Genomic DNA, 144,179 nt, shown 5'->3' with positions numbered 1-144,179 from the left:
GAAATCTCTTACCTGTCCTTAGAATTGGAAAGTCATCATCTCCCCTACTAAAAACAGCTTAAGATAACAAAGATTTTGGGTGGCACTGCACACCCCAAAAAAAACCAGCTGAAGGCCGTATGCTGCTGGGTAACAATAAGTAACACAGATTTGTGGATCCTATCCAGAGGGGTTAGAAAGAAGTCACAGGCTTCATGGGTTTTCCTTTTCCTGCTCCTGCTCTCGTAAAACAGTTACCAGGGAATTTCTTCAGGCAGCCCAAGGATGAGAAAATCCTCCTTTGACCAGTGCTTTGAGATACCTTGATGTAAATTGAAGGGGGACAGGGAGGAATACTTTTTCTTGGCAATTCTTAACAATAATGTGTTTTTTCATGCTGAAGGAAAACCATATAATTTCTCTCAGCAGAAAACCAAAATGTTTCTGATAATCTGTATGGTGAAAAATACTTATTAACATGCAGAAATTACAATGTACAAAATTACAGTTTTTAATTGAAAACTGGCATTGTTGCAAGTATATTGCTGGAGAGGGAAATATGGTTTGTGATACTAGCAGTGTTGAACCCTATAGTGGGCTGTTATTTACTAATGTTTTTATACATCCAAAGCATACACCCATTAGCAAGCCACTTCAGTAAATAAGTAGGGTACAACTGTAGTTAATAATTATTGCAACTGAACCTGTACTAAACACAAACTCTTCTCATCTGCACTCAGACATACAGACTTTCGCCTTTAAGCTCGTTGCTTATGCTTACATGTGAAAAAATAAGCTCTCTGCTTTTATATGATTTGCCTTTCTATGTTGTCTGCAGAATACAAGAATAGCAGCAGGGCTGAAACCCTCAAGCATGACTCAGAAAGCTAAGAAGAACCACCAGCCACCCTGCTAATACAATGAGAACTCATACGCAGAGCTGCTAACTGCTTCTCTGCAAAAAGCCTCCCCCATGTAATACATCTCTACTCACTCTCTTTATATCACTGCTTTCATACGTGTATATCTACACATACTGGGGATGAGCATGGCACAAAAATAGTGGCCTCAGTGAAGTCAATCATAATATTCCTAGTGAGTTAAACAGGGACAAGGGTTTGCCTCAGATATTGAAGTCAATGTTGCTGTGTAAAATCACATCTAAACTGCAGGCCTGAGCGTAGTGTGGGGTGTTTGCATTTGGTTTACCTGGAGAGAACTGAGGGAAAGTCAGTGTGTCAAAAGTTTGACATAGTTTCCATATATCACCAGCCCCCGAGCTGAGGCATGAAGAGCGTGCACCCACCATGCTGTTGCAATCCATGGCCAGCACACATTCCCTGAGTACTGCAGCCCAGCCTTTAACCGGATTTGCTGTTTCGGTAGGCACAGGATCTCCCACAGTCAGCTCACCTTGTAATCCTGTTTACTGCTTGACCCATCTTAAGGTAAAAGCAAAATCATATTTATTGTCACAGAAGACAGGGGCAATGTATTGGGAACGAAGTTATAAAAATTAGAAAAAGAAAAAAATTCTACGTATTTATCATAGAATCATAGAATGGCTTGGGTTAGAAGTTACCTCAAACATCATCTAGTTCCAACCCCCCTACCCTGGGCAGAAACACCTTTCACTAGACCATGTTGCTCAAAGCCCCATACAACCTGGAATTAAACACTGCCAGGGATAGAGCATCCAGAGCTTCTTTGAATCAAAACAATTAGTTCCATCTCTCCAGTATTCCACTTTTCAGCTATTAACATCAGGGTTTGCACTGTATTTCAGCTTCATTTCTTTTTTAACGTCATGCCAGTCAGTGTAGACAGGTCCCTTGAGGCCAGTTTGGCATGTCATCAGTGCTGTGCCTGCTGCATTTCCACTACACGTTTCCACCACTGGTTCAGCAGTCCCATGGTTTATCACAAAACTTCAAGCATTATATTTTTACTGTTCCTTAAGATATAGTAGCACTTCACTAACATGCATTTCAGCAGGTTTTTCCCCACCCCAGATAATGATGCCTGAGACACACTCTGTAAGAGGGGCGGAAAGCAGAGTGGAGGCAAGAGCTACAAGCCTGTCATGTCTACTCAGTGTGAGGCTGAAGAAGCTCAGAGCAGTGGAAACAAGCTCTGAAAACTGGCTTACACTCAGCTGTGTGCATTCATTTTCACTGCCAGGGACCCCTGTACCTCACAGACCCCCACATGCCCCTTTCAAATCCAGCCCTGCAAATGGGGATGTTTAGCACAGAAAGGCTTAATCCCCACTTCCCAGTGTCCTGGGAGAGATCTTGGCCTTGAGCACCCAGTGGGACTGTGGGAGGTCGCATTTCCCCTCCATACCCAAGGATACAACACTGTCATTCTGACTCAGCAACCCTTCAGAGACGCTCATGCAACCCAGCCATGTGCCAGTGCCCAATCCCCTCTCCTCTGCACCGGTTTTCTGCTCAGTGGGAAAACAAAAACCAGCAAAATCAAAATCCAACACTTACTTCAGGGAGTATGTGTTTCTCTAAATAGGGCACCTTCCCAATATCTCTGGTTTTAAGTGCTATGGTGAAACAAAGGGGGCCATAAAATCATAAAATAGAATATATAAACTTCTAGAATTAGTTTTAAGTAATGCTAAGTGTAATGGCTTTGTAACAGTAGCAGTGGAAAATTACTGAGGGACATGATATGTAGAGGGAAAAATAGAGTACAGCTAGAGAAAACACTGAGAATTCTTGTGCAAGATAAGTTGTTATAGTTGACATAGTTTTAAGAAAAATAGTCTAGAATAACGAGACATAGGGATAAGGAGTATCCGGGAATGGCAGGTGTCCAGGATGGGCTACAGTTAAACTAACTGATAAGTAGGAAGCTAGAAGGATTATTATGTCTTTGGTGTTAACAATCCAATTAAGCTGGTATGAGCATTTACTGCGCATGCATCAAAGGCAGCCAGAAGTGATGAAGATTGCTGGAAGAAGTAAACGACCCTCACAGACCCCTACCACAATTTTGTACGCATGCGGGGAACTCTCTGGAAAATTATGTAATCCATACGTAACCTCATGAATATGTATGTATGCCCAACATCTATATAAGGCAGTGTATGGAGCAATAGGGAGAGACACACGTTAGGAGGAGCTATCCCCCGTGTCTCCCGGCGCCGCAATAAAGAATACCTGCTTGTCAGCTTGAAAACTTTGTTGGCAAGTTTGTTCCTGGAGTTTCCTCCGAATCAATTTGGCGACCCAGATGGGACCCTCTCTGCTCGGCTGCAGGACCCGCTGAGGACAGGGCTCCCTAGGGCGCCCTTGGGAATTTTTCCCACAGGGGACCCCTCGACTCATTCGGATCGCTGCGGGAGCAGACAAGGACCATCTCTTCGAAAAAGGTATTCTTTAAAGAATAAATTGGTAATTGGGTTGGTTTGGTAAGCGTACGTAAGGTTTGGAAGCCTTCCGTAAATCGAGATAGGAAATCTCATAGGTAAAGGTGTATACCCGGCTGCTAGCGTCCGTTCGGTATACACCCACAAGAAGCAGGGGGCGTCTTGTGGTTTGGGTCCTACAAGACGCAGGGGGTGTCTTGTGGAAATGGTCATCAACAGCACATAAGGGATTTAATTCAGTGATGCTGTCAGCGTGGGTCCCTGTACAGGTTAGTCGAATCACCCTCCGATACAGTGGGCTGTCCAGTACGGTTCCCACAGTGGGACACTGACAGGCTGGTCGGACACAAGGGTCTCGTCCTTCTTGGGACACTGACAGGCTGGTCAAATATAAAGTGTTCAAGGAAACCTCCCTTATAATGTTACAGTATGGTCTGAGCCATAGGGGTTAGGAAGTATTGCTTTTGATTCTGTTGGTATTCGACTTATTGTGTGGCTTGTTACAGTAATGATTTTGGTCTCGTGATTTTGGTATTGGTGACAGGATGTTATAACTGTGTTATTAATTGTTGTTTGTGTTTGATTGAATTTTAGTTTCTGTCTCTGTCTCAAGTGGTGTTAACTGTGTGGAGTGAGTCTGTGGGATCCCGTGTGTGTGTGTGTGAATGTGAGGTTGATAATGGAAAATCAGCAGAGTGGAGTGATCTTGAAATCACTCTTGAAATGTCCTTTAGGGTGCATTTTGGCACATTGGAAATAACTGGGAGGGTCTCCTGGGGGCTCGGTAGTAAAATATTGTAACCAATGGTGGCCTTTGTATACTTTGGAAGATCAGGAAAAATGGCCTAAAATTGGAACTCTGAACTATGGTATGTTGTTACAATTGATGTTGTTTTGAGGCGGCAAGGAAAATGGCATGAAGTAATGTATGCAGATATGTTTTTCACTTTAAGAAACCATCCGGAGTGACAGACTGAATGCAAAATTAATATAGCTCTGCCAGACCCCTTACTTTTGTCTTTGGAAAAGGACAGGGAAAAACTGAAAGTTAAGATGGAGAGATGTTGTTCAGCTTGTGATATTGGGGAAAGATGGTTAAAGTTAAACAACTGTAATTAGGAAGATAGGTTGGAAAATTCTGTATCACAAGTACCTCCGAGAGGAGCACCCTCTGCATCTGTCCTATCTGATATTGATAAGGAGGAAGAGATTGCTGTCACTGGCAACAAGCAGCAGATTCACATTCAGAGTTAAGAAGGGGTTAAACCAGAAGTGCTGTTGCAGAGGCAGGCATCTGGAGCCCCTGCAGAGCAGGGTGTGAGGAAAAAAAAAAAAAAAAAAAAAAAAAGAAACAAAAAAAACCAAGGGGGAAAGGAGCGGCGCGGCTCCTGCGTTTGAGCGTGGGATAAGGGATGTCGGACAGAGGTGGGGGAGTGGGCTCCTCTTCTGTGGAACCGGATTGGTGTGCGTGCTATGGGGAGTTTGCATGTTGAAAGTGAGACTGCCGTGGTGGGGGGAGCGCCATGGGGTGGCTCCGGTGACTGAATTGGAACTAGACTGACAGGGACCTGGGGAATCTCTTCTAGCAGATCCACTGGTTAAATTAAAACTAGGGACTAGAGGAAACAAAGTGGAATTTTAGTGGATACAGAAGCAACATATTCAGTGTTAAACCAGAGAGAAAAGAATTTTTTACAGATGTGGGAGCTACTGGCCACCAAAAAAAAAAAAAAAAAGGAAAAAGATTAGAAAAGAGAAGAAAGAAAAAAAAAAAAAAAAAAAAAAGAGGCATTCTTTCTGAAACCCTTAAAGTACAAACTGGGAAAACAAATAGGAATGCATAAATTTTTATGCATGCCAAATTCTCTAAAAGCTTTATTAGGGTGAGAAGCAACATTTAAAGAAGGCAAAATGGAATTAAGAGTTAAAAACGATCAATTAATTGCAGTTTTGAGTTTACCGTTAATTCAACAGAAAAGCAAACAGGAGAACCTCCCTGAAATAGAAGAAAACCTTAATCAGGTATATCTGGGAGTATGGGCATCTGAAGTTTCAGGTAAGGTGAAAAATGCTTTGCCTGTTACAGTGGAAATAAAAAGGTGGGAGGGCCTGCCCAATTAGAATAAAACAAAATTGAAAGATCAAAGGGAATCAAAAAATCATTGATAAATTTTAAAATATAGATTATTAATTGAATGTGAGTTGGAATATAATACTCCTATCTGGACAGTAAAGAAATACAGTGGGAGAAGTTGCAGATCGGTTCAAGATCTCAGAGCAATCAACAAAATTGTAGAGGATATTCGTTCAGTAGTAGCTAATTCATATGACTTATTGACTAAATTGAATAATAATCAGAAATGGTTTGCCATCCTGGATTTAAAGGACACTTTCTTTTGCTTACCATTAGCCAAAGAAAGCCAAAATTTATTTGCTTTCGAATGGGAAAATCCTTACACAGGAAGAAAAACTCAGTTAACTTGGACGGTATTACCTAAAGAGTTTGAAAACAGTCCAACAATTTTTGGAAACCAGTTAGCACGAGAACTAGAATTGTGGAAACCACCTACTAAGACGGGGACTCTGTTACAATATGTGGATGACCTATTAATTGCCACAGAAACAAAGGAAGAATGTATCCAGTGGACAGTGGAATTATTAAATTTTCTGGGACTGAGTGGTTATCGGGCCCAACTAATCCAAACTCAAGTTTCCTACCTAGGATATGAAATAACAGGAGGACAGAGGGAGCTTGGAACTGCCAGAAAAGAAGCCATTTGCCAGACTCCACGACCATCGACTGTCAAGGAGCTCCGGACATTCCTGGGAATGACTGGATGGTGCAGACTATGGATCCATAACTATGGTGTTCTGGTAAGACCACTATATGAACTGTTGAAGGGAAACCCTCTCTGCTTGGATTGGACTGATTCAGCAGAGGAAGCTTTTAGGAACCTAAAGAGAGAACTAATGAGAGCTCCAGCTCTAGGACTGCCGGATGTGACTAAACCCTTTTGGCTATATTCCCATGAAAAACAAGGAATAGCTTTGGGGGTCCTTGCTCAGAAACTGGGACCCTACAGAAGGGCAGTGGCATATTTTTCAAAACAGCTAGATGAGGCGAGCAGAGGATGGCCCGGATGCCTGAGGGCTGTGGCAGCAGTTGTTATGAATATCGAAGAGGCTCGCAAATTCACCCTGGGACAAAGGATCACTGTACTGGTGTCCCATGTTGTATCAGCAGTTCTGGAGCAGAAAGGAGCCCACTGGTTATCTCCTTCACGCTTTTTGAAATACCAGGCCACCCTTGTGGAACAGGATGATATAGACATTGTGGTCACTAATGTTGTGAATCCAGCATCGTTTTTGCAGGAACAATCAACAGAACCACTACTGCCTGGCCACCACAGAGACTGTATATTCAAGCCGACCAGACTTGAAAGAAAAACCTCTGGAAGATGCTGATTCCTGGTTTACTGACGGTAGCAGCTTCGTGAAAAATGGTGAACGTAAGTCAGGATATGCCATTACCACCACCTCACAGGTAATACAAGCACAGCCCCTACCTGCAAACACCTCCGCTCAGAAGGCAGAAATAAGAGCGTTAACAAGGGCCTTGGAATTGGCTAAAGACAAAAGGATAAATATCTGGACTGATTCTAAATACGCATTTGGTGTGGTACACGCACATGGTGCTATCTGGAAAGAGTGAGGGCTTTTGAACACACAGGGGAAACAGATTAAACATGCTACAGAAATTCTACAACTACTAGAAGCTGTTCAGCTACCTAAAGAAGTGGCTATTATGTATTGCAAGGGACATCAGCAAGGCAATTCTGATCAGGAAATTGGAAATAATTTGGCCAATTTTGAAGCCAAACGAGCAGCTGAGCAATCTCAAATCATGTCCTTAATCCCTGATGGCAAACTAGTAATTGAAGAAGCTAAACCTAGGTATTCAAAGGAGGATAGAAAATTGATTGAAGATCTAAAAGGACAGGAAAATAAAGAGGGTTGGGTTTGGATACCTGACGGGTGAATTGTAATCCCTTACAACCAGCTCTGGAAGTTAGTTCAGGAAAAGCATAACAAAACTCATTGGGGTAGCAACTCTCTGTATAAATATTTAGACAGGCGAATTGTAGGAAGGAATCTGTACACTATAGTTCAATTAATAACAAAACAATGTCAGCTATGTCTTAAGAATAATCCTAAAACTGAAAATAGAAATCAAATTGGGATAATTGGGAGAGGAAATTATCCGCGACAACAGTGGCAAATAGATTTTTCTGAGTTACCAAGGAAAGGTGGTTACCGATATTTGTTGGTGTTAACAGATACTTTTTCAGGCTGGCCAGAAGCATTCCCTTGTAGGATAAACAATGCAAGACAAGTGATCAAAATACTATTAAATGAGATAATACCTCATTTTGGAGTACCAGCGGCAATCTCTTCCGACCAAGGTTCACACTTCAGTGCGAAATTACTGCAAGAAACTAGAAATTGATTGGCAACTACATGTTCCATACAGGCCTCAGGCCAGTGGGCAAGTAGAAAAGATGAATCATCTGATCAAACAGCAGCTTAGTAAAACATGTCAAGAAACAAATTTATATTGGTATCAAGCCTTACCACTGGCTCTATTGAGAATTCGAACTAAACCTCGGTCGAAAGGGGAGGTTAGCCCATTTGATATTCTGTATGGGAGGCCATATCAGTCCCAGTTTAAAGGGGAAAGTCTTCAGGAAGTGGGGGAAGGCTATCTCCGACAGTTTCTGATCAATCTAGGAAAACAATTGGAGGAGATAAATAAGAGAATAATAGGGACAAGAGCTAGAGGTTTGGATTATCTGATTCATCCTTTCAGACCTGGAGACTGGGTTTATGTTAAGAATTTTTCAGGAGATCCTCTGCAGGAGAAGTGGAGTGGACCGTACCAGATATTATTGACCACCTTTACGGCAGTGAAGATAAAGGAACAACCTGCTTGGATACATTATTCCAGAATAAAGAAAGCATCAGAGCCAGAGAAAGCATGGCAGATCGAATCTTCAGGACCCTTACATATGAAATTGCGTCGGTCATAATTTGGACTTATATGGTAACTGACACACAAGCTTGGGACCAGAACTTATATCTGAAATTAGTGCAGAATGTTACTAATGTTCTTAATCGTAATGACCATTGGATATGTGCACAGTTGCCTAAATCAGGAGAAAGTTTAAATCTTCCATTAATTGGGGTTCCAATTCCTAATGCTGTTTCATGGACAAATTTGTGGGTGAACACTAGCAATCTATATCCGAGGGAAAAATTAAAATTTGAAATAGTTAATCCTAATCTAGGTGGCAGAATTGAAACAGATCTGGAGGAAATTTGGAAACAAACTAAGATACTTCATGAAATGGCCAAGGATGATACCTCCTGGGATTTTGAAGAAATATGGGGAAAATTTATTTCATGGTTACCTAATCTCTCCTGGTTGAGGCAACTGGTTGCAGGAATATTGATATTAATTGTTTTAATATTGACTACTTGTGGTATGATACAATGTTCTTTCTGGTGTTGTAAGCAATCTATGATAAATTATGAAGATTGGAAAAGGAATGAAATTAAGCACCAAGTAGAAATGGGAAGTTACTTTAAAAGAACTTTTGATGATAATAATAATTTGTAAAGTGTTGCAAAAGAATTTGCAAGAGGTTAGAAAAAGGGGGGATTGAAACAAAGGGGGCCATAAAATCATAAAATAGAATATATAAACTTTTAGAATTAGTTTTAAGTAATGCTAAGTGTAATGGCTTTGTAACAGTAGCAGTGGAAAATTACTGAGGGACATGATATGTAGAGGGAAAAATAGAGTACAGCTAGAGAAAACACTGAGAATTCTTGTGCAAGATAAGTTGTTATAGTTGACATAGTTTTAAGAAAAATAGTCTAGAATAACGAGACATAGGGATAAGGAGTATCCGGGAATGGCAGGTGTCCAGGATGGGCTACAGTTAAACTAACTGATAAGTAGGAAGCTAGAAGGATTATTATGTCTTTGGTGTTAACAATCCAATTAAGCTGGTATGAGCATTTACCGCGCATGCATCAAAGGCAGCCAGAAGTGATGAAGATTGCTGGAAGAAGTAAACGACCCTCACAGACCCCTACCACAATTTTGTACGCATGCGGGGAACTCTCTGGAAAATTATGTAATCCATACGTAACCTCATGAATATGTATGTATGCCCAACATCTATATAAGGCAGTGTATGGAGCAATAGGGAGAGACACACGTTAGGAGGAGCTATCCCCCGTGTCTCCCGGCGCCGCAATAAAGAATACCTGCTTGTCAGCTTGAAAACTTTGTTGGCAAGTTTGTTCCTGGAGTTTCCTCCGAATCAATTTGGCAACAGGCTGTATGAACATTAATAAATCAAATGGAATGGGAGGAGAGGCTCTGAAACAAAGAGAAAGACCACACTGCACAAGTGGACTGTGCAAAATGATGCAAAAGCCAACACATCTAGAATTGATTTAATAAGTGATATGCAAAAGGTACAAATTTCTTGGGCCTAGTAAATAGGGTAAGAGATATAAAGATTTAACAGCTGAACCCTGGTAAGTTGTATCCCATGTAATTATCTCAACATCTTGAAGTGCAGATGTGTTGGCTGAAGCAACCAGCACTTGTTGCCTACAACAGACCCAAGCAATTACTTTTCAGTGTAAAAATGCCTTTAAAGCAAACTCAGGGCAGGGCAGCAGTGCTGAAGTGGCTCCTGCTTCTCATGGCTGCAGTGCTTTCCTGAAGGAGCTGTAATGTCTGCATGCACTCATCTGCTAGGTCTAACACCAGAAAGACCAGAAGGCAAATGTTGCTGCTATTGAAACCCTTCCAAAGCAGGACTGGCAAACAGGATTAAAATAAATACATCCCTTAATCTGCACTTACAGACAAATGTAGATGCAAAAATAGAAATAATGTAAGGCAAGTCTATTTCAAGAGAATGGGACTGTAATATGAAATAATATACCGGAACAATATACTTAAGGCTTGACATGTGATTCCTATTCTCGTTACTTCTTTCCATTTCTAGATAGGGATCTAGTTCATTTTGATCCTTCTTTACAGGCAAGTCCCACTGTGTTGGCACTACCACAAAATACATGGAAATAAGAGTTTGTGAGGGGACAAACCCAGTCATTTCTTACCTCACCCCAACTGACTGCAGAGCCATTTTTCCTACTTTCTCAAGTTCTTTTTAACATATACGTACATTAAATTCCTATACATGCAGAACATGATGCAACCAAATCAAGATAAGGTAAGGTTGCTTTCTTCTAGAAAATCACCTAGAAAATAAACACAGAGTGATTACTACTGAGGATTCTTCAATGCTGGAGCGTTGCTCACTCACTACTGTTATTAGTTATGTAGCTATTTATAGTTGTATAAATATAGCTAACTAGTTGCACTAGTTACTAGGAGCCACAAAAACAGTAATCATGTGAACTGATATCAAACCCCACCAGACTGTCCATCCAGCAGGAAAACCTCTGGGGGTCAAACCACACTTACTCCACAATAGGTGATTCTTCTCGTTCTAAGCTCAGACAGAAAATACAGACTAGCAAGGTCTCTGACACAGGTCTGTGTACTCTTGGAGGTGAACAGCACCCAGCACAGCTGAGCTCAGTCCCAATGGAGTTTGCAGACATCACTAATTGGTCAGTTAAAAGCTACTGTACTGAAGGAACGCACACTAATTTAAGAAATTCCAGGATGAAAAGAAAACGAACCATGTTAGCTTTGAAGCTGAACTAGGCCTGCGCATGCACCCAAAGGTCAGAGGCTGTCAGGAGCACCCAGGCATTCCCCTTCCTCTGGGGTGCACAGGACCACAGTTAAAACAAGCTGTTGTCCTCCACAGCGGCACTGCCATCTCTGCTTGCTGCTTCGTGAGCCCCGTGAACTCCTTGTGAGCCACCAAAGCAGAACCTTAAATTCAGGAAATTAGTTTGCTCTTCGAACAACTTGTCATAACTTCATCTTGATTTGAAAATAAGGAGCGAGCAGTGTTTTTGCTGGAAATGTTCTCTGAGCTATACAGCAACATAGGAACAGTGCAAACATTCACAACAAGGTGAAGATGTATACGATCTACCTTATTGGTTTCGGCACTGAAATATTGTCTCATCCAGCGACACACTAGGTCTTCACAGCACTGAATAGGTGAATATTTAGTGTACAGTTCAGAAAAGGAGAAGTTTTGCTGTTCAGAGGTTTAAATTGATACAGCGTAAAAGAACAGTCTTGAACAGCTATGGCTTCTAATACGTTCAGTTTTCTTTTCCAAGTATATGAATCCTATGCTCAAGCAGCTCACTATGCACACAGTTTTCTGAATTGCTTTTGATAGACATAAACAACCTCATTTTTAGTTCACAGTGTTCCAAGTTTTATCAGCAGAATACTGGGTCTCATATACACTTCCAAAGTCCAAACACAAATACATGCTGAAAATAAACTGCTTACTGTGCTAGCTCTACTTATTGGGACATTTTTGATTACTTTTATAACTCTAAGCACTGCTTGGCATTTATGGATTTGAATACATGGAGTATGTATGGGTTTTCTAAATGCCTTCTGTAAAGACTGCTCCCAGACAAAACTCAGGAACAGGCTGACCTTGCCACAGGTTTGCCTTTTCATCTGCAGTAGCTGCACAGTGGAACCATTTTTAAATGTCGGAAAGAGATGCTTTCTCTTTCTTTATCGATGTTTATCAGGTTTCCTTTCTTTATCGATGAAGTTAACCAAGTGCTCCATTAGTTTTCATCTAACTTCTTCCAGAAATCTCAGGACTTCTAGAGCAGCTGCTGTGAGAAGTGCTGAAGCAAAACAATCAGAATATGCTAAGCAGGACTGCAAACATGAGTAATCCCAAGGAGGGCTGCTTTGGACACCCAAGCATTTGAGCAGAACTGCTGTGAAATCGGACCAGCCTCTGAGACAAAAGACGTGCTGGGTGGTGAAATTACTAGCATAGATAATCTCTGCACCAGCACTGGCTGTCCCAGTGCAATTTCCTCGCTGAACCCAGTTAGCAACATTAGCTACCTGGACCACAGGCACAGTACATGCTGTGCTCTGCTTCCCTGATGAGACTTCCCTGCAGTGAAATAGGGCATTTTCCCAATGAGTTCAGTGATCAGAATTGACAGTGCCTGGCCCAAGTATTTACATGCAACACTTAATGAGTAATTTAATCTCTGTCTAGAAAAGCATTGCCCAAAATGATCTTTTGAATCAGGAAAGAAAAGGGAGCTGCCTCTTTGCCAGGCCACTGCTGCCAGGACATCAGGTGGAGAGAAGAACCTCCCATGTTTTGCAAAGTGGAGCAGAGTGGACGAAATGCTTGAAGACAAAAAAAGCTTGGAATTACAGCAAATTACAGCCCTCTGGAGATCATGAACTTCAAGTATCCGGAGCTGAGAGGTGACTGGAAAGCTGCCATAGGAAACCCAGGCATCCGCAGATGATCACTGAAACATCCTTTTGTCAAGCAAGTTATGCATATAGGTTACCCATTCTCACTTTCAGATGCAAAAATGTCTACTCCCCAGACATGAGCACCTTTCAGGTCTGTACAGATCTAGGAGGAAACCTTGATATAGATGAAGAAGCTAGATCTGTAGGAAGAGGGAACAAGGCACAGGAGAAGAAAAAGGTCAGAATAACAACATGGGCTTTCCAAATTGTACCTGTGCTTAATTGTACCAGGCTTTGCAATACTACAGGAGGGGAAAAGGAGCAGGTTCCTTTTCCTTCGGGTTTGCACTGCAAGCTTGTTCTCACATGAGGTCCACAGGGTTCTGGCAATCATTGCAGTCTGCTGGCTGCTTACAGACAGGTAACTGTTCACATGGCAGTGCCTCCTCTTTCCTGTTTTCAAATTGCTTGAAGACATATCAAGGTAAAAACAGGTATCCAAAACTGAATGCTACTTGAGAAGTAGAGCAGAGATCTTGGGATGGAGTTGCAGCTGCTGAGCTGTCAATGTGGGGGGAGATTGGCTCAGGGCAGATGTGCTGAAACACAACGCTGTGGCAGCAAGAGTGACCAGGAATCACGGCTTGAGGAGTCCGCATCAGAAAAACCATATGACTGTTTTACAGAGACTTGATCCCAGGAAAGGGAGTATTTCTCTAAACATGCCAAACCTGTGGGGAGAAACAGTACCATAATGTGGGAAAGAGATGCCCACAGGTGTGTGGTGAGGAGGGAGCACTAGCATAGTTCTGTTCCCCAGTCGAGGGGAGCAGGGCAGGGACAAGAGCATGTGAGGCCAATGGGTTTGCTAACCTATCTTGCAGCTATGAAAAATCAGAATTGTGGCAGGTATCATCTTCACGAAATAGCTATCTGCTGGAAAAGTCTGAAGGCCTGTCACTGGCTTGAAGCTAAAAGGGACCTACAGAAGATTTTTTACATTCTCTTGAATTCTGCGTGCGTTTTGGTAGTTTCTGTTGAATTGTGTTTTCCCTGTAAATTTAAAACTTATCCCCCAGAATTCTATAGTTACAGTTTGTCTTTCTTTTAAAGAGATAAACTGTCTTTTTTTTCCCTCTCTTTTAAAGACATAAATTGGTTCTAAAATCCTTTTCAAATACTATAATTTTCTAGGATTATCTAGGGACCACCCAGAAAATCCATATGGACAGAAACTTCAATTACATAAACCACAGATATGGATATTTTACATGTGCATTTCCAGATGTAATAACTCCATATTAAGCAGGTTTGCCGAATCAAATGATCCATGGAAGGGAATGAAGAAGTCATTTTCTCTACCAAATGCTTTTTTATTTATTTATTTATTTTATTTTGGCAAATAGAAAGTAAACATCTTAATACACATGATCTGTTCTAAATAAATACAGAAACTGACTTCTATATATCTTCTATAGATATATCTTCTATATCTTCAAAATACCATTCATTATCATCAGATCCTGCCACCTTATACCAATTAATCCATCAATTTATAAGCAGCCAAAGGGGACAGATTTCGATAATACCTTGATATATAATTGATGAGCTCAGTGTTGCAGATGCCTATGAGCCAAATAGCTGGACCAAGCTACTCCAGCCTGACTGAAGAGGTTTTTAGTGAAATGTCACAAAAGCATGTGATGAGTTATTGCCCGTCAACACTATATATTGGTTGGTCCACTAACTGGACAAAGATGCATTGCCTGCATCTGCTGCAAGTCCTCTGTACTTCCAACTTTTCACATGATGAAGTTTCTGCAGGCATTGATTCTCAATAGCTTGCAGTGAATTACATTATCCCAGCTGTGAAGTTTAGAAAATCACAGAAAATAATCTCTGTTTTCCATTATTAAGAAAGAGGCTGGGCTTTGTTCCATTCATTGAATTCATTGCCCAGCCTCATTCCTGAATTTTTTTCCAAACTTTCTGTTCAAAAAATCCTAAAAGCTCTGACGTATTCTTGTGCTCTTAAAAGATACGAAGGTTTCTATTCGTAAAAGAAACCAGGGAAAAGAAAGAGTGAAGGGAAAGAACAGAGAAAGGAAATCTTATCATCCTATCCTTTCCATCCTCCAAGCTCTCCCCACCTCCCCTGAAGTGTGAAAACTTAGCTGCTGTGCTGGTGGAAGTGGGTAGGGGCAGAGATAATGTATGAGGAGGCTTTGAGGCTTTGATGTCTCCTGACTCTTTATTCCACCTACACCCTTTAACACACAGCAGAAGTGGGTGTGCATCCTCTGACCTCTCCAATGCAGGCAAGGAATGGCCAAGAATTCGCAGGTCCAGCTCATGGATACTGCTCCCTGTGGAGCTGGTCCTGAGGCAGCAGGACAGGGATGCAGGGATGCTCAGAGTTGTTGGGCTTCACGTGGGCAGGATTTCAGGGGTTTGCCTAGTGGAGGTGGGCCTCACAATCAGTTAAAATTACTGCCCATTTATGGGAACAGGAAGAGAGAAGTAACCTGCCTGAGATTTTTCCAGCATCAGTGGCCAAGACTGTAAAGGGAAGTATTTTTCCACTGGCAAATCCTGAGTTATTCTGTAGTATAGCACAGAGTAAAAGGTGCACTCCCGGATGGCCTAGATGGGAAAATAAGGTGCAATTTCTCCATGTACTGCAAGATATCTCTTGTGGAAATCATGGCTAGGACTGGATTCAAGTTGCACTGAGAAAACCTTTAGCTACTACATCAGAAACATTTTCCTCACATCAGCAACCCCCTTTTCAATTCCTCGGCCAGTTTCTTTCCTACGGAGCCTGAAATTTAGCTGCTACAGAGCAACACAGAGACTCTCCCTCAGATGCAAAATGTTTTTTCTTATCATTTTATACTTAGGCTCTATTGTCCGTAGTCATAATGAGAAAAAGGCATATTTTGTTTTTCCAGGCCCAGGGCACTCTGTTGGGTGTGACACTTGCGAGGTGCAGTCCTTTCAAAGAGAAACATATTCAAATTCAATCAAAATGGCTGAGGGAAAAACACATAAGACACTCCACGCCACTTAAGAGTTGGTCACTTTTCTTGGGTAGAGCAAAATGGACACCAAGGGAAAGAGAAAGCTCTACCTTACCCCTGCCCAGGGAAAGTCCATTAGGGTCACTGGGAACTGGTGATTTCATGCTCAGATCCACATTCTTTGACCAGTGGTCTCCCCTTACTCTGTCCTTTCAAGCAGTGTTTGCTCTCAGCCTGCCCTGACCCCTAACAGACAAAAGTCAGGAGAAAGCTTCCTGTGTTACCCATCTTCAAGATGATGTTACATTTCTTTCACTTCCGCTGGCAGAATAAAACATTTAGGAGGGTTTTTTTTCACCAATATCAGAGTGGAAAATGTGAATATATTTTGTCAGCAGGATAGGAACAAACTCTGACAATGACTTGGCTTTGATTTTGGGGGGTGATGATTGTATCGGTGGAGGAAGTAGATGTTTTAATTTTCATCTATAGCAAGATTTATTCTGAAGAGTTAGAATACATTCTGGCATGCACACACATACAGATGCACACACACTGCTGACCACAAAATTTGGTCTGCCTTATTCAGAGCATATTAGAACATTTTGCCCTTGAGTCTGCAAACAGTTCACCCCTGAAGGTATCAATATGCAGTTATGTGGTATAGAGAACTACTGCAAAAATACCTGTACTGGCATTACACAAAACCAGGCACTGATACTGTAAACAGCTGAGCAAGAAATTAACTCCCTCGGTAGGAGCAGACAGGGAGGTGAATTTTCTTTCTGTGTGATACCTGCCTCTTTTTAGGATCCTATACATTCAATTTACTTGGAGCACTTTCATTCCAGCAGCGGGTGTCACACAACTTGCCACACAGCTGTTGTCAATTAATAACAATGGAGTGTTATAATAAAACAAATAGCCTATTAGATCATATCCTGTTTTATTTTCATGCCTCGCTCTTGAGAAAACCAGCAGGCAGCTGCTCTGTGACTTTAAACTGGTCCATATTCATTCCCTTATGGGTTGCGCCTGCACACCAAAATGTATTATGCATGCACACCAGCACAAAAGAGCCTCGTTCTTGCTTCGAGCATGCGAAGATAATACATTGGATGTGATGGTTATATAAATAGTAGTAATTATGCAGAAAACAGCCCATGTTCCCTTGGTAATGGAACCTCATTAATATCGCTGAAACCTCCCTAAATTATAGCAATGAATTCTGCTGTCTGGTTTTGGTTTGGGGTTTTTTATTTGTTTGTTTTTTTCCTTTCATGACCAAATTGTGCCATAGAAGAGTAATATTGGAAATGTTTGCCGTGGACAAATTGCCCATCAGATGAAACAGCAGTGGGAGAGAAGAGCTATGATGCATAGTGTACACTGAAATTGTGCTTGCTAACAGCTGTAGAGAAAGTAGCACTGACAAAAAAATTCAAGAAGTAATTCCAGAAGTGGGGAGCCCAGTTTCCAATGGATTGTGTCTTGTGAGTAGCGGAATTGCATTAAGGCTACATCAGGAACTCATCATGTCAGTAGATATCGGAGACCCCTCAGAGGAGAAAGAAGTAACATGAATTTTGAGGAAAACTGCAAGGTTTCGGTTTTTATTAGTCATAAATGCCAGATAATCTGCTTAGGACCCGACCACTGACAGAGGACAGGACTCTTCACCTATTACCAACCCTGTGCATTGTGCAGCTGAAAGTCAGCCATGAAACACAACTCACTGAAGGCCTTGAAGACAACCACAGCATCCCTTCAGTCACCATATAGATCCTCTGGCTACTAGTACGATTGAGCTGAGGCTGAAATATCTTTCCCTCAGTAAGGAAATGAGTTGAAATGAGGGTCTTTGAGGCCTTCAGAAGCCCTTTAAATCTGGTCAAAACTGAACCATAAGTTTGACAGTTATTAAGAAGGGAGATAATGGTGGACGTTTATGTGCAGTAATGGAGAATGAGCTTAATTTCTTCAGAAAACAGGCGAATAGAGACAGTCTTTCATTATTGTCACCTTTCTGGTTCCCAGGGCTAGCCAACAATAGTGTCACCAAGCTGATGGCCTCTGCATAAAAGACTGCATGTATTCCTCTCAACACTTCTGTCTTTGGAGGTCCAGACCTTTAATACATGTATTTCTTTTCAATGGACAAACACCAGAGAGAAGTAGCCTTCTACTCTCTAAAATTAAGTATCACATAACTTTTCATATGGAAAACTGCTCCAGCTCAATGGGTAAAAGGAGTGCCCAACGTCAGGAGAAGACAGCATTGGAAGTTACATTGTTGGATCTCAATTTGCTTGTGTACTGAAATAGACAATGAAAAACTGTCCTGGGTTCAGCAGCAGCAGTCATTTTTCCTCCTTCTTAGTAGCTGTTGCAGCACTGTGTTTTTGACTTTCAGCCTGGGAACAGAGCTGATAACACCGATGTTTAGACTGACCAAGGACTTTGTGAGTCTCATGCTCTGCCAGGGAGGAGGAGGGGCCGAGAGGAAGCAGGGATAGGACACCTGACCCAGACTAGCCAAAGAGGTATTCCATACCACAGCACGTCATGCCCGGGGATGTAGAACTGAGAGTTCCCGGAAGGGCTGGATCATGGCAGGGTGGGGGTGAGGTACCGGTTGGTGAGCAGTTGTATTCTCTTCCTTGTTATTTCCTTTATCATTATTACTATTAGTGGTAGCAGTAGTGATTTGTGTTATACCTTAGTTATTAAACTGTTCTTATCTCAACCCGTGGGAGTTGCATTCTTTTGATTCTCCTCCCCGTCCCTCCAGGAGCGGGGGGAAGAAAGGGGGGGGGGAAGTGGACTTCGTGGTTCTGATTTACGGCCTGGGCTTAAGCCACGACAGCTCTTTTTGGCGCCCAACGTGGGGCTCGAAGGGTTGAGATAACAACAGATCTGACCAAGGCACAATGCTGATTTATGGGCTCTCAAAGTTGTTTCTCTTGATGTCACAGTTTCAGTATGCTGTAGCTTACTTAGAGCCGGTATTTGCTGTGTTAGTGTTTATCAAGTGTGGGCCTTGGGCTAAGGTTCTTGTTTCATTGTACTTTATGGTAATGGCTTGCGATACGGGCGGGCTCCGGCAGCAGGGCGGGATGGACGTGGCCGTGGACTTGTACCTGGCCGTCCCGCTGCTCTTCACTGTCCTGGCCCTCGTCCTCGCGTCCGTCTGTGTGAGGCTGCGGGGAGCTGAGGGGGAGCGGCCCCGGGAGCCGGCGGCGGCCGAAGCGGCCCGGGAGAGCGGCCCCGGGGACCAAGCGGCGGCGGGAGCGGGGCCGGAGGCCGGGAAGGAGGCGGCTGCCGAGCAGCGGGAGGAGGCGGCGGAGGAGCCGAGCCCCACGGCCGAGCCCAGCCCCGCGGCGGCCGAGAGCATCCCCCAGCAGCAGCCTGCCGAGCCCGGCGAGCCTGAGCCCCAGGAGGATGCAGGAGACCCCGCAGCATTTCCCAGCAAGGCAGAGGAGGAAGATCTGGACTCAGAAAAAGAGAAGCTGGTGGTGAGAGAGCCAGCAAGTACAGCAGCATCATTTGAGAGTTCCGAAGGGTTTGAATGGCCTCTGGGTACCCTTGGAACCTGCCTGCTGATTGTGATGGGGATCACCATGTTGGCACACACACAGAGTGTGTTCTACCCATGACCATTTTGTCTGATCCCGAGAGTTAAGCAGAGTCAGGTTTGGGTCGTCTGGGTTTAGACAATACAGGGGGACCGAGAGGTTTTCCCCAAGGCTGGACAGTCGTGAGTGTCACGGTGTGTGGGACAGTATGGGCGAGTATCTAATCCACTGGGCCCCTCCAGTGCTTTGGAAGCGTCGGAGATGGAAGGCAGCTCTGTGGAGTCCCCGATGACAAGTTGCAGAGACTGCTGCAGGGGAGGGTGAATTATTTTGAGCCTGATGGGCCCATGACACTTCAGGCCATCAGGGCAGAGATGCAACACAGAGATGGACTCATGATCGAGGGGTGGACTTTGCAATGGGCCTCTCCTGCTCTGAAAGACTGTTACAAGAGATGGAGCCCACCATCATGGACCCAATGAACTCAGCAGCTTTATAGGAATTGGTCCGTGCACTAAGATAACAGTGCACTGAGATGAGAGTGAGGGTATATTGAAAATGTGGGATCAGAGCATGATGTGAATGGTATGGAATAAGGGGTGGATACTGTCCTGGGTTCAGCAGCAGCAGTAATTTTTTCTTCTTCTTAGTAGCTGCTGCAGCACTGTGTTTTTGACTTTCAGCCTGGGAACGGAGCTGATAACACAGATCAAGGACTTTGTGAGTCTCATGCTCTGCCAGGGAGGAGGAGAAGCCGGGAGGAAGCAGGGACAGGACACCTGACCCAAACTAGCCAAAGAGGTATTCCATACCACAGCACGTCATGCCCAGGAGGTAGAATTGAGAGTTCCCGGAAGGGGGAGGATGCTGCGGGGTGGGGGCAAGGTACCAGTTGGTGAGCGGTTGTATTCTCTTCCTTGTTATTTCCTTTATCATTATTCCTATTAGTGGTAGCAGTAGTGATTTGTGTTATACCTTAGTTATTAAACTGTTCTTATCTCAACCTGTGGGAGCTGCATTCTTTTGATTCTCCTCCCCGTCCCTCCAGGAGCGGGGGGAAGAAAGGGGGGGGGGAAGTGGACTTCGTGCTTCTGATTTACGGCCTGGGCTTAAACCATGACAAAAACGTAGCTCCACATATGTGGCCAGTGTTCATAGTGCAGCATGGGAGCAGGATGTCACAGAGATTCCTTTCTCCCCACGCGTGGAATCAGAGCAAGCAGCTAATGCTCCAGTGATGTTGAACTCAAACAGTGTCAGGACTTATCAAAACATAAGTTTTTCAAAACATGATTATTTCAAACTTTATTCCCACTTTCAAAAGACCGTAAAGAGTCTTCTTCAAAGACTAAGACACTCAGAGCTATTTTGATTTCATTTACAAAATATTTGATAGATAACTAACTGCTAATAAATACTCCACAAATCCAGGGATGTGTGAAATTTTGTCCATTCTTGCTCTTTGTGAAGTCCTAAAAAGGGTTTCCTTTGGTTTGCATTTGGAAGGAGGGGTATTGTTATTGTACAGCCTGCCCTATACAGACTACCATTTATTGTTAAGTAAAGTGTTTCTAATGCATTTCATTACATCTTCTGTACTATTGGATGGAGTAATTGTAAGGATAATTCATGGCTATTGCTCTCCTGCACATGCAGAAGCATTCAGATTCAACTGCCATTTCCTGAAGTTTCAAGTTCAGTTATCAGTCTGTTTCTGACTTATTTTTTTTTCCCAACCCTTTGTTAATTTTACCTCACCTAGCTTAGTAACTCCTGGTGAAGGAAGTTCCCAAAGAATCCCAAGAACCAGTTATTTCAGGAGTTTTCCACATTCCCAGCTATGTCCTAGCTAAGGACCTGACTGGTTCTCGTAACTGAAAGTGTGGATGACTGCTTTAGTATCTGTGTGTGCCATGCTTTACCATCTCTTCTGCAAGATGCAGCTATAGAATGTCACTGTTTTACTTCATTCTGGCTTATTCACTCCTTTCACAAATTGCATGGCTGTGATATGTTTTATCAAAGACTTCTCCACAAATATGACTGTGCTAAAGAATCTTGATACAGCAAATAGTTAATGGAAGTGTAAAAGCAAGTATTAAAATATAATTTGAAAAAATGAGAACAAAATATGCATGAGTATGTGGTATGTCTAAAAATGTCAGTGAGAAGGTTGGAGAACACTAGGGAAACCTCCACGGCAGTTCCTCTTGGTTCCAACACACCTGTACAGCCAGGTCATCATTTTCAAACTCAGTTAATGTGACATTAAGAAATACCAAAGTATATACAGACTGTCGACTAGAGGTAGGAGTGGCTGTAAAAAGCAGTGTTTTCTAAATTAAATCCCCAGGCAGGAAAAGTATCAGTCAATGCCTTTCTTACTAGCTGTTTCAAATTATTCTCTTATTTCCTTTTATTGGGTTTATACAGCAAAGTTTTGGTAGCAGGTGCACTGCAGGGGTGGCTTCTGTGAGAAGACACAAGAAGCTGCCTCCGTGTTGGATAGAGCCATTTCCAGTTGTCTCCAGGATGGACCCACCAAAAGCTGAGCCCATCAGCAGTATATATATGAAGGGATAAAAAATGCTGCACAGCAGGTGGGAGGGAGGAGTGGGAATATGTGAGAGAAACATCTCTGCAGACACCAAGGTCAGTGCAGGAGGGGAGGAGGTGCTCCAGATACTGGAGCAGGTTCTCCTGCAGCCTGTGGTGCTGACCATGCTGAGGCAGGCTGGCCCCCTGCAGCCTACAGGACGTCCACAGTGGAGCATATATCCATCTGCGGCCCATAGAGGACCCCATGCTGGAGCAGGGGTATGTGTCCTAAGGAAAGTTGCAGCCTGCGGAGAGCTCCTGGCAGGAGCTCCAGGAGCCCATGCTGGAGCAGGTTTTCTAACAGGACCTGGGAGATTGTGGTGCCCTTACATGGCTGATGCTGGAGCAGTCTGTTCCTGGAGGACTGTACCCCAGGGAAAGGACTCATGCCAGAGAAGCTTGTGAAAGCCTGTATCGCATGGGAGAGACCCCACAGTGGAGCCAGGGAAGAGCATCAGCTCATCACACATCTCTGCCGCAGACCCCTTGTCCAGTACCCCTGCGCCACTCAGGAGGCAGAAGAGGGAGAAACGAAGTTGAGCCTTGGAAGAAAGTGATGGGAGGAGAAGGTGCTTTTAATTTTGCTTTATTTCTCACTATGCCAGACTGTTACAATTAGTTGGCAACAAATTTAATTAATTTCCCCAAGTAGAGTCTGTTCTGCCCATGACGTCAATAGACAAGCGATCTCCCTGTCTTTGTCTTGACCCGTGAGTTTTCATCGTATTTTCTCTCCCCTGTCCTGAAGGGGATTGGTGGACACCTGGCAGCCAGCCAAGGTAAACCCACCACATTCATTTATGTAATGTTTTCTCCTTGTCAGAAGTCCTTCTGTGTCTATTTACTCTGTTAGTCTCCCTGTTATACCTTATTTTCTCTCTCTTCTGTTGTGGTGTTTCTTAAGTAAATACACAATCACCCATGTTTTAACTAAGATTTAGTTACTAAAACTGATTCATTTTTATTCGCCAGTTGTGCTACTTCATAATTTTACTTCATTTTGCTTGGACTTTTAAGTCCATATTCAGTCTTCACTACTGCAACACATTATTCATTCAATTTTTGAGGTAAGCATAGTACTTCTGACAAATGCAATGATAGTCTCTCCTCTAACAAGCTTAGAGCTGAAATAATAGATGGCAGAAGAATCCTGAGCTAGGGGCAATCAGGGAATGATCAGATTTGCACAGTATACACTTGGGAATGAATTGACCACAGGATATATATAGATCATCACTTCCTTGATGACATGTAACCACATAATCAGGATCTGATAAAGGCTTCACGACATCAAAGTAATGAGGTTTTAGAAAAACCTTCTTGTTAGAATTGCGGGGACAAAAAAAATGTGTAAACCTTAAGCTGGAGCCTGGTGTGTTTCTGAAAAGGACTGTGTGATGCTGTTGTCTGCAGCAGTGGGAGAGTGGATTTTCTTCTTTCTTGGTTTTAAGTGGGTTTTTTTTTACTTTTTCTTTTTTTTTTCCTTTCCACTGTATTTTTGCATTTGCTTGCTGTGAACAGGGAGGGAAAGGGGCTTGTTAGAGTGCAGGTTTGAAGAAGGTGAATGCCAAAGCTGCACTCATGAGGGACAGCAGTCAGGGAACAGCACCTTGTGAATGGAGGAAGAAGTGCTACGTAAGATCTAGCAAGAAATCAGGCTCATTAAATGGCTTTTCCAGTGGTTTCCCATCTGCTCCTGTGATACCTCGTTTCCATGCTCAGGAGGTGAAATTTTTTTCTTACAGAAAAGACAGATATTGTGCATTTGGCAGAGTATTGCTGTGGACCAGCTGACCATGGTGTAACCCAACGATGGCTGTCAACGTGCCATACAGCGTTGCTGGCACGTGACACCAATCCCGCTAACTTGCCAAACCTCATTAAAACAAACCGTAAACTACTTTCGAAATAAGCAGTTCCTCTGTCTTTTAGAGAGCTAATAAAAGCAGGGAGGAGAAGGAAGCTGGTCTGCTGGGTGAGGAAGAGAAGGGAGACATGGCCAGAAAACAGTCTTGCAATTGACTGTGATCTGTTTTTCAAAAATAGTTTCTACTCCATCTGCAAAGAGTATATTTCATAATAAATGGCAGTGCTGGCAGAGTGGCTAGATGTTCTAAGAAAAAATTAAGTGGTTTATTTGATTATATGGGGATAAAACATTTGCACAGGCGAAGCATAATTAAATACCAAGTTCTCTACAACCCTCAGAACACTGCTGCAAGGTTAAGATTAAGATACTGCCTTTTTCCCTTGTGCATTGATTTCTTTTTTTGCCCACGCACACTCACATCCTAGATCTACTGGCTTGCTGGATTTGCCCTTTTTTCCTGATTTGAAATAGCCTTCTCTTACTGGAGAAAATACTTTTATATGACCATGGTAGCTTCCCAAATACTGGTAGCATTCAGGAAGCACTGGCAGGGAAGGGCTTATTCAGCCCATCTCTTTCTGTCACCGATCATGCCTAGATTCTGAATAGTGTTTAAAATACAGCTTTGTTTCCTAACTGACTGCTTGCCTAGGAATGCAGATATCTGAACGCAAAAGGCCAATTTAGGGGCCAGGTGAAGTGTGATTACAAACTTTATTTTTTTGATTGGATTTCAAGTACGAAGAACTTTTCTACGGTGCTACCTGACAGAGAAATGCAGGAGTTTCTACACAGCAACTGCTTGGCGGCTTCCAAGCCCCAGGTGCCACCCTAGCATACAGTCAGACTGCTTTCTCCCTGGCTTCTGCTGTGCCTGAGGTATCTCCACTGAATGTTTCATTTTCTGTCACTCTGCAGAAGCCAGGCAACGCTGTTTCCTTGGATTTTTTCAACACCTCTAGGCACATAATTATTTCTACATAAACCTTCTTCAGCTCCTTATCCTCTACCTACTTCACTCTCTGCTGCAAGTCCCCTTTTGCTCTGAAACCTTGACACAGCAAATGCAGCTGCTGTTTCTGAAATTGCTGTCTACCGCCCTGCCTGTCCATGTCTACCCATGGAAACTTGTCACCTAATTATATTGTCCAGTGGGAGGCAAGGATGGTCTTTGGCCAGCGCCCGGCATGTAGGGATCCCACTCTGTGCAAGCACTGCTGAGCTGAACACAAACATATCAACAAAATAGCACTTGAAATAGAAGGACTCTGCCACAAACACTCTCAAGAACCCCTTTTCCCTCTCTGTTGTTGTGAGAATAGGAGTTTGATCTCCCTTCATGCACCCCCTTCACCAAATGTCTTTTGCAGCACACACAGAGGGTTGGTGAGCAGGGCAAATTTCAAACCGAAGGAGCTGCCTTTAAGAGCATTGTGTTCTGACCACGTACCTTGAATGCAGACACCAAAGTAACATCTCCCCCTTGATTTTCTTTAAAAGGTTTGTTATTGCGTTTCATACTGGTTTGACTTGCTTTCTGATATTTATTCTTAGATGTCTTTCTGGCAATAAAGATGTATTTTCCTCCATGAGAAAGTGGAGAGTGTTTATTCCTCAGCTCTGTAAATCTGCTTTCGCTTTATCTCTCTCAGGACAAGCCATTGCTGCCAGAGCTGGATAAACACAGTACATTGGACTTTCTGAAGTGAGACAAGAGCAAAAAACTCTTGAGTGTGATGGATCAAGCACAGGGTGTCACAACACTTCTGCCATGGTCTTGGTGAGGGAAAGTAGAATTCAGCTGCTGAGGCCCTTAGGGACACTTCTCGCTCAAATCCAGGGGTAGCATCCACAGCCTGTTCTCCATAAGTCCACTGATGGCAAGAGGCATGGGAAACCATGGAATACACCTCTTAATTCTTGAGGAAAAGCACCCAAAAGCTCTTGCATAGTCATAACTCTCCAAATTCCTGAAGGGAAGAAGAAATGGGGTAAAATGAAGATGGGAGAGAATGTGAGAGGACTAGATGGGACAGCCATCCTGCCAGCAAGACAGTGAAAGGCTCTTCAGAAAGTGGGGCTATACCACTGCCCTGGGCATCAAACGTCACCTTGCTGTTGACCAGTTTTTTTGGTAGTCAGTTCTGTGGGGAAGTTCTCTCCTGGAAACTGTTTACTCATTGCCCCATGTCTGGAATAAAAGCTGAGAGTCTGAGAGAAGTTTCAAGTTATAACTTGGTATCTTCAAAGCTTCCCAAAAAACACGACTGTAGGTGCCATCAAATAAAGTTTTTCTTGTTCTGTCTTTGTCTGGAGATCCAGCTTCTCTCTTGAACTTGTCAAGCCATTCAACTTCATTTCAGTCACTTAAAATAGGTAATGCATTATTCCTTCATGTTTATATACAGGTAATGGCCCAAAAGGTGGAGGCACTGTAACAGTTTAGATTTTTTCCAGCTTAGTTTTGTTTCAAAAATAATTTCAGTTTCAGAAATTAAAAAGAGCCAAAAAAAAAAGGCAAGCTTTGCGTTTTGTCCTGAGTATGGACTTCAGACCAACCAAAGTTACAGGTAAGTTATTTGTAGGGTTGGTTTTGAACTTTCCTACAAGAAAAAGGCCTGTTTAGATACAGATCTGCATCACTCTACCTACCTTGATATGAACTGAAATTGTCATTATCTAAAATATGTTTTATGTTTCTTGAATTTAAAAACAGTGGAACAAACACAGGGTTTGTTGATAGCTGCTGTTAGGCAAGAAGAGACCAAAACACATGCTAAAACTGAGTTTCTTTAGGACTGTCACAAATCTCTTTTCACTTAGTAAAAATTCGGGATATTGGCAAAAAAGGATACGCACTGTTACTGTAGGCAATTAAAGAAGTATTATCATGTTTTGACACTTTTAAATTCCTGACTTTCAGTTATTGAAGCACCTTAAACCTCATGTAATTCACTGTAGTTCTAACAACATTTGTAGTTTCCTTGGGAATACTTCACTTGTCAGAAATTAAAATTCATTATCACTAATGAGATATTCTGATTTCAGATTGTCATTTCCGATTCTAAATATAAAAGTAATTACCAGCACGTATGACCCCCCCAATGGAACAATTTTATCATAATTCCCGGAAGTAACATCAATACTTTTGCTGTTTCTTGTAAATGAAAAGCCTTTACTATAACGACCCCCTGAGAGTCAAGCAGAAGATATTACATAGATACAAAGGAATGAAATAATTGCATCAGAGGTTTAGCAATATTTTCTACTTATAAGAGCAAGGAATAGATAAAAAAGAGTAGTTATTTAAGTTATTATGTACAGTAATATAATAAAGGTTTTGGTTTTGTTTCCAAACTCATGAAAAAATTACCCAAATAAAGCAGTCGAGTCTCTGAAAACTGCAGCAACAGCAGGCAGCAAAGAGAATCATAGAATCACAAAATCATAGAATCATAGAATGTTTTGTGTTGGAAGGGACCCTAAAGATCATCTAGTTCATACTACTTGTAAATCTCAATAAATAAAACGTCCTTTCATTTCATCTTACCAGTATCTCATTTTGCAAACTATACAGCTATTCACAAGAAGCCTCAGCTATTCACAAGAAGCCTTCTAAAATATAAGTAGCAGATTCATAAAAACACTGGATATTAGGAACAATTTTGTCAAGCGCAAACCTGATATGTGTCCTGCAGCACCTCTCCTTTTTCCGCACACCATTCACAATCAGCAAATATTTCTATTAGCATCACCATCTGTTAGCATCATCCATGTTACAATTTGGCCCTATCAGCCCGGTATGCTCTATATCAGATTGCCTGTGATCGGTACAGAATATCACAAGGTGTCTAAGAAGGGAGTCACACAAGTAAAGAGATATTTACAGACTTCCTTCACCTAGCAGTCATAGTTAAGATTACCTAAATAACTGCTGCATTCTTATACTACCTATTCCTACTCTATAATTGCATTGAATATCCCTGCACGTGTCTATACATTATAACATACCTCTGTATAGCGCCATCCATGTTTTACAAATTAGATTTTTAGATGAGTAATACTGAGTATATTAAGAATGGTGGTAGATTACATAAATTTATCAAGAACATTTCTTTATTACTTACTGCTTGTTACTGAGAAACTGTATTTTGTACAAACTGTTCTGGTTTATTCTAATCAAAAAGTTTTTCAGAACAAAGCACCACATCAGATATCGCAGGGCAACTAAGATGATTCAGGGAGTGAAGCATCTCCCTTATGAGGAAAGGCTGAGGGAGCTGGGTCTCTATACTTTGGAGAAGAGGAGACTGAGGGGTGACCTTATTAGTGTATATAAATATATAAAGGGTGAGTGTCACGAGGATGGAGCCAGGCTCTTCTCAGTGGCAAACAATGATAGGACAAGGGGTAATGGGTACAAACTGGAACACAAGAGGTTCCACTTAAACTTGAGAAGAAACTTCTTCTCAGTGAGGGTGACAGAACACTGGAACAGGCTGCCCAGGGAGGTTGTGGAGTCTCCTTCTCTGGAGACATTCAAAACCCGCCTGGACACATTCCTGTGTAACCTTATCTAGGTGTTCCTGCTCCGGCAGGGGGATTGGACTAGATGATCTTTTGAGGTCCCTTCCAATCTCTAACATACTGTGATACTGTGATACTGTGATATCTGATCAGCTCAATACTTAGACAGATATTAACTATGTCCCCTTTTCCCACTCCCATTTCACACCCATTTGAAAGACATGAGAACTTGGTGAATTCCTACTGAATTCTTTTTCTAGTTAAAGACCATGGGAGGAGATTGATTAAGAAGAGAGAAAGGATCTTGAATCATCAGGCCTAGTCTTTCGTCATCTTGGTTGGCCATGTCACACACATTTTTTCATAAAGAGACAAGTACGTAACATTATTATTATTGTTGTTCCTATCAGAAATCAACTGCCTGTTAGGAACATTGTGTTCATTTCCACTTCAAAATTATTCGTGTCCATGTTTATTTCCAGTTATTCTTGTATTAGCATTTAGGTTAGATAAATGCAGCAAGGTCCTTCAGTTAACTGCCAGGAAAGGGGTTTTCCTTTCTTCTGATCCTCTTCTTCCTTTTGTCCCCGTTCTTATGACTTCAGAAAGGACAGATCAGCACAGATGTGTGCAGTGCTTTGGGTTGGAACTTACCAGTGGTTCACATGAGGTAAAAGAGACTTATCCGATCTCTGTAGGTGATACTCTGATCCAGCCATAGGCCCCTTGTTGGCATTCCTGCAGTTGAATCTCAACCTGTTTACCCTGCAGCTGTTTAGTATAAGAAGGTCTTGTTCCTTCCTCCTTTGTTTCCAGTTGATGAATTCCAGCTTACAGGAGGAATTTTTGATGCTTAGCAGCCTTGTAATTTTGACTTTAACAATTTCATTATTTCTTTATTACATCAAGATTTAAGGTCATTCTGATATTCCTTTACTATTCCTACCTCCCAGCTGTTACCATCAGGAGTTCATTAAGGATGTTCCTATTTTTTCTACTAATCTCTAAGACATTTCTGAATCCCACATCCAGTCCCTGAGGAATTCAAGTCTTCTCTTTCTTCCTATTGATTAGTTCCCCTACACTGTAAGCCTCTTGCCATCTGCTTATTGTCCATTTCCTTAGTTATTATATTCTAACTAACACACAAACCTCCAGATTGATTAATCATTTCCGGTGAGGAAATGTTTTACTGAAGTCCAGACAGATTGGAGCTATTTCACTTCCCTTGTATCAAAACTTAATTGACTCATGAGATGTAAGTATTAGGTTAGGCTGGCACAATCTACTGTCAGGAGACTGTAAATCTATTCTCCATGTAGCTCCTTGCCTTTAATTATCCTTTCAGACTCCTGGGATGTATATTGCCAAAGTTTCTAGTTTGACTGCGTTCAGCATTTTGAATTCAAACTTAGTTATGGGACTCAGCATATTTTATCATCAAGTTCAGTATTACTGGGTTCAGTTGAAAATATGATAACATTTAATTATTGCCAAAGCTATCTTTCAATTATGTAATATGTCTATTTGGGCATCTATACTGCTGAAGAAGCTCTTATTTGCTTTCAAGTACATTAAGAAGTCTAAATGAGTGCCATTTTTCTGCGGTTCTGACTTCAGTCGTAATCTTCTTGATTTCAAGATTGCCTTTTTGTTGTTGGTTTACCCTTTCTGTTTTTGCTGATCAGTCTGACAGGCACCTGCCTCTCTCCACAGGTTTTAAAGACACTCTCAGTGGCTCAATGTGGCAAGTCTTTATCAGTGCTGCAGATGCCTGAAGCCAGGAGAAATGAAAACCAGGCTGTGAGTCTTTCAAAATACACTGTATCTTATTCGGATGTTATGGACTTGACTCATAATACAAGGCTCTGAGGCAAAAATCACATATATGATGCTAATGGTCCTGTTGGATTTTTTTGTAAGTAATTAACAAGGAAGCTTGTCACTAACCACATCCATGAAAATTGTACTCTACTTTCATTACTATTGTTCTTCAATACTTAGAGAAGTATTCAAACATTAATATACTCAAATGCATTCACACAAGCAAGCACAGAGAAGAATGCCAGGAGAAAAGAAGCCAAAGATGTGTGTGAAATAGTTCTGCAGTACATAGTACAGCAGTACATTTGCTTTAGTAAAACTAGTAGAAAAAGCCCTTCTCATTGCCATTTTTACTAACATCTCTATAATCACCTGAAGCATTCAGCTTTGCATGTATTTCTGGTGTGGCTAAAGAAGTAGATGATTTGACCTAATTGTTAGATTTAAGAGAAAAAAGACAAGATAAAGCTGGAGGTCTGCAAGGCAGGATGTTGCCAGGGTTACTGGAGTTTGCTCATGAAATGCTCTCCATCACACTTGAACTATACTAGAGCTGTTTCCTGGCACACACTGAAATAAGTGCATATGCACAGGTCTTGAGAATGTCATTTACAGATTATGGGAAACACAAGATGCTGTGTTCAACATTGCTGAGCTCATTTTGTTCCTCATTCCTTATCAAGCCAAGTATTCTATGTAAAAAAACAAAATAAATATGAGGTAAGCTTGCCTTAAGGAAGTTAAATGGACTGTCGAGATTTTTCAGTACTAGTCCCAGAATGGCTTCACTTGAATAGACTCTAAATATCTCATAATGGACTTCATAGTAGCACTGAGGAGTTTCAGAAACCAAAGCTACTTTTTGTGTCTGTATTAATGCATATTTCACCTTATCAACATGTGACCAAAACATTGTTGCAAAACAGTACACTGTAAAAACCCCTCAGAAAAAGCAAGTATTAAAATCTGAAACGTGTAACTCAGGAGTTTCTCTGTCCTGCCTGGGTGTCCTGGTTTCAGCTGTGCATCACATGTGTTTCCTGAATTTCATTTCTCCTTTTTTTGTTGTTCCCTATTATTATTACCAATATTGTTATTATTTCTAGTATTATTATATTTTACTTAATTTCAGCCATTAAACTGTTCTTATCTCAACCTGCAGGCTTTACCTTTTTCCAATTCTCCTCTCCATCCCTCCCAACAGAAGTGGAGGGAGTAGGTGAGCAGCTGCCTGGTACTTAGTTGCCAACTGGGCTTAAACCATATCACTGGGCTACACTGCAGGTCCCTGTCCCCTCTGGCATCCCTTCCAACTGGGCATCTTGGTCATCATTGTTTCCTGGTTCTGCCTGGCCCTGCCTCTTTCATAAACCTTAAACCCACATCACAGCTGTGTCTCTGCTGCTGCCAGAGGGACTCTCAAGCTGACTCACTACCTTGCTTCATCTGGGACTGTCAGTGGCTGCTGGGACTGCCAGTGGATACTGCCAGTGCCACGAACCCTCCCTTGCTCAGACCCTAAGGGACAGCGCTTCATTGGAACAGGCGAGGTAAACCTGAGCCCCAAAGGCAGCCAGGCTGTCACCTCAGTGCAAAGAAAACACAAGCCCTACGGTAGCTGTAATGAGAACGAGCCTTCCCTGCCCTTTGGTTCTTCTAGGTTGCTCTGAATTTCCAGGCTGAGGATCTGTCCAACAGGGCACAGCCTGGTTGAAGTCTGTCTACGCTTCTGCTACAGCTCTTCTTTCGGACTATCCTCTGGGCAAGAAAGATTATGGTAGCATGTGCAGTAGTTAGCTTTGCATAGCTGTGGCGAGTTTTGTTCTGCCTGGGAAGGTCCTTCTCTGGCTGGATCACACTCACTGTAGCAGCTACCTACCGCACTCTCCAAGGTCCCCTGGGGATCCCAGGGCCCAGGAGAACCCAGCAGTACGTGAAGCTGGATTTCATCTCAGAAGTACCCAGATAGCTCTCTGAATGCTGATTGCTTTGGATGTTTACCACACCACAGGGTGTTGGGAGCAAATAGGTTTCTATGAGGGCCCTGTAAAGGATTCCTTTCCTTCTCAGATAGTGCTGCTTGTTTTGATCCTTGCTTTCGTTTTCATGCCTGATCACCAATTATCCTGTTGATTGATGCAGACTGTGAGGACAGCTTGCTTTTGAAAATAAATCTTTGTTAAGGAAAGCTGGGGATCTGGTTTGTCTGAGGCCCGTATGGATAGACCCAAAAGACCTGATAGATCCATCAGTAAAGTTGAGACCAAAATGATCTCATGGGCTGTATTTTCATTAACATAATGCGCCCCAGCGAAGGGTTAATATTACTTGAGAATGCCTTAGCTGGTTTTCTTTGTCAGAACACTTAGTGCAATTCCCAACATGTCTGAGACTTTGAAATACAGAATGGGGCAGGAACCAGGAACGTGTTCAGCCTGTTAGTGGGCAGTCTGCCATTGTGAGGGTATTACATTTGTGTGACACCATAATACCAACAGTCCTAAAGCTGTTCGGGCACGTATGCATAAATGAAATGCAGAGCCTTTAGAACAGAGGCTTTACGCCCTGCCTTGCATCACAGCCACAGCCCAGCCCAGCTGCCTTTTGCGCAACTCAGCCCCAGAACCTCCTAATTCCTGACTCCACAAGCAACTCCAAGCACTCAGCAGCAGAGCAGGACAGGAGAGCTGTGCTTTTTCCTCACCCACCCCTAAAGGCTGCTCTCCAGGCAAAGTGTTCCAGTGAGGCTTGGAGGACAGACTCTGAATCCCTGTGGAGGTGATTAGGGAAAAGATTACGGTGAAGAGCTGGGGCAGGAGAAGAGAACTCATTGCATGACCTGGAGTAGCAATGTTCACTGTGGAGACATATCCCAGGCTCCTCACCTCTCCTTTGTTCCTGTTCCAGCTGAGCACTCAATGTACCAATTCTCTCCTAATCAGCATCACCCTTTGTGAGCAACACAGGAAGCATCCCATTTTCTAGATACAGGAAAATAATGCTGTGATTGAATTTCCTCCCTGGAGAGAGGCAGGAGAAAGCCCTTCTTCCATCTCTACCTTTTCACTAAGAGCCCCTTAGAGCAGCATTATTTACAATGTTCAGAAAAAAACCTAGCTTGTGACCAGAACTAAGAAACAGGGCAATCAAGTATAGCATAAAATCTGTGCTGTTGCTTCCTTAAAATGCCCTTTAACTGGCAGCTCTTAAACCCAGCATCAGAACAGAGGCATGTCCACGAAGTGAATGGCTTACAGTGCACTGTGACAAGGTCTCAAAACCTAGACTCATCCATCTCATTTGTTTGCAAGACCATCTCCATAGCTTTTGACTTACTAAGTAACTGTAAACGGCCCACTGCAGCTAGCTTGTTTTCTTAAAGAGAGGGCCTACTACTGTGTGACCCTCAGCCCTAGCAGCACCATGGCTAAAATACCCTAGTTGGATAGGGGTAGTATATTCCTGCAAGACAATAAATATATTTTTGCAAGCAGTTCCCATTGGGAGTCTTGGAAATCATGCAACATGGCTACTTAAACATTTGGCTTAGCTACCACAGAGAGATAACATTCAGATATAAAAAGACATTATCAGTTTGTGGGAACTCTATTTCATGGTTTAATGGTCCTTAGGGCAGCATAAGAGAAGCTGTGCATAAAACAAGAAAACAGGCAAGCAGGCAGTGGTCCTGGCAAATGGCATGGTCATTTATTCTAATTAACTGAATTAAATTACAGGAGTCAGACAAACCATCTTTCTACAACCAGCCAGAAAATCAATACTGAGGATTAGTCATAGCAAATTTAGTGGTGTTGGCTGTTACGAAGGTGGCTAGATATTTCCTATTAGAAGACCTGCTTTTGAGCTAATTATTCCCCACAAAACTTCATCTGTCTGAACTGAAATTTTCCATATGCGATATCTAATTTGACTAATTCTTCTAGAAAATCTTAGTAAGAAGATTTCCAAGAATTAAAATAGTGAAGAGGATACTGCTTGGCCCTGTTACTCTCTGGGACCTTTATTTCTACCTTCTTAACTTTTGTGTTGGAGGAGGGGTTTGAAATGTAGTAGAAAGTGGAAGCGAAGGCATCAGTAACTGCAGTTGTGCCTCCCCATGGGGCCTAGACCTCATAGGGTCTAGCCAAACTCAGCTAAGCTTCACAGTCCTCAGACACTCCACAGATGCTCTGAAGAGTTTGCTAGCCATGGTGCCCAGAGGCCCAGCCCTCCTTGAGGGCACTGTGCCCAGTGCCCTCACTGGGACACAACCCAGAGGACCACTTGACATGCAGAAGGAGTAGGAAACTCCCTTGAGCAGCATTGCTTAGCCATTCTGGACCCACATGAGATGATCATAGAATTTGTACCTAATTGTATCTTTGGTGGCACTCAAGCAACCCATGGGAGGGACCAGCCCCACTTTGAATAAGGAAGTGATACAAATCAAAGGAAATGTGGAGAGCAGGTCAAGGGAGGTGATTCTCTCCCTCTACTCTGCTCTTGTGAGACCCCACCTGGAGTACTGTGTTCAGCTCTGGGGCCCCCAAAACAATAAGGACCTGTTGGAGTGAGTCCAGAGAAGGCCACAAAAATCATTAGAGGGCTGGAGCACCTCTCCTACAGAGACAGGCTGAGAGAGCTGGGCTTGTTCAGACTGAAGAAGAGAAGGTTTTGGGGAAACCTTATTGCAGCCTTTTAGTGTTTAATATAAGAAAGATGAGGTCAGACTTTTTAGCAGGGCCTGTTGTGACAGGACAAAGGGTAATGGTTTTAAACGAAAAGAGGGAGATTTAGACTAGGTATTAGGAAGAAATTTTTTAGAATAAGGGTGGTGAAACACTGGAACAAATTGCCCAGATAGGTGGTGGATGCCTCATCCCTGGAAACATACAAGGGCAGGTTGGATGGGGCTCTGAACATCCTGGTCTAGTGGAAGGTCTTCCTGCTCATTGCATGGAGGCTGGACTAGATGACCTTTAAAGGTCCCTTCCAACTCAAACTATTCTATGATTATACATTTAGACAAGCACCCAGGCAGTGGCCCAAATGCCTCCACACTGGAGGCCCTCACACATATCGTGTCCTCTCCAAGGTAGTTTTCATGGGAAGTAAGCTCTCTGCGTGCAGATAGAAACTTCACTACAGTCCAAGAGGTGTCAACTCAGTGTGATGAGGAAAGCCAGGATGAGGGGAGGGAGAAATGGAAGGAAGTAGAGGGTATGGCTCATCACCAGGCAAGAGAGAATACTACCCTGATAGAAAACAGAAAAATATTTCTCATAAAAGCAAAGTTTATTGATTATTTATTGATGATTCTAATCAATAAATATTAAAAAGACAGTAAGGCAAAATTAACACATTCACTGTTATTAATCCTCTTGCTCTTCTTGCAGGTGTGCTGACTATTTCTGGCCCACCACACAGGAGGTAACTAAGCGTTATCCAATCACTCAACAGAGCCATCAGTAACTCTGTCACCAGGATGCCTAAGGGAATTCTCTCCTAACCTGTTCGAGTCCCAGTGCGCTTGGGGGTAGCTGTCAAAGCAAACTCTGATATTCTGTTCTAATCACCTTTCCAGGCCACCATGGAAGAAATTAAACGGTATATTTTATTATCTGATTTTCTGTGGGTTTGGGATTAGGTCTTTTCATTTCTTATCTGAGAAATTCAATCTTCCAACGACTGCCTCCAAAAACTTTCTACTCACTTCCTTAGGTTTGGGCTTCTGAGGCTAATCTAACCACTGTCAGATGTGCACTGCAGAAATGACTGTCAATCCGTATGTTATCACTTCCCTGATGGAGATGAACACTTCTCCATGCAAAGCAGGAGAACAGATTGTTGGAGCTCTTAATCAGTCCTGTGTCAGCTGCTAGATTCCCTAGAAGGCAGTTTAACCTACCTTGCCTTGCTTTGCCCTGAGGCAAAGAGACCTCACATTTCCTCCACCTGAGGGAGCAATCATGTCTGAAATCATCACAGATCTTCCAGCAGGAATGGTGTCTCCAACGTAAATTCATGCTGTGCAAATGCTCAGCACAAAGTTTATGTTCCAGAGCACCTGTTTGCTGCCAGAATTTAGCCCACATAATGCTGAAAAAAAAGAGAAAAGTGAGGACAACCCAGATGCTGCAGTTGACAAACATTTGGATTGGAGATGTTGGCAGGGTGGTATACCTACAGATGAGCAAAGTAATTTCTACTCTTTAATCATATGAGGGTTTCCTACAGTGTTTATCTGTCATGGGAGAAGGCTGGTCTATTCCTTGTATCTCCTCTCCTGTGAATTCTGAGAAGGCATTAAGAAAAACAGAGGCAATTCAAACATGTATTACGCTACGCTTTGTAAAAAAAATTACATCAATTTTCATGGCTTTGACAAAAAAGGCCAGATACAAGTAAAGCATTTTAATCTGGCATGCGGATGGGCAAATCTCTCTCTGACTTTCATCTCAAAATAACTTGGCTTCAGTATTCTTAAAAAGCATATGTCATTGTACAGTACTGAATCAGACCTGTAGAGCTGTGACTGATGAAATCACCCAGCAGCCCAACCTGACATTTCTGCTATTTTGCTTCATCAGACAGAGTCACCGATACGACTGCTACTTGTCTATAGCAGTCATGGAGACATGCAGGGTGGCCTTGTAAGTATTAAGTCATCTTTCTTCAGCTTCTCCATCCACTCTAGTGGGAAAGGAGCTATAAGACAACTGGAAACACTCTTAATCCCTAGGATTCCAATTCTTTCTTCACAAAATAGATTGAAAACCTGAAATCTTATTTCAATCTATGCTAGCTATCAGACATCCTGATTTTTTAAGGACAACTTTTGAACTGACTCATGTTTTGTGAGAAAACAATGGCGCAAGGACCATTCCCCAGCTACTTTTAGAAAGCCGTCACTGTGGTTCCAGCCATAGCAAAAGACTAATCCCATTTCAGACAAGTATAAGGAGAAGGAGAGAAGGACAGAAACTCACTTTCCTCTCTTAATCTCAAGTCGCAGTATTTCATATTGCCAGTAGTGCAGTGGTCAATTCTGCCCTGGAACCCCACACATAAGTTTTTCCAAGGAGAAGAAGGAAACTTGGGAGGTAAAAGCCCAGGTAGGCATCTCACCTGTGATCCTCTTCTGTTGGCAGGCACATCTGGCTTTAGAGACTGCATGTGCCTCCCTTAAGGACACTGCAGCAAGAAGTTTTAAGTATTAATAACCTTTTTTCTACTGCATTAATTTATTAGAGAGTTGCTGCCAATTTTTTATTTGGGACATTTTTATAAACTGTGATACAAGAAAATAATCACTGATAAGAGCTGGCAATTATCTATTGCAGACATGACGAGAAGAAAGAAATGCTGGAACTCTGGCTATAGCACAGCCTTCATCTCTTTTTTAATTTAGTTGCTGCAACTTATCTCTTTGTGGCCTTCTCTGGCTTCTGCTCCCTTGCATCCAAAAGGCGCATACTAAACCTCAGAACTGTGTTAGGTTTTCTCCCCATGAACAATTGTCAAAAAAAAAAAATATCTCTTATTCATGTAAGGATCAAAGAGATGACATTCATGTTTTCATACGATGTATCTTCCTGGTCTTATTCCAACATGCATCATTTGTAGTCATCCTTGCAGGGATAAAATGTGCAGCTGTTCGTAACAGGAACAGAATGTTTTAACAGAAAAATACCTCATGGGGCTCATATATCTCAGTTCCCTCCAGTCCTTACAGCCTTTTCATTTTGTGCCCCAGGTTGCTAAATTGCTTCCCAGTTGACACCTTAAAAAGTCTTTCCTTGCAGCTGTCTTGAAGCTGACTCTCTCCATAAGACTGGTTTGCTGGTGACAAGATGGCCCTGTGATCTTAACCACCCCCTGGGAGGCAGCAAATGAAACTAGTATGAGTATTTGGATATTTAAGCAGCACACATTCTCTAATCCTGAACTCTGTGAATAATGAGAAAGTTTAAATGTCAAAGCTGTCACAGCCTCATACCTACAAGCACCATGATCTATTTCACTTTGATAAGCTGCATTAGTGCTTCTGTGTCTCTCACGGCCAAAACTAGCCTTGATCTAAAGACCCAGGAACTGTTTTGATAACATCCCTGCCCAGATTTTCACAGTGTGCTAAACTCCGAAATGTCTGGTTCCATTTACATCAAAGAGGAGATCTGGCCTCTTAATGGGTGTATCATAGCGCGACTAGAGAAAGTCTAATGAAATCCATGCTGGGATGTTTCATTATCTTGTAGGCAATAAAGCCATCAAAACAAAGCCATTAATTATCTTTCCTTCTAGGGAAGAAAACAAGTGGTCTATATAATTTAGATTATCTCATTGTCCTTCCTGGTCAAAAATGATTGTAGCATAAAGAACACTAAAGAAAGTAATGTATATTACTCACTTGTTTGTTTCCACAGTAAGGAAGCAGTGTCTTAGAAGTAAGAATAAGCTTGAGGGCTCAGCTGCATAAAAATTATCCATTTTACAGCTCATTGCATTGTTAAGTAACATTACATGGTAATTTAGGCTTTGGGATATAGTTTTACATAGGGTAGACTAGCACTTGCAGATATATTTTTAATGTCCTATTCCCCCAAATATGTTGTACATAACCAAATTCAATATTTGGATTTTTAAATCTGCACTAAATGGAAATGACTATGAACATACTTGACAGCAGGCAGCTTCTGGACTCCAATCCTGAAAACATAATTGTTTGTAAAGTGATTTATTAAACACTTCAGAATTGCTTGTCTCTGTTGTCTATCTTGTTAAAACAGATTATAAGGTCTTTATGGTAAGACCTTTGTCATATCAACATGTCATAAGGCTGTGATCATAATAACGGATTTGGGATGTTAAAAAAAATAGAGTAATAAGAATAATTTCTGTCCTGTTTCATAAGAAAAAGAGACTTCTGCGACTGCACATTTTTTTCCCAGCTCTCTTCCCTAGTCTGACAGTGAACTTCTCATGATTCTTGGGAAACTGTCAATCAAGTGCAAGAAAGAAACAAGGGTGTCAGAAATGTTCCTCCAAACTTTGTGGAAACAGGCTAGAAATAACTAGGTAAAAAGCAGTTATCACTGACAAAAAAGCACCATGGAGCCAAGCAAGTGCATCAGCTCGGTGCAGGCTGGGCTGACCTGCAGTGCTACCAGGGCAGGCCTCAGCAGGAGCTCTTCCGGCCTGTAGTTACAGGCAACCGTGATAGGGCTTACCCCCTCATCTCTGATGGCAGCAAGGACGCTCAAACAGGCACAACATGCCCAAAATACATATCTCTCCATGGCTGTTGAGAACTCTTGGGACAAGTAAAAATAACACCTCAGCTGTTGCAATATTTATTAGACCCATTCTTCTTAAGCAGCAGAAGAAAATATACTAGTGAGGTATTCTCCCAGGTTATACCTTTCTATTCCTTCTTTGCTTTCCCTGTCACTTACTGCAAGACAGAATACATACATGCAACTTTCATTCTTGCTTCATTCTTGCATATAAATATCTGATTAGATAACACTGTGTTGTACTAATAAGTCATTCTATCTTTTAAAGGCTTGGTTTTCAGGTCAACCTCTAAAAATGCCTAGCTATGGCCAAAGGAGTACTGTAGTCAGCCATCAGATCCTAACATGTGAAATGTATCTGGTCTGAGATGGCTAGCTCTCAGCTTTCTAAGTTTAAAACAGATAGAATGGGGGATCTTTATGATCTTTATGGGGTAGAATCCCCACGGGTTCCATGTGGAAGACACTGTACTTAATGATGATTACATCAGAAGTAGATCAAGGGAACTGTGGAGCAGGTTTATCCAGTACCTGGATTCAACAAGGTTAGGATTTTGTATATAGGAAATGCCTTTTCACAGTTTCTATGGCACTTTTATTTCAATTAAGCAAGAATGAGATTCTAGTCTCCTTGGCTGTGGGAAGTAATCTGATGCCAAAATATGGCTTAGAGGCAGCAACTGACATTACAGGGAAATTCAGAACAATGTGTCATTATGATATTGCCCATCTCTAGATAACTAAAGAAAACAGCATCTAAAAGAGCAGCAGAATAAATTTTACTTTCAGACTGAAGTCTCCTAAAATAAACGGCAAAAAAAAACCCAAACCTGTTGGTAGTAAAGACAATCAGACTGTGTGAAAGCAATAATGTTCCAGGTTACTCCTAGTAAGAAATTCCCCTACAAAGAATATGACTAGCACACATAAGTTTTTAAAAGCTCACTTGCAATAAGATTTTTTTTATTTAGCAGAAGAAATTAAAACTAGAAAGAAAATAGTGATATTTCATTTCATAAGGGGAGGGGAAATTCTGGATCATGTTCTGGTGTTGGATTCTTAATAAACAAACTCATTATTAAATATGTGTTCAGGCAACTGAAATGGTTATTCTGTGGTAGCTCCTCAGTTCTGCATTACTAAATAGATAGAATAAATAGATAGAATATCATTCTCCAAAGCTGGACTTTCATTTCCGGATTCACCATAATGCACCAATGTTTAATTGTAGGTAGGCAGTAGAAGATCCTTTACAGTAATTTAGCTTCAAAGCCATTAAGTTATTAATGCCACTCTAACATAAACTTTCTCTACCATTTTCAGCTTAGCTGAAAGGAGAGGGTCAAATGTTGTCTTTGGGCACATTAATGTAAGTTACATGGACAGATGAATGAACTTCATTTGTTATTTGAAGTTACAAATTCTAATTCAAATCCAGAAGAGCTATATGTGACTCCGAAGCTGTTACCTAAAATGTATCTCAGCTGAGGTCATAATGTATGGAACTATAATCCTCCTTAATTTTTCACCTCACCAAATACTTACATAATATTTTTCATCCACAATGCTTCCCAAAGGACATCCATCTGGGTAGCTGTTAGATCTATTCCTGAGTTTTATCCTTAAGCATCTAAAAACCTTTAAAAATCTAATAAGTTCTTTAAAGGATAAAAAACAGGTAACAGAGCATCACAGACCACCCTGGAGAGAGAAATACAGCAGAAAAATACTGCTAAATTGTTACAGGATTGTTGCCACAGCAACGATAGACCACAGACCAAGGGTAAAGTGACACATGATTTGTGGGGAGAAGCAGTATTTTTACTAGGTAAGTTATATCACTGGGAAAAACTAACTAAATTGCAGGTACACAAGCTCTCCTTCAGACAACCCAAAAGCTTGTCAAAATTCTTCTAGATAACTCTTTTCATGCCATGAAAACTATTACATTTGCCTTCAAATTTGCTTTTCATCTAATTCACAAAGTGTTAACCAATCTGTCAAAGAGTCAGCAAAGCACAGGGTATTAGTTCAGACAGAAGCAGACGCCTGTTCTTTCCATGAGGTTCGTGCTGTTGTACACTGCAGTAAATATTACCGGGATTTTTATAAGTCTGGACGGTAGAAACAAAAATGACATAAATTAGCACTCATGTAAATTAAGGCCCCTTACTGTTAAAGAGCAAAGCAAGCAGACTGGGTAACAGTCTTTTACCCTTTCACACGAGATGACCAACAGGTGTTGAAGGTTTACCTTAGAAAAAGCAGTTTCAGAGAACTGACAGTGACATGTTTGCTTTTGTATCTAGATGTTTTACTTTATACAGTCATATTTTAAGCTACGGATAGGCTCTTGGTTGAATTTACCTCACTGCAACACTAAATATAAAAGCACATCAATTCTGTGTTGATTACTCTAACCTGCCCTAGTAAACCCTCTGTCAAAAGTCTCAACTAAAACAATCCCAGGACTACTTCTACACACTTCTCAATTTAACATGCAATCATGTCTTTGTTCCCCAGTGAACACAGAGCTGCATTACCCTGAGTAAAAAGCAGATCATTGCATATATAATCTCATCCTTAACTCACTTAGTTATGCAAAGAGCAAATCTCCTAAATCATGCCCCTCAGGAGGTCTGGCTCTCTCCTGCTCGCAATAATGTGCTACCTAGCTTCACGTAGCCAGGAGAGATTTGTATCTTCAATTAGTTGGAGAGAAATGTTTGTTGGTCCAAAATCTCCTTCCTTAAAGCTTCTGTAAAACTGAAAGATGCTCCCAAGAGTCATACCCTTGTAAGTCTGTGTACATGAGTCTGGTAATAATAATGATGTTATCAGTAAGACAGTGCACACAAAAATAACTCTAAATTGGGAACCTGCTTTATACTCAACTATAAACTAGCACTGACCAAACTTATGCTCCCAAGATTAAACACAGGGAAAGTACATTAAACAGCCACAAGCCTTAGAAGTTGATGTTTTGACTGTTCAAAATTTTGGATGCCTATTCAATTTCTCAAACCTTGAGACTCAACCAAGGCATATTATTTGGCACATATGTCAACAGGAGTTCAAGCTCTTCCAGGCTGTGCTTGCACTGGAACTGTGCTGAGAACAGTTTTCTTTCATGTTTACAAGCTTCCTTCTATCCCTTTTGGAATAAACTCAATTAAAATCCTGAGTAGGACAGATGAATGAGTAGCACATCCAGCAGAAGAAAAGAAAATAGGCATTCCCCAGCCTGAGGCTGGCACTAGCAGAAGCAGAATCTGGCACAGGCTGTTACGAACCAACAGGGATAATAACTGGATGGACAAAGCAGTGATGCAGCAAGTTCCAGCCTTTAGAGAAAAACAAGAGGTGCTGTCACTTCTTCCTGCCAAATCTGTGCCACCACAGAAATGGGGGTTGAGGCTTACTTGGCCAAAAAGGGAAAGCAGGAGGAGTTCTTTAACCTGTTCATTATGCCCCTGGTTTAGCAAATAGGAATCCTGTGATCTATCTCCTTTGCCAGTGACTGTTTCTCTCTTTGGCTCTATAACTACTTAAAATACAAACACAGTCTAAAGACTTGGGCTCAGGTGCTGTCCTTGTCTCCTTCCTTTCCCAAGCAACCTCCTGTTGCCTCAACTACAGAATCATACAGTTCTGGTTTTAAAGTGCAGGACCGGTGATTTTTTTTTTTACAGATTGCCACAAGTTGCGACAGCAATGAGCATCAGCACCAAGAAATGATACTAACTTTATTGAGTGGGCAGCCCCCAAAACGAGAGGGTGCCTGGCTGCCTCTGAAACTCAGAAGGAAACTGGCCATCTCTTACACCCCAGGGAAGTGCTCTCGGGAATGGATTATTGTTCAGCAAGGGAGGGAGGCACACTACATGGTAACACGTAACAGCAGATTCTGCTGATGCATCTTGAGTGGAAATGAACACAGTGAGGACATTCTGAGAGCGCTTACCTGAGCACCCACACTGGGGAGACACTGGTACAGGGTTCTGGCTGGACTTAGGCAAGGAAGAGTTGCTAAATTTGAGGCCTTAACTAACATGGAGGTAGTTTGAGGCCCACTGGAACATTGTACCCTGGGGAAGCTTAGGCTGACCAGGAGTGAGTCTGCTTATTTGAGCCCTCAAAAACAAAGGAGCCAGTTAAATATAGTTGATTAGAAACAATGAGGTGATGGTAATGAATAATTCCCCCTTCAGCACCTACACATCAGGAATGTATATCTCAGCCATTTGAGCCAGGCTCTTCTTTAAGGTTCATGACAAGAAAGAAGCAATAGCCATGAGCGATTCATCTGATCTGCTAAGGATGACTGAAAAGCACCTGTTTTTTTTCTGCTGATTATAAAAGGAGCCTGTGGTGAGTTGCTCACATACAGGCATTGACATTTTGCTAAATTAACACTAAATTAACACAAATTAAGATACTTACCAAGCCCATAGAGGACCCAGATCAGGCCATGCAGGGTGACTCAAGAACTGTGCTGCCTGCCTCATGTGGGAACACAGACCCAGAAACTAAGAGCAGGGTGGCTGAGTGGAAGTTTGAGGAAGCTTTCAGAGAAAAAAAAAGGTAGATAGGAAGGGGAACACCACACCGATATAGGATATAAAACATTTTTGGATGTCATGGGAACACTTGATGGTTTGAGAGCCTTCTGTGGGTACACGCTCATTAGATGAACACTGCAGGAAACCAAGGCAGCATGTTTCCCCAGTGGGCTCAGAACCGAATCACACCAGCATTTGGAATGGACCTTCAGTTTTATTTCGTCCAAAAGGAACTGAAGTCTCAAGCACAACAACTGCAGTGGGAAGCAATCACAGGCAGTAAATGGAAAGTGTTTGCTTCAAAACTGCACTTTTTCTCCAAATGGCTGATTTAGACTTAGACAATGAGTAGTACGTTCCATAAAAGTGATATTCAAACTAAAAGACACCTGAAGTATTTTAGTTTGTTATTTCTCAAACTGACCCTGTGAAATCATGAGTTTATTGAAGCTGCTATCAGGTGAGGTTATGTTGTGCAGAAACTCAGAGCAGACTATCTTAACCATATACATATAGTTCCGTATTTTGCTTTAATCCAAGACTTGAGTCAGTTCTTAGGTTATCCAAACTGCTACTGTTACTTCACAAGCAACTTCCAACTGTTAAATTATTATTTCTTAAATTATTAACAGAGAGCCCATAGAGGTGGAAAAGATAGACTTACCTTTACAGGAGCACTCCTAAAGCATAGAACATTATCTACACTTCAGGCAAAAGCTGGTTTTCTAGGCTCTGACCCAAATCTGTGCAAGTATGTTGCCAGGAGTCCTATAAGGCAACCAATTTCCTCAACCTAACTAAGATGTTACAAGCAGAGAAAGTATTCCATATACAAACAAACCATCAAAGTGTAAAGATTAAAGTACACGGTTTTTACAAGATGAAAGGCAGTTTAACAGACATTATTCTAGCAGGAGGTCAGCTGGGTCAGACAAGGATGTTAGATCCTGCAATCCATGAGGAATTTTAAGGAGCAAGGAACCAGACAGTACTGAAGATTCCTCACTTGCATACGAATAAAGAACAACACAACTGGTTTACTTCTGTGCTCCATGAAAAGTTAATTCACATTAGAATACATATATTGTTTGGTTTGGGTTTTTTGTTTGGTTGGCTTGTTTCACGTTTGGTGGTGGTGGTGGGTTTTTTAGAGCAGCTTACAGATAAAAGCAAGAGAATAAACTAGAGACTAGAAAATCAACATTTCTGGAATTGCTACTCTGAATGAACTTCCAGATGAGGCAACATAGACAATTTCTTTAGATATCTAATAGATGCTTATGTAAATACTCTGGATCATTTTAGGGGAATTACACAAATATGAACATCCTAAATAGCAGAAAATGCGTAGATGCCTTTCGTATCCTTATTTGGGATGAGTCCTTAATTCATTTCCTGTCAGCACATGGTAGTTAACAGTTGAGATACAGCTGAACACCTGAAAAATCTAGACAGAGCTGAGAACCTGATACAGGGAGAAATATCTAAAACACTAAGTTCATTGACATCAAAAATATAAAGGATGCTAATTGGGAAAATGAGTGAAATTCTGGAACTAAGCACTGACTATGCCAAGAGTGGGGATGGGGTGCACTTGGAAGAGGAAGAATTTGTCTGGAAGTTACCACAGGGATAACAGCTACCAATTCACGATGCCAGCAGGGAAAAACTGAGCAGTATGTGGGATGGAATGCTGAGGCACAGAAATATATCACAACTCTCATGCAGATGCTCAAGATACCCTCCTCCAGCCTGCGTGCAAGGATAAGGTGTTACTCTTCAAGGCCAGGTTGGATGAGTCCTTGGGTGGCATGGTTTAGTGTGGGGTGTCCCTGCCCATGGCAGGGGAGCTGGAACTAGATGATCTTAAGGTCCTCTCCAACCCTAACTATTCTATGATTCTATGATTCAGTCCTAGGTACAGAAAAGATTATATTGTTTCCATCCCTGTCATGTTGCAGTGAGTTTTCCCAGGATGCTGCAGGAGGCCACGTGCTCTCCCAAGAGCAATGTTATTCTGATCCCCTCCTTGATCCACCTTACTCCCTTTCTCAGCAAATTTTAGTCACCTCACATATGCACACAGTGCAGCTGGGGGAAATGAGCTTCAGCCGGTCCCACATAGGTTTCCACAGCTCCTGTTCACTTCCATGCTGATCTGGCCTGTCAGCTGCAGCCAAGCTGACTCAGAAGTCCTGTATGCTGTAATTACACTCCCTACCGTCATCATGACACACACCCTGAGTTTGGGGAGAACCTTTCATTTGCATTGCTATAGTAACTGCAACATAGCTCCCACGAGGAGGTCAGCTCAGGTTGGCAAGTCACTTGTTGCTCTTACACTTGCTCTTTCCTTAACCTCCTCCACACCCTTTTGAGCAGCAAGCCCCTTGCCGTCACTGTCTATCTGCTTTTTCTTTCCTGAAAACTTCCTTTGGCTTGCTGCTGTACTTCCTGCTCACACATTCTTGCTGAGAAGTCAGCCTTACTTCCAACCTGCTGCTCAAAACCTTCAGTGTATTCCTGGCAAGCAAGGGCCTAGACACCTGCAGAGGAATTTAGAACCATGCTTGATCCCATGAATCCCAGGTGATAGTAAGCCTTCTTCAGTATCACCCTGTAATCAATAAAGTCACACTTTGTGTGATATGAATTGGCATCACTTCAGTGGCTTCAGAAAAACAGGAAGCTACTGCAGGATCTGGCCCACCTTTCCACAAGTATTCCCTGATGAGGAATAGTCTGGGTGGCCAGGCAAATCCTCCTTAGTTTCTCAGGAAAACTTAGATATAAACCTCTCTATTAGATTTAACCTCTGCAGGCATTACATTAGCACATGAAGGTTATCTCTCAAGCTGCTAAATAAACAAGGAAAGAAACCTCAGCTTCAAGGTAGGATATGTTACATATGCTGAGCAGATGCTAAAAGACTTTACCTGTAAATCTTACAGTGAAACAGAAGCTTGTGCTGATGAGATGCATCACTTGACTAGAGATACTCAGTAAGATACAGCTCTGTCCACAGTATCAGCTAAGTGCAATATCTACCCCACAGTCACATCCAAGCTTGGATGCTGCTCCCCTTGTTCACAAACAAGTGCAGACTCTGGTCCAACTCAACCAAACTACCTGTGAGGGAAAACCTGAACAAAGCTGGCATCAGCACAGGACCAGTTTCTGGACAAGGTAGGCATAGATTTTAAATGTCATTCTCCAACACACCCAACAGATCCTCCCAACACCCAACAGAACTTCAGTTCCTAATACCCACACCCAACATTTCTTCAGTCAGGTTTTCCCAGACAGAGTGGTTCAGCTATGCCCAGACTAGTTAACTGTACAGGCTTACAGAACATACCCAAGAACAGGTAGATACATGATTATCCACTCTGGCATAGGATCACCTCCCCAGATCTGCTGGCAACACTCCTAATGCAGCCCAAGATTTGGCTGGAAAAAGCTCATTTGCCTTTTTCCATTTTGGAAATGGCATGCTGCTGCTTCTGTCAGCTCAAAGAGGAGATGGATCCCTTGTGACAGTAATGGGTTTGTCTCCAAGGATACTCCTTTATGCAGCACAGTTAGCAAGAGGATTGGTAAGGGCACTGGGAGATGAGAAGATGAAGGTGCTGTTTCCAGCTTCACTTGACTAAATGAAAAATTCCCTCCTTGACACCACAGTTCACAGTGGGCACCATGATTCTTTAACATAGTATCTAAACAGTTCTAAATAACACAATTTAATATATTTGAAAATACATTTGCACATTTCAGACAATCTTAGGAAATGCTTCATCTTTCACAAAACAGTGTCTCTCATTGGGGAAAACATACAATGACACCAATTCTGGCAATACCTGCTATTTCTAAGGCATGCATTTGCAAGCCACTTTAGAAAAACCCTTCCATAGGAATACATTTTATATTTTATTACCATTGAAGATTCTTCTAGTGAAGAGATAAACTGTGTAACCTGAGATTTTCTAAAGCAATGCAAAGCTTTTAAACTTACTGTTTTACAAAGCTGTAATAACAGCTTTTTTATTTTTGTACAGATATTTACCTTTTGGTGAAGTAAAAATCATTTTGCCCAAAACCAATGAAACACAAAGCTCAAAATTCCAAAATTTTCTTTGTAGGAAAAGCTGGCCCAGGTATTTGGACCCCGTCAATTACATAGCTTGGGTCCAGCTTCTTGACAAGTCTGATGATGCTACAGGGCTAATAGGATTCAGCCTTAAACATGGTACAGCAACCTCTCGCATTCCCTTTCTGTGTCAGTGATTCAGGCCGCAGTTCTGGTATTGCAAGGCTGCCTGTAATTGTCATACAGTGGAATAACTTGTGATTTCTAAACTAAAATAATTGGTTTATTCTACTGGGGAAAGACTGCCATGACCATGGAGTGGTCACTGGATGAGAGAAAAAAAGAGTGAACCTTAATTCACCTTCGTACTCAGTTATTGAAATTAACTGAGTGTTACATAGCTGGAGTCCAAATAATGCTCCAGGTTTATGACTGGTTCTTCTACAATTTCCACACAAGTGTTCAAATTACATTTTAACATATAAGTGTATTTAATTTCTCTCTTACAAAAGACAAATGCAAAAACGCGTTCTACTTCTGTAATTTTGTAGATCACAATTACATTCAGTATTGTCAGACTTCCAGGAGAAACAGCAAATAAACTTGAACTTTTCAAAAGTGAAATCACTTATAAAAGCAAAGTGAAAAGAGGTGTAACCAACATCAATTTTTATAATCACAAAGAGCTGAAATACAGCAACAATTTTTTATTTGTACATACTGAAGAGCAAAAAAGTAAAAAAATATATATACAACAAGCTAGCAAAACAAACTCAAAACGGTTCTCTACTGCTCATGGATAAAACAACTTTTCCTTAAACTTTTTTAGTGCGTTCCCTCTCCTTCACAAGAAACAACGCATCTTCCTGTTCTAAGGTGAATTGAAAACAATCAAATCTTCCTTCAAATCAGGAACAGTTGTGAACTAGTGAATTAATACATATTTACCTGAGACCACTCTGAAACAAAGGACATTATCAGTAATTATTAACAGCTAAGGTGCACAACCATTTTGTCATTTTTAAAGAGAAAGAGGATTTATACAGAACAGTTTTTGCTACAAGAGAGTGAAACTGTCATCAGTAAAGCGACATGATAGGTGGAGACACTATGAGGATCAGAAGCAGCTTAATCTTCTACTTTCTTCTCTTCAGAATTGAACTGTTCCCAACTTTCTGTAACATAAAAGAGGGAGGGGAAGGAAGAATAAATGGAAAAAATAATGATTTAAAATATTTCTTCTAACAGCCTATTTCATGCCAGTTTCTCTCAAATCTGTTGACTTACTTTGAAGTAGTCCTATGGTAAAATACTGCAGGTGGATGCATTTCATCCAGGTCAAACAGCTTAAGCAAAACCACAAAGGTAAATATAGACCATGTGTGCATCCAGTTCTGATTAACCCTGAGATAAAAATAAATGAGCCAATGCTTGTATCCTTCTTTTATATTTGAATTAGTTATTTAATCCTTTCTAGAGTAATTCTGTTGAATTCAATTGGTATCCACTAGCGACATGTTCAAACAAAATCTGCTTAACTACTGATACCTACTTGAAAGCATCATGAAAGTACATTCATCCAAGCACTGAAAAAGTCACATCTGCAATGGTAAACAGAATTACCATTCAAAAATTCCATGGTGGAAAGCAAGGTCAAAGCTAAAGGGGCTGTCCTTTACTATGTGCTGGCCTCAAGAAACAGAGCCATAGTGATGTCTTGGAGGCGGGAAGAATCTGGGCAAGAGCAAATAGGAACATTGTGACTACTTATTTTTTGGCCACCCTGTGACATGCATCATTACTGTATCTGCATGCACTAGGTCATGAAATCATGTAACAGCCTGTTCTCCACCCTTCTGATTTCGAGATGTGTTATTATCTTTAATGTGGTACATGAGAGGGAGAAAGAAATAAATTAAAAATACAGAAGAAATCCATACTGCAGCTAAAGACTGAACTCCAATTTCTCACATCTCATGCCAGTATTTTAATCAGGAGACCATCAGGCAGAAATGCATCATTCATATGCAGACTTAATCATCTGTTTAGCACAGCTGCTTAGCGACTACACCATGTGAGAGGAATGAAATCAAAGGGAAAAGTTGTGTCCTGCTTACAGAAGTGCTCAGAAATACAGAAAAGCATGAATACACACATGTAACAGAGTATCACACCAGGTACAACTCTGATGAACCTGTGTAGGGAAAATAAAGACTAAGATCTGAAAGGTAATATATAGTCACCATGTTTACAGGTGACAAAAAACAACCAATCCAATAATGCTTTAGCAAAGCCTACGGCAAACAAAGCTATGATTTGATAAAACTGGTTTGTATCTCTGTCACTCTGCAGATTAAGTATTAACCTTGGATGTCTTCAATGTATCAATGCATCAGATGAAATTACAGGCAAATATTAATGCTGAAAGTCATGCCAACAGAGTGTACTAAAAGTGATTCAAACTTGAAAACTGAAATAACAAAAAAAAACAACCCTCACATCATTTTAAAGTGTATTTTCATTGCATCATCAAACACTAACACAACTTAATTTTGTACAGCATCCTACATACAAGCTGTACCCAAAACACTTCGCAGACTTTAATACCACAATTGCAGAGTTAAGCAGCAGCACAAGAAAAAAAATAAGTGCTGCAGGCAAGGAAGAAAACATAAGCTTGGGGATGAGATAAGATGGGACTTGAAACAAAAGGGAGAATCAAGATAACTGTGTCTCACGTTTTAAGTCTAGAAGAAATGAATGTCACAAAGCAATATCACAATGATTCAGCTTACCTCAACAGCATCATCCATTTCTGTGCTGTCATACAATCATTTCAGCTTTTTCTGAATTAGGAAACTCTTTTTCTAGAGAGCTGTCATCACTGAGGTCACTGTAGCTGTCACTGTTAAAAGCAATACACAGGTCAGAAGGATCTAAACCAAGTATTTTATTTCAAACCCTCCAACCCAAATGATGCATATAACCAACAATTTCCTCAAATGCAGCCCATTTCCAGAAACCTACTTTAAGCTCATGCTCAATTTTGGTATTTAGAAGGCCTTCTTCCACAGGAATGGGCTTAGTTTGGAGTCTAAGACATGACGAGAAAAAGTATTATACCTGAGAAACAGTATGTGCAATTTCTTTTTGCTTGGCTCCTGTGCATTCATTCTACAGTTTGCTGGTGCTTTGTGCCTATGACCATGATTAACAACATGGAGAACAGCAAGTATTCAGAGCAAGACTAAAAGGAATTTCTCCTTTGTGATAAAGAAAATTATTGTTTGACCAAAGAAAAAGTTAAGACAACTTTACTTATTCAGAATGCTTTCATTTATACTTAAATCACAATTCTTGCTCTTCCAATCAGAATATAAATAATTTTTATTGCTCCAAGCAATGCCCTGACAGCTTTTTTCCCCGAGGTTTTATTCCCTTCTGCTGTTTCATGAGAGAAACAGACTGGTTTTCACAGGACAAACTGCCATGCAAGTAATTGCTTTGTAAATGGCCAAAACAAGGAAACAGTGAAGAACAGGAATCACAGCAGTGACTGAAAGAAAGAAGTGCCAACAATCCACAGTCAGCTGTGATGTCTACTGGGTCTCCAGGTTTATCTTAACTCTAAGTGCACCTCTTCAGAAGAGACTTGAGCCTCAGCCTCTCCCTACTACACTTTCCTTCTACAATCTTTTTTCCAGATACTTGAATTTCCAAAGATCAGAAGCCAGCAAAGGGAGCCTGGGGAACTGAGAAGTACCTTTGAGCAGCAGTAATTCTGGCCAGTATTGCAGTACTGCAGAGCACAGGCTACGGTTAAAACAGTACAGGTGGGGATCTCAGACCTCATTTGTGTGGGTATACCCATTTCAGCCTCAGTACCAACTCTACTCCAGCCATTGCACAAACACCTTCACTCTTCAGCTAACAGGGTCACAGTCATGTCACTTTCCCCACCTCTGGGAATGATCTCCTTCTGAGACATCAAGCACATAATCAGCCCATGACTCACCTCAACACAGCATCATCAGTTGATCTACAGTGACTGCCTGCTGTGTAATGTTTCAAGGGGAACTATGTAACCCCACAGCTGGAAATCTTTGATCTAAACAGCAAAGTGGAACAGTGAACATACTGCACTTAGCTATACTAATGCTTGTTACTGGGCATTGATGAAGCCTGAATTGTGTAGCCTGAATTTCATGCTCTCTTCTTAAAAAAAAAAAAAAAAAAAAAAAAAAGAAAAATCAAAGATTAGGTAAAACCTAAAAGCCATTTTAATAGAGTGGGACAGCAGATATGGCACCAACAGTCATCTCATTTAATTTCTACCTCTGACTGTTAGGGAAGCTTCCCACAGTTACATCACATCACTGTACCATATTCTGTACAAGACAACATAGAAATTCCAACTGTTCTAACATTAAGACTTTTCCTGCAGCACTCTGCCCTTTCTTCACATGGCACACATGTTGTTGATGCAGTTCTTACAAAGAGTGTGTTTTATCAGGCTAGAGAGAAATGCTCAACCTCATCATTTCACCAGCAGGCAGGCAATTACACAGTTCAAGTGAGGAAAGTGTTAACAGCACGATCAAGCATGCCAGATGCGCACAGACAAACACAACATCACTGACAATGTACTTACTTCTTTCTGAAAGTACCCACGGAAACATGGAATAAAAATTCATTATTATTAAAACAGTTTTGCATTTTCACATCATAGCAAAAGAGAAAAAAATGTCCACAGAACAGAGGGTAGAATAGTGACTGCAGAGAGCTGCATAATCTTATTATACCTCTGGTTTAACCCAAAGTCTTCACACAATTTGGGGTTTTTTTAATTGGTTTTGCTGTCCAGTGGCAGTCACAGCCTAAAAACGTATGCCAAACCTCTGTACAGAACACAGTATGAGAGGCAGATGCTTAAAGAAAATTGCTCAAGGACCAATGAGGTGACAGGAGAACTTCCCACTTTCGTTTTCTCCTAAAGACAGGCGCTGACCCACACCCAGCACTCTCATCACAGGTCCTCCCCCACCAAATGCCATAGGTTTTAGAGGCATATGCAAATAGAAGCAGTCACACAATGCTGGATGCTTCCATCATTTCACTGTCTTAACCACCCCAACTTCTCAGGCCTGTTTCCAGTTTGCCAAAGCTGAGGGTCACTTGGGTAGCCACTAGTACAGAGGCTAAAACATTTACTCGGCCAAGGACAATTTTGTTACTGCTACCACACTCCCCAATTCAGTACAAGATTTGACTCCACATCACAGAGAAAGGATCCTGTTATCATGCTTTTGACTTTTGCAGTAGCACCTCGCGGTCTCCCCTACTTTACAGCTGTCCTGTTGGGTGTAAGCCAGTTTTCTCTCTAACAGGTAGGCCACAGTGGCAAGAAAGGTAGGGGAAATACCCAGGTAAGGATCAGCTCTTGAGCTTCAGACTCAGGTAACTGTCAGTCTCACAGTTTCAGCTGCTTGAATAGTATCTCTAAGCATCCCCAGAAGCTGTGGTTATCATATTAAGAACAATTTTGGCTCTGAGACAACCTGAGCTTCTTCAAAAATTATGCTGCCAGTGGACTTCAAAGCAAACAAGAACTCATAAATCTTGGCATATCTGCACTTGCATGTTACAGCTGCAAACCAGTGCTGATGTCCAGTTCATAAGATTTACTGTATGAACTGTGTTCAGCTGATGAGTCATCTGAAAACAAACTCCGGGTGGTACTAACCACAAATTAGTCATCATCTCTCTTTGGAATAAATATAAAGTGAATAAAAAGTACCTCCTTCCAAATTACAGAGTTGCTACACGGATATTAAACTCAAAAACTAAATGGATATTTTGTGCTTACAGGTGGTATTATGTAACCTTACTTAACTGGCCATGAAAGTGGTGGTGGTGGGAAAACAAATAAGCCCAGCTTTTCCTTTATGACAGTCTTTTCCCCATGGAGCCCTGAACTGACAAAAAATAATACTAATAAAAATAAAAAGGCTTACATTTCCTTCAGCAAGGTTTTACTCACTTTGTGTACAAATTATCTAGTCATTATCTTGGGCAGGAAGCTGACATCCACTTCTTGTTTGTAACAATTCTTGTAACACTGGACTCCCAACAAAAAGGAGCTAGTGAGCAGATCTAAGGTGTCCACAGCAGTTTGATTTTTGTTTTTTTTTTTTTAATGGGCTCTGGAGTATAAAGATGTGGCCAAGAGAAAACCAAAGCAAAACTCAGAGCATGCAGCGTCACTGCATCTAGTCAGTCACTTCAGTCTTCAAGATGAAGAATTCTGGTCACTTTGATCCTTACACCTAATCTACCTGTAGTTAATGGAAATACATCCACTGCAAGGTGAAACATCACCAGAACCTATATGGCATTTCACTTTGCAGTTAACTACAACATGAAATATATACCAGTACTTAGCTGGCATTTCACTTTGCAGTGAACTGCAACATCCTCTGTTCAGAAATTACATTATGGGGTTTTGTTTTGTTTTGAAGTTCACTCATCCTCAGATCCCTGTCTTCTCAACATGTAAGCAATAAAAAGAGCTTCTGCCTGCATAGGCTCCATTATTACCAAATTTATGCTCATTTCAGATCTTTCTGTTCTACTGACAGTATCATTACACATCTGCTATGCATCAGTTCAAACCATGGAAGGAGGCAAGGTATTTCCACATGGTATGGCAATATGGTATTTCCATACCATCCTATTGGTATGGTATGAAAAGCAGCCGATAGCTGGAGCTACATGGAATGAAGCTGGAATGCATCACGGCAGCAACTAATCTCAGCTGCAGAATCATGAGAATTAAGTCTCAAGATCAATTTTAAATCTATGTTTCTCAAACGGCTGCTCGAAAGTCCCTGCTTTTGATGTCTTTATTAAGGAACAGGCAACTGTAAAATGGGTACTCCTTGAACATTTCGTTTGTTTTATCTGGAAATCCAGATCAATGTCCTTTAGAAATGAAGTATTTGACACAGTTTCAGAGGGGCTATTTTCATTCTTTTTCGACATATAATTGACAAAAAAGTCCTTTTCTAGAAATGTAGTAAGCAATTTAAACAATTGTTATAGTAATACTATTCTGTGCAAAGGCAAGAGCCAAGCTAAGTGCATTTCTTCATCAATGCAAATTAAAGATAAACATAATTACATTTAGTACAGGCTGTGGCTGTTTAAAATAAATGCTGCACTAACGTAACTAGACCTGGGATAATGGTTTTATTAGGACCCAGCATTACAAAAACCACAACCAAGATGCCAGAATGGATCTGGGTTTTATAAAAACCCTCAGCTGAATCTTGTGCATGGGGTTCAATTCATTCACCTTTAGACATCTTCATCTTCAGCTGCTTACGATCAATAGAGAGAAACAGGCTCTTGTATGGTAGGTATAATGTTTCTGACCCATTTAAGCGTTATCTTGAGCTATCTGACTCCTTTAAAGTGCATATTCACTTAGCAAGTACAGAAAAAGACTTGGGGTGACTAGCTCAGAAGTGTCTTCACTGTAAACACCTAACATTAAAATGACAAAGTAACTGCCATAACTAAGTTCATCTCTAAGTACTGCTGTTGTTGAAAGGATTTCCTGTAAATCTTTTTCTGTAGTTTTCTGCAAGAGCATTGAGAGTCCCAGCAGGTCTTAGCTGCCTTGGCCATCCTCGCTTAGGCCTTCACTGATGGGCCCAGGAGCCTTGGCTCCTAACCCTTGCCTGAGCTATGTTGCAGGCATGCCTGTACCCAACTCTGTAGTTCTGTATTCACTTGTTGACTGGACTTCCTGGATTGACCTCAGACCTCTCTCATCACTTTGCACTTCTGCACTGGACTGTCTGTAGGATATGGTGACTGACACTGTTGCCAGTTCACCTGCCTTCTTTGGTGACTGTGGTTCTGAGTCCTGATGGTGAGGCCACTACTCCTGCCAGCACACCCTCCACCCTGGTTCCTGGTTTGCCTTGTCTTGTAGAGCAGCCCCTCTCTTGCTGCTCTCTTAACAGTCTTCAAATCACAAGATATCCTTCACTTCCTCTGAAATGTCTGGATTTGGACAATGGTAGAAATATGATATTGTGCCAGATGTGTTCTTGGCTGGGGACAATGTACAGGTGACATAAGAGATAGCCCTGCCCATACCTTCTTTGTCCCTCATACACCAGAGAACATGTCTCACAGGCTGCTTCCTTTTCTGTTTATAGGTGCTTGCCCAAACCTCTCTACAGAGCTGATTTAGGAGGCACTTGGACCATTTTAGTGCAGGAAGTACCATATGGGCAAATCTTCCCAAGTGCCTTTATGCACCACACCTCTGGACACTTTTGTTCCTTGCCTCTGAATGCAACCAAAAATCTTTTATTAGTCTTTTATTTAATTTAATCTTTCATTAATAACTTTCCCAGAACTTAACAGACTATTCTGTGATTAGATGGCATTGGATTGGTGCCTATTGGCACATTAGCATATTCGCTAATGACATGCAAAAATTTCTTCTGGCAGTAGTCAGTTGCCCACACTTTCTCACCTAGAAACATCTCACACTTCCTGCATTTCCTCCCATCTACTGGACATTTGTGTTTCAATTAATTATCTTTAGTTTGTTATCCTCTTTCTCCAAATAAACATCTGATTTCATTATTTTCAGCACAGATGTCTGAATTCCCTATATATTTTTATGTTATTTCTTTGTTCTGAATAGTGCTTTCAGCTCTTATTTAAATGACATTTGCAAATATCATTAATGCACTGTGGCCTACTCTTGCAGGCCATTAATAAAGACATGTTAAGGTGAGAGAAGAAATAAAGCCTGCTGATGCTTAACTTGGGGGGGGGGGGGAGAACAGCAATATGGTTTTATTGTACAACAGAGGTTTTGCAATCCATATGACATTGTTCCCAAAGATAAGCCAGTTTTTATTTTTTAAAATCAAACTGTAAGACTCAGTACAAGCCAACATTACGTGTAGAGTTCCCCTCTTCGTTCACTACTTTTCTATTAAAACCTTTTGCCTTCTCTTAAAAAGCAGTGCATTTCTGAGTACTGTACATTTTCTGAGAGTCTCCTGTGGTTCTCCTCTGTTCTTTAAAATGAAATATGTAAACTGGCAGCCTCTCATCCTCCTCAGCTCCATATTAAATGGTGATTTCAGTATTTCCATGGAAATATTTGGAAAGGTCATGATTTAAAACCATTCACAAGGAAATGAAGTGCATGGCTTTGTCTGATGGTTAGACACTCATGCCAGAAAGCACGAGAAGCTGAAACCACAAAGGCAACTCAGATGCCTAACTACCAATTCAGGTAACTAAGTAGTAACTCATCACTGAGTTACTCTGACCCTTTGCTCAGCTCTTGACTGTCTCTGTATACACCAAAGCTTCTGGGAACTAAGTTTAACTGAGAGGATGCATTCCAATCTCAAAGTAGGTATGCTTGTTCCTATGTGTAAGCATTGTCTCCTTAGACTGTATACCAGACTAAGCCTCACAATTATTCATTTATTATTGTTCACTTTTATTTATTTAGGGTGTTCTCCTGGGAAATGTGATGCATCTTTAAATTTACAGTTTACTTCGCTTAGAAGCTAGGGCTTCTGTCCAGGTGTCAGATGTTCTAAAATTGCATTCTAATTATGGGGCTGTTAAATGTTCTGGGCTAATGCTTTCCTGTTAAGGACCTCATGCTAAAATATGTATTTCCTTTTGTCTCAGAACTCCATCATTAACTCTCTTTTTAGTATTTTTAACAGCTTAGTTTATGTAATCTGCTCAACTTGCTGGTCTCCACAAATTCTCTTTCAGGTAACATCTTGGCTCTAGTCAACAGCATGACTACAATTGATGTAGACAGTGTTGGATGAGGTGTGCAGAAAATCCCCTCTTCGGGTTTGTTTCAGTCTTGCTATGACATGCCTTAGCTTTACTGCTCAATGAAATCACTAGCATTCTGGGATTTAAAGGTTTAAATTGGAAATTCTTTCCACTCAGCAGGTGGATATGTTAATACGAGTGGATGTGCTGTAATTACCACTGAGATTCCCTCCTGAACGTTCCTCCCTGCAAAATACTCCTCTGTTACTCTCAAAATATTTTTCTATTCCAATGCTCTTTCTCAAGACAGAGTGGTTTGCTTGGTTGCTGTGTAACTAGGTAAATGGCAAAATCTGCATTTTATATATCTAAAGTTTGGGAGTACTAATTTTATCTCTCCTAAATGTTTACGTACTAGTTGGAGTTTATTGTACGAATGTGAAGAAAAAGATTGGTATATACTTTTTACTGATTAATTCAAATAAGCCTAACTGCAGCACAGTGAGTAAGCGCTGAAACTTAAAGTCAGGGTTAGAAAATATATTTGTTATAATGCTAAGGGATTTAAATTAGGACACATGCAGATCAAACATTTTAAAAAAGTAATTTTTCTTTATATCAGAGAGATTAATAGGTATTACTTATGGGAGGAAGCAATAAGAGGAAGAATATTGGGATCTGGGAAACAAGATGAACTGTGAGGCAGAGAGTGCTCACATCAGGAAAAGACTGAAAATCATTGAGCTTGAAGACTCCCTCATGCCAAGCACTACAAAAATTTGAACTGTGTAATGCACTGGCACAACTTTTAAAAAGCAGACAATGACCACTAATACCAATGACAGGATATGGCAATAGGAGTATCAATCAAGCTGTAGTTTCCAGATCGTTAAGAAATTCTGTATGTATGTACACCACTGCACAACTGGGTATGGTGAGCAAAGTGCATTTATGAAAGGCAACTGACAGCCATAAGGAGCAGAGTACCAAAATAGACTGATCTGGTCTGGCTTGGCCAGAACAAAATTTCTATTTTTCACTTAAGAAAAGGACCTAATTTTAATAGAAAGGAAGTTCAAAAACCCCCAAAAATAAAAAAACAACAAAAAGACACCCCCACAAAACTAGTAAGTTTGGTGCCTTGTGTGGAGGAAAAGGCAGTAAGTCAGCATTGGATCTGTTCTGTCTTATTAAGTCCTTGTGATTTTTAACTTTTGTTTTTCTTTTTTGTAATTGTGCCCTAGACTTCCCTCTGACCTCTTTATTATTCTTGTTGTAATGAAATTATACCTGTTATAGATATCACTGAAATAAACAAGAATGAGTTAACACCGGATAAAAGCTATTGCTACATTCAATAAACCAAAAACTCTGTGTCCAAGGGAACTGGGACAAATAATTTTAGTTTGGCTGAAAACCATTCAGTTTTGATCTAGATCCAAACCCTTCTATAAGTCTAACAGTATTCCAACCACTTTGTTTCAGGCCTGTCTCTGCTAGATAGTATTAATTCATTAGCTACTGCAAAATAAAATCAGTGTTTTCTTTTTCTGGTACTATCACCATTCAAATACAACTAGATAAGAATTTCATTTCATTACTTGATCTTCTGACAAATACCTTTCCCTGTGAAACTACTGTTACTGAAAGTTAACACAGGAGGCAACTAATTTCACATGAATTTCTTAAAGGTTTTTTTGCTTCTTTCTGGTTATAATGTATGGATCCATCTTTAGCCCTAATAGCCTCTGGAAACGAGGAAGTCAGGAACTGTGCTTACTGCTTACAGACACTTTTTTACCAGGGTTTATGTCAGGCATGCACAGGAACAAGTAAATCAACACATTTAGAACTCCTTTTCCTTTCACGGACTCCTGAATTGAAGGACAGGGTAGTCCCCCCAAAAAACATGACTTCAAACCTCAGGCAAGTAAGAAAGAAAGATTACCTTGGAGACAATTTACATCCACGTTGCAGGTATGCACTGAGTGTCCCAGTTGCTGCTAGCAACAGTCCAAGGTATGGAGGTGAAGGTTTCATAGGTCTTGAGGAAAACTCTGGGTGGAACTGAACTCCTACAAAATATGGGTGATCTACAAGACAGATGTCAAAAAAATTCTAAGATGTAGGAAGAAGATAGTAAAACAACTGCTATTGAAGATTTCACAGAATTCAAGAAGCCAGATCAGCATGTGTGAATTTAAGGGTGAGGCAGCAGGATACCTTTACTTTTTCCACAAAAAGCAACTGACAACAGAGGCAGAAGATCAGTAAGACAAATTAAGGAAAAACCATGCTGCGATTCAACCCTAACATGCACAATGATGTAATTAAAAGTTGTACTGACATGGGGGGGGGGGGGATGGAGGGAGAAGCAACCACAAAGTCTCCATTTATCATGTTATTTTCATAGTAGTTTGGTTTCCAATATATATTTATGCATGTATATTCAAAACATGCATCCATACATATCTGAGGGAAAAAAGTAAAACAGTTCCTAAAGGACCAATCATTCTCCCCATATAGCCACAATTTACACACTAAGAAATGGATATGAAAGCAACATACAGAGAAAACTGTGGGAAACAAGCTTCAAATAATTAGGCCTGGAATCCATCTCCTGGGACATTAAGTCCAGTCTCTTGTAATTGAATGCAGTTACATCATGTAGTCTCAAGCACACAGGGTCAAGGTTCTGCCATAACACCCCCTAGGTTTTTTTGCTCCTACTAGAAAACTCTTATAATACTCTTTCCTTTTGCTTTGAAACCTTTTCCTAATTCACAGGGCATCTTTGTTACTGCCAATTTAAATATACTGCCATTAATTCTTATGGCACTGCTCTTTCCTGCTGCTTGGCCTGTGTGATTAAGGATGACTATCACTATCATTCAACTCTGTCTGCTAAGATAAACAAGCCATGCTGCTTCATCTCTCTTAAACCTTCAGCACTCTGTTTCCCAATCAAATCAATTCTTTTAACTACTGCTTCTGCTTTCCTTTTGTCTTCTTCGAAAGGGAAGGAAGGAAAAACGTTTTTGCTGTCTTCCATGATGTGCACCTGCTCCTTCTCTGAATCTTGTTTTAAAGGAAATAACTTCTAGTGCCAGGACACCGAATGAAATCAACCACAGATCTCTTCTGGTTCAACAATTTCCAAAATAATCCTATTCAATGAATTTCTGTGCAGCACATAATAAGTGATAAGAAAAAAGCTTTGTTTTTCTTCTATGAAGATAATATGATCTAGTATACTGATCTTCTCTCTGCTGCTATGCCTTACAGAGAACCTGGATCCTAAATTTATCTCATAACTTCTTTATATCTACCATGCAATTTAGCTCTTTAAAGGTGTAAACCAAGACAATGACAAAGCGTCAAGTATTTCCTGAGGGAATATTTTGCTTAAAAGCTTTGCCTGAGCTATCTGGTGTACTGTTATTTCTGTGTTTCTGCTCCAACCCACCCTCCTCCACACGATCATTGGGGTTTTTTTAATAATCAGAGTCTCCTTGCAGCCCTTTGTGAAATAATTCCAGGTTTTACTGCTGCTTTTATTCTTTTCACAGTAACATGCAATTTAAAAATTCCGCCTGATTTATTTCACTATGCTTTCTATGGAAATTCTTTCAGACACAGCAGGCAAAATAGCTCCCCAACACCAGCATGCATAACAAAGGTAATATATCAGGAACATAGTAAGCAAAACCCACCATGACAATTAGTATTTTATGAAATCGCATGTATCCTTTGCTCTCAGATTACTCTCTGTGGGGCAGGTGTTTGACATTATTTGTAGGTGTCTGTATTCAAACCCTGGTTCAAAATTATAGCGCTATTCTTCAACATACCATGGAGTACATAAAATGAATCTTCAGGAGCACCATGTCACAAATAGCACTCCATGGGATGATAATGTATTCTTATGATAAATTCATGCTTCCATGCATGGAGTTTATCTTAACCAACGGCAATTAGAGGACATGTAAGAAACCAAAAAAAACTTGTACCTTCATCTTCTGGTGGCTGATAGTCATTTAGCCAACAGTGACTTAAAAGCAAGGAGCTGACCAAAGAATCAAGCAAAATTAAAGGGATTGTTTCTAAGAGCTACCCTGTGCTGCATACACCAAACATACGCAGTGTAGTTCCTTTTTATTTCAGAACTTTTTAGAAAAAGCATCAGCTCTTCCTTTGTAAAGCAGCCCAAATCTATGAGATTTCCACAGTATCAAACCCTCATCTGAATCACTTCAGTGAAAGAAAGGAACCTGCTTTTTATTTGATTTTCATATATTTTTTCTATAATTCTAAACAGAGGGAGAATTCTAATTCTAATAATAGAAAATAAATTTTCTAGAATTCTAAACAGAGAGAGACACAAATTAATTGGAAGGCATCTTGACAAAGCAGGTTCAAGTTCAAAGTCGAATCAGGTTGCTGATGGCTTTTTCTAGTAAATTTTGAAGGTTACTACCACCAAGGATGGAGATTTCACATCCTCTCTAAGTAATTTATTCCAGCAATGGTTTATACTTCGGCTGTACTGCATGTATGCATATTTCATGTACTGAAGTAAACTGAACATATATTAGTTATTGGGACTAAGAAAGAATATTAGAGGGTGTTTAGGGAGCAGGCCAATGTCATTGTGAAGATGTTTTTTATCTTTGAAATGCCAAGGTGATCATGAAAGGTCTCTGATGACTGGAAAAAGGCAGTCACCATGCTCTTCTTCAAGACAAAAAGAAAGATGGAAGAAACTACAGGACAGTCAACCTAACCTCTGTTTATGGCAAGATCATGAAACAAACCCTCTTCCGAGGCATTTCCAGACACATGAAGGACAGGAAGACAACCAGGCACAACAACCGTGGGAACAATCAGCCTTTGGATTAAGGGAGGGCAGTAGACTTCCTTTATCCTGACTTCACAATGCAAGGATTTTGATATGGTTTCCTAGCATCCAATTTGGGAGCTGTGGATTACGGGTAGACTACAAAGTGTGTTAAAAAATGGCTGGACTATTGGGTTCAAAGACTAGTGGTGAGTGGTTTGAAATCCAACAAACAGCATACCTGGAGATACTCAAAACTTGACTGATACAGCTCTCAACAACCTGATCCCTGTTTGAAGGTAGCCCTGTGTTGAAGCAGAGGGCTAGATTAGCTGACCTACATCACTCTATGATTCTACTCAGCCAAATCCCACCGAGCTAGAATTAGGACCTTTTGGAAAAGGAGCATGACTCCCCCTGATAATCAAATACATGCACAATCCTTGACAAGAGTAAGATGCCTCCTAACATCCTCTGAATCTTCATCCACTGCAAAACACAGGTGGAGTCAGCAGTATTTCCCAACATGAAATACTAAGCTAAGCCATTGGCCATCATATTTGAAAAATCATAGCAATCAGGTGAAGTTCCCGACAACTGGAAGAAGGGAAATATAACCACCATTTTCAAGAAGGGGAAAATGGATGACCCAGGGAATTACAGACCAGTCGGTCTCATCTCTGTGCCTGGCAAACTCTTGAAGCAGATTCTCCTGGAAGGTATGCTAAGGCACATGAAAAACAAGGAGGTGGTTGGTGACAGCCAGCATGGCTTCACTAAGGGGAAATCCTGCCTGACCAATTTGGTGGCCTTCTATGATGGGGCTACGAAAATAATGGACAGGGGCAGAGCAGTTGACGTCATCTACCTGGACTTGTGCAAAGCCTTCGACACTGTCCCACATGACATCCTTGTCTCTAAATTGGAGAGACATCAATTTGATGGGTGGACCACTCGGTGGATAAAGAACTGGCTGGATGGCCACACCCAAAGAGTTGTGGTCAATGGCTCGATGTCCGGCTGGAGACCAGTAACGAGTGGTGTCCCTCAGGGGTCAGTGTTGGGACCGGTCTTGTTCAACATCTTTGTCGGTGACATGGGCAGGGGGATTGAGTGCGCCCTCAGCAAGTTTGCCGATGACACCAAGCTGTGTGGTTCGGTTGATACGCCGGAGGGAAGGGATGCCATCCAGAGGGACCTCGACACGCTTGTGAGGTGGGCTGATGCCAACCTTATGAAGTTTAACCATGCCAAGTGCAAGGTCCTACACCTGGGTCGGAGCAATCCCAGGCACAGCTACAGGTTGGGCAGAGAAGAGATTCAGAGCAGCCCTGCAGAGAAGGACTTGGGGGTGTTGGTTGATGAGAAAATGAACATGAGCCGGCTTCAGTGTGCGCTCGCAGCCCAGAAAGCCAACCATATCCTGGGCTGCATCAAAAGGAGCGTGACCAGCAGGTCGAAGGAGGTGATCCTGCCTCTCTGCTCTTGTGAGACCTCACTTGGAGTATTGTGTGCATTTCTGGTGTCCTCAACATAAAAAGGACATGGAACTGTTGGAACAAGTCCAGAGGAGGGCCACGAGGATGATCAGGGGACTGGAGCACCTCCCGTATGAAGACAGGCTGAGAGAGTTGGGGCTGTTCAGCCTGGAGAAGAGAAGGCTGCGTGGAGACCTCAGAGCAGCCTTCCAGTATCTGAAGGGGGCCTACAAGGGTGCTGGGGAGGGACTCTTCATTAGGGACTATAGTGACAGGACAAATGGTAATGGGTTCAAACTTAAACATGGGAAGTTTAGATTGGATATAAGGAAGAAATTCTTTACTGAGAGGGTGGTGAGGCACTGGAATGGGTTGCCCAGGGAAGTTGTGAATGCTCCATCCTTGGCGGTGTTCAAGGCCAGGTTGGATGGGGTCTTGGGTGGCATGGTTTAGTGTGAGGTGTCCCTGCCCATGGCAGGGGGGCTGGAACTTGATGATCTTAAGGTCCTTTCCAACCCTAACTATTCTATGTTAGTTAACTGTCATAACTTGGCTGTTATGACAGATAAATATTATTCCTATATGCATTTAAGAACTGAAAAACTGATAGTTTAATAGATTTAGAAAGTTCTACAAACAAGTAAGACACTCACTCTCCAGTTCAACAATTTCCATCCTGTTCCCCTCCGTATCATGGCCAACAAATTTCAAACCTTTCTCTTCAAAGCAGTGAGTCAACTCTGGGTTCACCTGAAATATTCAAAATAATAATAATTGTAATTCTATTCATTTCTGGATTTAACAAACAGTAGAGGTTATTTGTAATGTTTTCAGTATGCATAGAAAAATAAAAAGGATTGAGAAAAGAGTTGGGAACTTTTGGTTTCTTGTTTTAACAACTCTTGCATATAAATTTGCAAAATGTGGGATCAGAGCATGACGTGAATGGTATGGAATAAGGGGTGGATACTGTCCTGGGTTCAGTAGCAGTAGTCAGTTTTTCTCCTTCTTAGTAGCTTTTGCAGCACTGTGTTTTTGACTTTCGGCCTGGGAATGGAGCTGATAACAGCGATGTTTAGACTGACCAAGGACTTTGTGAGTCTCATGCTCTGCCAGGGAGGAGGAGAAGCTGGGAGGAAGCAGGGACAGGACACCTGACCCAAACTAGCCAAAGAGGTATTCCATACCACAGCACGTCATGCCCAGGAGGTAGAATTGAGAGTTCCCGGAAGGGGGAGGATGCTGCGGGGTGGGGGCAAGGTACCAGTTGGTGAGCGGTTGTATTCTCTTCCTTGTTATTTCCTTTATCATTATTACTATTAGTGGTAGCAGTAGTGATTTGTGTTATACCTTAGTTATTAAACTGTTCTTATCTCAACCCATGGGAGTTGCATTCTTTTGATTCTCCTCCCTGTCGCTCCAGGAGTGGGGGGAAGAAAGGTGTGGGGGGGAAGTAGAAACTGCGTGGTTCTGATTTACGGCCTGGGCTTAAACCACGACACTTATTTAATAAGAGGTGAATTACTAATTTTAAAACTTACTACGTAATATTCAAAAAATTAAACCCAGGGTCTCTTCTGCTTGCTGTCCTCTTGATTCTGAGCAGCTTGCATTTCTCATTTTTTAAATGGCCCACTGCAGTAGGCATAAACGCTGACCTCCTTTTTGAGCTGTGGTTCAGGTCCTCCTTCAAACTGAAGAGTTCCACAGTGAGCTGTTTCATTTCCTTGGTGATGTCCTAATCACTCAGTTACTACTCAAACTTTGAGCACCTTTACCACGATCACATTCTTCCCTGAGCTTTTAAAGGAAACTTAACATAGTCTGAATCAGCTTGTAGCACGCATACGTCTCATAGCTCAGGCCCCTCTGTAGATACTGGTAAAGTCAGGTCCCTTCTGAACTATCTCAGAAATAACTCTAGGAGTCCAGCTCTCACCTATTTCCTTGAATGACAGCACCTTGAATATACAGAGGTGTTCTCAAACAGAGGAGTGGACCTATACAAAAGGCATACAGAGTTGGATGGTAGGCAGCAAGTGATCTGTATTAGCCTCCAAGTTGTAGATGCCTGAAGTCCACCTACATTTGATGCCTGAAGTCTACCCATATATGAAAGAATGTGCACTACCTGGACATAATCTAAGATGCTAAATAGGCCAAATCAGCCAAGGATCAATGCATTTAAGCATTATAAACCTTTAGCTTTCAAATACTTCACAGAAAGTCATGTAATCTCTGACATCACTCTCCAATACCATTTTGCTAAGACACTGCAACTTCTCTACCACAGAAACAGTACACTAATTATTCCTCTCTATTGATCACTTGCAAGAACACCTCTGCAATACCGTGCCTAGTTTCAGGCCCCTCAGTACAAGAAAGATTGACAAAATGTTGCAAGTCCTTAGGACACCCAACCAGGATGATTAGGGGGCTGGACAACATGCAGCACAGGAGGAGAGACTGGATGAGCTGGATTTGTTCAGCCTGGAGAAGAGAAGGCAGAGAGTGGATCTTGTTGCTGACTTCGACTATTTAATGGAATGGTATAAAGAAGACTGAACTAGACTACTCTCAGAGATGCACAGAACAAGACTGAGAAATAAAAGGCAAACTGCCAAATGAAATGTCCTATTAGATATAAAGAAAAAAAGGGATCATAATGAAGTGGTTAAGCATTGGAACAGATTGTCAAAAGATCAACATCTTCATCTTCAGAGAGATTCAAACTAGATGTAACAAAATCCTAAGCAGCCTGATCTAATTTTGAAGCTGGCTCAGCTCAAAACAGGAAGCTGGACCAGAAGACTGAAGAGGCTCCTTTTGATCTAAATTATACTACCTATTACTAAATTTTGGGTTATGTTTCTACATTAGCTTTAAGGAGAATCATGCCTACCAAGAGAAATGTAATTTGCTTGAGCTCTAACTTCTGAGTACAACCTACACTAGCAATGCTTACCTCATATCGATGTCTGTGACGCTCCTCCACAAACATTTCATCACCATAAAGTTTCCCTGAATATACAACAAAAGAGAAATTAATGCTAATGTGTTGCTTTAATAGTTATTACAACACTTTAATGTAATTTAAAAATGTCAAATTTAGAACATAACAGGACACTCCAAGTTTATGCTTTTCTGAGTGACAACTAGTTTCTTTTCATTTATGTCACCCAAGCTTATTCAGGATTCACATTCAACATTCCTTAACCAGAAATAGCTTAGGTAGACTAGAGTCGAAAGGCCACACTTAAACTAATTTAAATTGTAAAGCCTAAAATAAAGTAAGTTTGAATGAACAAGCAACATAAAATCCCTTCAGGGTTTTACAACAGTTGTACACAATAGGTGCAGCAAAGGAAGCCTTTTAGTAGCACCTGTTCCATTTTAATAGATTATGCATGGCAGCTGGCATAATACCTCCAATGACAGAGAATATTGTTTTCCTCTCTTTTCCTGATCTCATTACCCAAAGGACTCTTGCAGTTCACTGAGCCTAACCTGGAACACTCCACATTCCAGAGAAACAAGGAGTAAGTTAGAAGCATGCAGTAAACCAGAATTTAATATATCTCACTTACAGCCATGGCTCAAACTTTGCTCTCAATTTACCTTAGTGTCATTAGGACTACTATCTCATTTAATGGTTGGTACAGGAACTAGACTGCCAAGATCTCAAAAAATTGTGCAGTGATAGTACTGCAATTTTACAAAAATGCAAATATGCATTAATTTCAAGGAACTGCCTTTTCAAATTGAACTATTTCCATTCAAGTTGTAAAGCATCAAAAACAGGAATAAGATTTCCTGAGTAAATTACCAGAGCTTTCTATGCGTCTTTCATAAAGTGAGGACTACAGCAGTGAGGCCAGGTGAAATTTAAAGCTGAGGTATACTGGCAACTCTAGAGAATGACAAGCAATATTTAGGTCTGTCAAGAGCATAATGCAAAGAAGACTGAGGTACCAAAAAGCTTCAGGGGTAGAACAAGCAGTCCTGGTTCACACATCCTATCAACTCATGAAGAAAATAAAATGTTCTGATCTTCTCAAAAAAATAACGACTTAAACTATCTGCTTTTCAGTTATCTCAACAGATCCCTCACCATTTATTTGAAGTGTTGGACCCTAACTGATCTTTTCACTGGGACTTCTAGATGTCTCTCATTTCTTTCTTTACATTCCAATCCTGGGTAAACGTATATGGGAACAGGATCAGAATGAATGAGCTCAGGAAAGCTGTCACTCAAATGCTTGCTTGAGGTTGTAGTATTATAACAAAATGTGCTTTGGCATTTTTGCTTTGCTGTTACAGAGCTCCTATCCAAAACGCAAGCCATAAGAGCAGAAATGTAACTTACTTAAAACGGAATTTTGTGTTTTGAAAACAGTCTTCCTCTTCCCCAGTCTCATTGTTCCACCCATATCTCCAGGATTGTGTTCTGGCATGTCAATAACCTGTAGAGAAAAATTGTATAAACACTGTTTCATCCAACACAGAAAAGCAATAACTGCATAACAGGTTGCACAGATTCATAAATAGCAACATTATTAATTTTTCCTCGAAACATTCCCAATTATGACTACTCTTTGGTTTCCCTAAAGCCTTGTTCTAAGTATTGGGAGTGTAATAGACTGATGGTATTAGCTAACTGGTGTGAAACTTTTTAGTGTAATGATCAACAAAAGCAATTTATTATTAATTCCTTAATTTAATTTTTGGGCTAGAAAAAAATCTTTTTTTTTAAAAAAAAAAAAACCAAACCCAGATACTAAAACATTAGCAATAGGATAATCCTACCAAAAGCTATTTTTTGTTTCTGTAACAGTACATACATTTTTTAAAACTGATAAATTCATAGATGAAAAAATCCTCCAAGTAATAAAGACAGCATCTCTGAGAAAGCAAGTCCCTGAACCACACAGTGATAGAGACTGAAAGATTATCCTGGGTAAGTATTTCTGTACACCAGTTCCTTTCTTAAACTGTTCTTCATACAGATTGTTCCTTCTTATGCTAAGAAGTAGAAACAGCTGTTGTATGAAGACAGCAAAAGTCCTCTTTTTTGGGAAGTGGGGAGGAGTGAAAAGGCATGGAAAAGGAGTGGAAAGAAGGCGCTCGTAACAAGACTATAATCTAATGTTGTAAAAGCAGAATACTAAAAGAGGTGACTCCAACATTTCATGTTATATAAGTCACTAATTTATCACTGGGAGAAAATGGAAAAACATTCCCCCTTAGTCTCACCTTTGCTAAAGGGTTTCTCAGATTGCCTCAGAATATACAAACTACTTTGCCTTGTGTGTACAATATGCTACTTAACATAAAATATGAAGAAAAGAATATACAAATACTGGGTTTGAGGACTGAAATGGATGAGTTAAATGGATGCTATGTGGGTCAAGTGGAATCCAGGATGGTGGGATTCAGAGGATGTGAGAAACTACAGTTTAGTGAAAGGAGCATGTTTAGTTTTTGCTTAGTTTGAAAAATCCTGCTGGGTCTCACAATCATGTGAGAAGGCAGACTTAAAGGAAGTCTGTCTCAGAGAAATAGAACAGTTTAAAAGCGTAGAAACACATACGCAGAAACTATGACCAATGTATTCACACACAGACAGTCAGTGAGGAATGTGATTGACAAAGAAAGATTCTAAAAATATAAATGTTCATACATATGGGTAATATGGAATTGGATTTTTATCAAGATTAGTTTGCCCTCTGGGAGTAATGAAAACAATTTCTGATGATACACCTCATAAAGTGAAGTTATTCAATTTAGAAGGGATGGTGGAAAGTGCTTAGCCTTTGGCCTTGTGCCAATGCATTTCAGCTGTGCAATTATCTCTGTATAACCTTATACCTTCAAACTGTTATTTATAAGCTATATACTCATTAGAAAATGTCATAAACAGGAGTTGTGATCAAACTAGTGGGATATTACAAACACCTTAATTACCTCTCAAATCATGAAGGTGAGGACTATATGGAAAAAAAAATATTCACTGAAACCTTATTACTTCAAAAATATGAAATTGTCTGCTTTTTACTTTATTTCCATCCATTTACTTTCACTTTTTTCCTGAAATAGTGGCCACAAAACAACATAAGACATCAGAAGTGGTTAAAATGTATACAGCATACTGTGTGTCAAACACTCTTGACTCTCTGAAATCAAACACAATTTTTCTGTGAGGTGTTATTTACTTGCCTACACCCCTACTATAGGTAACCTTAAAAGTCATGCTCCTGACTTTTGTAAAATGGACATGAAGTAGTAACAAGCAGCTATCAAGTACTTCCAAGTATCTGCTTCTCTTACAATTACAAAAATTTCACTTTAAGAGCTGTTTAATAAGTATTTGCAGTTCACAGGTTTTGTTTGTCTGTGTTTTCTTAAGTTTGGAGGCTAAAGTCAAGACTAGACACTCCTTCATCCTCAAAAGTGTATCAAGCACCTAAATACTGTCCCTTTAGATTTTTCTCACCTTTAGATTTTAATTCCTCACCTTTATAGATTTTTCTTCCTAAAAATCTGGGACAGGATGTTTTGGTCTAATTTTGCTAACTGAAGCGTGGTAACACCCAGGTGTTTGAGGTGTGATCCTCCACCCCTCCAAAAAAAAAAAAAAGATTTTACTATTTTCATTTTTCAGAATTTGCTGTACTAAGAGATTCTATCAAAACTTCAAGCATAATGCCACAAATAAAAGGAAGCATGGGGATACAATAGGTGGGATGGTAACTTCCTGAAAGACACAGCTCAGCTCTTAAAACACCTGGCTCCAAATGAAGTGGACCTGTCTATGCAGTGCATAGCAGATTTCACTAATTTATTGTGCTTAAATGTGTCTTCCAGGAAGACTCGAAATCATCAGTTAGCAAATACATGGTCTCCAGTTCAATTAAACAGAGCATTATCAGTTCAAACAGGTTATGGCCACACTCTCAGCTCTTCCTTCTTTCAGCAGGCAAAGAACAAACACTGATCCTCACGAGCCCCACTAAAGCTCTAGATTGGAATCCTGGAATCTAGATTGGAACCTGGAACGAAGCCACACTGTGAAAGCACAGCTTCATCTGCTCTCCTGAGGGCTTCTGCCACCCTCTGTCAGAACCTGACATGGGGCTGCAAGCCCAACAAAAATTTCACTGGAGAAATGGACTCTCAGGGAAGAGTCAGGCAATTTCCGCAACTAATCTTTGTCTTCAAAAAGGCCCGTTTCCGTGACTCAACAGTTACATTAGTGTGGTCAGGAGCACATACTCGAAAGATAATCCAATCCTTAAAACCTTCCCTAACATCTGCTGAGTCTTAATTGAGATGTCTTTTAAGAAACATCACATGATACAACTGTTCAACCTTATTTCTGCAGTGGCAGATTTTCTGCCAGTATGGCAGTGATACTGAGTTTTGATATCAAGCAGCTTACTGCATGTGTTCATATTCTGTTATTAATATGTGCATGATAAACCAGCTCTCCATCTTCCCCAAGATTTTTATGTTTATGATAGTAAGAAAATAGACACTTTAAATATTTTTTCATAGTCAGGTGAGGAAAGGAGCTACTTATGAGGTAATACCTCCAAGTTATTCTGACTCTGGATCTTCCTTTCTGATATGCTCTGTGACTCTGACCAACTTTAGCAACTATTACAGCACATCCCCCAGTGTTTGTATATTACATGAGTTTCTCTGTAACAAAGTTTGTGCAAGAAGCTTTTGAAAGCGAAGTGATACCACTGACCTATAACCCAAGGACAGTTAATAAGCACCAGAAAAGCAACTCATTATGGGAAATTTTGCCATATTTATCAGAATTCATTTGATCAGATAAAAGATGAACCTTCAAGTGGTGGTTATTTTGAACAACTGTGCAACTGAATAGATTCTTCAAAGAGCTTATGCTTTCTGCCACAAAATAAACCAGCTCTCACTATGCAATAGCTCCTTGAAAGAGTGCAGAACAGCATAGAACAAGAGGTACCACAAGCAACAAAAAGGCATCAGCAGTGAGCATGCAAAAAGAGGTAAGGCATTTCTTACCCAAATCTCTGAAAACTGCCAGCAGTACACGGATTTTAGAGACCACATATTACACTTAGCAGACAGTCAACATGAAATAAATAATCACTCCGACACAACACAAAACACATCCTAGATATAAAACAGCCTGATCAGTATTAAATCATTCTACTGATAAATAGTGACTTTCCTGATTTTCTTTCAGAAATCTACTGCTTGAGTTGTTTCATTGTTGCCAGGACACATATAAAAATTAATGAGAAAACCTCTCAAGCCCAGACACTCAATACGGAGCAACCAAGGCCCTGAAGATACACCACCTATCATTTTACTAATCACCCCTGGACCATTAAATTTTGTCTTTCCTTTGCCTCACAGCCTGCAATGCATTTTGAACAATACATCTACTATGGATACTGGGGCTGGGAGGGGGATGTTAGGGGTGTCTGAGTTTTGTCTGGGAAGGCTGGCTGAGAAAAGGTGGGGAGGGAGAGGAACATTATTTGATTTGAACAAGTCATTGGGAAGTCAGCTTTGGAAGCAGATTTTTAGAGTTTTTGCTTTTTTACTCTGCCCTCGTCTGCCAAGGAAATGATTTGTCACTGCTGAAATAAATTGCTACACATGTTAGTACTGATCAAAGCATCAGAAGCCCTGACCCTAAAGATTAATTGAACACTGAAAAGAGCCTCTAAGGCACTCAGTGCACAAGAGATGTGCAGAGGGAAAGCAAACAGGAGCAGGGAATACAGTGACAGGTACTGATGAATATTAATCCCTGCTGAACACAGCTATAAAAAAAAAAAAAACCCAACACAAACTGACAAGGACTCAACCCAGACTAGAGGAACCCATTCTTTTATTGCCTCTTCCATTCAGGATTTGTCAGTACTGGCTAAATTCAATCTCATCTGTTTCATTCACAAGTTCATCACTAGACAGACCCAGACATCTACAAATGGGATGTTTATACTAACATTTTAGAAACAATAGTACAATCATTTTAATTAAAAGAATTGACAGATGCAATACAAAGTATGGTACTGACAGCTTCCAACTTGGCAAGTAAAGCAAAAATACACTGTTTCCCTGTTCATTCAAAATCAAGGTTTAAATATTTTCAGTTACTGAAAGAAGGTGAAAGGATCACGTATCTGCCAGAATCCTCTACTCCCTTATTTCCCAAAGATATCCTAGTTCCAAGCAAACCCCATCATTGCCTACCTATCCAAAGCACTCAGCCCCCGAGGATGGAACTAGTTGCCATAAAGCCACTTGCAGATTTCAGGCTACTCAGTGCTCTATTACTCTGATTGAAGTAATGTTTGTTTTCAAAAATAGTACCAACACCATGTATAAGATCAAAGCAGAAATCATCTATAGCTGACTCATGCAGCTATACAGTGATATGAGCAACTAGCTTGAAAAATCCTGTTCTCTACTTTCTTCACTAAACTACATCACAGTATCCAAATATTCCAACAAATATCAGCTTAAATTTCTTAAACTCTTAAAATCCAATAGCCTGTTATTGTCAAACATTTTCCAGTGTGGCAAATCCTCTTTTCCAAAGTGGCAAATCATCTTTTCCAAAGTTTTGTTATTTCCTGTTTTAGAATTAAGTAACTGTCCTTCAGCACTTGTTTAATTAAAGCCTAAAAACTCTCTAAGAAGGATTGTGCCTGAATAAGCAGAAATTCTGGTGCAGAATGTTTTGTAACGTTTTCTTCGCAAAATGTCACAAAGGGTGTAACTTCTTTATCAAACAGTGCTTGCTTACTCATAAGCAAAGTGCAGTGAACAGAAAAAGTTCATGGAGATGTTGATATGCAAAGCCTATATAGATATTGCTTTATAGATTTTAGAACTCGTTCTAGTTATTCCAACCATATGTCCCAGAGTCAGCTTAAACACTTAATCAAGCAGAAATGTTCAAACTGTCAGTGTTAGCAAAAGGAATCAGGTCAAGCAGTGCTGGCTATAGAAATACACTGGAGTGCCAGTCACGCCATGCCAGGAGTGCAGGATTTGTCAGACTTGAATAACTAAAGGAAAGTGGAAGGCTATTCTCAGGCTTTGGACCAGTCCAGCTCATGCTACAACTAATTACCAAATACTCATTAATTTAATTTCAGAAAGATCAGCACATCTATAGCCAGCAGAAATCCTTCCCTTCCTACCACAAACATCTATCAAAAAATCAGAACTCTGTCACTGCCTTTGAGACTTCTCCAACTGAAATTAACAGTATGTGAAATTTTGCCTTTACTAATTCACTTAAATCCACATGTGTACATCAGAAGGGGGAAGGCATGAAGTAAGTCTGGGTCTCTGAGCATTCCAAAGCAGAGGGAAGAACCTAGAGAGGGAGGCAGAGCCTGGTGCTCTCTTCATCAAACACCCCAGCCACAAAGACAACACACGGATAATCAAACACAGCCCGAGATTGTTTAAACAGTAGGTGTTTGATGCTTCCTGACTCAGGTAAGTATATCCTACAGGCAACTGCCATGGAAGACTTGCCCACTGACAAGCCCCACTAACTAAGCTATGCAAAGTAGCCAAGGAGACATGAGATTGTCCTTAGTAGAGACAAAGCACACATTTTACCCTCAAAACTGTCCACTGTGTTCTGTACTCCCTCCACCCTGAGTTACCCCATGTAAGCATGCAACCATTATTCTTTCATTAACAAGGTAGAATTAGAATCATCTCATTATCAGTTATCTCTGCCTTCAGCATGCAAGGAAGAAGGAAGATTATTTACTTCAAAGCAAGTAAGCAGAAGGGTTGCTTACTTCAAGTGCTCACTACTCCAGACCTTCAACTGAGAAAAATTTCAGCTATCTGCTTCCAGGTGATGCTTAGTACCAGAACTTGCACTATCCTACAATTTTTTTAAAGAAATTCTATTCATCTGCCATAAAAATCAGCATCTGCATAGGGAAGATAAGGAGAACTAGCAGCTGGTTTCCATCCCGTTTCCCCAACATAATCAGACCACTTCCAGACTGGTGAGTAAGACTGACTGCATTTCACCCTCTGATCCTTTTCACAGAACGGTGTCACCAACTATCCTGATAACCTATCTGTCACTTCTGCCCAGTAGTGACTTGGTACTTGATGATTAGGGATGCAGAAACTAAGTAGTTTAGTTTAGAAAGGGCATGGGCAGCAAGTAGAAAATTACAGATTTCCCTATTTTCATTTATATACTAGCTGGAAGGTACTTTTTAATTGGAAGGTAATTTTGTGGTGGTGTAAAACTTCCCAGCTAACTTCAGAGCTAGGAAAAAAACACTGGAAAGGTCCTGGATCAGTTTAAAGATTTCTTTTGAGTAATCTCTTTCAAATCAGAACAGCAAGCCACAGCCATTTGTTTGTAATTATTTTTGTAAGCCCTCCTCTTTTTCAGGCCTACCACATCAGGTGCAGAGGCACATTTGCCACAAATCTATTAAATTGTGTGTGCACATCCTAAAGAATAAAAGTTGTTGTAATGGAAATAAAATACACCTGTGGACTATTCCTTTTATTTGTTGGAGATGGAAAAGCATCCTTATCAAAAGGATAGCTATTTGAATAGGAAAAAAAAAGTAAGGTAATGGTACAGTACTATACTTTGAAATGGAAAAAGAATCTGAAAGTTTTCCAATAAGTACTCACAAAGTAGTTTAACTTCTGTTTTAAGAAGAATTGCTTTGTTGTCTGTGATTCAGTCTAATAAATCATTCTTACATTATCTGATAACGCATGCTGGACTGAGATGAACAACTTCATGCAGTTTAATTATTTCACCAACTAGCTTTAGCTACTGTACATTTGATTAATAGATCATTAAATAGAGGTTTTAAACTGAGGGAAAAAATATACCATCACATTGCTTGATACTGCCACAAGAAAATGCCTTATTTAGAATCTGGACTAGATGAATGAAACTGAAATAAAGGACACTAGATCCATGAGGATTTCTGTGCTATAGATACGTCCGAAGTAGCCCAGTTTCACAATTAGGGCATTATACTTCATATCATATCCAAAGATCAGTGGCAGACCATTAGCTTTAATGATTGGTTGACCACATATTGAAAGGGACACCAGAATTCAAAACCTGATTCTCTACTAGTTGAGCTAAAATAGTATCTCTGATAGGTGAGCATTTTATTAAAATCAGTTGAATAGGAAGAAAAAGAAAGCATCTTGAAATGTTTTCTATTTGCACAGCAGTGCAAACACGTTAAACTTCTACAAGGTATTTTGCAGGTTGTATATCTTTGCAAAAAAAATCCCACTAAAGCTGTAGAGAATTGCAGAGAGCTGTGAAAGTAAATGTTACTCTACTCCCAGTGCCAGAATTTTGCACCAGTCTAATTCCTTTAACAAGCAGCTTAGCTGAGTCCATTCTACAAGATCACACAAAAAGACCAGCTTATGCCAACCACTGTAGCCTTTAACTGAAGCAATCTGTTCTGATGAGGAAGTATATTTTCTTTCCAACTCTACTTCTACATTTCAGCTGTCACTTCATAGAAATGAAGACAGATGAAGGAAGAAATGTTGATAATGAAGGGTATCATACTAACACAGTACTAATTTACAGTATAGTCATGTTTCTTCCTCCCTTCTACCTCCTTTTCTTTGTTTTCATTTTTACATTTTGAAACAGCATCTCACAAGGCATCACACTGTGGATTGGCTAAGGAACAGTGGACACTTCGTGACTAACCCAAACGTCTTAGCCTTAGGAGATGGTGGTTATGAAGAATACAGCTGAACAACGGACATGTGAGCAATCCCAGCTGTTTGGTCTTAGCCAAACTCTGAGTTAAGTTGCAAGGCCTGAACTCAAGTTACCCAGGCTGCAAGGCCTAACTTTAGGTTACTAAAGGACAGCCACATACAGTAGAACAAGGAATCTGGCATTTGCTCAAGGTTAACAGGATGTGGGAGCGGGATGGTGAAACTACAAGATATGTGTGAAAAGTAGCAAATGGATAATTTTAGCTAGCCTGTTATCTGCTTCAAAAATGTGTAGACTGCACTTTTGAGCCAATCAGAATCTATATTGGTTACATCAGCTAGTTCTGTAAACTATAAAAACTCTTGATGTGTGTGAATAAATTTAGCAATCACTTGATCATATTGATCGTCTCTGCATTGTCCGTGACTCCCACGTCAACATCACACCAAGGAACAACACTGCGCAAGCTAAAGTAATTGTTTCTGGAAGGTAAGCAGGATCCCTTTTACTGTTTAGACAGAGATATAGATCTACTATGTAGATATCTTGGAATATTTTATATGTAGTTTTGTATTGTCCTCCTCCTACCTTCCTCTTGGTTTAACTCCTGTTTAAATATCACACCAGTCCCCTCACCTCTACTACATGGTAACATTCTGCTCCCCGTAACAAAATGGAAGGACTTATCAAACTGAAGTTGGCAACCCCATGACTTAGTGGTTCTCCTACTTTATTTACTAAATTGATTTATTTTAGTAAAGACAATCTTGTGGACTAATAGCAGAACAGAAATACTCTAACAAGGAACTTCTAAGCAAAAGCCTCTGGCATAATCACTAATTTTAACTACTTTTATTTGTCTTCCATGGTATACCAAAGACAATAAAAGTACCTTGGCCTGTCTGGTCATTTATGCCTGTAACTTCTCTTAAATTACAAAGAACAATCTGAAGATGCTGGATATCTCATTAGGCATATAGAATGGACACCTCATCCTCTGGAAAGCTCTCCAGCAATGAATAATAGGATTTTCTTTGCCCCATGAAGTCAGTGGAGATTATTTCCATGAATCGTTAACCATCCTTTCCACTCATACATTGTAACGTTTCTCATTCCAGTTGGAGAACTGGAAGAACTAAAGCAAGTGCTGGGTATCATACAACGTAATCAATGCACTGACTTTTAATTTTAGGATTTCCAGGGGAAAAAAAAAAAATCAAAAAAAACCAAACACAAAACACAAACCAGTAAATTATACTGAAAAAAAGAAAAAAAAACAAACCAACAAAACCAAAACATAGGGAGATAATTGCAGTGATACAAAGTTAACCAGTTAGATTATCTTGCAGAAAAGTACTTTGGCATTTTCATTACTGTCTATCCAACAACAGTACATTATCTTTTATGCTTCAGAAAACCAAAAGTAATAATACATATTAATATTATAGCAGAGATTAATTACCTTAATTATCACTGTCAGTCATTTCAGGGATGCTCTGAGTTACATGCTTTACAATACATTTAATAGTTTCTTGCTTTCAGTCAGAAAAGCTTCAGCTAGCCAGAGATCATCTTGCCTGGAACAATCTTAATTCTGGTAGAAGACTTATGACCTACAACCCAAATAATTTTTATTTCAAGAGGGAGCCACAATGTCTTTCTTTCCTCACTTTGTTCTGCCTCCTCCCAAAGTCTGCTAAACATCACTGTCCAAATCATAACTTAATCCTGCACTCCTTGCAATCATCCTTCTAGCACATTAACACTATCATCTTCAACATAAAATAACAAGAATTCTCTAGAATTTGCTTTCCTTAATTGTGTTTATATAAGTATCAGGGTAAAGTTCAAACTGTGTTTAGAAGACAAGTAGCTTGATCAGTTGCATCCATGCTGTCTATGCTGCCAGAGCTCAAATGTTAATTACTTCTTCCCCCAGCACCACCAGGATGCTTGCATTCAACTATGGGATCCAGAGTTAACGTGACAAGTACAGATATATGTGTGCAGTTCGTGTTTGCTAATGAACCATAAAACCAGAACTGCAAATCTTTATAGTCATTTTAAAGGTAAATATGGTACATGCTTTTTTGAAATATAACCAGATAGGAAGAGATACGTGGGAGGAAGAAGAAAGGAGCAGGGAAGATGTGTGCGTGCATGTAGAGAACCATCAGGGAAAAGGCCAGAGGAGGATAAATGAATCTTCAGATCATTTCTTATTTAGCAACAAGATGGTGAAAGCCTACAGAAAATATTTTACCAATACCATTTCTAAGAAAGTAGCATTTAAAGAGTAATGTCACCTCTATGTTACCACAAATCAAGTAAGTATTTCATTAGCATGACATCAGATGAACACACCCAGCATAATTCAGACATCCTCTGTGAAAAGCGGGGGTGGCCAGGCACAGATCAATTCAACAGATAATGCAGTGATGCACTCAAATACTACAAATGTTTACCATGCAACCAGCAAAAGAAGTTGCCATGCAGCAAAAGTTCTAGGCTGTGTCACCAACCGGCACAGTATCACAGAGCTATGCAGCTAGTTCTCATACAAAGCAACACAGAACAGCTACAACGTCACAAAGTAATCAGTTATTTAATACTGCCCATACAAAAATCATTTTATCTTTCACCTGCACCTCTACTAGTTTATTTCTAATGGCAGAATAAAGAGTCACAAAGCATGAGAAAGAATTTTTAGTTAAAAAGCACAGGTCTACAGTGAATAACTGTTGAATCCATTGCAAATGGAGTTCTGTTGTTCAGTTTCTAACTTCACAGTACAGAATCTTATCATAGAATCATACAGAATCATAGAAGAGTTAGGGTTGGAAAGGACCTTAAGATCTCCTAGTTCCAACCCCCCTGCCATGGGCACAGACACCTCACACTAAACCATGCCACCCAAGACCCCATCCAACCTGGCCTTGAACACCACCAAGGATGGAGCATTCACAACCTCCCTGGGCAACCCATTCCAGTGCCTCACCACCCTCTCAGTAAAGAATTTCTTCCTTATATCCAATCTACACTTCCCCCGTTTAAGTTTGAACCCGTTACCCCTTGTCCTGTCACTACAGTCCCTGATGAAGAGTCCCTCCCCAGCATCCTTGTAGGCCCCCTTCAGATACTGGAAGGCTGCTAGGAGGTCTCCACGCAGCCTTCTCTTCTCCAGGCTGAACAGCCCCAACTTTCTCAGCCTATCTTCATATGGGAGGTGCTCCAGTCCCCTGATCATCCTCGTGGCCCTCCTCTGGACTTGTTCCAACAGTTCCATGTCCTTTTTATGTTGAGGACACCAGAACTGCACACAATACTCCAAGTGAGGTCTCACAAGAGCAGAGTAGGACAGAGTTAATTTTCATTTCTAATAGTTGGTACAGTGCTGTATTATGGCTTTAGTCTGAGAACAATGCTGATAATACACCCATGTTTTAGTTGTTGCTCAGTAGCACTTACCCTGATCAAGGACTTTTCAGCCTCTCATGCTCTGCCAGTGAAGAGGGGCACAAGAAGCCGGGATGGAGCAGAGACAGGACACATAACCAAACTAGCCAAAGGGGTATCCTACACCACAGCACATCATGCCCAGTATATAAACTGCAGGAAGTTGGCCAGGAATCACTGATCACTGCTCTGGGATGCGCTGCATATTGGTCAGTGGGTAGTGAGCAATTGCATTGTGCATTTCTCAGGGGTGAGGTTTATTCTTTCCTCTGTCTCTTTATTTCATATTATCATTATTATTACTGTATTATTATTATATTTTACTTCTATTTCAATTATTAAACTGTTCTTATGTCACTCACAGATTTTTCCATTTTTCCAGTTCTCCTTCCCATCCCACTGGGGAGTGAGTGAGCAGCTGCATGGTACTTAGTTGCCAGCTTAGGTTAAACCATGACACAGGCATCAAGCCATTTTGGAAAGGCAAGTGTTTCATTACATCCACTTGGTATGAGAAAAACAAAGCAGATTAAGCAATTTGTTTAACTTAGCAGAACCACAACCTCTGTGACACCTAATCTTGTTCCTACACTTTAGAAACAAGGCAGCTAATGATACTGAAACTCATACATTCCTAGGTGAGTATCTAACAAAGCCAGCGTCTTGGTGTAACTTTGGTCAGTTATCCAGATAGGAGAAACTTCTATGGAGATGACATTCATAATATTGGAGGTGATTTCATACAGTTTTCAATATATGAACTGCAGTATACAGGTAATCTATTTAATTCTTTCAAATGTTGTGGGTTTGTGGGTTTTTTTGTTTTGGTTTTTTGTGGTTTTATGTTTTTTTATATATACACAATTTCTGGAAGGCTGTTTGCATGGGTGGTTTCTGGGGGCAAGCAGGTAACTGTCATAGAAGCTGATCAGGTTTGCCAAGCACAATTTGCCCCTGGTGGGTTAATGCTGGCTTCTCCCACACATGTGCTTCATTTGAATTGTGATAACCCCTAGGAGGTTCTTTCCACCACTTTCCCAGGGACTGAAGTAAAACTGGATGCTCCTTTCAGCCCTTCTTGTAGATGGGGGTGGCATTAGCCTTCTTCCAGTTTTCTGGGACACTTCCCAGTCTCCAGAACATAAAAGACATTACGGAGAGCAACCTCATAGTAACATCAGCCAGCTCCCTTAGGATCTTCGTGTGGGTATCATTGGGGCCCATCTATTCGTAGGTGTCAAGCTTCTGCACCAGTTCACATACCAACTCTTCCTTCACTGAGGGTGGGTCTGTGTTTGCACCAACTTGCATTTTTGCTCCCCAGCCCTGGGGCCCAGCAGAGCTGGTAAAGACAGAGTGGAATAAAGTATTGAGAATCTCTGCCTTTTCAGCACTGCTGGTGACTAATTCATCTTTTCTGCTTAACAGTGGGCCAGTACTTTCCTCCTGTTTCTGCTTGTTCTTTAAGTTCCTGAAGACCCTTTTCTTGTAGTTTTTGACATCTCTGCCCGATTTCTATTTACGCTGAGCTTGAGCTTTTCTAACTGCAACTGGGCATACCCTGGCAATGCCCTTGCAGTTCTCTTGTACGCTTCTCTCTTGGTTTTGAGCAGACTCAGAAGCTCACAGTTAAGCCAAGGGGTTTCTTACTCCACCTATTTTCCTTAGCTTTAAAGTGGATGAACTCACTTTGTGACTCCAGGAGAGTGATCTTGAGTGTCTCCCAGTGCTCACTAGCTCCTTCACGCTCCACAGAAGTTTCTCATGGAGTCCCTCTCAGATGAGCTCTGAGTGCTCTTCTGTTTGCTCTTCTAAAATCCAAAGCCTTTATCTTAGTGCTAACCTTCAGCGCACTCAGACAGATCCCAAACTCCACAATATTGTGATCACTGCAGCCAAGGTTATCACTAACTGAGATATTACAAAGCAGGTTTTCTTGGTTTATGAGTAGCAAGTCCAGCAATGCCTCATTCCTGGTTGGTATATCTAACGTTTGTCTGAGGGAAGCAGTCCTGTACGTATTCCAGGAACTTGATGGATGACGTGGGCTGCTGTGTTGTTCTTTCAACAAATGCCTGGGTAGTTGGAGTTACCCGTAAGAACCAGGTTCCACTGACCCAAAGCTTGCTAAGGTGACCCAAGGCTTGCTTTGTTGGCCTTATCATCTTGCTTTGGAGGTTGGTAGAAGATGCCTACTGTAAGATCCCCTCCTGAGAAGACCCCTCTGATCTTGACCAAGAGGTATTCTAGGGCCTTTGGTCTAGATGGGGCTGTAGCATGACACCATGTGCTTTTCTTAAGTAAAGGTGATACCATAAAAATCACTGGAAAACACCAAATTCATTGCCTACCTGTGATATAACCATAAGGGTGCTTAGTTCACAAATACATTTCAACAGTTCAATCTGTGTTTTATAAGGAAAGCAGGGTTCTTCCCTTTTAATTCATTATCTCAAATAAAGGTCCTCCCAGAGCTACTTGTCACTTGAACTTCAGGTTTTGCTGAGCTTGCAAGGGCATGGTGGAATGAAGAAGAAACTACACTGATTAAAAAAATTATTTGACAATTTTTCAGTTGTTTGCTTAAGTACTGGCTCTCTAACACCCCCAAGAAGACAGAGACGGTTTAACGTGTATTTTCACTAAAGTTTCGGCTCAGAAAACACAGGTAGAAAGTAGTTAAGTTGGGTAAAATGGTGCTAAGATAAATATATTCACTACATAATGGTGCTAATGATACTGAATTTCAAAATGGTAGTTTATTCCAAAATACGTATCTTTCCCCCCGTCCATATGGATTCTGTTACAGAATTCATATATTTTCTTTATACCATCACTTAACAATTCCACATTCACAGTAAGAGAATCAGCAAGACAACAGAAACCTTGCAAGAACTCTAATTATCTTGACTTAAAATGGATTATTCTCAGAAAATTCAAAATATTTTCCTGCCACAAGATAAAAAAGTTTTGCACAAAGATAAGCTGTGCAATAAAACAATGGTTGCCAATCTGTGCTGTTTGCAGACACAGCATGTCTGCTGTGATTTGTCAAAATTAATTTTTCAGTTTACAGATTGAGCAATACTGAGGCTTTAGTGCTTTTCCCAGGCTCCTGGGTAACTGTTGGGCTTCCTTCTCACCACTGAAGACCAATGTTAACAGTTTCACGGCAAGTTACATCGCTCATCCCTATGTAAGCTCTCTATAATTAGCCAAGCCAAATGATAATCTTAATAGAAGCCACAGCTAATTAGATCTATATTACCTTTTAGGCCACGATGCAATAATTACAAAGTCTTTTTATATATACATTTTCATTACTTCCGAGTGTATAATTTTGACAGTATTCCTTTGGAAATAAGTTAGCAAATATCTATTATATCTACAAATCAACACATCAAAGTCCTAGCAGATAAGGGCTTTGTATGCCAAAGGTAAAGCTGTTACTTCATAGCATCATTTGTTATGTTTCACATTGATAATTAAACATATCCCAGAATATTACTAATAATCTGATTTTACGTGGTATGGCATGGCACACTTACAGACTTCTGAGAATGAGCAATTATTTGAACTCAACCAGTGCATATAGGCATCTCTGAATCAAAACAGAGAGCTTCAAGGTTCTTACCACTATTCTATTTATTTTTCTGACTCTGCATTTTGTGCTGCTGAGTCTGACCAGGCCAGCAAGGCTAATCTAGGTGTTCCTACAGAGTGCTGAAGGTGAAGAAATTGAACAGAGAGATTCAGAGGTTGCTATCAAAGAAGCCTTGCAAAATGACCTCCAATTCTTCCTCCCTTAAGAGCATCTCTCATGGATGCTGCTGCTGTTTTCCCCCAACTTACCTGTTCTTGGAGGAAAGCAAGTGGTCATGAACTAGCACAAACACTTTTACTCAGTATTGTGGCACTGTCTCAATGATTTCTTTCTACCTCAGCAGCAATTCCAGCCCAGCTGCAGCAGGGTCACAATGACCTAGAGGATTGTTGCAGCACAACTCTAATAAAAGAGGCTTAAGCACTGTAACAGTCCTGAGGGCCCACTGTCCCTACCCAGTGTACAAAGACATCCACGCAAGACCGCATGCTGGTGCATGTGGTCAGAAATTCAGAATACTCATTCTCCCAGCTCCTGCTGTTTAAGGTAAAAGGCAAAATTGTTTTAGACAGAGAAGCCAGAACTTAAGATTCCCCATCTTCTCCACATGCACACAAAGATAACCAAGAGTATCCTATCACATCACCATATCAAGTTGTAGTCATGCTTTAAAAGAAAGCATCACTAACCTGCATTATATTAGGCCCTTTTTCTATCAAATCATATTAAATAAATTAATTTTAAGAATACATAATGGATTAAGATCTTATGGGACTGAGACAACCACATCTATCATTTCTGACTCACTAGTAGGATTATTACATTGACAGACAGTAGTCCTGGACTTGCATGACAACACATTATAGTTACTTCCAGGCAGGAAAAAAACTGAGCAAAGGAGTTTCTTACGAGTATGTTCACACTTAAGGATTTAGGCACCTTAGTGCCGAGCAATACCTACATTCTGTGCCCATGTGGTTTATTACATGCACCTCTAGACCTCTTTTTAACAGTCCATCAGGTTTACATTGTTGAGAGCAGCAACAATGCTTTGAGAATAAACTACAGAACTAGATTCTATCTCTCCTCATTGATTTCATTTTCAGAAAGTGGAAGGATAAAACCTCTCTTGAAACATTCTCCCTCAAAACTGTCTTGTGTAACACAAAATGTCTATATCACAAGGAGTTTCAATGATGTAAGTTTGTCTGCCAGATGTGTACATGACAGCAAAAGCTGACACATATAGATACGATGAATAACACATCACCAATTTAAAGATGACTACAAACAACGCATCATATTAAATCATTCATCCCTGTAGCAGCCACACCCAGTCCTGTTTAGAGAAACACCTTCAACCTCTCATTAAGGTGTATGTCACAAGGGAGGGCCTGGAAGAAACTCTTGTCAGGATACACCATATAGTTCAAGTTTAATTTGTGAGATGAGACCACCCTTTTATACATCACCACTGGAGGTTTTACAAACAATGGCAATTTTAACATAAGTAATGCATCACTTATGACATATAAAGGATTTTACAACCCATCCTCAACTTCCATCTAACAGTTCCATACCTCAGAGCAATGCCAGGTTCTCTGTAATGGCTGTAGTGTGGTTTGCTGAACTTCTCAGCCATAATTATTTGATCATTCTCAGAAAATTTGTTAACTGGATATTCTTTCTCTCCATGAGCCCTTTGTCTCCTCCTAGCCCAACAGTTAGAACCCATGGCACTGGCAACATTGAAAAGTTGAAGTCTGAAGATGCCTGCAGCTGCAGGACCAATTCTCTGCAGAGCTCACCAAAGCCCTTATACCCAAAATGAACACACATGGTGGTAGCAGCAGACATCTGCATTTCCATGGCTTTCCTTTCATTATTTGCTAAAGTACAAGTATTTTAAAAAAATTATTCCTCCTGATCTAATATTGTACATGTCCCATATTTAACTTCAGTGTGGGCATTAGTATTTTACAACAGGCGTAGATACATGTATGTTCTTTATGCTAGCAGTAGTACTATACAAATGCTGCTCTGCTTCCTTGTAACAAATCAAAATTATTTGACACCCACGTAAGATTCCTTTGCAAGTCAGATCAGGAATTGCATGTTCCACAGAACCCCTAATCCAGTCCTATTTACTTAAATTGTCCCATCACCTTTCTCCACTTCCACTCCAGAAAGTAACCAAAGCTAACAAAGGGCCTTGACCTAGTTGCTGATGTCTGGAAGCCAGAAATGATGCACAAGCAGCATAAAAGTAGAAGTAGGTGAATAATAAGCACAAAATCACCTCCTGCTCTTTCTTTCCAAATGCACAACAACTACAAATATATATTCTCAATTATAGCAAACTTCATCTTGACAGTAGACATTTCTATACTGCAGTCAGGCTGTAACATAAACCTCACAGAGATTCACAGAAACACAGAATCATAGAACGGTTTTGTGTTGGAAGGGACCAAAAAGACCATCTAGCTCCAACGCCCTGCCATGGGCAAGGACAACTTCTACTGGATCAGGTTCACCAAAGCCCCACCCAACCCGGCCTTGAACCCTTCCAGGGATGGGGCAGCCACAGCTTCTCTGGGCAACCTGTTCCAGTGTCTCACAACCCTCACAATAAAGAATTTCTTCCTACTATCTAATCTAAATCTACCTAAATTCCTCAACTAGCTTTGAATTAGTTGCGCTCACATACAAGTAACAGTAGTACTGCTGCAATAAAATACACTGGAGAAGGTGGAAAAATACTGGAGGGTTAGGGTGTTAACCTATCACCAAAGGATTAAACAGGATGACAGAGATAGTTGCTGCTCTCAGGTGACAGCCACACCCCTGTGGAAGGTGCCTTGTCCCTTCCAACAGTATCAAGCAATGCCATAGAGATCCAGTTGCAGACCAACCTAGTTTAGTCCAGCACATTAAGATAAACAAGGGGCATAGATTCACATACCATTTAGCCACCAATGGTGGCAGGAAGGATGTGACGAGCAAATCCATCATTAAATGCGCATGAAGACCATGTGACCACGATGCCATAAGCTTCACCCCTCCTACCACTAGCAGTGGTAGGAGTGGCAGGACTTCACTCATCTCTGCAGCCTGTGTTCTCTTACTCTCCAATGTGATTAGAGCTGCTTGCTTCAAATACACCCAGCAAATCAGTTTACTAGGGTAATACAATAACCAATTTGAGTGACTATTGCAGACACCATCACTGAAACAACACACAATCATCACAGGGACATGTGTGTGATGTACAGCCCTAAATAGACTCACACAACATCAACTTAGTTCTTTTTTTGCTAACGGCTTTGTATCTAAGCTACAATAAAAATGTAAACTCTAAAAGGATACGGTGCTTACTTACATGATTTTTCTAGCCCAGGGCAAACCCAATTGAAGTATCTCACAAACTGCAGAAACGATATATATTAATACATCCAAGAAAGAGCAGCAAACCACTGTAATCAAAGCGGGACTGCTGCTTCTACACTGCAAGTCAGCTTGCACAGACAAAGCTTGGTACCAAGTGCTGTTCTTCAGCACTGGTAAATGCTGCTACCTGCTAGTTACACGCCATCTAATAGTGGCAACAGCAAGGTATTAGCTTCTTCTACTTATGTTCAAGTTCTTGGCTAGTGACCAGAATTCCTTACACCTTGATAATCATTCTGCCATTGCTGGGTTGTGCTGGAAAAACTATACGTATTACAGAAGAGCACTTATGTCCTAAAAAGGGTCTTCTGGCAAAGACAGTGTGCTGGGGCCTGTCAAACTGAGTTCTGTTACTGATTCCAATACAGAGTCCAGAGATGCCACACAAATTACTGGAGGAAGGCACTGTGGTCTAAATGAGAGAGAAGAGGACAAAGAATCAGGAGATGAAACTACAAATCCCAACTCTGTCAGTTTCTCATTCAGATAGCCTCTTAAGAGATTACAGTGCTTTGTGAATAAAGCTGATCTGAAGAGACTGGATTCATCCTCAAATTGGGTGTGTGACTCTTAGACAGGTCACCTAAATTTCCAGACATTGGTCTCTCACTTCCATGGGAAGATATTTCAGTAAAACTGGTTATGCTATTTTGCAATTAGGTGGTGTTCTTTAACAAAACCTTAACAAATTAGTAAGGCTAATGGACTGAATTCCTTGAGTTGTGATCCCTTGAAATGCAATTCTCCCATACTACTAAGCATCTTACTACTACATCTTGAAGACAGGGATGTGCTTTCGGTACAAGTAAAGACAAGTCATTTGGTCATTTAAAAAGTTTTGCAAATACCATGTCAACAACACACATCAGCACACCAGCTTTCTGACACTGCTTCCAAAAGGGATAAAGGAATAAACATTGTGAGGCTATCACACGCAGGACCTGTAGGCAAGGATAATCAGCAGATGTGGAGTCAAAGCCTTAGCAGGTCACCTAGTCATACACTGCTACTAAAATTTCACCATCTACCAAAGGTGGAAAACAGGATGTAAAGAGAAAGAGACAGATGTTTGGTTTTCATTTTGTTTGTGAAAAGAAGAGGAAGAAAAAGGAACTTAAGATTATCTCATTGTCATGAATGAGCTTAAAGTTCATGCCCCAGGTTTGGTGCATGGGTCTTACCCTAACCCATACCATTTGTTCTAGACCAGGACTCCCAGGTTTGCTTGCACTGTTACCACCATATAGCTTGGCAGCATCAGAGACACCACTAGTGATAACAGCAGCAGCTCCTAGCTTTATGTCTACATATACATGACTGACTTAGCAAAGCTTGCCTAGTCTTCTCAGAAAACCTCGTACTTAACTGTCACGGAACCCTGGACCCATATACATGCAATTCCAAAAACTTTCCAACCTATCCATCTCCTACAGATCTCCAAAGCTCTTAGCTTAGGGTTATAAGTGACACAATGATGACTGATTTACAGTAAGTGATGCACACGGTAGAAGATCTACTAAGTGAGCCTGGAGCTAAGCATCAAAACCAGACACCAGCAGACATCAGGCAGATTAGAAACCACATGCAGAAACCACAGCCAGAACCAGCAGCTCAGCAGTTGCAAAACCAGCAGTGTTGGTCCATGAAGCATTGACCACGGGCTGAATATCACTCAAAAACACCCCACAGACCACCAAAGGAACACGATTTCAGAACCTGAAGAACACAATACTCAGTTGGGAAGATGATTGCTAGAAGGAATAGTTTTTCAGGATGTTAGATTCACCCTTCCCATTTAGAATGCTTCAGTGCTTTTCCATTCACACCATGGAGTGTTTTGATTCTTAACAGTAGCAACCAAAATTTTATCCCAGAGGAAATTCATACTCTCCTGTGCTAAGCAGCAGAACAAAATTTGGAGAAGTGGCTGTGGCATTGGTGATTATCAACTCGCACAAACAGCAATTAGCTTCTTCATGTTTACTTAATTGGATCTTATTAAAACAAACTTATATTTACCATTTTCCAAAAGTCCATTACAATAACAAATGCTATACATACCCCCATAGCAGCATTTTTCAGGCTTCTTTGTGTGTGGTACACAAAATGTAAAATACACAAGTTTAAGAGAGGAAACCTCTCCCTCAAGGATGGCCTATGAACACCAAGTAAATCTATGTCAAGTGCAGCAGGGGATGCTCATGCCAACCCATTCCAGAGATGAAAAAAAAAAAAAAATTACTCATTTCTACTGCTAAAGTATCCTATTCCTTTGACTATTGAAAAGACAATAGAACTAGTGCACTGACTCAATGACAAACGCTAGTTTCATAATTAGGGTGGAGCATGCAAGCAACTATAAAGGTTACCCCAACCTCAGACTCACAGCTCTGCCGAATACATTTGAAAGCTCTGGATTTTGAGTCAGGTAAGAACAACCTAAACATATTTGGTATTTCAAATCTTTGAACCTAACTTTTGTTGTTGTTTTGGTTTGGGTTTTGTTTTTTCTTTTCCCCCTTGGGAAAGCTGATCACAAAAACAAAAAACCAAAAGCAAAACCAAAACCAAAAAACACAAACCCAAAACCAATTCTTTTCATCTAGGTTAAATATTAATCATTTCACATGGTTAGTAATAGCAAACAGGATTTCAGATACATTTCAAAATTCAGATACATTTCTGATGCACAGGATTGTTACTGTCTGCTTTGTTTGCAGTTCTTCAAGACAAGATCTGAGAAACATGGAACATTTACTCAATGATAACCTTCTGAAGTATTTTACCCAGTATGCTTTAATGGAGGGTAGCACTAGTGTACTGTCCATTGCTGGGCTGAAAAATCTACTTCAGAATCAATTTGCACAGTACCTGAAGGTAAGTTTCACTCTTATATGATATTATTATATTCATATATATTTTTATATAATGTATTATTATATTAACTGTGCTTCCTATGAAATGGATAGGAAAAAGGAAATACAGGCAATGACACTGCAAGGCAGATTATGTGCCCAAATGGTTTCACTGACTCTATAAATAATTCTTAAGGCTTGGCTTATAAAAAACTCCAATCACAATAATGAACAGCAGCTCCAAACAGATATCTGTGTAGGGAGTTTATAACAAAGCTCTATGAATAAAATGCAAAAATCTAAGAAGCTGTTTTGTTTGGATTTTTTTTATGTAAGCCAAATTGCACACAGAATATTGCATCTGAGTCTTATATTTTTTGCTTCAGTCTAAGTAATAAGTCTGAATCTAGAAAATATCTAGAAAAATATATAAACCAAGTATGTCAGTAGGACACAGTTAAAAGGAAGAGACATGAGCTAATTTTTATCTAGATTAAGTTCCCGCCACCACCACATAAAAGAAGGTGTGCCCTTCCAGAAAGAAACCAAGTAAAGAAAAGAGATGTTACCAAGCCAGGGAGAGAAATACCCATATCCCGGGGAGTGGAAAAGAGGGGGAATAATTAAAAAAAAATAAAAATAAACTGGAAAAAAAAAATCTAGGTTCTGATTTCATATATATTCTCTGCCAGACCTTTCCTGAACTGCATTAGGACCCAATTTAGATTCTTTTCCTAGACAAATTGTTAAAATACTGTGTTGTGGATAGCTGACAAAAGCAATTTTTGCTAAAGGACTGAAAAAAATTGCACCTAAATAGAAAAATCCAGTACTTTGAGAACTACAGTAATTCAATTTAGTAATTTCATTAATATTAAGTGGCTAATTAAAACAAACAAACGAAATCCCACCGAACTAATAAAACACAAAGGGCTTTTTTCTCTTAAAAACTGTCAGAAATTAATTCTCAAAATTTAATTGGAAATATGATGGCAAATTCAGAAATATAATGGTTTTTATATTAGCTGTGGACAATTTAGCACTATACTAATTTTCTCAGATATGTAGAAATGGAAGAGTTCAAAAAAGCAATGCTGCTGCCTTCTGTCTGGATATCAGATATTTTCAAGCACCTACTCTGTTTGCAGAAATACATGGCACTATAATAAATCAACATAAAAGCAGGAGAGGACATTACAAAACATGCATAGGCATGAAGTATGAAGAAACAAAAACTTTTTTAAATTCAGATTAGAAATCAAAACTGTTTTTATATTATTTAACTAGCCTGATCAGGGATGTTACCAGAACACTCACTGCATCAGGATGTGACATGTGCTTTTACCACACACGACAAATAAAAGGAACTAACAAGCTGAACTAGATTTAATACATTAGCAAGAATTTTTCAACAGTGAATACAGTATTCCTAGTAAAGAGGGCAAAAGGGAAGGGAAAGACACTCTCAGGTCCTGATCCAAAGCCTAAAAATGAATTACTACTTCCATTAAACAGCGTATGCAGGGCCCAAATGAGTATCTAACAAAGCAATAGTAGTATGCGTAATAGTTTTTATTGGTGACTCTGTACATGCTGCAGCTATTCTACCTGCTCTGTTTCCTAAATTCCAAGTTTACACATAAGACTGAAGTAACCTGCATAATACTTGGTATTTCTAAATGGTTACTGTATCTTTGTGAACATTTTTGGTAGGGGATAGGAGGCACTGTATTTCTAGTCTGACGAGTAAAACCAGTAAGTACACCACCTTCAAGTAACACTGACTGTTAGTGACTACATCACTTCTTGGCAATATTCCTTACAGGAAAATAGTTGTGGCAATCTATTTATTCCATTCTCTCTTTTTTTTTTTTTTTTTTAATAAAACAGGATTCATTCTCACTTGATAACATAATTAAATCGTTGGACAAAAATAATGATGGAAGCATCAGCTTTGATGAGTTTGTGATGCTTATAAAAAAGATAACTGGTACAGGACAGTAAGGCATCTGCAAGCATGAACACCACTGCTTTGAGGGAGAAGAGCCTGGCACATGTGTACATTATAGGTACACCTAAACAGACAGATTTGTTAAGATTTTAAAAAATACAGAATAAAGATCTGATGTATAACAAGTTCTGTCTTGTACTGTGTTTCCTGCACACTCGCTAGCCACCCTTTCCAGCTAAGCTGCCTCACAACTACTTCAGAACTACCTGTTTCTTTTTCACACTACATTTGTGAAAGTGTTTAACAAATCCAAACCCTGTTTTACCTGAGCTATTGTTTAGACCTCTAGAGCAATTCAAATCAAATGGTTTCTAAAACACACAAAAGGAAAGATGTGTCATTCTATTTGAGGAGTGTCCCCTAGTGTATACTATCCAATATTGCTCCCAGTTCAGTTTCATCATTCACATAAAACAACAGTTGCATATGGCAAACAGTTAAAATTTTTAAAACATAAAGTACTTACTTTCAATAACAATATAAGAATGTTAAGTATGATGACTGTAATATTACATGTTCATTTTAAACTATATTTGCATAACTATGTAGTTTGTGTTATGACTCTAGTAAATGGGAATACATTAAGTATACACACACATACACACACACACACACACACAGAGGAACTGACTGACTGCTGTTGCAATTAAAATATTCATTATATTTATTTGGCACAGTTTTAACCTTTTCATTGCATGAGTACCTGTGACATATTTTCACACACATCTCATGGCCATTACTATTTAAGAGTAAATTAGTGAGCAAGAAGATAGTTAAGAATAATGAAAATTTTTGAAGACAAGTAATTCAGTGGATTAGGCACTAATCTTACTGGAGAACTTGGAATTTTTAACTGAAATTTAACACCAACATCATTCATTATCCTCATAAATCAGTGAGATCTCTGAGTTACTTAAGGACTTAAAGGCTCAACTTACTTGCAAAGCCTATCAAGCACGTTCAAGATCCCATACTACAGTGGTTCCTACCCCTGAATTTCCCTTCCATGAAATGACGAATAACTTACTCCACACCAGTGACGCACGAACAGAAGCCTCAAAAATTCTGATATTTAAACATGATATGAATGTTCTAATAGGCTCCTAGGCTGTTCTTTTACACAAACCCTTCAGCTATTAAAAAGTGTTACATTTCTTGCAAGAAAAGTAAATAATAATATTTATAACCTTCTTCTGACTTATGAAAAAATAAATTATTCTAAATGAACAACAAGCTCTGATTTCAAAACTAAATATACCCACACACATTTGCTTACTAAGCTACAGTAGCTACTTTAGGCACATAAGTAAAATCACAGAATCTAAGGGTGCTTTTGCAGGAGTGGGACATACGCTCCTTTCATCTCTTAGGCGACCTCCAAAATTTTTTAATTCAATCAGGTTACTGACATCCTGAATAGGAAAAGTGGACATAAAGGAACAAATATGTTACAACAGTGTCATCTACTGGCAAAATCTATTTCTGCACAATTTCTTGACTTTATAGAAAATACATTTTTTACCCGGTGCAATTTCTGAAGTTTCATGACGCTACACAAGATGCATAGCTCACGAAGAATAACCGTCACAAGTAAAATTTGGAGGTTTTTTAATTGAGGAAAAATAAAAGAAGTGTATTGCAATTATTTCTAGAGTCATGTTTTTATTTTCCTAGAACAGTTAGATGCAGTTACAATAAAATTGACAAAGAACATACTTAAAAGGCTCATTCAAAAAAAAAAAAAAAAAAATTTAAGCTTAATAGTTGAGGAAGACAAGGGAAATGGAACAAAACAAATAATTCCTTTGCCATTCAGTGAATCCAGTTCATTAGCAGTTTACAGACTATACAGTTTCCCTTTGAAGGACTTAATTTTAAAGTTACCATTTGCAACAGAAAATTCATACTAAGCATTACTCTCAGGCAAATGCATTACTTTTCTGAACAGCTATTTTCCTGCAAAGAACAGTAACAATTTACCTATCATTATTCTGCAGAAGGCTAGGAAGCAAAGCAGAAAGCTTAAGAATATAATGGGAGCATGACCTGCAAATCAACCAAGATGAGATCAAGTACTTGATGGGCTGTGATGAGTGCTCATGCACCTCCCTCATTTTTCCTACTGAAATCAAATGTGTGTTAAATAGGAATTCAAGCCAAAACCTTAAGGTGGTATTTAGTTAGTGTAAATTGTATGGTCTGACAATACACGTAAGTGCAATATCAGAGACCTTTTTTTTTTTTTTTTTTTCCCCCTTCTGAGTTCATATTTCTAGTTTAAGCCTAAATGAAATCTAGTATCAACTTCTAATCTGTCAAATGCAGCTTATTAAAAATCCAGGTCTCATTTCCTTTAAGTTTTTATCACACAAATATTAAGCTTCAGGATTTTTTTATTCCCTACAGTATTTTAAAGATGTAATTTTGGCTGGTTTACACTACTAAGTCATTAGCTTCCATTTTTGTATGCAGAGACTACTATTTCTTCCAAGGTGTTTGACACCTTAACTTTACGATACTTAGCCATTTACATGCCAATATAATTTACATCAATATTCCCCCAAAACAAGCAATACAGAGTTTTACAGGGTTCCCCTCCTATATAAAGTTACTCATGGGTGCTTTTGCAGAACCCAGGTTGAGCAACACTGTTGTAATGATAGTCAGTAGAAATACATTAGCAGCTGCAATGAAACAGATATGCAGCATTGCAGGCAACTCTCTACATTCAGTTGTGTGTTTGTTAATATTCAAAACAAAACAAATCATAATTGTCTTACCACATAAAAGACTTCTACAATCCCCAAAACTTTTAACTAATGCAGACAATGCTTCTCTGTAGCACAATAACTCGTGTTATTTAAATTACCAGTAATGTTTTTCATTATTTTAGACACCTGTTTTTTCTCTCTGGAAGCCTGATTCTGAGTTACATGGTTACTTTACATTCCCAATTTTTTATTTCTAATGAAAAAGGCTCAAATTTCCACAGACCCAGACATTAGGGAAGCAAAGTAGCCCAAGATATTTTACACATACTTTAGAAAAAACTATCAGCTTTGGTTAAGTACAGTTCTGAGTATTTGAATGCTTAGCAAATTAAGAGATGCAAAAGTAGCTGCATATTTTACGGCTGTCCCCGAGTTCCCCTGCCAAACTACATATCTGAACTTTTGTCTTTTTTCCTTTTACTTAAAAATAAAAGCAAATAGAACTACTACTACTACCAGTGCCTTTCTTCTCCCACTTCAGTTTCCAACAGAGCACGAACCAAAAGAAAAGTACATAACTTCGGTCCTAAGTTAGCCCTCAGCTGAACAACATAGTGCCAATGCAAAATATTATCAGTGCTAATACGGTGAACTAACTTTCCTGAATAATGAAACACCTATAACACCTAAGTAGTTCACAAGCTTCACTAATCTGCTTCTCTTCTGATTGTTTTTATTGATTTGTTATTATATAGAATATCTAAACCTGTTTTAGCACAACACAGACTCTGCTAAGACAGATTATTAGCAGTTATAATTATTGACAGAGCAAATTTCCCCTTTGGAATGATTTACATCCGTTCCTCGCCCAGAACCAAGATGTCAACGATCAGATTAAAATCATGAAATATGACTGGTAATAACCAATTTCAGAACCTTAAGGAAGCTCAGAACAAAAGAATATCCATTATACATATTGCAAGCATACTGCTTCAATTGTAAACACTGCATTAACTTTCCATGACACATCCACTTACTCCGTTAGTTCTTAATTTTATGTCCAAATAATGTTCTTTTTAACATATATACCTTACTTGCCCTTGAATGCAAATCACAAATCACTCCATTAATTACTTATGGAATAAAAATTTAGTCCTAGATATATTGTACTAATACACATTGCAATTTCTGTAATAGAAGAAACTGACAGTAGGGCTGCAGCAGATAAGCATCCACATTCCCGACTTCAGCTAAGTGTGGAGCTCTGCATCAGAGCCAGCTACAGTAAACAACTCTCACAATAATTTAGAGAAACCACCAGTTCCAAAGGGGGACTCAATCCCCAATTATCTAACTGTATCCCAAAAAGGTACCCGAGGTGACTATCTGAAATGCAGTCACGACAAGAGTCCTGGGTTCAGCAGTAGCAGTCATTTTTCTCCTTCTTAGGAGCTGGTGCAGTGCTGTGGTTTTGACTTTCAGCCCAAGAACAGCGCTGATAACACCAATGTTTTTAGTTGTTGCTAAATCATGTTTACTCTGACCAAGGACTTTGTGAGTTTCATGCTCTGCCAGGGAGGAGGAGAAGCCAGGAGGAAGCAGAGACAGGACACCTGACCGAAACTGACCAAAGAGGTATTCCATACCACAGCTCTAAACCACGACAAGAAGTTAAATGAAACTAGCTCTAAAAAGCCCCTCCAATCAAGAACTTTCTGAGTCTCATGCTCTTTCAGGGAGGAGGGGAAGCCAGAAGGAAGCAGAGATAGGATCAGAGACAGGAGGAAGCAGAGGCAGACCTGACTCAAACTAGCCAAAGGCGTATTCCATACCACAGCACGTCATGCCCAGTATATAAACTGGGGGGAGTTAGCTGGAAGGCTCAGATCGCTGCTCAGGTCGCTGCTCAGGTCGGGCTGGGTATCAGTCATGGGTGGTGAGCAGTTGTATTCTCTTCCCTTGTCATTTCCCTTATAATTACTGATGGTAGCAGTAGTGGTTTGCGTTATACCTTAGTTACCGGACTGCTCTTATCTCAGCCCATGGAAGTTATATTCTTTTGATTTTCCTCCCCATCCCTCCAGGAGCACGAGGAGCAAGAAGGGGGGGAGCAAGCAACTGCGTGGTTCCGAGTTACCAGCTGGGCTTAAACCACGACATTCTAAAACATGACACACATAGCATATAAACAACCTTGAAAAAACAGGTCAAGTGCTTTTAAAAACTCCTATTTGCATGTTTCAGACTAAGCAGCTGTGGGGAAAAAATTTTTATATATATATATATATATATATAATTGTACCTACAAATCCCAACAAAACTCTTTTGAAGGAAACTGACACAGGAACAGTAGGTCTCTATAAGTTATCGCTAGAACAGATGTTTACATCTGACACTAAGAAGCTACTTTACTTTTCACATGTATTTCTGTTCTTTCTCATTTTTTTAAAAACCCTATCTTACTGACCACTTTTACTACTATGATCTTGTGATACCATAATCTCCTGAGCTAGGAAATACCTGAAAAAAAAAAAAAAAAAGATTCTACCACTGGCGTAAGATTCAGCCCTGTCATATCTACAGTACTGAAATTTTTCTCAAAAGGACTGTGAGATTCATAAGGGAGAAGGAGTGTAGTGGTTATTTATACTGTTTATACAAAGGAAACACAAGAACTTTTCAACAGCTTCTCATACAATCTTTATCTTTCTATATAAATTTCTACTTTGATAATAGATTTGTGCTACACTTTCCAGCTTCTCTTTATATTTTATTCTCTAGTAAAGCTAACCTAATCATTATTGTCTACTCCCAGCATCAGTCTACAGGCAAGGAAACTATTAGAAAAATTACAAGACATAAAGCTAAGACAAATCACACACCCAGCAGGTGAAGGCAAGGCACTACTAAAAGAAAATACTTCTTTAAACGATATTGAATAGGGATAACAGACAGCTTTTCATGTGCTACTATGTAACAATATAGACAGATCTTAAACAGAGCTAACACCCTTTTTAACAAAAGATACATGTTCACAAAACTTATGCAGGAAAAAAAAAATCAGTACTTACAACAGGGTTTTTTGTGTTTGGGTCAAATTCTGTAGAATTAGCATCTGAAACACGTTCAAAATAAACACAGCACATTTCCATTGTTATACATGCAATACAAATGCATCATAACAGTTCTGTGGCATTTCACTGTCTGCATTTAAGCTACAATCTTATATGTTTCAACACACACTGCATCACTTTCAAGCAATCACAGGAAGCATATGATCTCAGTCATACACACTGCCTTTCCTACTTCCCTTAACTTTTTCCTCCCAGCTGTCAGTTGCAGAAGTTATTTGGTGAGCTAAATCTCTTCATACTTCTACTGCAATAGCTATGGTTTGACTACTCAAACTAATGAAAGCAAGCCAGAAAACCACTTCTCACTTTTACTCTGCACCACCTGAACACTCCAGAAAGAGACTACAGAGGTAAACTATCAGCACACTTTCTCTTACACTTGCTAGATCAAGAAGCAGGTTTCAAGCAATCTGCATAAGAGTTCCTATCCCCTTGAACAGAAAGTTAGCACAGGGTTCAGAGCTGTAAATGATCATGTTGAAGAGCTAAGTACCTAATGATGATAGGATCTATACAATAGTTCTAATAATAAACATACACTTCACATACAGAATAAAATTTCTTCTAAGCAAATCATATTCACACTAGCAAACTGAGCTCACCTTTCCAATTCAAACAGTTTCTTGCAAATTCCACAACTGCTAATTGCATTCCCAGGCAAACTCCTAGAAGAGGAAACAAACCCCCCAGAATTTAACAGGACAAAGAGCATGACTGAAAGTATTTGCTATTCTGGCTTAAAGTTGACTGCTTAAAAATCTTGGTACCCAGTGTATATACACGACTTACCAACAAGCTAAAACAAAAATGACTGCTCAATGCAAAAAATTCTTTAAATTTGGCACACTGATAAAAATGTGACACAATTAAGTGCTTTAAGCCATTTCAAACATTTTTTTTCCCCTCCCATCTATTTTACCAGTAACTACTGTAAAGACACACAGAAGCTGAAAGCCTGGGTATATCCAGATTCAAATTTTGCTTTGGCAACCAGTCACAGTAGTCACTTAAAAAAAATGTAAGAAACGTGGAGTAGGGACCAAAGCTTCAGAGGCACTTACACAAACGGCACTTAGCTTATAGGCTAGATGGCATCTTTAGACTTTACCATAATAAAACATACCATAAAGCAAGAAAAAATATTTAATATAGCAAATGTGTCCAAAGACACCTACGTTTTCTGCATGCTGATTAGTATCTATAATGATGCTGATTTAATTACGAGACACAAAGACTCTCCACATAAATGTGAATTCAGCAAATAAAACCTTTGAAGCAGGGATAGTCTTCTTCTTACTTCCTTTATATAGCAAATGTAGTACATGACTATAACCCTGGGCATTACCTACAAGGCAAACATTCACAACAGCACGCATACTGCCTAAGACAGGATCCTTTCACAGGGTGTGTGGTGTTGTTTTGTTTTTCAATCAAATCAATTAGCTTGCTATACACTCCCAAAACACAATTTCTAACTCTTAATGATCTTACCAAGAAAGGGTTTTTTCTTTGTTCTTGCCCAGGAGATAGCCTGGAGTTTGCCTTCTGTTCCCCTAATTCCAAACCCTCCTGGGACCAGAATGCCACTGGAATGACACCAATATATAAAGCAACCAACATGTAGAATCCAGTCAGCAAAGGAAGTCCATACAAATTGAAGACTTTTGAAATTGTACCAAAACAAGCACAAGGCACGAAAGGCATGTTTTATATGACCATTCAGAACACACAGGATTTAACTCTCAATCTGGATATTTGTCTCATTTACCCACCCCAATTCTCATCTGACCAGCCTCATGCTTCACAGGGAAACTCCCACTACTTAAATACCTATTGTTTAAATAAACTTGCTACATTTTCACTACTCTACCTTGACACCAAAACTTAATGTCTCCTAAATAATACTGCAGAAATTAAATGCACTTTGACAACAAACAACATAAACTGAAATCCTGGCAATGATTCTTAACGGATTTCCTGCCCCTCTACTCTGCTTTTGTGAGACCTCACTTGGAATATTGTGTGCAGTTCTGGTGTCCTCAACATAAAAAGGACATGGAACTGTTGGAACAAGTCCAGAGGAGGGCCATGAGGATGATTAGGGGACTGGAGCACCTCCTGTATGAAGACAGGCTGAGAAAGTTGGGGCTGTTCAGCCTGGAGAAGAGAAGGCTGCGTGGAGACCTCCTAGCAGCCTTCCAGTATCTGAAGGGGGCCTACAAGGATGCTGGGGAGGGACTCTTCATCAGGGACTGTAGTGACAGGACAAGAGGTAATGGGTTAAAACTTCAACAGGGGAAGTTTAGAGTGGATATAAGGAAGAAATTCTTTACTGTGAGGGTGGTGAGGCACTAGAATGGGTTGCCCAGGGAAGTTGTGAATGCTCCATCCCTGGTGGTGTTCAAGGCTAGGCTGGACAGAGCCTTGGGTGGCATGGTTTAGTGGGAGGTGTCCCTGCCCATGGCAGGGGGGTTGGAACTAGGTGATCTTAAGGTCCTTTCCAACCGTAACTACTCTATGATTCTATGTTTGAAGAGTGTTACCAGCATTTACTAAGGTTTTATCTAACTACCTTTCACTATGATGCATGCTGACAAAGAAATCTGCAGCAATTGACCTGCACTGTAAAAAGAAAGCCTTGCTATCAAAAACAATCAATCAACAAAAAATCCAAAACAAACAACTGCAACTTCTCTAAAGAGATTAAAAGCAGATACTAAGGTTGATACTATAATTTGCTATGTCTGAAGCTTGTCACTAACCATGCACATCTATTGCTTTATGTAAGTAACAGAAGTCTGAATGCACTGAAACTTATTTACTGAAGCATTTTTCATCACATGAAATAAATACCATTGTTTGCATTTGAGATACAGAATACCCAATACTACTTACTCTGCTTTGCACAGTTTGTGCCATGCTTGGTGATATTTCACCGAGTTCTCCGCTTCTGTAGAACGTTCAAGTTCTGTTGAATCTATGTACTAATAAAAAAAAAAAGCAATAAACCAGGTTTTTCTTCCACTGAAAGCAACTTTTTAATGGCATTAAGACAACCTAATAGTTTCAAGTGAATTTCCAGGCTTGCCATCTCTGGAACAAAGTCAGCAATGGAAAATGGTAATTCTACCAGCAAGAAAGGTGGTAAGCTTTTCCCACATGTAGTTCAACTTTCTGTTCTTATTAATAAGAGACAGAACTATTTAGGGATGTAGTTTGCATTTGAGGAATTACTAAGTTTATGGCTCAATTCTGATATCAGAATCCTGCTAAAAATAAAACGGATAGCTCTCAGAATATTAAATGAAATAAAGAGCAATAGCTTCTGGCACTGGATTTTAAAAACAAACTAAACTGCTTTCAGTTTATCTGTTTTATTCTGCCTTTAAGCTAATCTTACTAACATGATAAGCAGTCTCATGAGCAAAACCTACCTCTGATGTAAATAGAAATGTGTAGGTAAAGCCTGCTTTTTCATCAGATCCACTTTTGGGTACTGCATTATTCCTTTCAAGTATGTTTAGATCCAAATAAAATTACTAAATCTGTACACACTTCTTGAAAAAAACAGGATGTTTGGCCAGTTAGTATTTATCTGCATGATGCATCTTCTAATTTCCACATTAATTAAAACTGCCTCCCATGATGTATAGTATAGTATATTCAAAGTATCCCTGAAAGCAAAATCCAAAAATATCCTCACCATTAAATCCAGTTTGTGATTAATTGCCAGTGCGGAGTGCTCCAGAGCCTTGAAAACAGATGCATAGCAATCACTCAGTTTTGTGTACTTGCCAACGAGAGCTATGGAACACACCTTCAGCAACCTTTCATATCTGACAAAAACAAGTTTTTTGGTTATTAGACTGTTCTTCACAAAGAAAACATTTTAACAATGTTTGCTTTTCCTTTAACTTCACAAATCATTAACTAAAAATCTCAAAACTGACAGTTTTTAAACCCAGACCATTCACAGCTGTTGATCAGCAACATGTTACTGTCCCCAGTCGAGTTTAGTGACTTCACAGGACCTAAAATCCTAACTTGCATTAAAACACTTCTAGAAAAAGCAAAAGGAATTAGGATACCTGTCAGCCATTTTCTTCCATCTCATTAGCAGATCACTTGGATGGTCATCAATAGGCAAATTTAACCTCTGTTTAAAATACTTAATGATGCCTTGCTCCTCCAGCAGGATTGGTACTCGGTAAGTGGAAGATACATCATGCACAAATATCACCTAACAAAAAAAGGGTAATGTAAGAGACTTAGCTAATAATTTTTCATAGGAAACATAACATTCTATATTTTTGTATACTACATGCTGAGCTTCTACCCTAAAAGACAGAAATTTAGAAACAAAACACTGCCATGAAGACAGCCCCTTCCCTGCCAGGGAACTCTTCCGGGAAGTTCAGGGGCACACTGGACTCTTAGTCTAATCACATTAACTGCAGTTGGAATCTAACTGTGTACATGATTACACACAGCCTGACACTGACAGGAAAGCACACAGCACTGTTGTTTGATTGAACGTCCATCTGTCTGTCTTTGGGTGGAGAGGAACCACAAAGGCATTTCCAAAGGATTTCCAGAAGCTAGCTCAAGGGTGCTGTCTTCCACAGACAGTAAGATGGAAGAGTGGTGGCAGGAGTAATAACCCACTGCCCTCTACGTGCTCATCTGGAATCTTACTATAAAAAGGTTTTTCTTACACATCTGCAGAAAGACAGGCCAACATGGACACATATTTGAAATAAAGCATAACTGTTGGCATCTGTTATCCCTTTTATATTATCTATTACATTGAAGAATAAAATGCTCTCACTCGCATAAATATTAAGGAGCATTTATCAGAATTAGTATTCGAATAGCAATTAATCACAAACTAGTAAGTTAAAAAATCACACATTAATTATAAAAATATACAGAACTACACAGAGATGTTCCAAGCATGTTAAAGGGCATGAACAGCCTATTAAATATTATCACATCAAGATACTTCATGTGTCTGTGATGATCTATGGACATAAGCAACCCCCTAGCTTTACCCACACTTGGTTCATCCATTATTATAACCACTTGAGATGATTTAAGGACAATAACCAACCATAGCTTCAGAAGTGCACAGTTTTCACAACTATGTATAGGAATCAGCAATGCGCTCAAAATCTATTCCTTTTATTAACTTTTCACTTAACTCCACTCAAATTGTTAATGACTATTTGACATAGAATCTAAAATATAAACTCCCAATACTTTTGAAGTGTTATAGAGACATAACAGCAAGATAAAAATTGTAAGCAATTACATATTAATCATAGAACAGTTAGGGTTGGAAAGGACCTTAAGATCATCTAGAATCAGTCTGAAGTTGAAAACAGAAATGCACAGAAATACTTGGATGCTTTCTCACATACTTAAATAATGATGAATAAAATATTAAAGTACTGACCTGCTCAGGCTCCACATGGCAAAACATGGAAATCTTTTCCTTCACTGCCATTTCTATAGGCTTTGCACTTCTACAGACAATCTGTCATAACAGAAGGAAAAGACTTGAGCATTTACTGGGCAAACCAACAGAATACTCAATACTGTTCATGGAGAAATTAACTCTTTTGGAAGCACAGAACAAATTTATGTGCCTTTTTTTCTTCTTCTTCTCTTTTGGAGTTCTACAACGTATCATAGCTCACCAATATCTGCTAGAAAGGCAGAAGTAAATCAGTCACCTGCACATACCCACTTTCATTAATCTTTGGTATTCCCTGTAGTACTGCTTCCTCATGTTCTCCCTTCTTGTATTACTGTTGTAATACTCTCTACCTAAAGACTAGCAGCTCTACAAGTACAAATAATATGATGAATCAAAAGAACAGATAAATTTTGAGCAATAATACTTAGTTTACATGCATGTTTTCCAGTATTTCAGTACTTCAGCACCTTTTTGTAGTTTTTAATTTGTATATCATGAAGAAAAGGAGGCTGAAGACGAGAACACTATTTCATAATTATTTTTTTTGGGGGGGTAGTGTGTTCCTGGTGTTACTATTCTGCTAAAGAATTTTAGAAAATATTGGCAATTTTTACCAATAAACAAACATGTGATTTGGTGTTTGTTGGAAGGTGTTATTTTGCATTATGTAACTTCAGGCAAATGTGCTTATTCAGTGTGCTTATTGATCACTCATTCTACTACATGAAGCTATTTTGAATCCTAAAAGTGTAACAGAAAGTAGGATGATCCTGATTTATTCATTATTTTCCCCATCTTTCCAGCCAATGCACCTACTTAGTGCATTAAGCCCTTTTTTGTTCAGAAACTTGTAGCTGATCTTTGATTGCCTTGCCAGAATGCAGCTTAGTTACACTAATACTGACAAAGTCTAATTAGTTTCCCCTACCCTTGCAAGAAATTCCAGAAACAAAAAAACAATGGCAAGTGTAAGGGAAAATCAGTGCACATTTTAGTAATCATAAAATAATTATGAAACAATTTGTACATTCTATTCAATTAAGCAAAACTTATACTTAAAAACTGGATACTGTTTGAAGATATAATTCTTCAAACAGTAGTAATATATAATTGATAATATGAGCATATAATTAAATCCACTTTGAAGTCTATCACGCGTCTTGCTGAGACAAATTTAAAGTTAACATAGTCACAGAGAATTGGTTACAGTGGCAGAGACAGATCTCAAAGAAACAAAGATTAGATTGGATATAAGATTTAATTTAGATTTGATATAAGGAAGAAATTCTTTACTGAGAGGGTGGTGAGGCACTGGAATGGGTTGCCCAGGGAGGTTGTGAATGCTCCATCCTTGGCGGTGTTCAAGGCCAGGTTGGATGAGGCCTTGGGTGGCATGGTTTAGTGTGGGGTGTCCCTGCCCATGGCAGGGGGGTTGGAACTAGATTATCTTAAAGTCCTTTCCAACCCTAACTATTCTATGAGTCTATAAAAGATGCGTGACAATCCAGTTGAATAGAGCAGCACTGACAAGTGTATAATCAGTCTTCAGAACACTGTTACAGTGTCCACTTTATCTGTGGATATAGCAATTTTCATTAAGTGCTTAGAACACCCCAAAGAGAACAGAAAGGCTCCTGTACATGCACAGCTACGGTTGGCCCAGCATGCCATCTCAGGGAAGCCTGGGCCCAGACAGGGAGGGAGCAGGTATTAAGAACAGGTCTAGCCAAGTTTAGATCAGGCAGCCTGGCAGCATAGCTTATGAAGGAAGCCCTCCTGCCTGCTGTTCTAAGAACTTCCCCATGTGCTGTCTCGGCCTTGGGTCCCTGCCCAAGACAGCAACAACCATTTAAAGATTTTCTTGAAGCAGTGCCCAAGCAACTTCATAGCAGCGCAAAAAGCTGTGCTCAGAGTTTAATCTCTCAGTGCTTTAGCGGTCACCAGCAGCCTCAGGCAAGAACTGAAGATGCGATAAAGTGACTAGATCAGCCTGTTTTTCTTTTATTACACACACTTAACAGGCTTTTAAAAATTAATTTGAAGAGTAGGGAGGGAGTTAGGCACTGGCAATTATCTTAAAGGCTTTAAAAATCACAGGCAACTTTCCATATGCAATTAGCACCTGAAGAGGGATTTTGAAATTCAGGGCCTGAAGCTTGGAACATAGAGCAGCATTGCACTACATAAGCTGGTTACAGTTACCACATCACAACAATCTGAAGCTACCCAAGACATCCTTTCACATATCCTACTTATAAAGCCTATATAAGCCTAGGATATATTGTATGTACACATTGTAGGACTGTATGTACACATATCCTACTTACATTGTAGTTATAAGCATGCTTTTTTGATAAACCTGAAATGCAAGAATTAAAAAATAATAATCAGAAAGCACAGCACAAAATGTAATTGTGTGACTATTCTTTTAAGAATAAGTTTTCTTCTTTGAAGATACAAATACATAGAACCAGTGACCATTCTCACTCCTCTTTCATTTCTGAGAAGATGTCATGGGTTCAGCAGTAGCAGTCATTTTTTCTCCTTCTTAGTAGTTGGCGCAGTGCTGTGGTTTTGACTTTCAGCCTGTGAACAGCACTGATAACACTGATGGTTTTAGTTGCTGGTCAGAATGTTTACTCTGACCAAGGACTTTGTGAGTTTCATGCTCTGCCAGGGAGGAGAGGAAGCCAGGAGGAAGCAGAGACAGGACACCTGGCCCAAACTAGCCAAAGAGGTATTCCATACCACAGCACGTCATGCCCATGATGTAAAACTGGGGGCAATTACCCAGAAGGGCTAGATCACTGCTCAGTCAGGCTGGGTATCAGTCGGCAGGTGGTGAGCGGTTCTATTCTCTTCCTTTGTTACTTCCCTTATCATTATTATTATTGGTGGTAGCAGTAGTGGTTTTGTGTTACACCTTAGTTACTGGACTGTTCTTATCTCAACCTGAGGGAGTTACATTCTTTGGATTCTCCTCCCCATCCCTCCGGGAGCAGGGGGAGGAAGGCAGGGAGTGAGCGAGGGCAGCATGGCTGAATTGCCAACTGGGCTTAAACCACAACAGAAGGGCTAGGAAGCTTTTTCTCCCAGTGGACTTTATGGGAATGGAAAACACTCAACAACTTCCAGAATCAAGTAAGGAAAATATTCTTTGATGTAACAAACAGCCTCACACAAAAGGGCCAAATTGTCCTTTTCAGTTTCTCAAGCAGACATAGAAATAGAGCGTGTCTTCAGCTGTACCAGCTGCAGCTCAGGAAGACAGGAGCATAAGTTTGAACTGAGGTTTTACTGGCATTTAAAGCTGTGCTGCCCTGGCTTCACTGCTATCAGCACTTGACCAAGCAGATTAACATCAGTGTCAGACACGTATCACAACAGGTAGCTGCATTCTGTTTCCTCTCTGCTCCCAAGGAGAAGTACCAGGGAGGCAAAAACTGCATCCAGTGAATAATCACATACTCTTAACTAAAGCACTGGGGACAAAGAACAGAAGGAGTTGGGCTTTTGATCATTTGCCAACTAGCATGAGGTGTAACTTGCTGGCTTTAGGTTCACTATAGTATGTGGTGCAAGAAGGGATTGAGAGCAGCCTTGCCAAGAAGCATTTGGGAGTACTGGTGGATGAGAAGCTCAACATGATACGGCCGTGTGTGCTTGCAGCCCAGAAAGCTGCAGTATGTTGGGCTGCACTAAAAGAAGTGTGAGCAGCATGTCAAGGGAGTTATTCTACCCCTCTATTCCACTCTGGTGAGACCTCACCCAGAATACTGTGTCTAGTTCTGGAGCCCTGAGCACAGGAATGAAGACATTACAGCAAGTCCAGAGGAGGCAACAAAAATCAGAGGGCTGGAGCACCTCTCCTGTGAGGAAACGCTGAGTTCTGCTTGTTAGGCTTGAAGAAGAGAAGGCTCTGTAGAGACCTTATTGTGACCTTCCAGTACTTAGAGGGTTTATGAAAAAAATTAGGATCAACTTTTTAGTAGGGCCTGTTGTGCAATGATAAGAGGTAAAGGTTTTAAACTAAAAGGGGCAGATTCAGACTAGATATAAGGAAGAATTTTTTTATAGTGGGCATGGTAAAACACTGCAACAGGTTGCCCAGAGAGGTGGTAGATGCCCCATTCCTGGCAACATTCAAATTAAGGTTGAGCGGGACTCTGAGCAACCTGATCATTGCGGTGGGTTGGACAAGATGACTTTAAAGGTCCCTCTTAACCCAAATTATTCTACAATTCTATGACAGAAATTGAGGAACCTTACTTTGGAGATTCGCTCATATGTTTACATTTCCAAAGAGGAATATTTTTTTAAAAGGCTGCACTTCAAAGGTAGGATTGCTTCTTCTTAATTACGCATAAGAAGAAATTTCTGAGAGAACAGAGACTAGAGGCATTCTAGGTCTTCCCACAAAGTGAACTGAGACTTTAGATTATTTTTAGCAGTGCAGAATGATTTCCCTGCAAAGAACTTTAGAAGAACAGAGTTAGAGTCTCAAGATATCACAAGGAGTTAGTTGAATTAAATTGACTTAAAGTGAATTCGAGTAATTTGATTTCCTGTGGCTTTAGTGAAGCAGTGAAGCATGTATTTTCTATTTCTTCTAAAGTTCTTGTCTTTCATGGGACACTAAGGCTCATGCTTTGAAGACAGGTTACACAAGGACACTTTTAGATGACCTATAAACAAAAATCTGCATTTATTGACTCACCAGATCTGGAGACAAGCCTAGACCCCTGAGTGCTCGAACACTGTTCTGTGTTGGTTTTGTCTTCTGTTCACCAGTGGCATTAGGCTGGAAAGACATATTTTGAAAGTTCAGATGGCAAAGCAGTTACAGGTGAAAAAAGAAAAGCCATTGCAAATAATACTTGAAAGAAGTAAACATATCCAAACAGAGCCACAATATGCCAGAAACAGAAATGGCACCACTGTTACGTAAGAAATTCTGTGAAAAAACCACAAGGCCCTAGCTCAGGTCACGTTTATTTTGGGTTTTTTTGTTTGGTTTTGGTTGGGGTTTTGGTTTTGGTGGTTTGTTTGTTTGTTTTTTGTTTTTGTTTTTTTTTTTTTTCCAGAGAAATAGTTTCAGTGCAAGTGACTCAGGTGGTAGAAGAGAAATACTCCAAAAGTTGCATTTTGCTAATAAACAGAGAATGCCCAACACAGCACATGGCCTTCAGTAACTGTTCTTGGAAATTATCAAAGGTAGTAAGTAATTCTATTTCCAAATACACAGAATCAATCCTACCAACAGCTGCCCAATCCTCCAATCCAAAGCTGTGGTGGCTAACAATTCTCTCTGTATCCATACTAGGCACAATCATATCATCATTACCAGTATTTGCTTACCAAAATCTCCCCAGTGAATACTTATCTCTTAATAAGAAAACATATTTGTGAAGTAAAATTTAGAATAGAATGTTTAGAATAGAAACATATTTTTAGCCCTGCACAAAAAGTTGCAGTGGCCTTGACCAGAAGACCATTGTACATCAAGGAGTTAGTGATCCACACCAGAGTTCCCCCACAGAGGCCCACTGTGTTGTGCAAACCCTTGGCTGCAGGACAAACTCAGCCAGCTCTTGTAACAGAGGAGCCAGCAGGCAGCTCCCACTCAAGATCTGCAATTCCATTACCTGCGTGGCCTTCCCTTTATCTAGGAATGCAGCAAGAAGTCCTCCAGAAAGGATGTTTGTTCTGTCAAACATCCTTTCTGTTTGACAATAAAGATGACACAGTTGTTTCCTTGTAATGAAATTATCTATTAGTCCAAATGACCAAAAGGGGAGAATCTCTTCTACGGATGTGGTCTGCCCAGCACACCGCATATCAGAGCCATTCAATGCTACACAGCCTGGGGCTCCCACCACATAAAGGGACGTAAAGTCATTTATGCTATTCTTTCCGTATAGTGTTAGCTCTAACAAATAGAATTTTAAACGATACCTTAGAGACTTTGAGTCTTTCTTACTGGGTTCATCGTATATCAGCACCCTTCTCGTGCGAAGTACAAATATATTTAGCCTTCTAGATAAATAAGTGTTGATAACAAGGGTTTTCAGTAATTCGGAATACTAAAACTGATTCTCACATCAATAAAGTAAATATCAAAGCCTTTATTTACTCCAGCATGACTGGGTTTCATATTTGCATCTCTAAAACACTCAAACATGAAAGGGTTAATGGAAAAAGTAAACAAATATGAAGCCCAATACACATTAAAATCTATTTGCTCAATTTTAATAACTTACCTGTGGTACTAGACTAACATGGATATTACAGAAGTTCTCTTTTTTCGCTTTGAACTGAAACTGTCTAAATGCTTCAATGAATGGCATTCCTTCAATATCTCCAATAGTTCCACCAAGCTGAAAAAAAAAAGCTTACATATGTCAGTGTCAGAAAGCAAAAACAAACCAACCAACCAAAAGTCTACCTCTATCAAGCTTTCTGAAATATTTACCTAAAAAAAAAAAAAAAAAAAAAAAAAAGAAAGAAAGACAATTGAAACTCGCAGGCACACTCTGCAAAGAGCCTTGATCTATTCAGCGTATTTGTTTCCTGTGGAAAACAGAATAGTTTTCAAGTTTTTTTATATTCACTTTACATCAAACACGTAAGTTTCCCCTGGGAAGATGAGTGGTGCTACTGAATAATACATGCTTTGACAATGCCTTGGAAGTGGTAAACAAGTACTCTATAGTGAAGGCTAAAAGCTTCCAAATAAGGCAGAAGCAAAGCAACATCTCCCTCTACGGGAGTCACCTGTATCGCACCCCAGGCTCCTGGCAATCTCTGCCAGTTCTACCTGTCCAGTCAGGCAGGTCAACTGTGTGGGCTGACAATGAGCAGATGCTGTGAGTATGAACCACACGATTTCTAACTAAAGTCTTGGTTTCTTGACAACTACTCAGAATATGTGCTTTTAAAGAGTTTACACACATTAAGGAGAAACCCAATGACAGCTGTTGGGTTTTACTTGGGGGTTTGTTCTTGGTTTTTTTCCCCTAACAGGCTTTGCAATGATTGTGCTTACATCTGCTGCTTTGGATGGCATGCAACTAACTGTATAGGTGAGAGACATAAAAAACCTTTATTTTCTTGTCTGTCAGATTAATGAACAGTTGTGACCAACAAAATACAGGCATTTAGCAGTACTACCATAACTTTCCAACATCGATAAATGCCATATGGAGAACATGAAGTAATACTTGACATTATACAAGACTTTCAATATTACCAAACCAACACTCAATACAAAGTCCCTGTTATAAAGACAGAAAATAGATGTCTTTCAAAGAAACAAAGAGCTGAAGTAGACTAAGCATTGCATAAAGCAGTGTTTAGCATCTGTGTCTTATGAAGTAGTCATATTTCATAATGATTGTTTTGTGCCATCAAGTGGCCTTTGACAGAATTGCACATTCGTGTTCATCCAGTAAGCAGAAAAACTTTAGACAACATTTGTACATGATACACATAACTCAGCCTAACTCCTTCACGGTTTTGCAAAGGGAAAACATTTAAATTATCCTGCAAGTCATGAAGAAAAATATTTTTATCAGGCTAGAGATATAACAAAAAAAACCAACAACAAACAAACAAACAAACAAACAAAAACCCCACCAAAAAAAAAAATCTTACATAGAGGAAACAAAAAAATAAGCTTGAAGTTAAATGACTGACAAGCCCATCATTTATTAACATTCTTGTGCAATTCCTTTATTTAGTGTTTTTGCATTTGTTTTAAATGAAATATTTGACTCTCACTGTGCACATCACAGAAAAAGATCTACAGCTATACCAATAAATATATTGAAGGCAGCTTCTTCTGTGTAAGAATACTAAGCAATTCTATGGCCTGGGTCAGAAAGTTTATCACACTTCATTATGGTGGTCACATTAAATATATAGAATCATAGAATAGTTAGGGTTGTAAAGGACCTTAAGATCATCTAATTCCAATCGCCATGCCATGGGCAGGGATACCTCACACTAAACCATGCCACACAAGGCCACACCCAACCTGGCCTTGAACACCGCCAAGGATGGAGCACTCACAACCTCCCTGGGCAACCCATTCCAGTGCCTCACCACCCTCACAGTAAAGAATTTCTTCCTTATATCCACTCTAAACTTCCCCTGTTTAAGTTTGAACCCGTTACCCCTTGTCCTGTCACTACAGTCCCTGATGAAGAGTCCCTCCCCAGCATCCCTATAGGCCCCCTTCAGATACTGGAAGGCTGCTAGGAGGTCTCCACACAGCCTTCTCTTCTCCAGGCTGAACAGCCCCAACTTTCTCAGCCTGTCTCCATACGGGAGGTGCTCCAGTCCCCTGATCAGCTCCTCGTGGCCCTCCTCTGGACTTGTTCCAACAGTTCCATGTCCTTTTTATGTTGAGGACACCAGAACTGCACACAATACTCCAAGTGAGGTCTCACAAGAGCAGAGTAGAGGGGCAGGATCACCTCCTTCGACCTGCTGGTCACACTCCTCTTGATGCAGCCCAGGATACAGTTGGCTTTCTGGGCTGCGAGGGCACACTGAAGCCGGCTCATGTTCATTTTTTCATCGACCAACACCCCCAAGTCCTTCTCTGCAGGGCTGCTCTGAACCTCTTCTCTGCCCAACCTGTAGCTGTGCCTGGGATTGCTCTGACCCAGGTGTAGGACCTTGCACTTGGCATGGTTAAATTTCATAAGGTTGGCATCAGCCCACCTCACAAGCGTGTTGACGTGCCTCTGGATGGCATTCCTTCCCTCCAGCATATCAACTGAACCACACAGCTTGGTGTCATTGGCAAACTTGCTGAGGGCGCACTCAATCCCACTGTCCATGTCACCGACAAAGATGTTGAGCGAGACCGGTTCCAACACCGATCCCTGAGGGACACCACTCGTTACTGGTCTCCAGTCGGACATCGAGCCATTGACCACAACTCTTTGGGTGCGGCCATCCAGCCAGTTCTTAATCCACCGAGTGGTCCACACAATCTTTTTCTCTATTTTCTGCTGCAGTAATACTAGCAATTGCTGACTGCCTTCCCTCCAGTTGTCTCAATTCCCTACTAAGAATGGGTAGAACTCATTGTTTCCATTGAGTAGAACATCAACAAGTTAAATGATTAATAAAGTTGCCTCCAAGGATCTTAAAAATAGCACCAGAAAAGTGGGAAGTTGACTTACACAGCGTTTAAATATATTCCTTTAAACATGACCATGAGCAACAAGATGGACATTTGAAGTCATACGGAAAGCTAGAATGTTTTAGGCTTTCTTACAGACCATAAGAGATTTCAGGTTTACACAAGTTTTCTTAATACTACTAACAGTATAAAGCTTCAGTCACATGTCTCTATCTTAGAATAGATACCTACATTACAGTAACTGGCTGCTTTAACTTTTTAAATTAAAAACCTCTTAAGCAGCTTAGTTCCAGCAGTGTTCTAGAAGGGATTTAGTCAAGTAAACAGAAGCTGTAGGGATAAAGACCACACCTGTCATTTTCAGAATAAACCAAAGAAAATATAATGTGCCTTTGCATTGCTGGTCTCCATAAAACTTCAGTCTGACCTTTCTACAGTAAGCAGCAAGGAGAAAGCAAGCTAGTTGTTTTTGTTCACTGTGAATATATATTCTAAAGATTCTATACTTGCCTCAATTACACAAATTTGTGGTTCTTTTCTGTCATCATCCACTGGAACTTTTGCCTGATTCATTACCCATTCCTGAACTGCATCAGTAATGTGTGGAACAACTACAAGAAAAAAAACAAAGCAAGCAAGCATATCTTGAGACCCACATACCAGGTTTTGCATGCAAAAGAGGGAAAATGAGCAAAAAAATCAAAAGGAAACTACTAGTTCCTTTTTCTATTTTTCTTTTCCTTGAGCCCAGAAGCCAAATATTACAGGAATATCGCCCAACCCTTGGGAAAGAGAAAGGAATAAAGTGATGCAGCAAGGAATAGCTTGTTCTAGTTAATCATTTCAGCAAAGACTGAATGGACAAGTATTCCACAGAATTAAGAATATCACCTTGAACAGTTTTCCCCAGGTAATCACCATGCCTTTCTTTATTAATGACATGCTGATATATTTTTCCAGTGGTGATATTGTTGTCTTTATAGAGATTGATGTCCAAAAATCTTTCATAATTTCCCAAATCTAAGTCAACTTCTCCACCATCATTCAATACAAAAACTTCACCTGAAAAAAGGAAAGAGAAAACCAACAGAAAAGCAGTAAAATAACAAGGAATTATTAAACACACAGCAGGAACACCACAAACTTCTCTTAAAATTCATGAAATATTTTTTAAAATGACGTATCACAACAACGTATCAATAAAGCACACACTGCAACTCAATCTGCATTGTCATTCTGTGCGACCTGGATATTAAGTCTTTACTTTTACAGTCTACCTGCCAGTCACATATAGTTTGCAAATAAGTTTAAATTATATTGCCAAAATATTTAAGTGACTTAAAACATTTAAGCAGCATTTCAACAGCATACTACAACCCCTGATTGGAAGAAAACAATCTCCAGGAATCTTAAATCAGCAACAAATAAAACACCAATTTACACATGGGAGCCAAACACTGCTTTTATAAGCATGAATTATTATGCATGTTCAAAGTGTTTCACTGTAAATTCTTGTTGGTTGGATCTACTTTAATGATTATGGCTTGGACCAGGAGTCAAGTTAGGCTAAATATAAATGCTTCTTCAAGCATGACCACTGTTTCTTATTCAATTGTTTCATCTTGTACATTTAGTTCACTATGTCCACACCAGGTGTTCCGATCCTGAAAAATCTAGCAAAAATATCCTTCGGGTTCAGATTTTTCATAGACCTCTAAAGAGCCTCTAAATTCTGAATCTAATCAACTTCTGAAGGAACTAAAGTTGCTAGATCTTGATGTAAGACTGGAAAGTGCTTCAGAAAAGAACATAAAATATTTTGCCATGATTCAAAAAACCAGTGGTTAAACAAATTATGGAACCAGTGCACAAGGAGAAAAGAGTCCTCCTGAAAGGGTAGTGTGGACTACAGAAACATATATCCTGCCAAGACGCAACACTCCAATGAACAGTTTAACAAAAGCCACGAGGATGACAAGGGGACTGGAGCACCTCCCATATTAAGACAGGCTGAGAAAGTTGAGGCTGTTCAGCCTGGAGATGGCTGCATGGAGACCTCAGCAGCCTTCCAGTATCTGAAGGGAGCCTACAAGGATGCTGAGGAGGGACTCTTCATTAGGGACTGTAGTGACAGGAGAAGGGGTAATGGATTCAAACTTAAACATGCGAAGTTTAGATTGGATATAAGGAAGAAGTTCTTTATTGTGAGGGTGGTGAGGCACTGGAATGAGTTGCCCAAGGAAGTTGTGAATGTTCCATCCCTGGCGGTGTTCAAGGCCAGGTTGGACAGAGCCTTGGGTGACATGATTTAGTGTGAGCTGTCCCTGCCCATGGCAGGGAGTTGGAACTAGATGACCTTAAGGTCCTTTCCAACCGTAACTATTCTACGATTCCGTGATTCCATGCTTACAAAAGGGTGGAAGACCAATGCCTGATCCTGGGAGGCACTGACTACATTCTCAGTTACTAAGTTATCATTTAAGCCAATAGACACAGAGTGGAACCAAGATTTCTCATAAGCAGGCCTTGGAAGAACTAAAAAATATACTACCAAAAAACCTCTTATGTTAACTAGAAATCACTAAATTAAAATCCTGTGACTCAATCACATTTCTGCCAAAATGTTAACAAAAAAGAGGCTTGCCATTTGGCATGTGTGAATTTCTACTTACTACCCAGAAAGCTGGTGTTTCTTCACAAACATGAAGAAACTCTTAAGAGAACAGAATGGGGTGGAATATCACGTGGGAATTACTTGACCTAATGTCCCCTCTCCCCTGTACCTGGGGGAGGAGTATATCCTCATAAACTCAAGACATCACAGGAGTCTTATCACCAAAGATAAAGGCAACTGCCTGAGTAGCACCAGATATGCTTCTGAAAGTGCAGGACCACTGGATTAGTTAAATTTTGCTTTTTGGGAGAGGTCTGATGTGCTGTGCTCTTCCACTTAAAAAACAAAGTGGCCTTTTTTTAGTTAAGGAGATATATATGTTTACCTCCAGTTCCCAAACTTTTGGACTAGACTAAAAGTAGGCAGGAAAAAAATCTAACAAATAAAAAGAATTAGAAATGTCTATTGGCTGAAGGTACTTTGGAACTCTGAAAAACACCATTTTTAATAAATGCCTAAGTAACAAGCCAGATAGCTAAAGGAACAGTCAACATTACAAATGTTGACAGATTGACCTGTTGCTCATCAGCAATGTAGTCAATACAATCAAGGCAGCTTAAAGAACTAACCAAACAGACTAATGGTATCATTAGCTGGGTCTATAAGCTTCACTGATGGGTTTTGACTAGATCCTTATGGACTTACATGAGAACTTAATCTAACTCTCATGAAGACATTTACACTAGAAGGCACTGACACCTGACACCCCCAGATAAGAGCATTCATAAGTAACTGCTAACTACTTCAGTTTCAAATAAGTTTCATACCACTATTCTATTTTTTTTTTATCAAGTTGAACTGAAAATAACTGAACAAGGCCTACAGCTAGGATTTTCCTAACAAAATGGCATTTTATAGAAATGAAGCATCTACTTCCAAAAGTATCTTCAACATATAATCTCTCTTTACTTAAGGCAGACAATGCCGTTGAGAACACATAGCAAGGAAGGAATTTGCATTGCAAAATAGATTATAAAATGACTAACTACTACTGTTGTTTTTTTAAAGACACCACACACACCACCCTACTACGAATACAAGTATTTATGCAAAACAGAAAAGCACTGCTCTCCATACCGTGTTCATATGGTGAAAAGGTTCCAGCATCTATGTTTATGTAAGGATCAATCTTGATTGCAGTGACACGCAGACCACATGATTTCAATATGGTGCCAATGCTGCTTGCAATGATCCCTTTGCCAATGCCTGAGATGACACCACCAGTTACCAGGATGTACTTCATGGGAAAATCAGCACAAGCACACAGATTTCAAGCTGAAAATCTAAAATGACAAAGACATACATCTGATGCATGCGAATTCATGTTAGGAAAGAACATAGCCTCAGTATGCAAAGAATCTAGGTTGAAATGACCTTTGGAAACAGACAACAAAAATTACCATTTTGGAATCTGGGAGCAGGATTCATCTCTCCCAGCTTACAGACCAGTCCATGAGCATAAATCCACTCCACAGTCAATGGAAAACCAGATACCATTTTGATACACTGCCCCATGGACGTGCCAAAGAAACACGGTTCATCTGCCATATCCCTCTCCTGTGACAGGAAAAGCCAGCTAAGTTTTAGAACCACATGTCAGGCAAGACAAATCTCACCCTGACTTTTTTTCTAAAGCAGTTGATAACTTCACGTTTTGAGAATTTAGCTCATTGCTACATCAGCCAGAACACTCACATGCTCTATCCAGTAGCTTTACCTTTAAAAAGTGACTGTAGCTTCAAAAATTTATTAAAATTGGGCTATACCATCCACCCCACTTTCCAGCAGCTTCCACTCCTCCAACTCGTATTTTATCAACTGTTTCACCCAAGGTCTTACAGTATCCTGCAGATCAACAGAACATAAGACCAAGAAAGAGAAACTGAACCAGTATTTATAATACCCTAGAGTCCTTCCTTCACAAGCCTACCCATTCTCCCTCTCCACACAATTACTGTGAGAGAAAAAACGGAAAAAGAATCACTTAGCATCTGTGGACTGCGATGTAGAAGAACAGTTAATGCTGTTCTAGAAAACAACACTTTATCCTTTTTAAGTTTCACATTTAGAGAAAAGCCTATGACACTCATCACACATTTAGAATGGCAGCCCTGGATAAAGCAGCTCTGAGACCTATAGCATGGCCAACTTGCCAGAGCCTCTGTTTCCCTGTCTAGACCATGAATTAAATTATTATTCACAGAAGGGAACTATGAATAACCAACAAACCTCATATCCTAAAAAAAGAAACATAACAGTTAATGCCAATCAAGGGTGGTGAAGCCTCAATCAGATATAATATCATTTTTCCCATCACTCTGCAATAGTACCTGCATTGGCAACAACAGCTGTTCAGGAACAGAAACTTCCTCTCTTGAAAATTTGGTTCTTTGTAAGAGACCTACACTGAAATAAGGGATTCAAATATCCTACTAGATAAATCATATGACTGGGAGGAGAATAATGTAGTAGATGCTAATACATCTATGCCACCTTGCACTGCGTAGGAGCATGAATGGTAAAGTATCCAGAACTATTAAGAAAAAGATGAAGAAACCACCCCCTAAAAATTCTGATAATTACTATCCTAATTAGAAATTCTTCTTCCTTGTTGTTATAATCTGCTGTTCGCACCAACTCCTGTTGATGTTGTCCCTGCTGGTCTCCGCCTTCATCTGGCTTTCAGACAAGCCTAGATTTTGTCACCATTTTTCCACCCCATCTTTAACAGGATGATGTATCTCATTCACAGCCGCATTCATATTACATTCAGGCAGCTGTGGAGGCTAATCAGTGGAATAATTTTTGCATAGTGGCAGCATGGCTCACCACAGAGCAAAAATTCTAGAGTCAAGAAAATCTTTCCTCTCTCAAGCACCAAATTCATCCAAAGCAACACGCAAAAACACATGACCTAGCAGAACTCAGTATAAATCAACACAGTATGGTTTTCAGCTGCTGGCAGTAATCAGCAGCTAGTGAATTCACATTGTAAGCCTTCCTCTTACTATACTGAAGACAAGTAAGGCCTGGATCCTCAGAGAGACTCCTCTTAGAGCTCAAGAATGTAACAATGCCTGTCGTTAATGTCATCATTCTTGATAATAGGAACTACTAAATTATTGTTTCCCTGCTAACATGGACAAAAGGAAGACCAGAGGCATCAAACATATTTAACTGAGGAGAAAAGGTTCATCAGAAATTAACTTTCCCCTGCTATTTTAGTATTTATTTTAGTAGCCTAGAATTTTAAGGGGAGAGATATTTCGACAACAAGTATAAACCTCTAGTACATGCTGCTTCAAAACCCATAAGCCCTGTTACCTTGCTTAGAGGAACCACAGTGAAAAGCCCGCTGTGATTTTAGCAAGAACAGCGACTTTCCAGCAGCTTAAGAAAACACATAGCTTACTTGCAATAGAAACAAAGGACTCCAGGTGGTTCGGGAAGCTACTTGTAAAAGGAGAATGAAACAGTGAAGGGAAAGCAAAAAGCGAATACTGGGCAAAGATATTTTGTTGGGAAGGGGAAATCAGCACAAGCGGAAAAGAAAACGATTTACTCTGTTCAGCCCTATCAACAGAAACCTGCTGCCTTCAGCAGGAATTTGGGAGCGCTCCACCCGAAATCTGCTGCGCCACAGCGAGGAGCCGCTTGCAGCCGGGCCCGGCAGAGGAGCTGCCCTCACCCTGCCCTGCGTCACCCCCGGGTGGCCGTTACTTCGGGGCGGCCGTTACCTCAGGGCCAGGTGCGGGGCGGGAAGGGCCCTCAGAGGGCTGCCGCTGAGCAGAGGCCAGGCCGGGCCGGGTGGCACAGAATCGGCGCAGAGGATCGCGGCAGGGCGGGGGAGGAGAGTGCTAATCTCATCCCAGGGTACCGTAAGTCACCGGACTGCGACTTGCCGCCCCGCGACACCTTTGTGGTCTTAAAGGCGGATGGCTGTCCCACCAAGATGAGGTGCGCCCGCTACGTGGTAACCACCGCGGGATCACCGCCAGGGTCTGCCGAACTCAACTGAAACCCCGGCGGAGAAGCAGCACCTCCCCACGCAGAACGGCGAAACCCCACAACAGCGGCCCTTACCGCCGCCCAGCCCTGCGCCGCAGAGTAACCCCCGTCAAGGCAGGGAAAGGCATCCACGAGCAGAGCAGCCAAGCAGCAGGGCGGCAGCGCGAGAGCCCAAAGCCGACCAGCGGCTCCACTATCCCGCCTACTGCCCCGCCACCCCCACGCGGCGGCGGAAGTGGCGCATGCGGAAGGAGCTGGCCGCCTGCGCTTCCGCATTCGGAGCTGCTTGCCCCTCGAAGCTTTGAGTGCCCGTTAACGGCCCAGTGCGGCTGCCGCTCCTCAGCCATGTTGCGAGGCCTGGGCAGCTGGTTGGGGCTGGAGCGGGCAGGCGAGGAGAAGCTGCTGCCAGCCGAGAAGAGGAGTAGCTCCGCGGAGGAGGAGGAGGAAGAAGAAGAGGAGGAGGTGGTCAATAAGGAGGCGGCCGCGCAGAGCTCGGAGCAGCCGGACTCGGAGGCGCTCCTCAGCCAGGCTAAGGGGCTCGGCAGTGAGTGTCCCATCCTTGTACGCTGGGGACCGTAGGGGGGGAGGCGGCCCAGCACCGCTAGCTCCGGGACACGCCCGCACCCGGTTGGGCAGCTTCCAGCGGATGGAGAGTCCCCGGGACTGCAGCGGAGAGAAGTGGGGCGCCTTCCCCTCACACACGCGTCGCTGCTGGGGCCCTTGATCCACAGAGAAAGCTTGAGTGAAAGAATGGTCTCGCTTGTTGGAGAGGGGTGTCGCTCCCAGGCGTCTTCATGCGGGGAGTGCTGCTGTGGCTTTAGTTTAAAAAAACTACGTATTCTCAGCAGTAAGGTCCTGCGGTGTGGTGAGAGTAATATAGCAGTTGGAGGAGGGAAGGTAGGCCGGATTTATGTATGCTTACAAGTTAAAAGAGAAGTTACTGGTACTTACTACTGGCATTTACACCAAAGCTTAAGCTGAGCTAAACAATTGCAGATAGGTTTTCAGATGAGTTAAGCATGTTTATTCTTAATTCGACAAATGAAAAGAAAAAATGCTTTTCATCTAGATGGCAGCAACTCCAGTGTAGCTTGCACAGTGATGCAAAGCAGAGAACACAAGTTTATGACGGGACCTAGAGACATTGGGTTTTATTTTTTAAATATCCCTGAAGCATATCTTTTAAGATGTAAATGATAATTCAGGTTAGGTTAGGTAGTATGGAAAGCTATCTTGGTGAAAAGTTTTAAAAGTTATTGTTTGCTATCCTTTTCTATTTTTTGTTTTTGCATATATTTGTTGTTCGGCTCCTTTAAAATCACGTCTGCTAAGTGCAATCTGTGGCATGCATAACTACCGTGTATTTCACAAGATGGAGTTTTTCATGCAGCTTTGTAGTCTCTACCACAGTTATGAAACACTCCTATGCAATTGATAAAGCTGGAATTTTGGGAGTGACACAATTCTCTAATTTCATCATTTTTCTGTATTTCATAGATTTGTTTTAGTACTTACTGGCAATGAGATATATTTTATTGCACACAATTCTGTGCACTGGTAAGGAATGTTGCCTCACTGCAAAGCAAAACACATTAAACAAACAAAACAAAATTCTTCAGTGTTTAAAATATGACCCAAGTAAATGACTACAAATACTCCTTTCAGTTATTGTCTTTTTCAGAATTGTTACTAAGTTAACATTTTCCATTGGGAGAAGTCACGCACATATAATGTACCTCAAATTGGTGGGACGTTTCTGTGATTTTTTTCTTTTTATAGGAAAGGAATGGAGTTTAATTTTGTTGAATTCATCTGTAATGAGGCAAGGCTATAATTTGCTATAGGTAAGAATTCTGCTTTACTATGGTAGATTTTTAGATAAAATTAATCTGAAGTACAGCTCCATGGTCCTTGCTAGAGTGTCTTTTTTTTTTTTTTTTTATGGTGCTCTGAAATGCTGGATCAATCTCACCTGAAACATTAGTCAGATACGATTCTTCACTGTGCTCTGCCTTGGGCTGTCAGAGCTGCAGCATTTTATGTGTGTAGTTTGGTTGAATACTTATCTGGTTATTGTAAAGCAATCCTAATCTGGTAGTCAGTGTTCAGGATGGAGAAAAGACTTTAAATTTCAGAGGAAAAGTAAGTATTGACTGTTACACATGGAAAGGTTCAGACCGTAATTTGCTCTGGAAATGAGAATTTTGTTTAGTGATTCATTGTCTGTGACACTAGAGAAGATTGTGGTGAAAAGGCTTTTTCATAAAGATTTGCATGTCATTGTTTTAACACATGATAACTCTGGAAATATCTGCATGACTAACAACCCGTGTAGCTATGTGGAGAGGTTCCCCTTGCACATAAAGAACTTTCCTGGTAAAACTGAAGCCTTACGTAACTTCCCCCCCACACTTGTGTCCTTACAAAGGTTAGGAGAGTTTGCCAGTGTGAACTAATACTGGATATATTGCTAGATACATGTTCTTAATATGGGCATAGATTTGTAAGAGGGAGGGAAAGCTTCTTGGTCACTTGAAAGTGAAAATGTTGTTTACCACCAATTTTATTTTTCTAAGGCAAAGTACCAACTCTTATTGAACTTTAAAGTACTTTAGTTCAGAAGAAAATTTGCCCTTAATGGAAATAAAAAGCATTTTGTTTTTCCGACTGGTTCCAGGACTGACCAAAACCACTTTGCCCAACAATATCAAAACGTTGATGGACAGCAAATGCTTCAGCACCTTTTGCACCTAAAACAATTGCATATGAGAGTTTACAGGGATACAGAAAACAAGCAATACAATCTGGTAGGAAGGAAACAATTCAGTAGACTGTTGCTTCTGCTGTCATAAGGAGAATAGTATGTATCTATATAGAATGTGTCTATATCTAAAGTGCAGAAGATAGGTGGGTATTTTTACAACATGAAGCATGTGATGGGTTGTAAAGCCTGATAGCAGGTATGAAAGATGCTAGCAAGTACTTGAAGGAAGTTTGGTTGCTGCCTTTCTGTGGCTTATAACTAGAAATTACCTATAAAAATAACTTGCTTAAGGGCTGGCTAGACCTCTGCATATTTCAGTATTTATATCAGAGGTGATATCATAATGACAGAATATTTTATATGCCAGAAAGAACAGTCAGGTTTCCAAAAGGTGACATGAATGCTCTGAAATAATTCATTCTACCTGTGGCTAACAGCTACATTTTAAAATAACGCATTTTTTTGCATTTCAGGGTTATTTCTTACATTTCTAACCCATAAGGAAAGTGGAATCTTTGTGAGGTCTTGAGAAGGAATTTGAGAGGTTTTGTTTGAAACAGAAATACTAGGGGGTTTCTAAAGTCCCCTGTATAAAGGTCAAAGTAAAATCTCAGGAATAACTAAAACATTTCTTATCATCTCACGTGCTTTTCATTCTTACCAATGCCTCAAATATTTTTGATAGTTACTATGCAGTTTAGATCTACCATTACTATTTCTAACCATAGAATTAGAATAGAGTAGGCTGTTGCTGTTGGAATGGACCTAGATGGTCCCTTTTATCTAGGTATCTTCCACATCTAGTCCAACTACCTGACTAATTCAAGGCTTACCAAAAGTTCAAGTGTGCTATTAAAGGTGTTGTCCAGATGCCTCTTAAACACTTGACAGGCTTGGGGCTTTGACCACCTCCTTAGGAAGTCTGTTCCAGGGTTTCTTCACCCTCTCAGCAAAGAAATGTTTCCTGATGTCCAGTCTAAACCTCCCTGGTGCAGGTTTGAACCATTCTCAAGTGTCCAAGCCCTGGATACCAGAAAGAAGAGATCAGCAGATCTTTCTGCTTCCCCTCCTCAGGAAACTGAAGGGAGCAATGAGAGGTCACCTCTCAGCCTCCTTTTCTCCAACCCAGGCAACCCCAAAGTCTTCAGACATTCCTCATAGGACATTCCTTCCAGCCCTTACACTAGCTTTCTTGCCCTCCTCTGAACGCATTCAGGGACCTTCACATCCTTCTTAAGTTGTGGGGCCCAGAACTGCACCCAGTAATCGAGGTGAGGCTACACATCTTGAGTAAATCAGGATATAATCAGGATATAATCAGGACAGTTGCCTCTCTTGGCCAGCTACTTATACTGTGTGTAAAGCACCCCAGATGCAGTTTGCCCTCATGGCTGCCAGGGCACACTGCTGACTCAGATTAAGCCAGCTGTCAGCCAACACCCCCAGGTCCCTTTCTGCAGGGCTCCTCTCCAGCCTCTCCCCATTTATACTTGTGTCTGGTATTACTCTGTTCCCGGTGTAGAATCCAGCATTTCAACTTGTTAAAATTCATGCTGTTGATGATTGCCCAATGCTCCAGTCTGTCTAGATCCATCTGCAGTTATTATATTTACAGTGGCACTTACCAATATTTTATTATTGTATACACTGTAACTGTAATCTTAAGTCATAATACAACTGTTCAAATGTAATAAAGTACTTGTGACAGTGTCATTGCCTGAGGAAATAATACCAATGTTATTTTAAAATCCATTGTCAATAAACTGGTATTTAATGTTTCTGAAGGTTTGTAGTATACATCTTCCTGCTTGTAACTGCCTGTGCCACATAGTTCTCCCCCTGCCACCTTTCTTTACTTCAGCACTGCTAATACAATGAAATGCTGGTTAGTCTTTGGAAATACTTGTTACTGTTGTTCTGGCGCTGAACGTATTCAGAAGTAAGCCAACAGGGCAGTAGTGCCTCTCAAGGAGACTAAAAAGAAGAAGACAATGCAAAATAGAAAAAGAGTAAACAACAGGAATAAACTTCTATCTTAAGACTTTTGAAGAAATCTCAAATTTTACTTGACTGGAATGTTTCATGCATTTGTTGTCTTACTCCGGGAGACTTTATTACATATGTTGATTTTCTTAAAAAGACCAAAATCACCACCCTGTTTTAATACTGTTGTTAAAGTTACTTTCCTCCTTGATGTCTCTGAAATACTTATATGAAATTAGGAAAGACATTTTCTTTTGCTTCAGAACATTCATTGGAAAGCGGTATTTCAAGGACCATTAATTTGGTAAACAAGATTCATGTGTGAAAGTTTGACTTGCAGAAAGTTGTGATCAAACATACAGTTTGATCATCATCACTAAAGAATATGAACTAAGAGAGGATAAATAGGATTTTAGGAGTTCTTTGGAGGTCAGAAGTGGTATTAAATGATTTGGAAAGTAGCTTTCAAGTAAGTGTCCAAATGATTAGAGAAAGGAAAATATATCTAGTAAGAGAACTGGATGTAAAGGGATCTTTTTTTTCACATCTTTCTCTTTCTTATTTTGAAAGGTTACCTCTTCAATTTTGCCACTGCCGCTACAAAAAAGATATCTGAATCCGTTGCTGAAACAGCACAGACAATAAAGAAGTCTGTAGAAGAAGGAAAAATTGATAGTATCATTGATAAGGTATTTTATTTCTAGACGTTTGGTCTAAAATATGTTTTCTTACTATTGTCAAAACATGGCAAATCTGGCATGTGGTAATATTTCTTTAAGGCATCTCTCACTGGTGTTAAATTGAAATGCTGTGTTGTTGAAGGGAAAAAATAATTTTAGCAATTTATCAGGCTTAAAGACTTGTGTTCTTTTTTGGCAACTTGTTAAGCCACAGACCTCACTGTATAAAATCTTGTATTTTGTGAGTTGTTTAAGTATTCGTTTCTAGCTTCATGGTTTCTTTGCCTCTTCTTTCAACTACGGAACATCTGCACTGTTACTACTAGATTTTGGCATGCTGACTTCTGAGATGATTCTATTTTTAATTCCAAATTCAGTACAGGATGTTTCTGAACATAATTTTTTGATGAAAACTTGTCGTCAACAGAAATGGAGAAATTATTTCAGCCAAGCAAACATTCTATAAATAATACTTAACAATTTTACAAGTCTGATTTATTGCAGTGGATATATTTCTTGAGCAACTCCTAAACTCTATTGTAAGGCAAAGAGTATCTTTAAACAGTCTGTGTTGTCTGTATTTGATATGGTAAGGCAGTAAGTGTATATGTGTAGTGTGCTAATGTTCAAATTAGCAGCTAGGATTTTCCTCCCTTATTTTTTTGGTCCCTTGATCTTGATACAACTCTAAATATAATTTTGAAAGCGTATGCAATAGTTTAAACTTTTAAAGGCAAAATGAAATGTTTCAGTAAAGGGGAACGTATGATTTATGCGGAACACTTTTAACTAACTTATAAAAAGGGCCCCCAGGGATAGAAGAACATGATCCTGCAGTGTATTTGAAAGCACTTTCTGAGTGAACATGAAACAAAAGGAGTGATTTTTCTTTTTTTTTTTTTTCCTTTTTCTTTTTTTTTTTTTTTTTTTTGTGGTTCCGTAATTTTTATTTCAGACAATTATTGGAGATTTTCAGAAGGAACAGAAAAAATTTGTCCAAGAGCAGCAAACAAAAAAATCAGGTAATGTATGCTTTTTTGCATATACATTGCATACGCTAAAACTTGCTGGAAGCTGGATAATTAAACTATATCTAAACCTAATCTATCAAAACTCTGTTTAATGAAACACATTATGGCACAACTTAAAGTATGTCATGGAATAGGAAGATGACATTTTTAAGTGAGGTTAGTGTTAAATTATCTAGTTGGTTTAGATTTGCTTTTTTAACCAAATTCAGCTTTCTGAAATTAACTCAAAGATCACTGTGCTAGCAAAGCTGATTTCTTATTGTTTTGAATCTTAAGCCTGTGTATTTATTGAAAACAGGCATGCTGATTATTTCTCTTTTGAGCTTTAGCAATCGTCACATTTTCATAATGAAATTAAAAGCATGTGTTAGGGTTTGCACTGTTGTATTTAATTGGTTCGCTGTAGGTGTTGCTCTGCTTACTTACTGTACTTTACTAGGCATAATTGCTTTTTTGCATTCCCATAGATCATTTGCTTTATAATTATCTGTGATCTAAATCCTTTGAGTTACCCACCCATGTACTATTAACTGCAGTGGATCTGTTTGAAACTTTAAAATAAGCACACATTTTTTTTTATGTTGCATTTCGTCATTGGCTTTTATCTCCTTTAACATGTTACATGGATGCAGTAATTTCTTGCAGTTAGAGTAATTAGGGGCTCTACTGTTAATCTTGAAAAAGAGCTGCTTTTAAATGGATTGTTCTAAAATTTTGCATACTGTCCACAATTAATATTTTAGTCTGATTTCTTCCTGCAGGATTTTTTATGTGATTGCACTTGTCTGTATTTCTGTCTTTTTGTCTCTGTTAGTAAACTTTGTCATCTGTTAATATATTTCTGAAAGTTCTATGAGAATAGGTAGCTAGATTGGCAAAAGAAGGACTAACAGGTGGCTTACTAAAAGAAGCATTACCATCAGATGGGAATCCATGTGCATGAAAGATCTTACTGATGTCAGATGCATAGCCAGATAAGCAGTGCTAGTTAAAGTGCATAAGAATTAACTGTTACAGATGCATCATAATGTCTCTATAGACTGAATTTGCATTGACAGTGAAGAGATTAGTAGATTTCTGTAGATCTACAATAGTTTATTTTCCTCCTTATACAGTCTATAGAACTATTTTGGAAGTATCTGTGTAAATATATAAGTCAGCTGACCTCAAGTATGCTTATTCAGTGTATAACATGTAATTTATAATATTTTCTCCATCATTAAAGAATTGGTGTCTTCTGGGTGTTAGAAAATTAATATAATTATTTTTAAAACTTAATTTAGACAAAGTTAACACATTTAAAGTGAACCTAGATATCTCTGTTTGCAGGCAACTTAACCAGTTTTACAGCACTAATTCAATAACTAAGAGGTACCAAGTTGAGTGATGCACACTGCAAAGAAAATCCCACAGTTTTACAATAACAGAAATTGGCAATTGTTTATATATTTAGCTAGTTTACCTCTGATAAGCAAAAATTCATTCTTAGAGTTTCTCTCATGTCCCATGTGCTTAATTTAGGAAAATGAAATGATGGCTTGTTTTTGTTATATGTTAATTTAAGGCGGGTTTTGTTCAAGTAATACATATGCAATTATTTTCCTTCTTTCAATAACAGAAGCAGCGGTACCTCCCTGGGTAGACAGCAATGAAGAAGAGACAATTCAACAGCAAATACTGGCCTTATCAGCAGTGAGTATTTCATTTCCTGTACGATTTAAAGTTTTCCTAATAGAGAAGTTAAAACTTCCTCCCTTTTTTTTTTTTTTTTTTTTTTGGCTGGCATTAGATTATGTATTTTCAATGTCCTTTTTTAATGTGTATGTCACCGCACTGATCATGAAAGACTGAATAGTTCCTTCAGGATCAACTTGAGCCAGAGGAGATCCCCAGTATTACTGGGGTCAGTAATAAAGCCAATAACAAAAGCTTTGCAGCTTTGTGGTATGATAAAATTATGTGGGAACTGGGATTCCATTGCTGGTCTTGTGTGTGAAATATGATATCCTTTTTCTGATATCAGTTAATGACCATAAATATATTCTTCAAAGGATAAACGAAATTTTCTGCGGGATCCTCCGGCAGGTGTGCAGTTTAATTTTGACTTTGATCAAATGTACCCTGTTGCAATGGTGATGTTACAGGAAGATGAACTTCTCAATAGGATGAGGTTTGATCTCGTTCCCAAACAGTAAGTAATTTCTGCTGGTTACTATCATAGAATGATACAACAGTTGTGGTTGGAGAGGACCTTAAAGATCATCTAGTTCCAACCCCCCTGCCTTAGACAAGGACACCTTCCACTAGACCAGGTTCCTCAAAACCTCATCCAGCCTGGCCTTGGACACTTCCAGGTATGGAGCTTCTCTGGGCAACCTGTGCAGTCCCTCACCACCCTCACGGTGAAGAACTTCTTCCTAATATCTAATCTAGATCGACCTATGTTCAGTTTAAAGTCATTCCTCCTTATCCTATTGCTACATGCCCTTCTAAGAAGTCTCTCCAGGTTTGTTGTAATTATTCTTTAGTTACTGGAAGGCTGCTCTAAGGTCTCTCTGGAGTCTTCTCCAGGATGAACAACCCAGCTGTCTCAGCCTGTCTTCAGAGAGGTGCTCTAGCCCTTACAACTATGTATCCTTGTGCTTCTGATGTGTCTGTATATATTCATAAATTACTCCTTGTTATTTTCACTTTGTTCAATTCTTTATGTACATCCTCTGTATTTTTTATCTAATTTAAAATGCATGAAATATTGCATGTGCATTGTGGTTTAGTAGTTGGAGGAAAGAACAGAAGTAGATACATTAGGCATTCAGACTAATAAGGACTTGTTGACTTACAAATGGGAGAATCCTTAATTTTTTTCTGTATTCAGTGTGCTAAGTTAATTGAAAATCTTTTTCCCAAAACCATGGTAAATGCAGCAACAAAAGTGCTTAGAACTGTTGGTGTAACTGACACCCCAAAAAGGTTATTAGAGAGAGTCAGAGGCCCCCTGGAGAAATGGTAAAAGAATGCATCACAAAACAGTAGCAGTGCAAGTCAGAAAAACTGGTTTTGAATAGGCAGTGGGAAAAGCTGCGTGTTGCAACTGCCATCCTTCTAGTGGACCTAACGAAAAGATCCATAAGGCCTTTGTCCCAGCAGTTACTGCCTGTTCCACTATGGTTTTTTGATCCCAGCTTTATTCAAGTGCTGTTCTCCTTCCTGGTCCAGTTCCAGATGCTGCTCCTAAAGCTTATTTCACAGGTCAACATTCTTGTTAAGTAGGAGTTCCTAACATTAGTCTCCTGTCTAAGGATGGAAACAGAAAAGAAAACATCATCTTTGTGAGCTTTTCTGTCTTTAAGTCTCCTCCTTTTATATAAAGCTTCCCAGCTTCTCATTTTATTTGCCGCCTTCCCTGCTGTTGCTTGCTACTGTCAGTCCTAAATACTCTAGGTCTTCATCATATCTGTCTCTGATGCTCTGTCTTCAGCTTCTGGTCATGCTGTCTTTGCCTATTCTACATTGCTTAATAGGTTTTTTTCCTCTGTTCTTAGTCTCAGTAGTCACTGTTTGCCTGAATGGGCAGGAAGGTAACTTCACTCCCCACATACTGTGATAAGAGAGATATTATGCTATTCTGTTTTTCCAGATTATATATTGCAGCTTGCTGTTAAGCTTTTCTAAAGTCATAACATTATTATATGTTTAAGTTAATTGTAACTGTCTTGTAAGAGATCAAGAACTTCTACAATGATAGATTTTTTTTTTTTAAAACTGTGTTAATGTTACAAACTTCTTTTTAAAGTTTTTACTTAAATGGCACCTATGTCTACTTCGTCCCTCTGCAAATTTATTTCATTGCTAGGTGTTAAAAGGAACCATATTTCCAAATGTAGTAATCCAAATTTGTTTGTTCTCTCTAGCGTAAAGGAGGAGGTGTTCTGGAGAAATTATTTCTACAGGGTGTCTCTAATTAAACAGTCTGCACAACTCACTGCACTTGCTGCTCAACAGCAAGCAGCCGGAAAAGAAGAGAACAAAGGCAGAGAAGAGGATAGTCAACTGAAAGGTATGGAAAGGATTTGTTTTAGGACAGCTCATTAAGTTAGCGTCAGACATACTGGTGGTGTACATCAGGTGACATTGAATTTTTATTCTGGGTTTCTTACTAAATTAGGGCTTCCCTTGTCATACTCGGTGTGTTTGTCCAGATTGGGGAAGAGGAGGCTCCTAGTGGTTTTAAACCATTTTGCGATTTCAGCCAACTTTGTCAGAAGAGTAGAAATCTCGAGATAAAATTTTGTACATGGCTTGTAGCAGCTCAAGACCCCTAGTGTCTCTGGTGTGCTTTTTTTGACTTGTCAAAAAGTAGTAGGAGGTAACTTTGGTTCACCTAGTAAGACAACAGGTACTAGCCAACCTAGCCAGCTGGCACATGGCTTGCTCTTAGCTTTTGCTTAGACCTCAGGCCAAACAGAAGTTAATGAGTGATACGGGGGTAGAATTATTGTGGTGGTGGAGGCAGAGATGATTGCAGGATGTAGAAAGTTCTTCAGTATATTATAGAAGTGGAGGAAGATAGAGACCAGGACGCTACTTGGGATTTAACCTTGAGATGGAAAATCCACTTCAACGTAAGTGTCTTCAGTTACATTTATCGGTTTATACAGATGATTTTTATGACCCTCTAAGAACCGCTTGACATCTTATCTGCATGTAAACAAATTCTGCAAGGAAGAGTATATGCAGCTTAAAGAGTAGAAAGCAGTTATTGGCAAAGACACAAAAAGTAACTAGTAGCTTATTAAATCTTAGCTTAAGCTAGGTATGCTTACCACACCTGGTTACACACCTGAAGGATCTTGGCAGGTTGAGTAGGCATTAGGCAGAAGGAGAAAGCCTTTGCTGCATCTTGGAACAGATTTTCATATCCCCTACATCAAAAATTTGTCATCATCCATGAAATAGTTAATGCTTAAGTCCTGTTGACACAAAGTCCTGACTGACAGCAAACTGATCGCTATTAATTTCTTTTTTTCTCCCTTCAAATATATCTTTTCATATTGGTGTTTTTCTTCTTGAGGCAAGATCCTTATCTAGAATGAAAAAAGTAATATTCCAAGCAATGGTGGCAGGACAGATCACTCCAGAATCTACTGCAGACCAAGAAGCACCAATTCTGACTTCTTTTATCCAAGACAATTGTCTCCTGTCCCAATGGGCTTTATACAGTCAAAACATGGCAACATGTCCCCATGTTGAGCAGCATGCTGTCAATCACAGAAGCACTACTCATGCTATTTCAGGCTTTGTAAGCTTAAAAAAAGCGTGGCCTTGTGATCGTATTACACGGACCACAGAGATCTAGGCAGATCTCTGGCAAGTGACCACATGCCATGCACACTTGAGAGGATGCTAGCCTTTGAAGAGAGTAACTGTTGCCAGCACACAGCAGTGTGCTGTTGGGAGCAGGGTTCCCTCCCTGAGAAGGTTGAGAAAGACAGCATACAGATAGCCCAAAACTACTTAGGCATTTACTATAATGATGTAATTCTTTTGCTTATTGTACTTCAAAAGACTGCTTTAAGCAAAGGAGTACAGGACTTGTGTTCGGGGTTTTTCTTCTGTACCTTTAATTTAAAATATGTGCAGGTTTAAAAAAAGGTGAGAATTACATGATAGTGATTTTACTTACTGTTCGCATAGTTTTGTAAGCGTATTCTTTTTCTCACCGTAGAAACAGAAGAGTGATAGAGAAAATATGATACATGTGGAGAAACAACTAATCGTTTATGGAAGCTGAGACTTAATTTTTATCCCACATGTAAAAGAGCTACCCTTAAATGTCCTACACTAACTCTTTAATCATAACAGAAAACTTTAGTCTTTACTTTTCAGTGCAGACTGTATTTGGGCTCATTTCCTACTTCCCTGGTCATGTAACTTGTACACTCCCGCCATATTCAGCTCCCATTTTTGCCATTTTCTGTGAGCAAATTGTGTTCACTCTTACCCTATACAGGTGGTATCAATTCAACAGATAGCTAGAATTCTCATAATTTCATAAACTTTTGCACCTAAATGGCATCTAAGTGCATTTATCAAATTTTCTTTCTTTCTTGTATTTCTTCGCTTGTTTTTTTTTTGGCTTTTTTATTTATTCACTTTTTTTTTTTTTAATTTCTGTTGCTCTGGGTTTTTTAATTACACCAACTGATAGGATTATATTATAGACTATTAAAAGTAGTGATTATCTTCTCCTCTGGTTTCTCTAGTGCCTCACAATAGGTTTTTGAGTGTCCGATCCTTTCATTTAGTCCTTTGTATAGAGGAAAAGGTTGCATTTGGAAAGATTAGAAGCATAAATTCTGCCAGAAGATACTTTCTTAACTGTTGTTTATAAGACTGAAGTCTGTCTGTTATTAGTTTGCTTCCCCTTTCCACTGAGCTTTTTATTTTATTTCGGTTTCTGCATGTCGTCACTTCAGTAAACCAATTTCAGAAAAGAAAAGCAAGCTGCCACTGTCGTGGCTGACTGGCAGGTCAAATCAAAGTTAGTCTATCGTTAATCACAGTGCTGAGGGATTCCTTTATGTAAGCTAAATATGTAATTAAATGGGTAGTCTTAAACTGTAAGTTCCTAGAGCAGCATAATCTTTTTGGGGGGAGTGTTTTGGTTTTTTGTTTGTTTGTTTGGCTGGTTGGTTGGTTTATTTGTGGGGTTTTGTTTGTTTGGGTTTTTTTGTTTGTCTTTGAACAGCACAGTGCTCACATTTGCTAAACTAGCTGCTTTACTTGAAGTGGCTCAACTCTACAGAAGAGGTGGCAACTGACCCTGTTGAACAACAAAACTGTTGTCTTTGAGTCAGCTAAACCCTTGGAAATTGCCAGTTGAAGATAAAGTTGCTGGATAATAGTAAAATTACCATTGTGACTGAAAACAAGACATACCTTCGTCTAAATAAAAAAAAAAAGGCAGCACAATCTTTTGACCTCTTACAGATGTTATAAAATTCAGAAGACCAGTACAGGATATGCAGATAGATTTACTGTCCTAATGACTGTATATTTTGTAATGGCAGAGGGACATTTACCAGACTCTAGTAAATGCGTGTTTTGTTTGATTTGAAAATCATATAGACTTGGGAAGCTCTGAATCATCAGTGTTATTTTTGATTTAAAGAACCTTTTTGAAGGTTCAGTTTCCTAACTGGAGGTTAACAAGTAATTGCCTGTTGGTAACTCTTCATAATGTTAAGAGTTTCTTCTTAAAGCTGACTGTCTATAAAATAGAATTAATTGCCTTCTATTTTTATCTCTGTCACCTCCTTACCTGCTGTTTTCACAAAGTAGAATCAGTATGGTTGATGTGAAAGGAAAGACGAAGGGACATATGGATCTTAGTGTAGAGACTATGTAAGATCTATAACAAAATGTGAAGTTCTAGTCCTTCTCCAGGTATTAGTAACTATTTATGTGGCAGTGGAGTTACCTCAGTGCAGAGAACACATCAGCAGTGGAGGAGACAATGCCAGGCCGGTAGATCCAGCACACGACTAATGGTATGTTAGTCATATCAGACTGGTGCATGGCCCAGTGCAGAGCTGCTGTGCCACTTTTGCATGAGAGCAGCAGATGGAGTTTGAAGCACCTCTCTTGCAGGGTGCTTTGGGCACTTGGTACTGAACAGCAAAGAGTGCCATGTTCTACAGCCTCCCTGAACTAGAAGTGCTGGAGTCTGTTTGTGGAGCTGGGTGCAGTAACAGGTCCTCTGAAGACTGGGAAGACGAAGTGAAGGAAGAGAGGATAAAACAGTGGGCATAGAGTAGATGAGCTGTATAAGCAATGATAGCTACCAATTAAGGAGTTATTTTAATTAGAACTGATCTTAATTCTAAAAATAAAACCTAAAAAAAATAATGCCCCCTTCAGAAATTGCTGAGTAAGCAGGAAGGGTCCACCTGGGCACATTGAAGTAAGCAGAGCTGCAAGCTCAGAGCAGCGTTGCGTGTTTAAACAAATAGAACTGCTAAGCAAGCATTCCATCACTACCACAACCTTCCCTGTATGTTAATTGTTCTTGCAGCCACCTGGCTCTTTATTGTGACTCCTCTACCCTGCTAGTTGCATGAGGAAAAAAGCTTGGGTGTTCCTTTACCAGCCAAGAAAAAGATCTGTCCTTGCTTGTAAAGAATCATTGTCTTCCTAGCACCATGCTATTATATACAGAATGCACAGTGAGTTTTCTTAGGAAACTGGCATCCACTTCTAGGGTTGTTTTTTGGTTTTTCTTTTTGGTGACTTCTTTGACTGTGTGAAAGAAGGTAAGGCTGAGGAACACTCTTCTTATGTGCATTTTGGGCTCTGCATACAAACATAGTCTGGTATGCTGAAGAGCTAACTACTGCACATGTCAGTGGTAGTACCCAGCCAGGTCTACATGTTTGTAACTTTGAAGATCTTGTGACATGTGATGCAATCTGTAAGTGTTCTACCTGAAAGAAGGCATTCTTTGAGATTCCCAACTGTTCCCATTTACATAGTTCTCTGGATAGTTTTGAGGGGCAGGGGGTTCCTGTGATTTAACTTTAGAGTCATAATGAGGAAATGGTTTGCTAAATTTGTCTTAATTAAAAATAGAAAATGGTTTCTCTTCCATTTTGTTGTTGCAAATGCTTTATCTATGGCTGAATTCAGCATTTAACCACCAGGATTCCTTAAAACTTAAAAAAATTATTTTCTTATACATGTAATAGGCATGTGGATTAAATTAGATCTTTAAATACTTAAATGTAATCTACCTTTTTTTTTTTTTTTTTCCCTTTAATAGAAACAGTACGGCCAAAAACACCACCTGTTACAATAAAGCCTCAAATAAAATCTCAAGAGGTAAAGATGCTGTTATATTTCATCTGATATCTAGTATGTGAAACTGTTACTTATAGGTAACAGGGAGTTTGAGCAAGTCGTGCTATGAAGCCATAGTAATATAATATCTGACAGTCCTAACCTGCTGCTGTCCTGCTGTGATACTAATTTTTAGTGCATGCACTTTAAACTCCTTTTCAAAAGAGGAAACAGTAGTTTATCTAAGCAATACTTTCAGTAGTATCCTGCACATTATAATAAGACACATTTTCACTCTGAAGAGTGATATTTCCAAAATATTTTGAGTAGGTTTGCACTGTATTTAGACATGAGGAATGCCTTCATAAAAATATATTCATGATCCATGTTCTGTCCAACTCTTAAGCAGTTGTTAGGCTTAAGTATAGGAAATCTAAATGATACAATGTAATAGCAACATTATTTTACTGTAACAGCAAGAAGAGTTTTGCTTGATACTTTAAAAACCTTTAAATTAGATACATAATGACCCTTGTTCATTTCTGAATTGTAAAATCAGTGCCAGCAAACACTCTTGGCAGAAGCAGAGCTGTGAGTTCACTTGCAGGTAATATGCAGTGGACTAAATTAAGCTAGAAAGATTTACAAAGAACAATTCTCTCAATCTTACTTGTGTGTAGAGAACTGTACCTATGACTAAATTTTTACTACAATTTAGTACTGTTTTATTATTGTTCCTGAAGATTACAGAAACAGAGTTAAAGTTAGGAGAACATAGAAAGGAGCCTAGGATGAAAAGCAGATAATTTTCAGTACAACTATCTAACATCTCTCTCTGTACAAAAATACTTTTACAACTATTTTTCTTTGTGGGCTATTTTTCTTTAAAAGTAATGCATTTGGTTTGCTTTCTTTGCTAACTATCTAAAAGACAGTCACATAAATGGAAGTATGGCGTTTTTCCCCCCTTTTTGCATAAGCTTATACAAAACTGTCTTACTGCAGGACGAGGAAGAGATTTCCACGAGTCCAGGTGTATCAGAATTTGTGAGTGATGCCTTTGATGCCTGTAATCTGAATCAGGAAGACCTAAGAAAAGAAATGGAACAACTGGTCCTAGACAAAAAGAAAGAAGAGACTTCAGTAGTAGAAGGTACAGCTATTATTACATTTTGTATCTTAAATACACAAATTCTAAGACAGGTTGATGTAATAAATAATTTAATTCAATTTAGGAAAGTAGATTATTTTTTTTTTTTATTACCCTGCTTCAAAGTGAGTGAAATGACCTGCAGTATATTGCAGAAATTAATGCTAATTCTCACCATAGTTAAACTGTGTCTTATACAAAATGCTAGCTGTGAGGAATTTATATCCAAAGAACCTTCTTAAAGTGGCTCTTTTATGAAACTGACAGTAGAATATCTTTTTTTCTGTCTACCTTCTCCTTTCCCTGCCTTCTCTTCCATAGGTCTTCCATGTGTACAAGTTTTTCTTTCTTTAATTGACATCCTGGACGTAAAGTACAGTATTTGAAAGTCAGGCAATGTTTTCTTCTTGTTACACCAGCTAAAAAGGCAGTATTTGCACCAGACTGTGAGCTTGCAGATGCCTCTGCTGTCAGATGTTTTTCACACATTTGGAAAAGTTAAAATATAAGAAATAGCTTTGAGAAGGATGAGAAGAAATAAAATGGGGCTTATACTTTAAAATAATTCAGAAGAACTAGTATCAGTGTAAAAAGCATAAAACCAATCTGTGATAATGTGGCTCTGTCCACGCAATGAACAGCTTACTGTGAAGACACTTGTATGTGTAGATGCTTATCATAATATAATTTTCAGAATTAATCTTAAAATATGGTTTTTATGTTGCTGAATCCTTGTTTTTCTGAAGTTGTAGGGTGTTTTTGCAATATGTAGCCAAGCTTGAAGAATTCTAATAAGTAGTATCAGTTCTTTGCATCTAGCTTTTTGATGGAAGTGTTTCACTAAGTCATTAATGTGCAGCACGCTGGAAAAATCTCAGCTTCCATAGTGACTTGGACTATGGAATTATGTACCTCCATATCTAGGCTGAAGTACTAACCAACATGTAACGCATCAGACGCCCATCTCCTCCCCCATACTCTTGCATATGATAGGTAGAGCTAATTAAAACAGATTAACAACACAGGAATGCTTTCTGACTCATTTTTTGCCCTGAAGTATGAAATACGATTACCCTTAACACTGATTAAATGAGCCTGCCTAGCTACAGATGTCAGCAAGAAGAGTACCTGCTGCTTTTTCTAAATTATCCACAGTATTTGATCTTGGTTTTGAGGTTTTGGCTTTGTTTTGTTTAACTCCGTAAGAGTATATCCAACAAACTTATGAACTTCATTAAATTTTTGCTGGGGATTTAAAAGTACAAAGGGAGATTTGGTTGACATTAAACTGAAAGACTGTAGGAAATGAGCTTGCAAAGGGATGCCTGTTTCAATTAACCACCTATTTACTTTTTGTATCTTTATTATAGTACACACATAGGAATAGAGACTTGTATAGTAATTAATTCCTGTTTGTGGTCAATAAGATGATGAAATGTCTGGTCTTGAAGTTTCTTTGGATTTTAAGGAGAATTGTTCATAAAGCTTAGGGAATATGAAAGAGATTGAGTGCAAACTCATCTACTTTTATGTAAATAAGCTACATGCTATATTATCAAGTTAATTCTTACACATTATTTATCTTTTGTAGAAGAAACCGCTGACTGGGAAAAGGAATTGCAGCAAGAGCTTCAGGAGTATGAGGTGGTAACAGAATCAGAAAAGCGTGATGAAAACTGGGATAAAGAAATAGAAAAAATGCTGCAAGAAGAAAATTAAGCATGTTCACAGAATCACCACAACGCTAAGCTTTTTCTGAGGACTGATGTGGATTTCTGCTTTCATATTTTGCTTATGAAATATCTTCAAAAGGCATAAAAGAATCTAAAATTGTTATAATTCCATATGGGAATACAACCAGTATTTCTGTTCTTTATGAGCAGTTTCTGAACTACATTCTTCAAAAGAAAAAAAAAAAGGAGACAGGCATAGCAGGTTATATGTCATAATTAAAAGTGATAACATTACATGAAGCAGCAGTTTAGTTTGTGGCCATCTTAGGTGGTCAAGAAGCTCTGCAAAGAGATTTCTAAACCTAAGAATCTCAAACTTTTTGTCTGCAGCCTTCAGTTTTGGATGTAAAAATGGATGTTGTAAGTAACTTAGACCTTGATAATAACTCTTTCCTCACCTTTGCACTCTGATCCTTGTATAATCTGTAAATGTGTACTGTTTTTAAGGTACTTGTAGTTCATAGCTTTCATGTGTATTTAACTTCCTTAGTGTATGTAGCCAAAGACTTTATAGAAAACCCTATTGAATAACTTCTGATATTTTGTTAAACAAAATACTAAATCAGACTTCAAAAGAAGTACCGATTAATTATCAACCAGGTATGATTAACTGGCAAACATTTAAGCATTTAAATAAGAACAAAGTTCTTAACTGCTTGAATTAAGCTGTTGTTTTTGTTAAATCATAATATGAAGATGCTGCCTTTCCCCACAGAGAGATTTGGTTTAATGCATTCTTTTTTCACAAGATTGTTATGTTTCCATTTAATTTTGCTGTCTGAGTGAGAACAAATCGTTTCTCTTTATTTTAAGTGCTGAAACATTTCTGTAAAAAATGTGACTGGTTTGGGCATCTTTATTAAATACTGTAGATATGTATAAAATTGGCTCATTTGCTTGGAGGAGGGCAGAGTGAGAGACAAACATACTTGAGATTTGGACAGGTTTCAAAAATATACTTTTGTCACCATGTATGAGACATGGAATTTAAATAGAAAAGTTTTCTATAAAAGACTTTGATTCTTCTTAGACATCTGGATGTTTCCTGTAGCTTTAAATCAAGATCTTTGTGTATAAATGAAAATACTATGTTCTATTTGTCCTCTGTTTTATAAACTTATGTGACAAAATATTCATGCAATTCCAAATATGAAGGAAAAGTGGATAAAATTAAGTAGATAGGAGCCATTAAGCCCAATTGAATTATATAAGTATGTTACATACAGTAAACTCTGTCTTAATGACAAAATTCTACAGGAAACTTTTAGTAAAGAGGCTGAAGTCATTCAGCCTCAGCAATAACTATTAAGTCAATATTCATCCCATGGGAACTGAAAAGCACTAAGTATGTTTAACTGCTATTGCTGTAAAAAAGGACTATTTAAAATTGTCTTTGTTAGTAACTTGGACGGAAATCCCTCCTGTATTTCTCAATATGGAAATGAATTGATTTAAACCTGCATCCATTTGGCTTCTCCAATTAGTTTATTACCATTCAGTTTCTCAACTACAAATTATCTTGAGCACAGTTTGTGTTCTTTATAGGGTTTTTCACTTTTAGTTAACAGATGCAAGTCATGCTAAATAAGTACTTTAGGAGCTTTTAATATCTGGGATTAATTGAAGGCTGCAAAAGTTGAATCTGTTACCCTCATAAAAATCAGAATATTCAAAGCTTAATGTTTGCACTTGACAAATACAACTGCTTACAGATTTAAACTGGAAACGTTAGGATCTGTCTACATACAGTTTGACACAACATGTTCTAAAAAGATGGGTAGTTCTATTCTTATAGTGGCCAATCTTCTCTGGATGACTAAAAGCTCAAAATATTTGCTCCAAATGTCTACTTCCTTAAAAACCAGCCTGATAACTGCTAGTGATTTCAGACATATAACAGTATTATTTGCATGGGGTCTGTATATCAAGCTTTACCTTTCTTTTCATGTGAGCATAGCATATATGATGGTTATAGATCTCAAACTCCATCTCTCATAAATGTTGGCTCAGCCTACACATAAAACCTTTGTTCTCCAAGTCTTGTGAAAAGCAAGTATGCAAACAAACAAAAAAAATTAAATCACCACAAACAAACAAAGAAAAAGCAAACAACCCACTATTTAAATTTGCCTTTAAAAAGACAATAACATAGCAAAGCTGAATCTAACTTGAGCTCTCATATTTAAAGTCTTACCAAAATTGTATTAATACTTTCAAGTCTGCATATCTGGTTTTAACCTGGAAAGCTAAAGTAAATTCTATGTACTTCTGCAGTTTTCAGGGCTGTCCCATGCCTTCCATTTAGGTTAGTGCTAAGAGTGCCTTGCAGTTTTTACTGTGCATGGTAAGAGGAAAAGTGTCTGCATTCCACTTGTCACATGAGATGAACTCAGGTAGACCTCTTCATGTTCACGGTGAATTTTGTAGGCATTTGTAGCCCAAATGTGTCATAATATCTCATAAGCATGTATGCTGGTGTTTTGTTAACAACATCATTCCAAGCACTGGGATGGTGCAGCTGCTAAAAATCAATGACAGAGCCAAAGGAAACCAAGAATGGGTGTTAAATAATACCAATCTGTGGAGACAATTTAACTGAAAATGCAGTTGTTTAAAACACTGAGGAAAAGCAAACAAGCAAAAAGATTGTTGGCAAGTCTTCTTGAAGAAGCTAAACTTGAAGATTTTGGAATTAACCCTTGAGAAATAGGGAAAAGATTGCCCAGGAATCATTAGGTTAGCTTGGAACAGTAATAACAACTTTCTTCTGAAACACCATCTCCAGTTAATCTGTGCACCGAAGCATCCTCTTCAACTGTTTTAGTTTACTAGTCTAGTTGGTATTAGTTCAGATGTGTATAGAATTTTTTGATTCAATAATTTGTTTGGAGGAGGAACAAGAAGATCATAAAACCCTGCAATAAAAGAAGTGTAGTAAAATGTTCCCCTACATTTTGTAGAAGGTGTCCCTGCTCGTGGCAAGGGGATGGAACTAGGTAATCTTTAAGGTCCTGTCCAACCCAAACCATTCTGTGATTTTTACTTTTTCATTTACAGCTGTTCCCTAAACAAATTTAACCAAAGCTTTCAATTTCCTGAATTATTTCAGGAAATTTTGAGTTTATTTTATCACTTCAGTTGGGTCAAAAAGCTATTTTTTTTTCTCCTCGCTGTTCGGTTATCTTGGTGTTTGTTTTCTGGGGTTATGCCTGTAGTACTGAAGCATAGCATGTCAATTTTAACCTCATGCATTTGCAGTTTTAAAAGAATAACCCTTTGTACATGAGTGTATTACCTGACCATGAGATGCATCCTTGAACTGTTGGCCACTCATATATTACTGACTTTTACTTTAAAATAGGCCTTACATAAAGGGAACAAAGCGTGCCTGGTTACTTACCAGCATGCTGCCAAGCAACAGCAGCCCGACCGGGTCCTCAGTCCATGTGCTGTACCTAGAGGCTGGTTGAATGACTGCCGTGCTGAGAACCACACAGATAATGGCCTACCTTTTGGTTCAGCCAAGGTTCAGAAGATGTTTTGTCTGGCCTGATACTATACAGCTCAGTAAGTGCTGAATTATACATCCCTAACAACAACAGTACAGCAGCCTAGCCTTAAATCATGTTATCCACTAGTAGACTTTTGTTCCAAACTACTCATTTTCAATGCTTTTTTCTGTTGCTTTAAATGTTAGGGGGTTGAGTTGTTTTGAGGTTTTTTTCAGATCAGTGTTCCAATTTTTTTAAATAAAATGGTAAGTAACATTGAATTAATTTCTTGTTATATTTTCTTGTATTATGCTTAAGTTAATTATTTCAGAAAACAGTTCCTACAAGAATAGCAGAAGATGAGTGTGGCTTCATTTTTTTCTTAGTACAGCCCAGTATTGGTTCTCTATATGTACATATGAAGACCATGCACATATATAGAAACCTACATCTATTACTGCGTCTAAATATATTCAAAAACTCATAATGTACTTTTCCTTTTCAGTTGTCACTTTTAACTAGATACTGTCACGAGAGGAGGAGCAACCAAATAATAATCATTAGTTTGTCACTGTATCATTTTTAATGAGACTGCGCTCTGTAGGAATTATCTGGAAGAATGAATCACTTGCTTTATTTCTTAAAAGCCTGGTTTTCATTCTGGCACAGGTTGGGAGTGTTTTCCTCTGCTAATTCAGGGATTCATGAAGCTATGACAAACCTCTTCAGATACATTTGGGGAGGTATGCTTAATCCAAAATTTACACAGGCAGAAAGGTTATTTTAGCTCTGTGATTCTGACAAAGTACGGGAAGATAGAAGTAAAGTGCGATTAGTTAAAGGCTGTATATAAAACTAGAAAAATAAAAGATTTGATGCATGATTTGATATACAATGCTCTAACAAAAACCCTGTTTAGTGTGTTTACTTGTACACATGCACAATACCTTATTTTGCACTTCTCTTATTTATTTGTTCTCTTAGCTATGGCTTCCATACTCAAATGTGAAGGTTTCAGGAGCAGACACAGCTCCTGCTTTTCTGCATGTCCTATCCTTCACAAGGAGAAATGGGCCAATGTACCTCACAGTCAAATAATGGCCAGAGAATATACTGATTACACCCAGCTTCTTGTCTCACTTCAGAAACATTTTAATGCTGGCCATATGCCCTTTCATGACTTTGATGTCTGCAATTTAAACATCAAACAGTTTTTCTTTTGCTGTATCATCACTGCCTTGCATCCTGTATCATGTAACAAGACTTTCAAGTCCATTGTGTGTTGTATGTATAAAAAGTGCTGCTTTCAGAGTATTACTGGGGTGGAGAGGAGCCTCCTCAGACATTTTAATGTGGATGTGGTGTCAAAGAATTAGTAGGCATGTGAATGAAAGAGCAGAAACCATTGCCTACGCCAGCCAAAATACTGTTACGTAAGATCTTTCTTGTAGAGGAACATTGTTACCAGACACACCTCAAGTCTCTCTGGCTACACATGTACTAATCGACTGATATGACTGAGCAGGTGTTGAAATCTGAATGCCTATAAACAGTTAGTAGGAGCCCTAAAAATGTTTCCCCTGAGCCACCTAGCAATCTCCTTATTGGCTTCTTGCCACTGAGTTATTCCCAGTGGAGCTGGTGTGCAACCCAGCTTTGGAGGCTGAGCATCAAGGGATATTGTAAGGAACAGTCTGCATCCTCTTGGCCCAGATGCCAAAGGATGATCACTGGCAGATTTAACTCACAATAGCAAGCACAGCCTCTGGTTTGGGTGTCCTGCCTCCAGTCCTGGCTGGTGTAAACCAGGACAGAAGCAGGGTGAGGGTAAGCAGTGCCAGGTTCGTTGGAGTCCCAGACTGACCACCTGCCTCCTCACAGCTTGCTTGAGACCCTGGTGGCTGGCATCTCATCCAAATTCTCTTTCAAAGTACATCTGCACAAACCTGTAAGTGGCTATCATTCTTAACCATACAAATGTCCAGTTCCTTTTTTAATCTAGTTCATTACTTCATTGGTGGTGTGGGGTAATTAATTTCTTAATGTGAGAAGGGGAAAAACCTTTTTTTATCAGCTTTGAATGTGCCACTTTGTAATTCAGCTGAACTTTGTGTGACATGGAAAACAAAACAACCCGACTTTACTTTCTTTCCATCATGTCCCACACATTACTTTCCTGAACCAAGGAAGTAATTTCAGACTTTTCATTCCTGTCATATTTTAATGATGGCATTTTCCCAAATACCCAGTAATTGCTGACAGCTTTCTCAGAGCCCTTTTACCTTTGGAGTTCATTTTATGGGAGGGAGGGGTGATGTGCAACACCACATAGGAGAACACACCACCCAGCTGACACATGCCGTTTTCATTTTCTCTATTACTCCTCATCCCATACCACGTGTACACCAACACCTTGTTTGGTTTTATTTCTAGCTGCATGTTCAGCCAGTACATATTTGCCATATTGTCCACATTGGGCCCCACGCAATTTGCCCAGTAGCCATCACTGATCCCGTGAAGTAGAAGAGTGGTGATTTGGGTTAGGGTTTTGGTTTGTATTTTTTTGTTTCCCTCTGCCTTCATTTTCAGTTGGTCATTCTGTGAAAAGTAACACTGAAAGAATTATGGTTCCTACTTAGTACCAGGGTGGAGTGTTTCAACAACAATTCTGGTAGTCCAGAGTTTCTTGAAAACTCCTATGCAACCTATTGTCATAGTAATCACGAGAAAAGGACAAAATTAAATTTGGTGCTGCACTTCAATGGTTTCCTGACGGCACTGCATGTTGTAACAATGCTGCAAGAAAAGAAATGCTGTCTTTATTTCACAGTTTCGCAATTGTCTTTGT

The 144,179-nt window shown here is 39.8% G+C and overlaps 2 protein-coding genes across 14 annotated transcripts; one reads left to right on the top strand and one right to left on the bottom strand.

Moving 5' to 3' along the window:
- Nucleotides 1-47,986: 47,986 nt before the first annotated feature.
- On the bottom strand, nt 47,987-119,878 carry CTPS2 (CTP synthase 2). 13 transcript variants are annotated; one of them, XM_080612833.1, is made up of 20 exons: nt 119,740-119,828; nt 117,057-117,213; nt 116,734-116,939; nt 113,874-114,044; nt 113,493-113,593; nt 110,089-110,205; nt 108,546-108,629; nt 103,805-103,885; nt 102,438-102,589; nt 102,053-102,185; nt 101,245-101,333; nt 99,841-99,935; nt 98,952-99,014; nt 98,287-98,330; nt 68,726-68,822; nt 67,325-67,380; nt 65,013-65,109; nt 59,993-60,137; nt 51,003-51,112; nt 47,989-49,382 (listed from the first exon to the last, which is right to left on the bottom strand). In XM_080612833.1, the coding sequence occupies exons 3-19, from the start codon at nt 116,897-116,899 to the stop codon at nt 51,031-51,033; spliced, it is 1,773 nt and encodes a 590-aa protein (XP_080468959.1). In that variant the 5' UTR covers nt 116,900-116,939; nt 117,057-117,213; nt 119,740-119,828; the 3' UTR covers nt 47,989-49,382; nt 51,003-51,030. The 13 variants fall into 13 exon arrangements, 12 of the variants coding, with proteins under 12 accessions (XP_080468962.1, XP_080468954.1, XP_080468963.1 ...); XM_080612832.1 differs by lacking the exon at nt 119,740-119,828 and adding an exon at nt 117,374-117,479; XM_080612836.1 differs by lacking the exons at nt 117,057-117,213; nt 119,740-119,828 and adding an exon at nt 119,394-119,505 and having other exon boundaries at nt 47,987-49,382; nt 59,993-60,119.
- A 121-nt stretch (nt 119,879-119,999) lies between these two features.
- On the top strand, nt 120,000-141,612 carry SYAP1 (synapse associated protein 1). The gene is made up of 9 exons (XM_080612839.1): nt 120,000-120,208; nt 124,982-125,100; nt 126,047-126,113; nt 127,741-127,814; nt 128,174-128,313; nt 130,034-130,179; nt 134,941-134,999; nt 135,963-136,110; nt 137,699-141,612. The coding sequence occupies exons 1-9, from the start codon at nt 120,010-120,012 to the stop codon at nt 137,824-137,826; spliced, it is 1,080 nt and encodes a 359-aa protein (XP_080468965.1). The 5' UTR covers nt 120,000-120,009; the 3' UTR covers nt 137,827-141,612.
- Nucleotides 141,613-144,179: the final 2,567 nt, after the last annotated feature.

The sequence above is a fragment of the Psittacula echo genome, assembly GCF_963264785.1.
Source record: "Psittacula echo genome assembly, chromosome: 3".
NCBI classification, from domain to species: Eukaryota; Metazoa; Chordata; class Aves; order Psittaciformes; family Psittacidae; genus Psittacula; species Psittacula echo.
Note: the sequence above shows the minus strand (reverse complement) of the source record. Positions and strands in the feature narration are given on the sequence as shown.

Excerpts from the sequence above, each read along its gene's own strand:
- CTPS2 (XM_080612831.1), bottom strand. The coding sequence starts at position 116,899 with ATGAAGTACATCCTGGTAACTGGTGGTGTCATCTCAGGCATTGGCAAA. Across the intron at positions 103,886-108,545 it reads TAGGCTTGTCTCCAGATCTG|ATTGTCTGTAGAAGTGCAAA; the intron begins GTGAGTCAATAA and ends CTGTTATGACAG. Across the intron at positions 98,331-98,951 it reads AAACTGTTTGAATTGGAAAG|ATGCTAATTCTACAGAATTT; the intron begins GTGAGCTCAGTT and ends AACGTGTTTCAG.
- SYAP1 (XM_080612839.1), top strand. The coding sequence starts at position 120,010 with ATGTTGCGAGGCCTGGGCAGCTGGTTGGGGCTGGAGCGGGCAGGCGAG. Across the intron at positions 126,114-127,740 it reads GCAGCAAACAAAAAAATCAG|AAGCAGCGGTACCTCCCTGG; the intron begins GTAATGTATGCT and ends TTTCAATAACAG. Across the intron at positions 127,815-128,173 it reads AAATACTGGCCTTATCAGCA|GATAAACGAAATTTTCTGCG; the intron begins GTGAGTATTTCA and ends TATTCTTCAAAG.